The sequence below is a fragment of the Phycodurus eques genome, chromosome 5 (assembly GCF_024500275.1).
Source record: "Phycodurus eques isolate BA_2022a chromosome 5, UOR_Pequ_1.1, whole genome shotgun sequence".
Classification (NCBI taxonomy): domain Eukaryota; kingdom Metazoa; phylum Chordata; class Actinopteri; order Syngnathiformes; family Syngnathidae; genus Phycodurus; species Phycodurus eques.
In genome coordinates this window covers 19,162,611-19,306,789 of record NC_084529.1, presented here as the reverse complement: position 1 = coordinate 19,306,789, position 144,179 = coordinate 19,162,611, and the positions used below count along the sequence as shown (strand labels likewise).

The 144,179-nt window shown below is 41.3% G+C and overlaps 5 protein-coding genes across 13 annotated transcripts; 3 read left to right on the top strand and 2 right to left on the bottom strand.

Moving 5' to 3' along the window:
* The first annotated feature begins 11,484 nt into the window (after nt 1-11,484).
* On the top strand, nt 11,485-14,898 carry LOC133402628 (aldo-keto reductase family 1 member D1-like). 2 transcript variants are annotated; one of them, XM_061676584.1, is made up of 9 exons: nt 11,485-11,682; nt 11,765-11,932; nt 12,028-12,057; nt 12,371-12,448; nt 12,611-12,733; nt 12,874-12,983; nt 14,313-14,478; nt 14,616-14,698; nt 14,831-14,898. In XM_061676584.1, exons 1-9 carry the CDS (start codon nt 11,590-11,592, stop codon nt 14,871-14,873), a joined length of 894 nt encoding a protein of 297 aa, XP_061532568.1. In that variant the 5' UTR covers nt 11,485-11,589; the 3' UTR covers nt 14,874-14,898. The 2 variants fall into 2 exon arrangements, with proteins under 2 accessions (XP_061532568.1, XP_061532567.1); XM_061676583.1 differs by having other exon boundaries at nt 12,028-12,144.
* A 3,078-nt stretch (nt 14,899-17,976) lies between these two features.
* Nucleotides 17,977-31,745, top strand: slc6a13 (solute carrier family 6 member 13). Of its 2 annotated transcripts, XM_061677959.1 has the most exons (15): nt 17,977-18,116; nt 19,565-19,765; nt 20,371-20,505; nt 20,908-21,048; nt 21,121-21,202; nt 21,619-21,751; nt 26,974-27,108; nt 27,601-27,704; nt 27,966-28,090; nt 28,902-29,014; nt 29,342-29,479; nt 29,641-29,743; nt 29,854-29,954; nt 30,087-30,257; nt 31,291-31,745. In XM_061677959.1, the coding sequence occupies exons 1-15, from the start codon at nt 18,110-18,112 to the stop codon at nt 31,435-31,437; spliced, it is 1,836 nt and encodes a 611-aa protein (XP_061533943.1). In that variant the 5' UTR covers nt 17,977-18,109; the 3' UTR covers nt 31,438-31,745. The 2 variants fall into 2 exon arrangements, with proteins under 2 accessions (XP_061533943.1, XP_061533942.1); XM_061677958.1 differs by having other exon boundaries at nt 20,908-21,202.
* Nucleotides 31,746-34,027: 2,282 nt separating this feature from the next.
* mon2 (MON2 homolog, regulator of endosome-to-Golgi trafficking) lies at nt 34,028-79,387 on the top strand. Of its 7 annotated transcripts, XR_009768630.1 has the most exons (36): nt 34,028-34,636; nt 41,004-41,067; nt 43,720-43,847; nt 45,044-45,175; nt 46,396-46,525; nt 46,670-46,767; nt 48,702-48,827; nt 49,558-49,752; nt 49,946-50,070; nt 50,491-50,630; nt 50,903-51,056; nt 51,139-51,329; nt 52,585-52,666; nt 55,187-55,368; nt 56,271-56,383; nt 57,340-57,444; nt 58,310-58,390; nt 58,469-58,542; nt 58,723-58,813; nt 59,531-59,632; nt 60,838-60,948; nt 61,940-62,115; nt 62,205-62,367; nt 63,051-63,344; nt 63,486-63,684; nt 65,903-66,546; nt 67,317-67,460; nt 68,580-68,597; nt 71,338-71,466; nt 72,764-72,954; nt 77,606-77,666; nt 77,763-77,886; nt 77,990-78,197; nt 78,372-78,454; nt 78,796-79,179; nt 79,275-79,387. XR_009768630.1 is itself a non-coding variant. In XM_061677952.1 (35 exons), the coding sequence occupies exons 1-35, from the start codon at nt 34,529-34,531 to the stop codon at nt 78,957-78,959; spliced, it is 5,130 nt and encodes a 1,709-aa protein (XP_061533936.1). In that variant the 5' UTR covers nt 34,028-34,528; the 3' UTR covers nt 78,960-79,387. The 7 variants fall into 7 exon arrangements, 6 of the variants coding, with proteins under 6 accessions (XP_061533936.1, XP_061533938.1, XP_061533935.1 ...); XM_061677952.1 differs by having other exon boundaries at nt 78,796-79,387; XM_061677954.1 differs by lacking the exon at nt 68,580-68,597 and having other exon boundaries at nt 78,796-79,387.
* A 6,534-nt stretch (nt 79,388-85,921) lies between these two features.
* Nucleotides 85,922-106,447, bottom strand: ppm1h (protein phosphatase, Mg2+/Mn2+ dependent, 1H). Its single transcript, XM_061677950.1, has 10 exons — nt 106,086-106,447; nt 98,152-98,320; nt 96,039-96,401; nt 93,101-93,213; nt 92,117-92,201; nt 91,834-91,952; nt 90,398-90,461; nt 88,018-88,125; nt 87,663-87,814; nt 85,922-86,894 (listed from the first exon to the last, which is right to left on the bottom strand). The coding sequence occupies exons 1-10, from the start codon at nt 106,310-106,312 to the stop codon at nt 86,747-86,749; spliced, it is 1,548 nt and encodes a 515-aa protein (XP_061533934.1). The 5' UTR covers nt 106,313-106,447; the 3' UTR covers nt 85,922-86,746.
* An 18,262-nt stretch (nt 106,448-124,709) lies between these two features.
* On the bottom strand, nt 124,710-128,878 carry avpr1aa (arginine vasopressin receptor 1Aa). The gene is made up of 2 exons (XM_061677949.1): nt 127,836-128,878; nt 124,710-126,975 (listed from the first exon to the last, which is right to left on the bottom strand). The coding sequence occupies exons 1-2, from the start codon at nt 128,698-128,700 to the stop codon at nt 126,692-126,694; spliced, it is 1,149 nt and encodes a 382-aa protein (XP_061533933.1). The 5' UTR covers nt 128,701-128,878; the 3' UTR covers nt 124,710-126,691.
* Nucleotides 128,879-144,179: the final 15,301 nt, after the last annotated feature.

Genomic DNA, 144,179 nt, shown 5'->3' with positions numbered 1-144,179 from the left:
ATTAGTTACCTTCTTTTATTAACTTGCATAGCGCTCATATTGAGATGGGGAAGAAAACCACTGGGCACAGCTTTGCTGCAAGCTAAATATATATATATATATGTCTATATATATTCAAGTAAAGCACAGGTATCTGAATATCTATTTAAGTACCGTACTTCCTTCCACTGTTGGGCTTTAAAGTTACAGTAAGAAACAAATGATGGGCTCTTTTGTTCAGGGGCTCCCCCTGTTGTTCTCAGACACTCCTTTCAAGATAGTGAGACGTTGGCTAAGGAACACCACATTAGTAACTAAAAAGCTTGTATGTATTTACAAACAATAATAATGATGCAAATAATACATCCATCCATTTTCTGAGCGGCTTATCCTCACAAGGGTCACGGGAGTGCTGGAGCCTATCCCAGCTATCATAGGGCAGGAGGCGGGGTAATCCCTGAACTGGTTGCCAGCCAATCGCAGGGTACATACAAACAAACAACCATTCGCACTCACATTCACACCTACAGGCAATTTAGAGTTGTCTATTAACCTACCACGCATGTTTTTGGGATGTGGGAGGAAACCGGCGTGCCCAGAGAAAACCCACGCAGGCGGGGCCGGGGGTTGAACCCTGGTCCTCAGAACTGTGAGGCAGACGCTCAAACCAGTCGGCCCCACCACGCCGCCGCAAATAATACATATGTATTCATATAATGTAGTAGTTTCATGACAGATTTTTAATTTGTAATTTTTCTATTTGCATTACACACATGGCCTATTAGTATATTTAGCTTTCATTAATCATTTATCTATTTGACTAGTAGCAAAGTCTATTGTATAAACATTATGAATATAATGGGACACTGGTGCCCGAGGGCACCAGGTAACCCCCAGGGACCACATGAGGAGCCTGCAGGCCTGTTCTAAAGTAACTGACCAGTGATGGGATGGTATTTCCTAGGACTGTTGTAGAGGTGATCATTTGAAAATGTAAACATGTGCGGAGAGTTATAGAAATAGTGTTGCATATTGATATTTATCTGTTTTCCTATCTTGTGAAATTATTCTTGATTATTGTTGTCAGAAATCATTAACATAAGTCTCTTGGATGAATATCTTTAATTATTACTAACGCTCGCCGAACAAGTCAACAAAATTGAAAAAAAACACCCTGACTCACCCCTCATTATTCTCGGGGACTTTAACGAAGCTAAACTCAACCACGAACTCCCTAAATACAAGCAGCACATCGACTGTCCAACCAGGGAAAATCATACTTTCGACCACTGCTACACTACGGTAAGAAACGCATACCGTGCTGTACCTCGTGCAGCCCTGGGCTCGTCTGATCACTGCTTAATTCACTTAATACCGACGTACAGGCAAGAACTTAAATGTGCGAAGCCTACAGTGAAAACAGTCAAAAAGTGGACCAATGACGCCAAGATGGAACTTCAAAGCTGTTTAGACTGCACAGACTGGAGTGTCTTTGAAAATTCAGCTGGCAGCCTGGATGAATATACGGACACTGTCACATTCTATATCAGTTTCTGTGAAGAGGTTTGTGTACCAACAAAATCATTTTGCACATTCAACAACAACAAGCCGTGGTTCACTGCTAAACTTAAGCAGCTTCGCCAAGCTAAGGAGGACGCATATCAGAGCGGGGACAGGGCCCTGTATAATCGAGCTAGAAACCAGCTGACTAAAGAAATTAACATTAAAAAAGAGGAACCATGCAGCAAAGTTGGAAAAACAGTTTAGCGCAAACGACTCTAAATCAGTCTGGCATACATTCCAATCGCTGACTAATTACAAGCGACGATCCCCCCAAGCTGAGAACAATAGCACACTAGCCAACGACTTGAATACCTTCTACTGCAGATTTGAAAAGGACAGTCTCACACCACACACACACCCGGCCGCACCCGCGACCACAATCACACCTCTGACTTCTGCGTTAACCATCCATGAACAGGATGTGAGACGCATCTTCAAACAACAGAAGATTAACAAAGCCGCAAGCCCGGACCATGTGTCCCCATCCTGCCTCAAAGTCTGCGCGGACCAGCTCGCTCCAGTCTTCACTCAGATCTTCAATAGATCTCTGGAAATGTGTTCCATCCTGTTTCAAACGCTCCACCATCATTCCAGTCCCCAAGAAACCTGCAATCTCAGGTCTGAATGACTACAGGCCTGTCGCTTTGACATCTGTGGTCATGAAGTCCTTTGAACGTCTCGTGCTGGACCACCTCAAAAGTGTCACAGGTCCCCTGCTGGACCCCCTGCAGTTTGCCTACCAAGCGAACAGGTCTGCGGATGATGCAGTCAACATGGGACTGCACTTCATCCTAGAACACCTCGACAGTGCAGGAACCTACGCGAGGATCCTGTTCGTGGACTTCAGCTCAGCGTTCAACACCATCGTCCCTGAACTCCTTTCATCCAAGCTTCTCCAGCTCAGCGTCTCACCTCCCATCTGCCAGTGGATTTACAGCTTTCTGACGGGCAGGACACAGCAGGTCAGGCTGGGCGAGGCCACCTCATCCACACGCAGCATCAGCACTGGGGTGCCCCAAGGTTGTGTCCTCTCTCCGCTGCTCTTCTCTCTCTACGCGAACAACTGCACCTCAGCGAACCCGACTGTCAAACTCCTGAAGTTTGCAGATGACACCACTGTCATCGGCCTCATCAAGGACGGTGACGAGTCTGCATATCGACAGGAAGCGGAGCGGCTGGAGCTTTGGTGCGGCCGACACAACCTGGAGCTGAACACGCTCAAGACTGTAGAGATGATCGTGGACTTCAGGAGGCATCCTTCGCCACAGCTGCCCCTCACGTTGTCCAGCTGCCTTGTGTCAACCGTCGAGACCTTCAAGTTCCTGGGAATTACAATCTCTCAGGACCTGAAGTGGGCGACCAACATCAACTCCGTCCTCAAAAAGGCCCAGCAGAGGATGTACTTCCTGCGGCTTCTGAGAAAGCACGGCCTGCCACCGGAGCTGCTGAGACAGTTCTACACAGCGGTCATCGAATCAGTCCTGTGTTCTTCCATCACAGTCTGGTTTGTTGCTGCTACAAAAAAGGACAAACTCCGACTGCAACGGACAATCAAAACTGCTGAAAGGATTGTCGGTACCCCCCTACCCACCATTGAGGACTTGCACGCTGCCAGAACTAAGACAAGGGCATGCAAAACCCTCTCGGACCCTCCGCACCCCGGTCACCAGCTCTTCCAGCTCCTTCCCTCAGGTAGGCGCTACCGATCAATGCAAACTAGAACTAGTAGACATTCCAACAGCTTCTTCCCTCTTCTTAAACACCTGACCTACAATTCCATTACAACATGCTGGCAATTTTTTGACTTGAGTTCGTTGTCACATTTCTGTGGGGCCAATTATGTATTACTCGTGCCACTCACTGTAGTTGTCTCGCCATGCTGCACTATTTGTATATACTGGCTACTCATGCCAGAGTAGCATCTGCTCCATTTGGATACTGATTGAGGAGTATCTGTAACATTTGCACAACCAACATTGTCCCAGATTATCGCACTACTCGTCACTTTAAACCGCATACACTCGTTGAAGTCTCAGCGCCCTTTGCACATTGGTCATTGCACCGGACTATTGCAATATTAGTCATTCGAACTGCTCTAAGTGCTAGAGGACTCTGCATCTTTTTGCACAATTGTTTTTTGTCAATGTCTTTATGTCTCCAAAGTGTTCTGTAAATTGACTGTCTGTTGTACTAGAGCGGCTCCAACTACCGGAGACAAATTCCTTGTGTGTTTTGGACATACTTGGCAAATAAAGATGATTCTGATTCTGATATAATTAAAGGTAATTGGAGTAAATCTCTCCTTGCAATTAAAGGCCGAAATGACAAAAATAAACACACGCGCTAATGTTAGCTTACAATGTTGCTGAACCTTAGCGTTGGACACTAAATACTCCACAGTCTCCTCTTAGTCGGAGTGGCCTGTTTTCTTCTTGCCCTCAATCCCTTCTCGAAAAAAATAATAGTGGCACAACGGTAGTTGTAGTTAGCAGTAGCCTGAGCTTGTGGATCTTCAGCTGTGCTCACTTTTCCTCCTTATTTACTTTAAACTTGAAATCTGCAGCTCTACCAAAGTAAATGTGGCACAGATGAAGCACGCTGTCAGGCCCAGTGATGGTAAGTTGACGTGCACATGCGCTCGCACATGCAACCAAGGATTTGGCAGCAGGGGGAGAAATAATTGCTAGGCCACATTTTAAACATTTTGTACCAACTACAGGCCTTCTGCAAATTCAATCATCCAGTTCTACTGGCTCTGGGAACTGTGACAGTGAGGTTGGGCGATCGTCTAATCAGAGCCACATGTCTCCGCCGCTGTTCTCGAAATTTCACTCAGGGTTTGATATCGGGACACCGCAAAGCACACAGGCGAGGCCGCAAGTATATGGCTATTATAAACAAGCACGTCCACTCTTTAAATCGCAATGTGCGACAAGTCACATCTCAATCTCAATCTCTCTTTTTTACTTCATGTTTAAACAAAAAAAGGAAAAGAAAAAACAGTCTCTGCTCCTGACAGGATGAGAAAGGTTTGATTGGTGTTGCTGTAAAAAATTAAACCCCTTGTAAGTAAATTGACGCCTTCACAAAGTGTTTATAAGTGCCTATATTAATAGTTTAAACTGTAAATATATCACAAACTATGATACCAAAACACATGAATATCATTTCAACCTGATATTATAACCAATATTACCTTTAAAAGTAATTGGCTTAAAAAATATATGTGTCAAACCCGGGCCTCGTGTTTGGCAATATGCCATAATGAATAAGTCATGTTAGCAATATAGCAACCTTGGTGTGTCGTGCCCGGTAATGTAGTGGGATGGGGGCTTTTCTTTGGGGAGAGAGTGCGGGGGTGGGGAGTGAAGTGAGGCTACATTCAAATTTTGCGAGCAGTTTGAAAACTGCAAACTCCACCTTAAACAACCCGTGCTAAATTTATCTCCTCTCTGACTTACCGATCTTAGATGAGGCAAGATCTGTCACTTTAACTGGCTTCCTTGACACCAATTACTACTTTCCTATTAGCCAGGGGTATGGTGCCATTTTAGGGCATTACACAAAGAGCAAAAAATAAATTGGTGAGTTTTTAGCAAAAGGTTTAGGGGAAATGGGTAAATTCGTGAATAGTGAATACGCGGGGACAACTAATCGGAATTAGGCTCAGTGTAAATCATTTTTTGGTCATTAGAGTATGTGACTTTTTGGAGTACTTGGAATGCATCATCAAGCCTTTGCTAATTAAATGGAGTTAAAAAAAATATCTAGCAGAACAATCCCAAGGATGTGATGCACCCTGTGGAATCTCAACAACAAAGACGATCCCAGTGCCTAATCTTATCTGTTCGTCAACAGGCTTCTGACAGTCATTCAAGTGCAGCATCAGTAGTGCAAATCAGATATCGACCAGTCCCAGGCTCCCCTCGTCTGGGGCAGCTTCTCGTGCTTGTAAGCTTGCAATCTAGCCAGAAATCAGCAGGGTGAGCTGACCTCTGAGCCCCTGGCTGGAGGAAATTGGAGTGGCCGAGGTTGCATTCGAACAGCATCAATCTTGCCAGTGGGGGTGCGCCACCGTTCCTTTGAAGCTCAGCGTAGCTTGTCTTGCCACGTCTGTGTCAGTCGGCCGAAACCGACCCTAGGGAGCCCGGAGACCCCCGGTCACATTGCGCAAACACTTTTAGGAAGTCGTTAGAAAGGGAACAAGGCTTTAAGTTTTTGTTTACAAAGCAGACTTTGACATAAAATAAACTTTTGCCAGATTTGGGATGTTTGGATAGCTGGTGTTATTGTTTTGAAAGCTCTGAAGAGAAACTACAGTATGTGGTAATATTATTAAAATACTGTTGATGGTAATGGCTTATAACTAGTGCAATAGCGTGTATAGTTACAATAGACTTTAGTCAACTGTAACCGCTTTCATACAGAGAAGCTGCAACATCGGAGCCGACATTTGCCTGGCTTTGCATTTTAGACAAAACCCTGCAAGCAAATGATTGGCCTCGTATAAAGTTTTTCTTTAGTGAGTGACAATTGCAGAACAGGGCGGGAGAAGTGAGTTGCAGGTGTGAAACTTCACATCCCTGTCCTGGCATTGGAACAATAAACTTACAGATGGGCTGCAGCACTCCTGTTGCAGCTCTCTGATAATACCTCAGAGTCAGCTCGTTCCCTGCTGTTTATCCTTTTACAGGCAATGGGACAGGGGAACTAAAAAACAAATCTTATAATAGCCACTTACTGTATTTCTGCAAGGGACTAAAAGGTTACAATCAGATATGTCCAACCTGCCACCAAATATTAACATTCATTTCAAAAGTATTGCCCCTGTCTTTCAGCCACGGTAATTTGTCCGAGAAATTAATTTAGACAGTACAGTGGTGCCTTGAGATACGAGAGACCCGACAAGCGAGTTCTTCGCGATACGAGCCGTTGTTTGGCCAATTTTTTGCGTGGACTCGCAAGCAGCAAACTAGAGTTACGAGCGCTGAATGATGGCATTTAACTCAAGTCACTTCACAGTTCACAACAAGCAGCGGTTTGGCAGATAGAATTAGTGAGCAATTATTTTTAAAAAAGAGGCTTCCAGCTGTTTATTGCCTCTCCCAGTTGAAGTTTACTGTCAAACTAACTAAACTAAACTAAAGAAAGAGAATTGCATATATATATACACACACACAACCCCAATTCGAATGAAGTTAGGACGTTGTGTTAAAAAAAAAAACAGAATACAATAATTTGCAAATCATGTTCAACCTATGGCGGCATGGTGGCCGACTGGTTAGAGCGTCAGCCTCACAGTTCTGAGGACCTGGGTTCAATCCCCGGCCCCGTCTGTGTGGAGTTTGCATGTTCTCCCCGTGCCTGCGTGGGTTTTCTCCGGGCACTCCGGTTTCCTCCCACATCCCAAAAACATGCATTAATTGGAGACTCTAAATTGCCCGTAGGTGTGAATGTGAGTGCAAATGGTTGTTTGTTTCTGTGTGCCCTGCGATTGGCTGGCAACCAGTTCAGGGTGTACCCCGCCTCCTGCCCGATGACAGCTGGGATTGGCTCCAGCACGCCCGCGACCCTAGTGAGGAGAAGCGGCTCAGAAAATGGATGGATGGATGGATGGATGGATGTTCAACCTATATTTACTTGAATACACTACAAAGACAAGATATTTAATGTTCAAACTGATAAATAATTGGGAACAGGTGGGTGCCATAATTGGGTATAAAAGGAGCTTCCCTGAATTGCTCAGTCATTCACAAGCAAAGATGGGGCGAGGTTCACCTCTTTGTGAACAAGTGTGTGAGAAAATAGTCAAACAGTTTCAGGACAATGTTACTCAATGTACAATTGCAAGGAATTTCGGGATTTCATAATCTACGGTCCATAATATCATCAAAAGGTTCAGAGAATCTGGAGAAATCACTGCATGTAAGCGGCAAGCCCGAAAACCAACATTGAATGCCCGTGACCTTCGATCCCTCAGGTGGCACTGCATCAAAAACCAACATCAATGTGTAAAGGATATCACCACATGGGCTCAGGAACACTTCAGAAAACCAATGTCAATAAATACAGTTTGGGACTACATTCGTAAGTGCAACTTGAAACTCTACTATGCAAAGCAAAAGCCATTTATCAACAACACCCAGAAACGGCGCCAGCTTCTCTGGGCCCGAGCTCATATAAGATGGACTGATTCAAAGTGGAAAAGTGTTCTGTGGTCCGACGAGTCCACATTTCATATTATTTTGGGAAATTGTGGATGTCGTGTCCTCCAGGCCAAAGAGGAAAAGAACCATCCGGACTGTTAGTTCAAAAGCCAGCATCTGTGATGGTATGGGGCTGTGTTAGTGGCAATGGCATGGGTAACTTACACATCTGTGAAGGTACCATTAATTCTGCAAGGTACATACAGGTTTTGCAGAAACATATGCTACCATCCAAGCAACGTATTTTTCATGGACGCCCCTTCTTATTTCAGCAAGACAATGCCAAGCCACATTCTGCACGTGTTACAACAGTGTACCACAAGAGTGCGGGTACTAGACTGGCTTGCCTGCAGTCCAGACCTGTCTCCCATTGAAAATGTGTGGCGCATTGTGAAGCGTAAAATACGACAACGGAGACCCCGGACTGTTGAACAGCTGAAGCTGTACATCAAGCAAGAATGGGAAAGAATTCCATCTATAAAGCTTCACCAATTAGTGTCCTCGGTTCCCAAACGTTTATTGAATGTTGTTAAAAGAAAAGGTGATGTAACAGTGGTAAACATGACCCTCTCCCAGCTGTTTTGGAACGTGTTGCAGCCATAAAATTACAAGTTAATGATTATTTGCTCAAAACAATCAAGTTTATCAATTTGAACATTAAATATCTGGGCTTTGTGGTGTATTCAATTAAATATAGGTTGAACATGATTTGCAAATCATTGTATTGTTTTTATTTATGTTTAACACAACATCCCAAATTCATTGGAATTGGGGTTGTAAAAAAAGCCACAACAGTGCCTTTGGGATGCCCCCACTAGCTTAATGCTAACACATAATAGGAAACTATTGACAGGCTAATGGATAGCCTTTATGTTGTGGCGTTATAACCCTTTCAGCAAGAGATATTTGAACACACAGCAACACATGTAGACAGACAATGTAACAATACTCAACAGTCATATATTCTTTATCCTCTGCGAATAATTAATAATATTAGCGCCATAGTTAGCAGCTGAGAAAGGAACTGAGATTGTCTCCATGTATAGTATCGCCATCTGTTGCTGCTCCCAGGTGCTATGGTGGGCACACCAGAAAGAGCAGCGCAACGGCTGTGCAAGATGCACGATGAGTTGACCTCCCAAGACACCTGTCCTGTTGTCGGTACATGTTTACCACTGTAATAACTATAGACCCCTTGAGCTCTGGGGGTGATAGTAGTAGTAGTATTTCCATATCGCTAAAGACCAATCCCTGAAGGGTAAGTACAGTGGAACTCGTGGAAAGTTGGAAGGTTTGCCGTTCAAACAATTCTGGTCAAAAATCTAGAACACAAAAAAATCTTCTCAATCTGAAAAACAAAGAGCAGATTTTGTATTAAATTTTTGAGGTTTTACTGTGTGTGGTCCCTGCTCAGACAATGGTATTATATTTGCAGTTAGATATATGCCTCTGATTATGAGGACAACAAAATTAGCTGACTACTATGCTTTGTTGGTGTCGCTCATAATGATTGGTAGTTTCTTGGTATTTACCATGTTTGGGAAAACAACTATAAATCCTTGTATTCCAACTGAGACGTAGTTATTAGGCTTGAACCATTGCTACACAAGTAATTAAAAGTAGCACGTCATCCTACTGCACTCATGCCAAATATGACCCTAATGTCTAACTCTGCAGTGCTGTGGCAGCAAGGGTCTAGAAAATTTTCTGTGCCAAAAGATGATTAGTTGTCTTTATAGAAACCAGCCCCTTATTGTCACTTAGCTCCAGTATTTAGAAAGGGGGAAGTAATACAAGAATGAAACTTCACAGGCAGATGGTAACACTTTGATTTTTCCCTCATAGAACTGTAAATTGTGGCAGACAACAGTGAGGCAAACTGGGTTGGAAAGTTTCCGCTGGTAAAACACTACACAAATGAGATCCAATGCAAGATCTGTTTCAGAAATTTCAAATATAATACTACTCTTTTATTTACGCTCTCTGAGTGGTAATAATTTAGCAACAACTTTGATTCCACTCAGGATAATCCTATTTTTTTAAAGGGATAGTTTTTCATTCAGTTTTGGATTTCATTAGATTGTACCTAATGTTTTGTCAGGTGGGCATACTGTGTAATGCATATCCCACTGAATCTCTCATATATGAATATCTCCCGAGTTTAAAAGCGCTTAAAAGCGGACTCATTGTTGCGACAGTGATGTCAGTGAGTTGCTTCATACAATTGTAACAGCTTGGTTCCATCTTGATTGACAGTGTTAAACAATGTTTTGGATCCATGTCATGTTATCGTTTGAGTCGGAACAAACGCACTCTCTGAACTAGACTAAACAACCTGAAAGAAGAGACATGCTCAAATGGTTCTTATCGTACGTTAACAACGTACGATAAGAACAATGTTGGCTGCATCTACGCTGCTTTTACTTTGAGGTCTCAACTAGCACAAAGATCTGATGGATCTTGAAAGGCATAAATTGCACAGAGACACTGCAATATTGGTGCATCAGAGCATTAACAGTGGATAACGCACTTATTCAGTGAATAGCTGTGGATATGTACTGCAGAAAAACGCAAATAGGGGTGAATTTGTGAATAGCTAAAGGTGACTGGCAGGAGTTTACTGTATTGTTCTTTCTTTTTCTTCTACTGTGGTGTTTATTGGCGGTTGGCAAACCACCTTAATGGTACACCAACTGGACTGGGGTGTGGATTGACAGAAAAGAAAGAACAACTGATGCCAAAAGAAAAAAATGACTAAATAATAGAAAACTATACCACATTGTAAACACAGTATTCTATTGAACAAACTGATGTTCTCATTCAGAGATCTGACTATGAGAAGTCTTGAAGCTTGTACTTTTTTTAGTACTTGCTAAAAAACCTGTTCTATTGTTTCTTGTTGAGAACAGTGATTCTAATTCCATGTAGTGTGTTTGCCTTTTGTTATCAAATTGACAGCAGTGGAATAGCACGTTCGATTGTTTGTTTGTTTGTTTCTTTCTTTCTTTCTCTCTTTCTTTCTTTCTCTTTCTTTCTTTCTTTCTTTCTTTCTTTCTTTCTTTCTTTCAGAAAAACGTTTGGAACTCAGGAATGCGTGGACGATTTTAATTCATATTACACGGAGGCACCATAGAGCCAATATTACATCCCAAATACTGTACTAGAAAATGTTGGTGTGGTAAAATAGGGCACCTGCGTTTGGATATTGTTTTACAAATACCTGTCCTATGGTATTTGTGTTTTTGCTTCTGGTTTACTTAATGGCAATTTTAAGTCAATATCTTTTACACAATCGAGATGAGATGATATCAGGCTATCGTCTGGTGTGACGTATAAAATAATTGAAGCACAACGACAGTTGCTTTCAACTGAATAGGCCTCTGTAGAGTTTGCACGTTCTTCCCTGTGCTTGCATGGGTTTTTTTCCAGGTCCTCCGTCTTCCTCCCACATTCCAATTTCCAAAAACATGCATGTTAGATTGACCGAAGACTAAATTGTCTATAGGTGTGAATTGGAGTGTGATGTTGTTTGTCTATATGTGGTCTGTCAGAAAACACCGATACCTTTCCAATGCAATGATAAGACATCCAATCGGATTGCTCTGATGTAATTCCGACACTCCTCACAGTCACTAGGTAGCATATTTTCACAATCTTTTTGCTATGCTATGCTACCAGCATTTTTACATCGTAAGCACCATTAAAGTTCAACCTTATCGGGTGTGCAAATAAACACATGGGAGTTCAAGGGAAGGTTCAAAGTTCGTCCGCCTGCACTCAATCAACTATTAGGGTCTAAGACAGTTCACATGTTAATGGTTCCACACAAGCAAGCAAGAGAATGAACTTGACTGCAGAAAACCACAGGATTCCTCTCAGAGATGGGAGCCAAATCCCGCTTCTGGGCTTGGGCACGTACGGAGACCCTCGGACGGTGAGAAGGAGAAAGGCGGAATGTTTGGATATTGGATAACAAGCCAGAGGGACTGATGTGTCCCCCCCACCCCCTCTCATAGACACCAAAGGGCACAGCTTTGGAATGTGTCAAGCAGGCCATCGATGTGGGCTACAGGCACTTTGATGGAGCTTTGGTGTATTTCAATGAACACGAGGTCGGTCAAGCCATCAGGGAAAAGATTGCAGATGGAACTGTGAGAAGAGAGGACATCTTTTATTGTGGGAAGGTAACTTTTTTGCAAGTTTTGTTTTATCTATTCATTATTGAAACTCTGTTTTATGTCCTGTGCAACACTTACTTTTTTTTTTTTTAAATCTCCAGCTCTGGAATACCTTCCATCCAACAGAATTGGTGAGACCAACATTGGAGAGAACCTTGAAGGCACTAAAACTGGACTATGTGGATCTCTATATAATTGAACTTCCAATGGCCTTTAAGGTTGCTCAGTACATTTATTATACCCTTTAAACACATGCATAAACTCACTACATTATGTACACTTGCACAATCTAATGAGATACAAGACGCGATAAAATGCCTTTACAAATTTTCTGTTCTGACTGATTTGATTGTCTGTTTGTGTGTTTATTATTATGGTTGTAGTTTGCAGTGGTATGCAACTCTTCAATGTAAATGACTGAATTGAATTGTGCTTGCTTTTAAGCCTGGAAACGAGTTATATCCTAAAGACCTGAATGGGAAGTACATCTACCACCACACAGACCTTTGTGCAACATGGGAGGTACTGAATCTTTTTCAATGGGCTCACACTCACAGTGTACAGACCGCTTTTGATTTGATTGTTACCTTTATGTGTGTAATAATTTATGTTTAAAGAATGTGTACTTTCCTCTTTTTCTTCTTCAGAATTAGTGTTAGTTGCTAATTTTTTGTTTTTGTTTAGGCTTTAGAGGCGTGTGTAGATGCAGGCCTTGTCAAGTCTCTCGGAGTGTCCAACTTTAACCGCAGACAACTTCAACAGCTTCTCAACAAACCAGGCCTCAAACACAAGCCTGTATCCAACCAGGTGCCACATAAATAAGTATTTTTTTCTGTTTTGTATTAGTAACGCTGGATTTTTGTGCTCATTCATGGAAAAAAATAATAATAATACAAAATAAATGAAGAAAACTATTGATCAGTAATACCATGTGTCTTGTTGGCTAGGTGGAATGCCATCCTTACTTCACACAGCCTAAACTTCTGGACTATTGCCGTCATCATGACATTGTTATTGTTGGCTACTGCCCGCTAGGCTCCTCCAGAGATGCATCTTGGTATGTGCGGAGAAATTGTATTGCCACCTTTTATACCGTTGCAAGAAAAATTATGTAAACCCTATGGATTTGATAACTGGTGGAGCCTTCTTTGGCAGCAATAACTTCAACCAAAAGTTTGGTGTAGTTGGAGATCAGACCTGCACAACAGGAGGAGGTTGGACCATTCATCTTTACAAAACCATTTCAGTTCAGCAATATTATTTGGATCTATGGTGTGGCTCAAAGTTGTGTTTCGTTCTGTTGAAGTCATTCTGTTGTTGAGTTACATTCTCCTTTCTTTTGTGTTGTTGTCTTGTTGCATCATCTGTTGGGCGAGACAGATGATCTCAAGTGCTCCTGCAAATTTTCTTGAACTTGGAAATTCATTTTTCCCGTCGATGATTGTAATCTTTACAGGCCATGAGATACCCCAAACCATGATGCCACCCGCAAGCAATACTTTACAGTTAGAGTGATGTTTTTACTGGTGGTGTACTATGCCTTTGTTACTTCCGAACAACTCAATTTTGATTTCATATGTCCACACAATAGTTTGCTATTAACGCTGTGGAACAAAATTCAAACCTGTAGCAAAGTTTTTTTTTTAACAGCAGTGGCTTCCTCTGGTGGCCTCCAGTGACATCCATTCTTGTTTAATATATTACTTATTGTAGATTTGTCAACAGAGATGGTAGCTTGTGTCAGAGATTTCATTATGCGCTGTGCCATTGCAAACATCTTTACCGGATGGCCATTCCTAGGTAGAAGAGTAAAACAGCTTAACTTTCTCCATATATAGACATTCTATCTTACCTGTAGACTGATCAACTTTTAAAGAGATATTTTTGTTTAACATATCCACTGTCATGCAAGTAAACAATTCTTAATTGTATGTATTCTGATTGATATCTTGTTTGAGGAATGGACCACTTATAATGCTTTGAGAATAACAAAGTGAAACCTGGTGTGGTTGGTGAAAGCTACCCAGGGCAGGGTAGCTTTCACCAACACCTGAAATCCCTTCAGATTGATTGGACTCTACTTTGGCTGACTCCTGACTCGATTTAGTTCTTGGAGAAGTCATTACAAATTCAAGGTTGTTGCAATTTTCGTCATTGTGGAGATAATAAAGGTTATCTCATTAGCCTTGGGGTGCACATGCAGTATATTTCCATGTTTTTTCTTGCAACTGTAAGTCAGTTTGTATCCTATCAAGCTGACAGGTGATGCTTCTCAGTGCTTTGTTTGACCTGGAATTATAACCAAGCACAAACCAGTAAATTTCTTATTTGAATCACAGCTCTGAATTAAATATAAAACACATATTAGCTCTGTTCTTGTAAACAGGGTTAATGTCAAATGTCCTCCCATGTTGGAGGACGAGCTACTCATGTCTATCGGGAAGAAGTACAACAAGAGCAGCGCTCAGGTGGCTCTGCGCTTCAACGTGCAAAGAGGAGTGGTGGTCATTCCCAAGAGCTTCAATCCACAGCGGATCAAACACAACTTCCAGGTCTGTGCACATGTCACAACAATAATTCAGACCTAAACATACAGTGTTACTATGTATACACACTGTATCATAAACAATGTAAAGGTGGGATACATTGCGGTCGTCTATGACCGTTCATTTCAACCTTTTCCTTCCAGATATTTGATTTTTCACTAACCAAGGAAGAAATGAAAGCCATTGAAGGGCTGAACAAGAACATTCGCTTTGTGGAGCTGCTCATGTAAGAAACTTTGTAGCATACTATTTCATTCTGTGGAGTTACCGGTACATGCTTTGTGTGTGTGTGTGTGTGTGTGTGTATGTGTGTGTGTGTGTATGTGTGTGTGTGTGTGTGTGTAATGTCATGAGACAGGTGGAGCGACCATCCAGAGTACCCGTTTCATGATGAATATTAATACTACTAATACTAAATGATGTGACTGGATTGGAATAAAACAATGGATTCCATGTGACGACTTGTTGGCATTGTGATGTGTGATGGCGTACTGTAACTTTACAGCCACAACATTAGGTACACCTCCACCATCTCTTATGAGACTGAATACAAGAGGGGCTCTTTTAGAGCTAAATAGGGCGGGCAAATTATTACAGAAATGAATACCTCTGATAGTGTCAATCAAAAGTAAGCATTGCTGAGATTTTGAGATACAGCTCTCGAATTGGAGCTCGTTACAGGTGTACTTAATGAAGTGGCCGTCAAGTACATGTTATTGGTAAGCACTAGAGGTCTCTAGTTGGCCGTAAATGCAGTCAAATGTAGATTTAAAAAAACAAAAACAAAATTTTTGGGGGGGGGCACATGCAACCAGAATTATACATGTTCAAATGAATGTAATATTTTTTATGATATTAATGACCTCAAGTTTACAGTTCTGTGGTCCTTCAGGGCAGATTTTACCAACCTTTATTGAATTATCAGAAAAATCACACAGCACAACTGCTAAATAAACATTTCACAATTTGCACAGAAAAAATTATGATCTCATCTCACCTTAAATTTTTCTTACTCAGTGTGCATGCTATGAGTAATGCTGTTGGATGAATAACAGCAGGCAGATACATACAGTAGGTTAAATATGTACCTTCTGCCATTTTGTGAAAGAGCATTTCATTGTTGTGCCGATCACTAGACGTCGCTGGCATAGATAGATGAACGAAGACATTATTTTGTAGTATATAAATAATTATTAAGCCAAAATGGATAATTTCACGCCGCACACCAACTACTTATATGCTGCGGAACTGTGGTTGAGAATCATTGTCTTCCTCACTTTTTCAGAAAAAAAAGGACCTCTTAACCAGTAAATATAAATTGGCAGATTGCTTGATCTCCACAAAACAATTTTCAAATTGACCTAAACTTAGAAGAAAAATATTCTCCAAAGTCGCAGAACAGTCCTAAATGGAATCTAAACTGGTTTATCAGCGATCGTACAACAATTAAGTAAATATAATCAGTCAATCAAATTTTATTTATAAAGTGCTTTTATACATAAAATGCAATTCATAATGAATTAAAATTAATTAAATGAATTAAAATGAACCCCTCCCGCCATTTGTCCACAAGAACGTAGACACACACACACACACACACACACACACTCAAACAGAAGTTAAAAATAATGTAGTAATGACCTAAGGACCTGTGGGTGGGTACAGAGCATCCAGTTGAGAAAACACTTAACTCACAGAGCCGGCAGCAGCAGGACCAAATCGCAGGCTGTGGCCACAGGCCAAGTCCTTTGGGCCCGAGTCCAGCAGGGAGCCCTGCAGCGTCGTAGCGGGAGGCTGCACGCACAGCGACCAGGGACCCCATGAGGCAGGACCACGACTCACCACAACTCCCAATGTAGGGGGCTCCCTCGGAGTAAACATCCGTCCATGTAAACTTGTTAACATAACAGACTTACAACTCTATAGACATATTGGGAAAACTTTATTTACTGTAGAAAACTTTAGGGCGCTATTTATTTATTTATTTAAGTTTTCATTTAACTTTATAAGATCTGCTGCTGAGCCTGAAGCACAGTGCAAATTTTCTTAGAATTTTACAACAAAGATGTCTATTATCTAAGATTTAAAAAAAAGAAAAACATTTGAAAAACCTTTGTTGCTAATATGAAAAGTTGTTTAATAAACATGCTTAAAATCATTGAAACGAATTAAAGAGTTGGATTTTGTATTATTACAAATTTTGTTGCCAATATTTTCCCTTTCTTTGCAAATAAATATCAGTTCTAAATATTGATTATCAGCCTCCTTGACCATTAATAATCAGTATTGGTATTGGCCCTTAAGAAAAACATCAGTCTGTCGCTAATTTAGAGTCCAAATAAACCTCCCCTTAAAAACCTTTCTCATACTCTTTAACACAACATTTTGCATGCGTGGTCATTGTGATGAAAATGTATGACCACCCCCCTCCCAAAAAAATTGGCACAGTAGGGCCATCTGGATTTCTTTTTTTTGGAGGGGGGGAAATTCAGCCCCAGCGGCCAGTTTCACTTACCAACATGAAATTTGGGAGACATGTCATTCATGGGTAGACCTACAAAAAAGTCCCAAAAACCCATGCCTGAAAACACACAGGAAGTCAGCCATTTTAGTTTGCAGCACTGCATTGTACTAGAGTTCTTTCTAACACATTTTTATAGGGGCTTAAGGATTTAGGATGATTGTAAAATAATTCAACAGGTTTTCAGTGAAGTCAGACCCATTGCAGCTGAAAGCAAACATGATTGTGTCTGGAATTGTAATTAGAGTTTAGGTGGGGGTTGCGCGCTACCTCCATACAGACCTTTGGGTTGGTGACAAATGCCATAAAGCCAACCATTCTGGACCCCTGTGGTGTGAAAAAAAGATTGTGAATGGTCTGTGAGGAAGGAATTTGGTTGAGGGAAAAGAAAACCTCTTTTTCTGTTCCCATTAGAAGCTCCATCATGTGTTGTTTCACTATGGTGAATATGTGACTTAAATTCAATGGGGAGGGACTGTTAAACCCATAGATACATTTCTTTTTTTTTATGCATATGTAGTGTATTCTCGGTCATTATTGACCAAGGCCATGAATAACCTTATAATAGTCTATTATATAAAATTTTGATCTGTTTCGGAGAGAGAGAAAAAATGCACCACTCATTTGTGATCTTAAATATGTTTTAATTTTTATGTGTTTATTAAGGGCATTTTTATTGCTATCAAAATGGATAAAATTTGAATTATATGTAGCGGTTAAATATTGGAAACATGATTGTGCAGGCTTTCAAATGACCAAGTGTAGCCATGACACAATGTATACATCACGGACCTGCAGCCGAACGTGAGCAACCTTTGCTCCATCCTTTCAAGATCACAAAAGTCCGAAGAGAATGTGTGTGTGTGCGTGTGTGTGTGTGTGTGTGCGCGTCTCAAAAGGTTACGCAATCAGCACAGCACACTGGGACAACACAGACCTCCAGTGTGCTGCCGAATTGGATAAACTTGGAAAGTGAGGGGCTGTACTGGGGGGGGTTTGGGTTTGGTGTCGATAGTGGTGCCGTTGGGAAAAACTCATTTCAGGCAGCCTGCCCCTCGATGCATGTTGCATAGTGAAACCTGAATCCTTGGAATTGGCTTCCTTTCGTGCAACGTCATGAAAGGTAAGTGCCCAAGATGTCAGAAAACCTGATCAAAAATGTGTTTTTTGATTTGTTTTAAAATATGTAATAATCCATTTTAGATTTAATATAGACATTGCTGGAGGGTAATGCTTAATATTAAATAATATTTTACAATGATATAATATGTTTTTATTGTACAGCTAGTATGGTTTTACAGTGGTAAACTCAGTTTCATTTAGGGCGATATGTAACTCAAGTTAATATCAGTAGTATAATCTACTTCTGTGTTAAATGCATTTTTATCAGGTATGTTGCTTTATTTTATACATACTGATCTAACTCCTGCACTAACCTCAGTTTATATAATATTTATTGATATCACTTGATTGGAATTATTAGAAATGTTTTGTAGCAATAAAATTGCCTTTTTGATTGTAGTGAAATGAATGTGTTAGTCACCAATGAACCTGACATACAGTATAAGTAACATCAAATATTAACTGTATTTTCTAATGACATACAGATGACAAAATTTTCAGAAAGTCAGCCAATCATTAATGCAGTTAGTTAATCATTAAACAAACAAACTTATTAGTCAGCTCATATGTCCTCAGTCACTTCTCTTTTTTTTAAATAAATGTATGGATATGTTTCTCAACAAGGAGAGGGTTGAGAATCCATAAAGTTGAAATCCTAGATTCACTTCCGGTCAGGCCCTTCAGTCTTAATTACTATTGCATTTAATATAACAAGAGGGGAAGAGACAAATTTCCTTGACCAAAAAGCAGTCTGCAAGAGAGGCTCCTTCAATACCACAAAGCACCTCCTGAAAACAACAAGGCCTATTTTTTCCATCTGTTTCGACCAAAACGTTTTTTTGTTGTTTTTTAGCTACTTGACAAATTTGAGATTTTATGACAGCCTTTCGAATTAGACGAAAATCAAACTTGTCTCAAAAATGCTGTTTTTTGCTGTTTGGGTTGGGCCAGGGCTCATCTCTACGTTTCACGGCAGTCGCACAGCTACCAGTTTGATCCCTTGAAAAAGTGTGATTCTATGCATTTTTAGCAATTTCTTCTTTTTTATTTTTTTAAGCATCTTCAAAAAATTTGGTTTTGGAGACAAATGCATACCTGACAAAACGGATGAAAATGGACAGGAACATATTGTTGCATAGGAAAACGCTGCTCAGTACAGTATGAGCGATACAATAAATTGAATATCACAATGAGTATTCATTGCAACAATAGCTATAAAACGAGCCACTGGATCTCTGCAAACCTGTTTACTCTCCATTACGTGTCTATTGGGCATCTTCAAAAGTATTTTGTCGCCGTCGTTCACCTCTTTATCCATGTATGAAAGAAGAATGTGTGTATTTGTGTGGTTCTTTGATTATTTGCGGCATGGCGCCACAAATATGTTGATAGATCATGTGTTTTGTCCATCTGTGTAGTGATATATTGTCCCTCTGTTTCCTCCTCAAGGTGACACGGCACAGCAGATGAAGGTGGAGGCCTCCAATGGACACGGCACACCTCTGGACGTTGTGCTCAGTCCAGAGGAGGAGATGACAGAAAGAGGTCAATGGGGCAACAAGTTGGAGTTTATCCTATCTGTGGCCGGAGAAATTATCGGCCTGGGGAATGTGTGGCGTTTTCCCTATCTCTGTTACAAGAACGGAGGAGGTCAGAAGTCTTTGTTTGAAGTCTCTACATGCTAATTTAACCCCCCGCCCACACACACACTAAAAGCGAGTGCACATTGAGATTCCATTAAATGATCACATGTAGCATTTCATCACCGAACTGCCAAAATACACTTAATTAATGTAGCAGTGTGGCGTGTGACATCACCAAATCCGATTTCTCCTCATTTCCACATCAACAACTTAGCTGAACATTTTTAGAACACTGGTAACACCATTAGCTCATGCTAATATGTGCAAAAACTGCAGCTCGGCTTACTTTTTGGCTTTGAGTTGGACACTTAAAAGTTGTTCTGTCGCTCTGGAACCTTTTCTAGCCTAAGTGCCGAGTCATTGGTGGAGAAGCTAGATGTGGTTTTGGTTATTATTTTAATTAAAGAAGAAGTGCAAAATGGCTCGCTCAGAGACCCATTTCCAGAAATGGGCAGATTTATTTGGTTGGTTAATTTCACACTTCATTGCATAAAAGACGTTAAAAAGTCAGATTTCCATAGGCTGCAGCAGCCCGCGACGCTAGTGAGGATAAGCAGTAAAGAAAATGGATGGATGGATGTCCTCTTTAAATATTTGTATGCCCGACACCAGGTGCTTTCTTCATCCCGTATCTCATCTTCCTGTTTACTTGTGGCATTCCCGTCTTCTTCCTGGAGACGGCGCTGGGGCAATACACCAGTGAAGGCGGCATCACCTCCTGGCGGAAGATCTGCCCTTTGTTTGAAGGTAACTGCTCGTTTTCCACGGAAAAGGTTTTGTAATATTCACATGAGAAATCGTAGTCCCTAATGATGTTGTGGTACATTCGCATGACTTTGGTGCATGCAGCATGGGTTCAGTTCCGACTCAGTGACGGTGTGAATGTGAGAGTGAATGGTCGTCTTTGTCTCTATGTGCCCTGCGACTGACTGCCGACCAGTCCAGGGTGTAGTCCGCCTTCCACCCAAAGTCAACGGGGAAAGGCTCCAGCTCCCCACGACCCTGATCAGCATAGGCAGTATAGAAAATAGATGTGGCGTGAAGCCGGGCTCTCTCTGGACAACCACAATAGAACATAAATGGATGAATAAATGATTTCACTTGAAACAAGTCAGAGCACTTATGGTTAGCATTGTGTGCTTTCTGCAGGAGTTGGTTATGCCACTCAGGTGATCGTAGCCCTGCTGAACATCTACTACGTCATCGTGCTAGCTTGGGCCATCTTTTACCTGTCCAACTCTTTCACCTGGGACCTGCCGTGGGCCTCGTGCAACAACACCTGGAACACGGGTACGCGTCAGACAATGCAACTTCCGATTGTGCTGTCAGAAGTAATGCATTTGAAACTTTCTGCAATTCTAGGTTCCTGTGTAACATTTCAGAAGAAGAACAGCTCCATCGTCCCCCACGAGAACGCTACCTCTTCGGTCATTGAATTCTGGGAGTAAGTTCATTTAAGTATTATTTCTGCATATTTTAGAACCAGTGGTTCTCAGACCTTTTACACCAAGAACCAAGTAAAAAGATACGTAGCTCAAGTGCCACCATCATGACCTACGTTAAAATGCAGGAGCATAGTAGTTATTATTAATCTAAAACGAGACTGAGGATTTAGTTGTACAAAGTCAATTTAATATTATTGTACGGCACTGTAACATTAAGCACAATTTGAACATTAACACTGTGCTTTAAAAAAGGGGGCGGGGGGAAGACACTTGAAATAATGATGTTACAATTCTTTTGTGCACCACTAGAGGGAGCGCCCTTGAGAATCACAACTTAGACTTTTGGTTACCATTTTCAATGGACCTGACATAGTAAAGAATGTAGTAAACGGACCTTCTGGTGTATGTGCTTCAGACGCAGGGTGCTGAGAATTTCCTCGGGGATCGATAACCTTGGATCTTTAAACTGGGACTTGGTGATCTGTCTGGCCGTTGCCTGGGTCATTTGCTACTTCTGCATCTGGAAGGGAGTCAAGTCCACCGGCAAGGTGAGCACGGACACCCAGGATGTCCCATCCTTAAAAAATAATCATCTAAAGCAGAGTATAATTCTGCGTTCACTATTCACAAATACACTTATATGTGTTGTTTTCTGTGGAACCTATCCCCAGCTGTTCCCTGAAAAACTTATCTATTTTGGGTTTTCGTATTCTTTCTGATGCCCTGTGACTGACTGGCGACCAGTTCAGGGTGTAGTCCGCCTTTCGCCTGAAGTCAGCTGGGATAGGCTCCAGTGCCCCGCGACCCTAACCAGGATAAGCGATGTTAAAAATGCAATGGAATGTATTCTTTCTGAAACATCTTAGGATGCCACAAAAACCAGACAGGGAGACAACTTTTATGTCAGGGAGGAACTAAGTTTAGTGTTGCTGGACAGTTAGGAAGCGACATGAAGCTCACTCTGTTGAAAGAGAAGGAACTGGTTGAAGTGTTGTATAATTTGTCTCACAAGTCATTCATCACAATAAAAATGACAAAAAGAAGACTTTGCAACCTCCATGTACAGTATTTGCTGGATAAGCTAACAGTTAGCATAACTTCTTTTATTTTTTCTATTACATAATTTTACCAGAAAACAGGTGCCATCAAAAAATTTGTAATATGTTGAGAGTTAAGAATTATTTTTCTATTCCACTTATCTTTATTAGGGTCACGGGTAAATTGGAATATTCCCAAAATTAAGTTCTAACAACAAAAGCTGGAACTACAAGAACTACTGTAACTATTGTGAGACAACAGTCATATTTTAAGGAGAAAAACAGCAATTATAAATTATTATTATTTCATGGTTTGTAATCACAGTGAATACTCACTCTCTGTGAGTAATTGACGATCACACAAAAAGGTTTGTATGTCATGAGCCAACCTGCAGTCCTACTGTTGGAGCGTGGGTGGCGCTTTGCGCCCTCTCGCTCTCCCCTTCCCCTCTCTCTTTCCAGCACCTTCCTCGGCCGCACATCTGTCATCAGCCCTCATTACCACCTCCATTGAAATCTGCCTGATCCCGGAAAACCTTGCCAGAGTATTACAGCTTCTCCAGCGGTACAAGGGCTCCCCAGTCTCCACATAAACTACACAATTCCTCGTCTCCAATACTCTGGCCAGCCATGGACCCAGCAGCCCCGGAGGCGCTAAAACATGCACTCACCCTCCAAGGCTCCCGCACAGGACGACACAACAAAGCACTTCAAGAAATTACGGAATCCATACACTCCCTCCTGTCTTCGAAAATACAATCCAACGTTCTTCCCGTAAGTACGCCTTCCGAGCCCGCAGCCTCCGAGCCACCCGTACAAAGAACCTCATGTCCCTCAGCCCGAACCCTACTCGGGGACCTAGGTGCATGTAGCACCTAGGTCCCCCCTTATTAATTCCTCACTAGTTTTCGACCTTCAACCGTACATTTATCCCACTGATTTGTCACTATCCCACTGTTTTGTCACTAACCTCCTCCTCCGCGGCCAAGCAGGCAAATAGTCCACCGCGTTATGGCACAACTCCTCCCCAGTACTCCAGTCATTCGATTCGTTTTCCGCTGAACTTAAAAAGTATTCGATCACCCCGTTCACGGCAGAGAAGCCACCCATCGCATCCATACGCTCACTCAGGGCGCTAGTTCCGTAGCTGAATACTCCATCGAATTCAGGATACTTGCGGATGACGCTGCGCTGAGGGGAATTTTTCTTAACGGTTTTTCGGGGCAACTCAAAGATGAGCTCGCTGTCTGGGACAAGCCCTCCTCTCTCGAGGATCTCATCACACTCACCATCTGCCTTGATAACAGACTGCGAGAGAGAGGAGGAGAGAGCGGGGTCCGAGCGTGTAAGATCACTCCCACCGTGAGCACCGCGCCGTCAGCATCTCATCTGCCTTCTGCACCTCCTAAAAAGGGTCAAGTTCATATGGAAGGACGTCAGGGCGGCCTGAGTCTGATCGGCGGAGAGGAATAAACAGCTCTGCAGACCTTCGTCGTTCCCCTGCACTTGAGTACAAGGTGGGAAAGTCCGTTTGGCTTTCCTCCTGTGACCTCCCACTCCAAACAGAATCCCGCAAACTCACTCCACTCTTTATCGGTCTGTTTCCCATCACTAAAATAACCAATCCCACATCCGTTCAACTCCAACGCCCGCAGTCTCTTTAAATTCATCCGACCTTCCACGTATCATTGCTTAAGCCTGTCTCCCCCTGCGCCCTGAGCCCTCTGGCCGTATCCCCTCCGCCCCTCCGTATTATCGACAACCATCCGGCCTTCACGGTGTTGCGCATCCTCAACGTGAGGCCCAGGGGGAGGGGGTAACTAGTACCTGGTGGACTGGGAAGGATATGGTCCAAAGGAGCTTTCCTGGATTTCCCGGAAGCTTATCCTCGATGACTCCCAGCTATCGGAATTTTATGAGGCTCACCCGGGGAAGCCTGACAAGACCCTGGGAGGCGTTCATTGAGAGGGGGTTACTGTCATGAGCCATCCTGCAGTTCTTCTGTTGGAGCCTGGGTGGCGCTTTGGGCCCTCTCTCTCGCTCTCTCTCCCCTCTCTCTTTCCCGCACCTTCCTCGGCCGCGCACCTGTCACGAATCAGTCCTCGTTACCACCTGCATTTAAACCTGCCTGATCCCGGAAAACCTTGCCAGAGTATTACAGCTTCTCCAGCGGGATAATGGCTCCCCAGTCTCCACGTAAGCTACACAATTCCTCGTCTCCTTTCTGACCTCAGTGTTCCCTCCGTGTTCGTCGCCAAGTGAATTCCTGCCGCTAAGCCAGCCGCCTGCCCTCGTCACCGCCAGCCATGCATTCCCTTCCTCTTCAAGGACCATCTACGTTTCCCTTTTTCAATAAACTGTTCATCACAACCTCTCAGCCTCCGCCTGCTCTTTGGTCCAGTCTCCATCCGTTCATGACATTGTAATTGCCTAAAAATGTGATTAGACAAGAATATGATCGGACTCAATGAAGCTCTTCCCCTCATTTCACTAGTTTTCTTAGCCGCCAGATGGTGCCAAATCAATATTTTTTTACTAGACATGGCTTTGGCCTCAGCACGAAAACAGCAAAGAGAAAAAAATTCAACAAATAACGGAGGAGAGGTTCTCAAAATAATTGGCAAATGTTGAACTGAATGCGAATATGTGGGGATTCACTGTTTGTACATTAAAAGTAGTACAACCCCAATTCCAATGAAGTTGGGACGTTGTGTTAAACATAATTAAAAACAGAATACAATGATTTGCAAATCATGTTCAACCTATATTTAATTGAATACACTACAAAGACTAAATATTTAATATTCAAACTGATAAACCTTATTGTTTTTAGCAAATAATCATGAACTTAGAATTTTATTGCTGTAACACGTTCCAAAAAGCTGGAACATGTGGCAAAAAAGACTGAGAAAGTTGAGGAATGCTCATCAAACACCTGTTTGAAACATCCCACAGGTGAACAGGCTAATTGAGAACAGGTGGGTGACATGATTGGGTATAAAAGGAGCTTCCCTGAATTGCTCAGTCATTCACAAGCAAAGATGGGGCGAGGTTCACCTCTTTGTGAACAAGTGCGTGAGAAAATAGTCAAACAGATTCAGGACAACGTTCCTCAATGTACAATTGCAAGGAATTTAGGGATTTCATCATCTACGGTCCATAATATCATCAAAAGGTTCAGAGAATCTGGAGAAATCACTGCATGTAAGCGGCAAGGCCGAAAACCAACATTGAATGCCCGTGATCTTCGATCCCTCAAGCGGCACTGCATCAAAAACCGACATCAATGTGCAAAGGATATCACCACATGGGCTCAGGAACACTTCAGAAAACCAATGTCAGTAAATACAGTTCGGCGCTACATCCGTAAGTGCAACTTGAAACTCTACTATGCAAAGCAAAAGCCATTTATCAACAGCACCCAGAAACGCCGCCGGCTTCTCTGAGCCCGAGCTCATCGAAGATGGACCGATGCAGAGTGGAAAAGTGTTCTGTGGTTAGACGAGTCCACATTTCAAATTGTTTTTGGAAATTGTGGACGTCGTGTCCTCCGAGCCAGAGGAAAAGAACCATCCGGACTGTTATGGACGCAAAGTTCAAAAGCCAGCATCTGTGATGGTATGGGGCTGTGTTAGTGCCAATGGCATGGGTAACTTACACATCTGTGAAGGCACCATTAATGCTGAAAGGTACATACAGGTTTTGGAGAAACATGCTGCCATCCAAGCAACGTCTTTTTCATGGACGCCCCTGCTTATTTCAGCAAGACAATGCCAAACCACATTCTGCACGTGTTACAACAGCGTGGCTTCGTAGTAAAAGAGTACTAGACTGGCCTGCCTGCAGTCCAGAACTGTCTCCCATTGAAAATGTGTGGCGCATTATGAAGCGCGGCACGGTGGACGACTGGTTAGAGCGTTTGCCTCACAGTTCTGTGGGCCCAGGTTCAAACCCCGGCCCCGCCTGTGTGGAGTTTGCATGTTCTCCCCGTGCCTGTGTGGGTTTTCTCACTCCGGTTTCCTCCCACATCCCAAAAACATGCATTAATTGGTGACTCTAAATTGCCCGTAGGTGTGACTGTGAGTGCGAATGGTTGTTTGTTTCTATGTGCCCTGCGATTGGCTGGCAACCAGTTCAGGGTGTACCACGGCTCCAGCACGCCCGCGACCCTAGTGAGGAGAAGCGGCTCAGAAAATGGATGTATGGATTATGAAGCGTAAAATACGACAACGGAGACCCCGGACTGTTGAACAGCTGAAGCTGTACATCAAGCAAGAATGGGAAAGAATTCTACCTACAAAGCTTCACCAATTAGTGTCCTCAGTTTCCAAACGTTTATTGAATGTTGTTAAAAGAAAAGGTGATGTAACAGTGGTAAACATGACCCTGTCCCAGCTTTCTTGGACCGTGTTGCAGCCATAAACTTCTATGTTAATGATTATTTGCTAAAAACAGTTAGTGTATCAGTTAGAATATTAAATACCTTGTCTTTGTAGTGTATTCAATTAAATATAGGTTGAACATGATTTTCAAATCATTGTATTCTGTTTTTATTTATGTTTAACACAACGTCCCAACTTCATTGGAATTGGGGTTGTATTATTGTGTGAATCATTTCTTGATTTTACCGTGTAAAAGGCAAAAGCAGATAAATACTGGATGGTCTTCTGGCTCTGCTGCATAACTTCTGCAGGCTCTCTCTTCCGCCATTACTGATTATCGTTCCTACACAGGTGGTTTACTTCACGGCCACATTCCCCTATGTGATGTTAGTGATCCTGTTGATCCGAGGGGTCACCCTGCCAGGAGCGTCCCGGGGGATCCACTTCTACCTCTACCCTGATGTGGGGCGACTTTCCGACCCACAGGTGGAATTTTATTTTCCATATCAAATACAGTAATTCTCTGTTTCTTACAGATACTCAGGCACCTGAAAAACATTAATTTCCAAAATATAGTTAAATAAATCCTTTACAATTAAACACAGAAAGTTACATTTTATTTGAATACTCATTTAATTCAAGTCTTACTGTAATTACAGTAAAAGGGTTGCATAGCAATGCAAATGTTAAAGGGCTGCTCAAGTGTTATTTGGTATTTTAAATAATATTTAGGAATAACTTACTACAGCTCCAGTTACGTTTCATTAAGGACAATTATAACTCACACGACAAGCGCATATTTCTTTATTTTGTGCATGCATTATTTGAAATTTCTTGGGGGGGATCAGAAAATGTCTTCCAATTTTGGGATGACCCTCACACAACCTTACTATCTGCTTCTCACACAAGCAATTTCACGTCCTGTATTAAACGGTTTCTTTTTCCCCTATGCTGTTTGTTTCTTTGGTATTCTAAAAGGTGTGGATGGACGCCGGCACTCAGATCTTTTTCTCCTATGCCATCTGCCTGGGCTGCCTCACTGCACTGGGAAGTTATAACAAGTATAACAACAACTGCTACAAGTGAGCATGGCAGTTACTTAAAGTTTTGTTTGACTTTTGAGTGGGTTTTGGGTTTAAGTTAGGGTTTGTAGCCTATGTTAGGGTTTTAAATAAGTTTCAAGTTTGAGTTTGAAACCATGGTTAGGGTTTTACATTAAGGTTTCAAATCAGGGTTTCCAAGTTCAAACCAAGGATGACAGTTTGAAAAAATGAAGCGACTTTCCTCTACTTTCATGAGACTTTTTAAAGTATTTTTCATGCATTCCTTTGTTTTATTTGCAGGGATTGTTTGTCTCTGTGCTTCCTGAACAGCGGCACCAGTTTTGTCGCAGGCTTCGCCATTTTCTCGATTTTGGGATTCATGTCGTACGAACAGAACATTCCCATCTCCGAGGTGGCCGAATCTGGTCAGTGTTTCTCTTCCTGCAGAGAGGAACTCCTCATCTACCAAATGATCCACACGTGGAATTTCAAACAAAGGTTACAGTTCGAAATTAGGGTTTTAAGACAAGGTTAGGGTTTCAAATTAAGGTGTCAAACTAGGCTTTGTAACCTAGGTCAAGGTTTCAAGCAAGGATTTAGATTTCCAATTAGGGTTTGAAGCCAAGGATAGGGTTTTGAGTCAAAGTTAGGGTTTTTAAATTAGATTTTCAAGCCTGGCTTAGGGTTTTGAACCATGGTCAGGGTTTCAAATTATGGTTTCAAGACAAGGTTAGTGTTTCAAACAAAGGTTTAAAGCAAGGTTTTAAAACCTTTGTAAGGGTTTTAAACAAGCAGAAGGGCTTCAAACGTGTTTATGATACAGGTTTAATTCTTCACCATGGTTTCAAACAATAATTAAAATTTAAAATTAGGGTTTGAAGCCAAGGTTAAGATTTAAAAGTAAGAATTCAAATGTGGGGTTCTAGTCTAGTATAGGGTTTCAAGCCAAGATAAAGGTTCCAAGTTAAAATTTAAAATAAAACTTAGTGTTTAAAATCAGGGTTTGAAGCCCATGTAAGGGTTTCAAATTAGGGTTACAAATTTGTGTTTCAAACAAGGATCAAGGTTTCAAATTAGGGTTTGGATCCAAAATGTGGGCTTTATGTCTTATAGGACGTTCCCATCTCAATGTGGTCATTGGTTTTCTCCTTACCTATAAACCTCTGAAGACGACTTTGCATGAGTTCTCTCAGCTTGTTGTGATGAATGTGTTCAATTGAACTGTGTGAACTGCAGGTCCAGGGTTGGCCTTCATCGCCTATCCACGCGCTGTGTCCATGATGCCTTTCTCTCCTCTGTGGGCCTGCTGCTTCTTCATCATGATTGTCTTTTTGGGACTGGACAGTCAAGTAAGACCAGCACACTTATACTTGCACTTCAGTTTACGACAGTGGAACCTGGGGGTGCAATGAAATTAAACCAACATAATCTCCCAAAAGATATGCTTCAAAAGGTTAATTCATTTGATCATTAATCTGACATGCATTTAAAAGTTTAAGAGAAGGTCAACTGAAGTTCACCTGTAAAGGTAATAGTGCATTTCAGGATCCTCCTGAAATTTCACCGGAAACTATTTGTGAGCAGTGTACGTGACTTGGAGTACAACCACCTCTGGTATTTCCTTTGAAAAGACTATTTTGACCCTTGATAGTTCATTTCCATCATGTCCGCTGCAGTTCGTGTGTGTGGAAAGCCTGGTGACGGCCACGGTGGACATGTATCCGTCCACCTTCCGACGCAAACACCGCAGGGAGCTCTTCATCCTCGCCGTGGCTGTGTTCTCTTTCCTTATGGGCCTGATCATGCTCACTGAGGTCAGTCCTACGCCAGTGTTAGTCTTGCTGCAGCATTTTCTGCTAACTGCGGGTGAGTTACTTGGAAATTCCTGGAAATTGATCAAAAATGTGCAGCTTTGCAAAACCATTTCTATTTATTTATATTTTGAGTACTAAGAAATAATATATGTCCCCCACAGGGAGGAATGTACATCTTCCAGCTTTTTGACTATTACGCAGCCAGCGGGATGTGTCTACTTTTTGTGGCCATTTTTGAGACGGTTTGCATTGCGTGGGTTTACGGTGAGTGTGTTTAGGGAGGCTGCAGTGGTAATTAGAATGCATTCCATGATAGTTTTCTATCTTCTTGTAACTTATGTGATATTTTCCAAACTTTGTACATTTTGTTACAGGTGCAGACAATTTCTATGACAACATAGAGGACATGATTGGCTATCGTCCAGGCCCTGTCATTAAATACTGCTGGCTATTTTTCACTCCTGCAACCTGCTTTGTGGGTTCCACTACTTGATGCTTAGTTCTGCATGATTCTGTTGAGAGAAGAACACCATCTGGTGGATGATTTCTTTTTTTTTTTTAATGAGTGGGTCACGTGGGTCTTTATTTTCTTGGTTTTCTATTTCAGGGAACCTTTGCCTTTGCCTTGATCAAATACTCGCCTTTAAAATACAACAATGATTACGTGTACCCTTGGTGGGGCTACGGGATTGGCTGGATCTTCGCCCTGTCCTCCATGCTGTGTATTCCTCTTTGGGTGGCAATTAAACTATATTACACCCCTGGGACACTACGACAGGTATGATACACAAGAAAAATATTTACATATGCAAAAACCAGTTTCCAGTTGTCTCAAGACATGGAAAATACCAAAAACACTCATGGATTTCATTTTCATTTACTTTGTGGGTCTCAGGGCAACTGCATAATTTTTGGGAGTGAAAGTAAAATATTGTCAGAAAATTAAGCACTCAAGTAAAGTACAGATACTCTATCTGAAAAAAATCTACTTAAGTACAGTGGTGACTTGAGATACAAATTGTATTCATTCTGACCACGATCGTAACTCATAATATTCCTACAGTATTTCAAATCATCTTGAAATGAATGGAAATGCCATTAATCCGTTTCGGCCTCCCCCTTCAAAAACAACAAAGATTTGTGTTAATAGTTTTTTAATCAGTAAAGTAACATTCTATAACTCAGTGACTCAATAAACTGCAATAATTTTAGTCTATTTTGGCAGAGGATAAGGAACATATGCCTGTTAGTATTCTGATAATTTCCTTCTGCATGTGTTTCTCCACCATTTCTGTTTGAATATCCATTGCCTAAAGGGTGATAACACCGTCACTATCGATGCTAATCGTTAGCAAGTCTATGGCGTTTTCCATTATGTGTTAGCATTGAGCTAGCAGGCTACTTCTAAGGGAAAGTTGATTGAGATGTACAACACTTAATTCTCTTATTTTAATGTTTACTTTGACACTAAACTTCAACTGGGAGTGGCATTAAACAACTTAAAACTACTTTTTTGAAGAATTGTTCACTATCTGCCAAACTGCTGCTTATTGTGGCGTGAGTGGAGAGTCCTGCCACCATAAAGCGTATCTGAAGTTTGCGCTTTAAAGTCAAAGCAAAAAATCGTCCAAATCACGGCTTGTATCTCGAAAAACATTTAAGTCGGGTCACTGGTATCTTAAAGCACTGTTGTACAATAACGACATATTTGTACTTCCTTATTTCCAACCTTTTTTTTATATAGCTCTTGTATTGGATCTCATTATTATTGGATCTTAAATGCTGATGTTCCACATTGTATTTTCACCCAGCGCCTCACTCTCCTGACTGCCCCTTCTGACGATCTCCCCAAGCGCAAACGCGAGCGGGAGAACTTGTCATCCGATGGACTCCATCAGAAGGCGCCTCCGAGCAAGGACGGCTACTCTCTCATCCACCAACAGGAGTCCCACTGCTAGAGACTACAGGGTCGAAGTTCAGTCTGTGACCCACCCAAACACTTAATGTCATACCTCATCAGGGTTACAGACTCTTGGGAGTCACCTGACTAGTTACTGCTGATCTGGTGTGCATGCATACTTTGATATTTAAGCATCTCATTGCCAGTGGCAGAGTCACATTTGGCCGTAATTATGACACAATGTTACAAAAATGACTGTCTTTGCCCACATGTAGTCTTCAGATTCATATTTTTACATAATAAATGTTTACACTTGCATATGTATGTTTTATTGATGATTAATGATTTTTATCACTCATTAAAAGGCTGTTGATGAAGAAATACATTTTTGACACAGGCCATTTCTATGTGCATGTCATCACATTCATTGTGTGCATGATCATTTCAGTGACACATGGGCCATGTTACAGTATAACAATCTTTTAAAAAAAACATACAATATCTTAATTATTGTAATATGTGCAGAATTGTTTTGATGTAAAAAAAAACATGCAACCTCTGATTAAACTTCATTGGAATTCAAATTAATTGTAGTTTATTTACAATATAGTTATAATGCAAATTTAAAAAATTCAATACAAATATACAAAAAAATGCATTTTATATTTCCTTTCGGTAGCTACAACAAAATAATTTTTAAAAATCTGAGCCTCTATTAAATGGTTAAGCTGTCACTTGATGGTTTTAAAAAAAGAAGCACAATCATGAAAAAAAAGAAAGAAAAGTTACTTTTTGGGGACATTCGTTGGAGTTGAAACAACAGATATTTGAACACAAATGGTGCAGCGACAAATGTTGACAGACACTATAACGTATAAACAGAGGTGGGTAGTAACGTGCTACATTTAATCCGTTACATTTACTCAAGTAACATTTTCCAACTGTTCTTGTCAGAGTACTTTAAATGCACTGTACTTTTTACTTTTACTTGAGTATTTATGTGAAGAGGTATCAATACTTTTACTCCGTTACAATGATCAACATGCCGTTTGCTACTTTTATTTATCCATACATCCGCGTGACCGTCTATTTTTAGACTCCATCTTTGACTTCCGCATAGGGCGCTCGTTGCAGCAATCAAACGGGATCACTAATGTCATTTGACTCCAATTTACCAATCAGACAACACAAGGCAGTCACGTGACTGCGCACATAGCCTTCACGAGCCAATGAATATGACTAATTTTGGGGAACTAAAACAGCCGCGGAGTGTGTTTACAGACCAAAAAACAACAGCTTTGTCATGCAGTTCTTAAATTGTTAAACTTGGAAATTTCAGCCCACTTCTAACGTGAGAAAACACCTTGCGGTAAATTGCAGATGTTTCTATTGTTGTTTTGGCAGTGGATGTGGCAAAATTAACACGATCCCTATGGTGTCGCACACGCACGCACAATCAGTAAGTCTGGTCAGCAAACTTCTTCATGAAGTCATTGAAGAGAATAAAGCAAATAATGTTTCTGTAGGGCCCAATGTATGTGTTGTTGGTTTTTGGGCAGTTAAAAATTGAAATCCTGGCAGGTGTGTGTTGACTCCCCCCAATTTTTTTTTTTAATTTGATGTTCATGCTTTGATTTAAAAAAAAAAATCAGAAGTCACTCACAAATTACTCTTTACTTGAGTAGTTTTTTTCATTGAGTACTTTTTTAATCTTACTCAAGTAAACTACTTTTTACTTTTACTTGAGTCATATTATTCGAAAGTAACAGTACTCTTACTTGAGTACAATATTTGGCTACTCTACCCACCTCTGCCTTTAGGTTTACCGAGTCTCTTAGTTGTCAAATTACTTTAGGTGTATTACTGTATGAGCGGCACGGTGGGTGACTGGTTAGAGTGTCCGCCTTTGTGGAGTTTGCATGTTCTCCCCGTGCCTGTGTGGGATTTTCTCCGGGTACTTCAGTTTCCTCCCACATCCTAAAAACATGCATGGTAGGTTAATTGAAGACTAAATTGCCTGTAGGTGTGAATGTGAGTGCGAATGGTTGTTTGTTTATGTGTGCCCTGCGATTGGCTGGCGACCAGTGCAGGGTGTACCCCGCCTCCTGCCCGATGATAGCTGGGATAGGCTCCAGCACGCCCGCGACCCTTGTGACGATGAGCGACTCAGAAAATGGATGGATGGATATTACTGTAGGTATTATACTGCCCCTACGTGGCCAACACACAAACGCACACACATTAGATGAAGTACAACGTCAGTGAGCACTCAAACATGAAATCATAATGCAGTTTAATTTTTGCATTTAATTTGTGCAGCAAACATGTTATCACTTTATGTTGTATAAGGCACAATACTGTAGAATACTATTTTTCTTATTTAAAAAAAACGTTACAAAACTTTTCTTGGTTTTTTTTCAGGGGGACGGGAACGAAGTATTATTTTCATACCTTTCCAAAGAACAGAGTATTTTGAGTTACGAGCGTGGTCACGGAACGAACTAAATTCTTAAATCAAGGAAACTAAAATGGAAACAATGACAGGTCTATGCAAGCTATGTTCGGGAGGGATCGCTGTGGTCACGGTGATGAATGGCTCAGTGTTTACGGAAGTCGGAGTGACGTGTCGCACACAGAGCACTAAGGCATTGTGGGTAGTGAAAGCCAAGCTAACGGCGGCCGATGCCAGTTACGTAGCGCTGTCACACTATTTGACAAGTACAGTCGATGAATGAGCACACATTTTCAAGAGTATCATTTTAGCACGTTTAATGTCCGTGGCGTTTGAGGAAAGCGGACCTATGTCGGCGTCGTCGCTGCTCTCCTGCGCACCGGCGCTCCAAGCGAACGAGACGGGGGCTCCCGTGTGGATGGACCGCGGCGTTTCCGTGCTCTTCTCCAGGGGAGGCAAATAAAAAAAAAATTTTTTTTTTAAAGTTGCGGCGGATTATCAACCAGCCAGCCAGGGAGGGAGTGGATGGGTGGCGGCGGTGACGACGACGACGTCCGCGCTGCCGTGCTCCCCGTCGCCTGACTCTTATTATTATTATTATTATTATTATTATATATATATATATTTTTTTTTTTATTTTATTTATTTTTTTTTTAACCCCCCTCTTCCGTCCGTCGAACACTCCTTGGGCTCAAAGATGTCGACCAGCAGTCCCGAGGCGGTGAAGAAACTGCTGGAGAACATGCAAACCGACCTGCGCTCACTCTCCATGGAGTGCAAGAAGAAATTTCCCCCAGTCAAAGAGGTCAGTCTGCGAGCTAGTTTAGCATAGCATAAGCCACTATTACCCACCACCCCACATCGTAACCACCACCACCATCACCTGCAGGACGGGTTCGTGAAAAAGTTCCTTACCGGTCCTTAACGAATAAGCTGCTTGTTGACACAAGTGGGCCCCCATGCCACGTCACTCGGCGGACATAACATTAGGTCAGGGCTTCTCAAACTTTTGGGCTTATATACATACTGTTCATTTTCCATGCAGGTCAAGTTGGAGCTGAGCCAAGAATATCCTCATGATAATTGTCCATGTCACATTATAAACGAGAGCTCGTTTCAGTTTGTAATAATAGCTTGTCTGACATTAATAATTGGATGATTAATTCATTCACTGCCAGTCGTTTTCAAAGAAATTACCCATGTTGCCAGCCGTTAAGACCCACAGAATATTGTTTTCTGACAATATAAGCACCAAACCTAGAGTAGTTTCTTTCACCAGAAAAAAAAAGTATGTTTCTAGCTTTTTCCATTCTTTAGTAATCAGCAATAGAGCACCGGTTTCAGATGAAAAAGCGGAGAAAACAAGCTTTTTATAAAAAGAAACGTCAAGCAGAACAGGGATTTTGACTATAATACATTTTTGCTTTTGTGACACAAAAATAAGATGGAGAAAGGGCTTTTGACGGCATCATAATTTACAGATATACAACTAAGAAATTTTCCGTGAGTGACGCTGACTCACTGCACGGGTCGATTTGAGCGTCAGTGACCTTTTTATACGCCGTTCCTAATTCACTCCATGAGCTGCATACTCTTGTTCCTACCATACAAATACTCCGTTCGAGTGTGGGTCTCAATATCATCCGCATGGCGTGCCCCATCTCAAATTGTAAAATATTTTCATAATCCTCACGCTTAAAATGTTAACTACACACACGGGCTTGCTTGTACTTGCCAGGAGCTTGACAACACTTGGCAAGCCATTTCCTGCGTAAGAAGTACCCTTCTCGTGGAATAATATGCCAGTGTGCTCCCGTGGGTTGTTTCTGGTTGAAACCTTGCTTTTGCTACGCAGTATGGCATTATTTGTATCCTCTTCATTATCGAACGGTTGTCGAATGAACGCCTGTTGTCCACCACTTTCCAAAACCTGATGGAGAACGCCCACGCGTCGTCATTTCCGACTGGGCGGTCCAGCATTGATGTGCACAATTGGTCGAAAATGTTGCCATACCAGTGAAATAAATCAATATAGAGGTGTTTTCCTTAGCTTAAGCGTTTATCTCATCTAAACTAATTAAATACTACCAATCAAGCCATACTTGTAAATTGTGCCAGTATTCCTTTAAAGAGCAACAGGTAAATATTTGTGCTGGAACCCTGGCCAATTGTGGTGTGAAAACACACAGTTCTTGGGACTGTTTTAAGCTCCTTCTTGAAGACTGCTACCACTGTTCCATAAAAAAAAATACACATTTATGGTATGTGTAGTTTAAGATTCCTTGATTTAACGTGGTCAATTTTGACCCAGCACAGCCTTAGTATACCACACAGACCTTTTAACACCTGGGTAAATGAATAACATTTTAAAATATTTGAACATTACTGTCTTTTTTGTTACTTTAGAAAAAGTCATCAAATTTTACCGTTATATATCAAAGACTTTTTGTTTTTTGTTTACTACCTTTGTGTACATCGCTGGTTTGGAGTGTACCTTAAAGTGGTGTTGTCTAGTGGTGGTTGAATTGATACAAATATCGATATTAAAACATGGTACTGATATTGAAGGTGATACTGAGTCACTGATGGTACAGTTGTTCACTTGCCTGACCATCTTACAGGGTATTTGGATATTTTCTTCAGTTCCCATTTAGTGATGGAATCAAAATGAGTTTGAATGGTTGTCTGTTTCTACAAGCTCTGTGATTGACTGGCAACCAGTCCAGAGGCCATGGTGTACCCCGCCTCTCTCCCAGAGTCAGCTGTGGATAGGCTCTGGCTCACCTGCGACCATTATGAGGACAAGGTCTATAGAAAATGGATGAATGAATAATTTTATGAAAACTATACCTGAAGCAGGAATTAGTTTTAACTTTTTTTCAGGTGATAATATTGTGCAAAACAAAACAAAAACCAGGCATTACGATGTCCTGGTTCTACCAATGTCCGTCCGTCCATCCATGCACCGATCCCATTTTCTACACCGCTTCTCCTCGTTATGGTAATGAGGCATATGACAAATCATGGATAAAAACAGTGTTTTTAACTTGTTACTCCTCTATTGTTTCAGTTAAAAAAAATTACGACAATCACATCTGTTTAGCTGTAAAATTTGTTGAAATGCTTTTCCTTCTGTTCTGTTCTTGTGTGCGTGGTGTTGTTGCTATTGTTGTGTGAGTCACACTGCAGACAAACAAGCCTGTGTCTCCACAATGTCCCTCAACGAACAAACCCCCCCTTTTTTATCATTAGATTGCTGTCTGCTTGCTTGTATCACTCCACAAGGTTGCCTGGAAATTCATTTATAGTTACAGGGTCTCTGACCATCCTTAGTCAAGTCTGTTTCATACCTAATATATGTAATTTATGAAAAGTATTCGAAAATATATCTTCTCATATCTTAGCTTAAAAGTAAAAGATTGAAGCGGTCAAATTCAGGTGTTAAATTGGATCAAAGTGGCTGTAAAAAAGGTCTCAAATTTGGCTTACTGAGTTCCATAAGTAAAGTAGACAAAAGTAAGTAAAGTATGTCTAAATTAGAGCATATTAATTGATGAACTCATCGTTGAGCATTCCGTCGATTGTGCGGTATTGAGCAGTAAGAAATTAAGGCAAAATCGAGTGCACGACTTAGCTGCAACCAGCAGAGGTACTGTTAATTCTGGCTCAGCTAGTTTGCTCTCTAAAGTAGTACAACACAATGTTGAGATTCATCCATGGCAGCATTTGTATTGTCTTAACGCTGACTTTGAAACAGGGCTTCAGAAAAATCTGAATAAAATTATTGATTATGTTCCAGGATGATCATCCCAGGTATAAATCTAACTTGACAAGCTCAGTGCTAACACTTTCTAGAAAAGATTTCTGCTTTCATCCGTGGAACCATTCATACAGGTTCAGTGGGTGAGGGACTGGTCATTTCAGGACGTAGCTTATCATCAGACTGTGACCAAAATGGGATCTCCAGCATTGTGTTCAGGCCTGTATTCTTATTATCAAATTCAGTTTATTACGCGTACTGGTTCATAAGCTTCACCTATTACACATACTGTTAGTCGTATATCACATGCGCTTAAATTATTACAATTTAATGGTCAACAACCACGATAACCCACCTGCAACATTTGATGCAAATGCACTCTTAAGCTATTTAACATCATCCATATTAAGGGAAAGTATGTCTGTACTCGTATTCTGACTCGAAAAAATGCACCGATACTACACACTTATACCACTTTACCAGCCAGGCAGGTGGATTAGGCGCTATGTTAAGATGCGTAGATAAACTCTAAACATGGATGAGAACACTTTGCAAATTTTGTTTTGTGAAATAGATGATGAACTCTGCTGTGGCGGCGGTAATCTGGCACCCCATGTGTATATCTGCCACACTCTACGGTATTCTTTGACTCTTATTTCTGCTTTGTTTCTTACTTCTGCATCATCTCTTCTTATTTCTTTTTCGTCTCTAATATATTGTATTTGCTCCTTTTCCATAGTGCCCCCTAGTGTTCAGACTAAGATGCTACATAATTGAAATGCCTTGTGTTACAGGCTATGTTCAAGTGAAATGTGTGGCAAGTCTGTTAGGAAAAACTACCATTTGCATGTTAAGAAGTCACTCACAAAATTTAGGAATCATAAGTGTTATATTTGAGTGAAATTTAGATTCAAGAAAAGTTAGCGTTTTTAAACAATCCATCCATTTTCTGAACCGCTTCTCCTCACTAGGGTCGCGGGCGTGCTGGAGCCTATCCCAGCTGTCATCGGGCAGGAGGCGGGGTACACCCTGAACTGGTTGCCAGCCAATCGCAGGGCACATACAAACAAACAACCAGTCGCACTCACAGTCACACCTACGGGCAATTTAGAGTCTCCAATTAATGCATGGTTTTGGGATGTGGGAGGAAACCGGAGTGCCCGGAGAAAACCCACGCAGGCACGGGCAGAACATGCAAACTCCACACAGGCGGGACCAGGGATTGAACCCGGGTCATCAGAACTGTGAGGCTGACGCTCTAACCAATCGTCCACTGTGCTGCCTTTTTAAACAATATCTGATAAAAAATTAAAGACATTTAAAACAAATTATAAGATGAAATTTTAAGTATTGGTACTCAGTATCGGCGAGTACTTATTTGCGAGCGCAATGAAGTCCATTTCAGTTAGTGAAACTGTGCCTCTTGTCATTTTTTTGCCACGTCTTACATTTGACTTGTAAGTTACTTTTTAGTGTTATGTTCTACATGGCAGAGGATAGGCACGGCGATCACGTTCATGCATATGCAAACAATTTCAATGTTGTTAGCAGTGTCCCATGAAGTTACACTTGCATTGCATCATGCTGACATTGTGTCGATTATTTTGCCCCGTTCATAGCTAAACAGAAATATTAGAAATGTCCTTTAATATCATCCACTGGTCCAATGGGTAAAAATAAATAAGGCTTGTCGTAGTTCCAGGAATTTGCTGAATTTAGAGACCTGCATCAGTGTCTGCGTGGAGCTTCCCCGGTGTTGCTTGTCAAATAAATGAGCAGATTGGAATTACTTCTGCTTTTTTATTATTCCCCCAAAGCACTCTTGTTGTTATAAATAACCAGATGACACTTTCAACAGCTTTGTAGCTATTTTAACCTTACATGGAAACTCTTCTATGACATTCGCAGCAAGGCAAAAAGCGGTTAAAAGGCGACTGCCAAGGTTGTCAACATGGTTACTTTGTGAAACTGCAAGGAAAGCTTAAAGCAGCACTTTCTGAGGAAGTAGTGACCATTAGGATCCAGAAGTTTTCCACCAGCCTAATGTGAAATGGAAAAAGCACTTCTCCTTTTGAGAGATATTCATTGAAAGGAGACATGCCATTTCTTTCTCTTTTTTTTTCTTTTTTTTAAAAAAAAAACAGTTGTCAGGTTTCTTAACAAAAAGTCTGTCAACATTCTTCCATCAAAATATGCAAAGAATAATTACCTTTAAGATTTACTTCAATTCATACCATAGTTCAAATCACTCAGTTTTGGGGCAGCAATTCTGTCTCATGCAAATAAATGCCAAGCACAACTTTGGTTACCATGACGACACGAGGAAAAAAAAAAATGCAATGAGCAGCAAGGTTTGCAACTTTTTGTGGTTTTATCTGAGACTTTTGGAGACTCCCCCCAGAGCGGGAGGTGTTCACCTCTCCCCATTCAGACTGTAAATGAATGGTGCTTGCGCAAAGGGCTTGCTCACTGACACATTTTCAGAAAAAGCCAGCTAACAAAATATTTACTGTGTTGTTTAATTTCACACTTGTTGGGTGGGCAGGCGCTTCAGAGACCCAACCCCGTTTCTGTACTGTACACAATTAAACCATACATTTTCCATTATATGTCCCCGTTAACATTATCTGTCCTCTTATTAGACTGACCCAAATCGTATTTCCTCGAACAGTGGCCTCGGCTCTAATAGATGCCACACCGCACATATAATTGCTTGGTGCTTTGTCGCCTTTGCAGTATCATATCAGAAAGGAAAGCGGTGGTATCGATTAGGAGACGCACAGAAGGAGCACATAACGGCACAATCTCAGCCAAAATCTATTAGTGCCGGCTCAAATTTATTTGCTGCAGCCCGCCACAGATAAATGTATATTGTATGTGGGAAACACTGTGCCTGGTACTCTCTGCGGAGGAGTAAACTGTCTGAGGAAATAACTCACCAAGGTACCCGTTGCCTCATGAAATAAGTGGTTTGTGGTCATTGCACAAAGAGAAGTGACTGTTTTGACTGCAAAATAATCTGTTTCTGTCACACAGAGATTTTCTGACTCTTACTTGTCTGTGACTGTGTGTCCTGTATAAGATAGTGAGACAGTTTCCTTTGTCACAATTTCATTCATGGCTCTAGTATTGTGATTACACCCACTTTATATACAGTGCACACACTGCTCCATCACACAATTAATTTGTTACTGAAGTCTCATGAGGTTTGCGAACATCACACATGTTTGTTTGAACTACCAGGTTTGTTGTTTGTTGTGTTTGTAGAGGCACGTCTGTCCCCTGACATTTGGGTTGAACTTCAAATTTTACCACAAAGAAAGTTTCACTCTAGCAGCCTCTGTTTCTCTCTGTAAGACATGTATTTTTATTGCACTTTAACTGAATTGCTTTCTTTCTCCTTTCTCCTTAGGCTGCCGAGTCTGGCATTGTGAAGATTAAGACAATTGCAGCCAGGAATACCGACATACTGCCTGGTGAGTGCGAAAAAGTGGCCAAGTGGATCTGCTTACTCTTGCTTGCAGGGCCTCTTATCTTTTGTAACCTCAAGTGGTGCACACACACCAATTTTTGACTTCTTAGCCGATTTCTAACTCGGTCATTGCCAGCTGTTTTCAAAGTTCCCCTTATTGCCAGCCGGTCTAGAGCATTTTGACTCATCTTTCTAGACCCACAGAATATTATAAGAACCGGACCTACCAGAAGAAGAAGTAGACTCTATTTTTTTTCACAAGGAAAGCTTTTTCCATTCTTTAGTACTCTACAGTAGAACATGGGTTGGTTTCACCAAAAAAACCACTTTCTGACCAAATAGTGGAGAAAATTAGTTTTTTTGTGAAAAGAAACATATTAAGCAGAACAGTGACTTTGATGTTAGGCTATGTTGCTTTTATGACAGCTCAAACTATAAAAGAACAAAAAGAATGCTGAGAAAGGGCTTTTGGTGGCAACATAAGAATTAATTTACAGATTCACAACTACGAAACGCGCCGAGAGTGACGCTGACTCACCGCATGGCTCGAGTTGAATCTCAATTTTTTACATTCATCATTCACTTCACGAACTGCGTCATCTTTTCCTCACGATTGCAACACAGACTTTTTGTTACCTACCACAACACATACTCTGTATATTGGGGTGCAACAGGTCACAAAATTCACAGTTCTGTTCGTATCTCAGTTTTGTGGTCACGGTTTTCACTTCAGTTCGGTACACGTTGACTCTTAGGAAAATCAATTTTGTGTTGTATATCCATCCATCCGTAGTTCGGTTACAATTGAAAGTATGTTCACTGCATTATTATTATTCATTGTTATTTTTGTTAGGGTATTATAATTGTATGTATCACGGTTGACTCATAAACGTCTTTGGCAGTGAATGACTTAAAATGTGAGAGACCCTACACTTGATGAGGAAAGAAATTATTATTAACATGCACCACACACACACCACAGTCAGGTTAATCTTTCAGACATATTGTGCGATCAAGCCTTTGCTGACTTTGATCACCAGGGAAAGAAAATGCTCAGATTTGACCCGATTGTCAGTATGCGTGTACCCTGCTTAAGCAGTGACGAAGACAACACAAGGCCCCGCTAGCTGGCAGCTTAGGTGGATACAAACGGGTCAAAGCCGATCTTGCACAGTGGAAGCAAATAGAGCAGAACACGTAAAGAGATTTTCTTTGTTGTGACATTTCAAGCACAAGGCTGTCCCGCTGACTGAAGATGCGAGGCGCTTTCAAAGTCGCAGCTACTTCTGGTGTCCCCCAAAAGCATGTTTAATCTAACAACAACTTGTAGTCCCTTGTGTGTCATAATGCAGTGAACACCTGCCTATGAGAGGTTCACCATTTGCAAATTCGCATGTTTTCTTTTTTTCTGTGGAACCTTCTCCTAGCTATTTGCTCAAAAACTCAACAATTTGTGTTTTTGTGCTTTTTATGAGATGCACCAAAACCCTGGCTAATAGGAAACTAGTACATTGGTGATAAGGATCTTCTGTAGTGCATTGACTTAGAGTTTAATTATTTCTGTGATCATGCTCGTAACTAAAAAGTCTTGTATCGCAAATAATTTTTCCCCATTAAATTTAATGGCAATGCCATTAATCCATTCCAGACCCCCCAAAAAATACTAACAAATATTTTTGCAATGTGTTTTTTAATAAGTAAATAGCACTCTACAGTATTGTACTTTTTAAAAACAGACAGTAACAAACATTTTAAATAGAATGTAAAAAAACTGTTTGTGGCGATTTCATGCTTTTGAAAATTGCGGCACATTGAAAATTGTGCCGCTCCTGCACGCCTAAGGCCACCAAAGGGAAGTATAATACAGATGTATATAATACAAGAAAAGTTCGAAACAGAATCAGTAAGCTGCAGTCATATTGTTTTATATTTTTTGCAGAGGATAAAGAACATATGGTTGATGTACTATATCGTCTGTTCATATGTGTTGCTGCACCATTTTTGATCAAATATCTCTTGAAGGGTTATAACTACCACAACATCGATGCCACTTTTATTAGCCCGTCTGTGGCATTTTCCCTTGTTTGTTAGGATTGAGCTAGTGAACTTTCGTGATTTGGGAATGGCAATAAACATCTTGAAGGAAGCATTTGGCCTCTTTTCGAAGAAATTTTTCACGGTCTCCTGTTCGTTGTGAAGTTTGCTGCCACCAATTAAGCGATTGTAGCTCAAATTTCTGCTCGCAACTCGAGACAAAAAAATCAGCCGAGCAATGGCTCATATCTCGAAAAACCCATAAATTGGGTCACTCGAAAGTTGAGGTAACACTGTATTTTGAAATGACATGTATTGAGAGATAAGTCTTGTATGTCTGGGAGGAGCTAAATTTAGTCTACACTGTTAGTGGAAGAAGTGTTCGCTGCATGTGCATGTACATGCGCACTCTGGGTGCCTTTTTTTTTTCTTAAAATCAAATAATCTGTAAGCCATTTATTTTCAAGGGTGATGTTTGTAAGATGAATTTGAAATGATATTGTAATGTTTAAAGATCATAGTTTGTGATGTATATATTGTTTAAACTAACAATATAGATATTAATCATCATCATTAATGCTCCCAAAATATGACTTTAATGTCATGTTTCCGTCTTCTGCAGCACTCAAGGAGAATAGCTCCGAAGTCGTGCAGCCTTTCCTGATGGGCTGCGGCACCAAAGAGCCCAAAATCACCCAACTGTGTCTGGCTGCCATCCAGAGGCTCATGTCCCACGAGGTGGTCTCTGAGGTGAGGACGCGGGGGGTGGGGAGGCCACCGTGTTAATGCAAATACATACAGCACACCGAGGCTAATGCCCAGGGTCATAAGGCTGGCCGAAGGACATTCTGTCTTGACTTATTCGTGTCATTCTGAGTCGCTGCAGGAAGCACAGAGACAAATAGGTAACCAAAGTGCGTATAAAATCCAGTTTCTAAATTATGATTTTATTTATTAAGGGATAAACAAATCCAAATCTATCTGGGCCTCTGTGAAAAAGTAATTAACGACCTAATGAAAAAAAATCAAAGCATGTGTGATGAGTATCATATCGCTGTGGAGGAATTCTGGCCCTCTCTTCTTCGAATAATTGTTTTAACGTAATTATATTTTGAGGGATTGAGGAGCATAAACTGCTCGTTTAAGATAATTTTTGGGGTGGAGCCGTCCAGAGGTGGATTTAGTGGTATGTTTCGGGTCGTCGAGCTTGAGCTTAGGGGCACGAATTGCTGGCTGAATGTTGGCCTGCAGAATTTTCTGTTAGACAGCAGAATTCATTATTCCGTTAATCACAGCAATTCATCCAGGTCCTGAAGCAGGAAAGCAGCACCAGACCATTACAATGCCACCATCATGTTTGACTGCTGGCATGATGTACTTTTTATCAAATGCTGTCATTTTTTTCCGCCAGAAATAAAAGTTAAACTTTTCAACTGTTGATTAGCAAATGTGAGTCGAAACTGGCAATTATTTTTTCATACAGGGCCAGATAGCTTTGGATAAAGTCATCATTGAGAAACTGCATTTTGTATTTACTTGGGTTGTCTTTGTGAGATATTCAAATTGGCGTGATGATCTCCAACATTTAAGTGTGATAAATGTGCAAAAAAATCAGAACTCAAGAAGGGGCCAAATACTTTGTGAACAGCGCCACTTGGCATTGTAGATCACACACAGACCACTTTGTCATCAACTGAACTACAAGGTTAAAAAGCACGCTGACGGCCTTCAAAAGGCAACAGCTGGCGACTCTTGAGGGAATGCATAAACAGCCTTGACAACCAGGAAAGCACAAAGTGTCAACATCACTTAAATTGGTATTGAAATGTCCTATTACTGATGTTTTTTTTTTACCCTGAAGCAAACAGCATCATCTGGTATATTTGTACGCATTATGAGCCATAAAGAAACACAAGCAAAACATTTGGCGGCGTTTGTTGTGGCAGGCGGCGGCGGGCAACATCATCAACATGCTGTGGCAGCTGATGGAAAACGGTTTGGAGGAGCTGAAGCTTCTACAGACAGTGCTGGTGCTGCTCACTACGAACACAGTGGTCCACGACGAAGCACTTTCCAAGGTAGAAACGTACTCCAGTCCAGTCACGCACAAAATGTTCATATATAGAGGAACCTCAAAGGTCGAACACAATGGTGTTTTTGTTCATATTTTCAAACGATGTCCCATAGGAAATAGAGAATATAAGAATATAAATATTAGGGCTGCAATGATTAATCAATATCTTGAATAATTCTGTTCCAAAAAAAAGGTAGAAGCAAAATCTCTGCCTCTAAGACCAGTTTTTCCCACAGACTAATGTTACTGCAAGCGCACACACCACTCTGTAGAAATAAGTTGGCACAATAGAAAACAATCAGCACATTCATACCCGAGCTGCCGATGGTGGCAACACACATTGTCACTCGAGCCAGTTCACAGCCGTCAGCTCTACACTCTCAATCCATAACGCCCACGTCACTCACCACGCCACATCTTTTAAAGCCATACACACTCAAAGTCAAAGATACTATAGTGAAATGTGAGGCTGCACGTTATTGTGTTTAATATTGCAAAATCTATTATTATACAATTACTTAATTATTAGCATATTCTGTACAATACTCGATTCTAAAAATATTCAGTAGCAGCAGCCCTAGTAAATAGAAATAATCTCTTTTTGAGTCAAACTGTCGCCATCATAAAACCATTACTTACTGTACAGTGTAGGAGAGGGCAAATAATTTCAAATTTGCTATTCGTATTATATCACTTTTATTGTTATTTACAATAAAAAAAATTGAATTTTAATTTTTTTTAATTTTATGATTTACAGTAAATACATTCCCCATTTATTAAATTCAATAAATAATTGAAAAATAGTATATACATTTTAATTCTTATTTACGATAAACCAATTACCAATTTTTAAAAATGAGATTAATGAATAAATGCATTTGAATTAACAATTTTACGGAAAGAAACTTCTGAATGAAGGTATTACAAGACTCTTGTTAATGTCAATGCTTTATTGGCTGTATTAAGAAAAGCAGCAGCGCTGCATGTAGCTGGCTGGTTTAGTATTACTTGGCTGAAGTATTGCATTATTTGCTGAAGTCTCGCACAATACAACAATTTAAAGCACAATGGACTTCTGAGGTCACACTGATCAAAGTCTGAGCTCTATTCAGTGTGCTGTGGAAGCACTTGAGAGGACCAAATGCAGTTCCTCTTCACACGAGCGTCACATTAAATCAATATTTGCATACTGCTTTTTCCATTATTGTGTGTGTGCTCGTCCAGGCCATTGTGCTGTGTTTCCGTCTCCACTTCACCAAGGACAACATCACCAACAACACGGCGGCTGCCACCGTCCGGCAGGTAGTCACCGTGGTCTTCGAGCGGATGGTGTCTGAGGATGAGCGTTTCAAAGGTCACCACTCGAGGGCCGGGGAATTGTAATGGGGTTGTTTCTTATGATGCTGGTGGAATGCTTAATGCAAGATTCGTTTAACCTACAACAAATTTAAGCAAGATATTTATGACTCATTTGCTGAGTTTGCTATTTATGTCCCAGGTATTGTGGAGCAGCCTCCTCCTGTCCAGGGCAATACCAACAGGCGGTCTGTCACCACTTTGAGGCCCAGTGCAAAAGATGCATATATGCTCTTCCAGGTACGTCCACATGGGGGCGGTAGCCTCCTTCACAGCTGATACACTCTTGTCATCCCTCTTGATTGGTCTTTATCTCATATTTTGTGTACATTTTATGTTTTTATGTATTTGTACAGTGAAACAGCAAGTTCCCACAGTGAATGCTTTAATTGATACAAAGAAGAGAAAAAAAAGTACAGTGGTACCTTAACTTGCAAGTTTAACCTGTTCTGTGGCCATGCTCGTAACTCAAATCACTCATACATATCTCAAATGAAGTTTCCTCATTGAAATGAATTAAAATGCCATTAACCCATTCTAGCCCCCCAAAAAGCAACACATTTTATTTTATTTTATATATGTTATGATATATGGCGGCACAGTGGACTAGGGTAGATCGTCTGCCTCACGGTTCTGAGGACCGGGGTTCAGTCCCCGGCAACGCCTGTGTGGAGTTTGCCTGTTCTCCCCGTGCGTGCGTAGGTTTTCTCCGGGCACTCCGGTTTCCTCCTACTTCCCAAAAACATGCATGGTAGGTTAATTGAAGACTCTAAAATTGCTCGTAGGTGTGAATGTGAGTGCGAATGGTTGTTCGTTTATATGTGCCCTGCGATTGGCTGGCAACCAGTTCAGGATGTACCCCGCCTCCTGCCCGATGATAGCGCAGTTAAGCTCCAGTGCTCCCGCGACCCTTGTGAGGATAAGCGGCTCAGATGATGGATGTTATGATATTTTTTTTTTTAAATAGGAAAAATAGCACTACAATATTATACTGTATAAAAACATAAATCAATAATGGCTATAAAACTCAAATATCCATTTTAACTGGGAGGGCTGACATTGAATGACTAATAGAACGTGTACAATTAAACAGCAAGATTTTATGCTTTAATTGAGTGATTCTCAACCAGTGTGTCGGGGCACATCAGTGTGCCGTGGGAAATTATAACATTTTACATAATAGCTCTAAAAATTATTTATTTACAAGAAATAATGTATCTTTGCTCATCTATACATACAAATACATGCAGAATAATCAACATATAGTGCTGTGAAAAGTATTGACCTTCTCAAATTCTCATTATTTCGCATAGTTTTCCCACTTTAATGTTTAGGATCATCAAACAAATGGAAGTACTGTATCAGACAAAGGGCTTTTATGTTTTGCTGTACCCCGTTTGTGTTAAAAAATTCAGTTGTTTAAGGGTTTATAACTACCTTGATATTGATGCTTGTTTTGTTAGCTTGTCATTGTTGTTTTGCATTATGTGTTAGCATTAAGCTACCGGGGATTTGTAAGACAACGTTGTGTGGTTTGGTTCAATACATATTAGTAATCCTTGTTTTAGATATAGTTTGACAATAGACTTCAACTGCCAGTGGCAATAAACAGGTCAAAGCCTCTTTTTTTTTTTTTTTTTTTTTTTTTTAAATTTTTTTTTATCTGCTTCTTCTCAGCACTTTTGTTTCTTAGGATCCATCGTTATTTTAAAAAAAAATATATATATATATATATTTATATCACTCTTGAGTCAATTTTCTTTCATGCATGCATGCACACGAAATTTGTTCTCTGGATTTAACCCATCACAGTGAACATATAGACATGTTAGTGGAACACACTAGAGCAGGGGGCAGCTGAAGCGCTTGGGGAGCATTTCGGGGTATCAGTGTCTTGCTCAAGGACACCACAGCCGTGAGCCCGGGGGATGTTGGCGGATGGTCCAGTCGGGGTCTTGAACCTAGGTCCCCCACGGTGGCAGGCGATGACAAAAAAAAAAAAAAAACGGCCAAGCGACAGCTTGTAACTCAAAACACTGACTTGTAAGTCTGGGTACCACTGAATCTGGTTTGTTCCTCATACAGGGTGCTCTCTCCCACTGACAAAGCATATTGTCCCCACAGAGCTCGCTGATGGCACCCTCATTGTTTGCTTGTCATTGCTCATTCTGTAGGACCTGTGCCAGCTGGTGAATGCCGACGCCCCCTACTGGCTGGTGGGGATGACGGAGATGACACGGACGTTTGGCCTGGAGCTGTTGGAGTCTGTCCTCAATGATTTCCCCGGCGTATTCCTACAGGTGATAAATAAAGAGAATGCGCTTGTGTTTACTTTATTTTGTTGCCGTTTGTTCAATAAAGCGATTGAAAGTGCGCCTGCGGGTGTGTCTATCCTAACCACCCAGGGGACCTGTGGAGTGATTACAATTCATTCCAACCAGCAGTGGTAGGCTGTATTAAATTAGCTAACAATGTTTACTTTATGGAAGACGTGTAGTTGTGTAACTTAAGCCAGCATTACTTTGCAATCATCACATTGCACTTTAGCTACTTTTATCGAGTGTGAAATGATCCCAAACTTGGGATAGTCTGCCTTTTACTCAGTCTTTCCTCCTGGCTCGCACATATTACTACGTGACTCTGCAGTTACAGTCCGTGTGGGGAAAAAATATTCACCGCAAAATCCTGTGATATAGCAAATAATCCATGCTATAATTACAATTAAAAAATGTGGGATGCAGTAAAGAGAAAGGTAAAGTGAATCGTGATATATCGAGGGACGTGAAACCCGTTTTGTTTTGATCTACATTTGGGCCTACTACACTACTGTATTTTAATGTCACTCATGATGGTGGTACTTGGAGACCTAAGAATTTCTTTAGGTGGTAATTGGTGGAAAACGTTTGAAAAACCCTGGTATACACTACTCTATGTGCCTTACTTACCTTTTTGATTTTGTAATATCAATTCTATCAATTCAATTCTTTCATATCAATCTATTATCTATTCCCTGTTTTTCTTGCCACACAGCACCAGGAGTTCAGTTTCTTGTTGAAGGAGCGTGTGTGTCCGCTCGTCATTAAGCTCTTCTCCCCTAATATCAAGTTCCGCCAGGGGAGCAGTAGCGCCGCCTCACCGGCCCCCGTGGAGAAGCCCTACTTCCCCATCTGTATGCGACTGCTGCGCGTGGTCTCGGTGCTCATCAAGCACTTCTACAGCCTGCTGGTACGTGCGTGCCAGACCTGCTCTCTAAGGATGCGGTTCTGTATCAGACGTTTTCTTAAGTGTGAAGCAGATGCACATGAAATAATTAGATTGGATTAGTTCTTATCAGGGTTTTTCAACAAGATAATCTAATATTGCTAATCTAGGTTTATTTTTCTTTACTTCTGTCTTGAATTGATTTGTTTTTCTCCAGGTAACAGAGTGTGAGATATTCTTGTCTCTGCTTGTGAAGTTTTTGGATGGAGAAAAGCCTCAGTGGCTAAGAGCCGTGGCCGTAGAGTCGGTACACAGGCTGTGTGTACACCCACATTTATTACGGTAAGCAGCGGGTTTTGCTTTCACTTTCCAGTCATTGCTCATTGTGAATGATTTTTGACTTAACAAATGTTGATCTTTAAAAATGCTGAAGTTGTATATGACTCTACAGCTCAACTTTGAGTTAGTAGGTTTATGGTAATCAGATTTTGTACTGACGAGTCGTCCTTCAGTTATGATATACATTGACGTTTAGAGCTTGACGTTGAGGAGTCGCAAACAGTTTTATAATGTAATGGAGCAAATGCTTCATTATTACAACTCGACTTTCATCACATTCGACTTAAAACAGTCTATAAAGTCATGCAACCCCTAATGACAATACAGTGTATCAGAAAGGATGAGTCATTTAGCGTTAGTTCTTTAAACTCCTTTTCAGATTTTTTTTTATTCTTGCTTTTTTTTTCTTTTTTCTTGTTCCAGTTCATTCTGCCAATCGTATGACATGAAGCAGCACTCCACCAAGGTGTTCAGAGACATCGTCAATGCCCTGGGCTCCTTTATCCAGTCCCTCTTCATCGTTCCTAATGTGGGCAATGCTTCAGCTGTCAACGCACCAGCTGGTACATTTTTTTATTCTTTTGAGAACTTTACAAATGACTGATACTGTACCCTCATGGATATCAGGTTGCATAAAAAATATCATTACTCTTCATTAAGTTAGGGCTGAGCAATATGGCCTCAAAATAAAATCTCTTTTTTTTTTCCCCCCACAAAACTACAATTTCCCATTTTCATAAATTTTTTCCCACAGAAAAGGTTAATGACAATAAAATCGAGTAGCTTAACATTAAGTCTGCAAACCTTCCCCCCCGTTAACTAAACTTCTGCTCAGGTGGCTCGGCTTCAGGGCCCCAGGGCACGGCTCAGAGCGGTGCAGGCCCAGGAGGCATCAGTGGAACCCTGATTACCCAGGCTGCTTTTGAATACAGAGGCATCTGGATCCCCCTGATGACGGTCAGCGCCCAGGGCAGTGCCAAGGCCACCTAGTAAGGCCCGAATGCCACTGTGTTTTTTATGAACACATATAACATGGGCTATACAAATATTTCATTTTCACCTATGTGCTAGCCTGGAAATGCTGGACAAAGTGGAGCCGCCATCCATCCCTGAGGGTTATGCCATGTCAGTGGCCTTCAGCGCCCTGCTGGACCTGGTCCGAGGCATCACCACCATGATTGAAAAGGAGCTGGCCGCGGAGGAGGAGGCGGCCGCTGAGTCCAGAGAGGCTCAGCCTGACCTCAAGTGGGAGCCGCCACCTGGTGAGATGATATTTGGCTCTTGTTTAAATTCTGTTGTAGTGTTTTCAAGCTTGGTGTCCGTTGTTTGTAATATTTTGATGTCAAGTTGGATTTTGGTGTAAAGGGTAGCCAGGATCAGTGATGCGGGTAAGGCGTTACTGTATAACTAAAAAAATCCACCATTTTGAGTAACGAGCAAAGTAACACGTTACTTTTCCCGGGAAAGTAATTAGACAACAGTTACCTCTTCAATCCAACAATAGTTACTTTTGCATCATCAATGTCTCTCACCAAACAGTAATTTGTAGCTGGTGATTCAAACAAATTGACAGAGACCACCATTTTTTTCCAACAAATAGAAGAAAGCGATTGGGAGGTGATTGTTGATTCTACAATGCACAGTGATGGTGCAGTACCATAAAAGTGCAAAGAAATGCATGATTTCACTGTCGCCACACTATTTTTTTTTATTTTCCTTAGTAAAAAGTGTATTTGATTGTTACTTCTTATTTACACATTAAGAATACAGTTTTACTGGCGTGTTAAACGCGCAATGGATTATGGTTTAATTATTCATACTGAGTGCGCAATCATCAATTGGTCACGGAGGGTAAGGACCGACTCACTGAAGGACTTAAAATACTTATCTTAAATAATATGTACAATGAAAAGTGAGAACTCTCAAAATCCTCTGTGACTTGGTTGAACGCGCTGCACGGCTGACATCATGAAGTAAGAAACAAAGTTGTCTCGCTCTTCGCATCAAAATTACTGTGGTGGGAGCAATGGTATGTGTGTTTGTGTGTGTGTCACTCACTTTCACGTTGACGTACACGGATGCACAAAGGCATGCACACGCACTCAGTTGCTTTCATGGACCACAATCGGCAGTGTACTGAGAATGGTGTGCTAGTTTACGTTTAGGAACCTATTGTATTGTGCTGGCATGTCAAGTTTGCACTAAGTTGCTGATTTAATGTGACTTCAACTACACTAATATTTAAGTTGTTGCTTCATGTTGATAACATCATTCTGTAACTTGTGGGGCGTACATTACCAAGTAATGGGTATGGTTAAGCTAATTTCTTTTTTTTTGTACTGTGGATAAGTGATATTCTTGCCCCTTGGCAGCTGCTGAAAGTAACGAAAAAGTTACTTTTTTCTTAGTTAGTTTTGAAGTCAAGTAATCATTAAAGTAACTAAGTAACATTCTTGAGGTAACTGGCAGCACTGGTCATGATGGTATTCTGCCAAACGAAAACCTTGTGTGTCTCAGGAACTCATTTGGTGTGGGAGGAGATGGTCAGTGCCTGCTGGTGTGGTCTGCTCGCCGCCTTGTCACTGTTGCTTGACGCCAGGTAAGGAAACTATAGTGGTATCTCAAAGTTCAATCACAGTCAATGCAACAAGGGAACAATGAAATCGTAATCTGTCTACTAAGCATTGTGGTAAATGGCAAGGAAAATTGTATAGGGGTGTCCCGGTCCGATCCTAGATTTGGATAATGGTCTGATATCAGCACAAAAACTAGTTTCGGGTTATATCGGAATGGACCTATAATGTCCGATATAAGCAGTCCAATACAACCATTCCTTTCCAGAATTTGCTCCAGCAAAGATCACAACAGTAGCATGTGTGGCTGGATTAGCCCGTGACAGTTACAGATATTTTGACCAAAATTCTTCGCCGACGACGCCAAAAATAGTCAATGTCCACAGCAAAATAACATATGATTGCCAGCACTTCCTAGAGCAGGGGTGTCAAACTCATTTTTATCCCGGGCCACATCGTAGTTATGATTTCCCTCAGAGGGCCATTATGACTATGAAGCCATATAAATGAATTATCACCTCATATAATTGCATACGCACAACAAATTGATGGAAAACTAGTTTTTTAATCATAAGCCTTTAAAAACATGTTTTTCCAACTTGTATTAAAAACATGTTAAAAGGGGGATTGGCAAGAAAATATGCTTGCGATTTCTAAATATTATTACAAGTGAAGATTATTTGCAATTTTTATATTTTCGCAAGAAACAATAAGTCGACGGACATGATTTGCTTTCGAGGGTCACATAGAATGATGTGGCGGGCCGGATCTGGCCCCCAGGCCACCAGTGCGACACCTGTGCACTAGAGTCACGATCATCCAGTGACTATCTTAGCGTACCCCAGCGTTTACAAGCCTCGGAGACCTTAAACTGGAAAGAGCCAGCGGCCTATGGATCCGCAAATGCGCTTAGCAACGTAAGATGACAGAGGAGCAAGCGGAGGTGAAGCTAAATAGCAAAGCCCCAACAGAACGCCACTCCCTTCAATTTTTGCAGATTATGCTGTACAAGACTGCATTTCTCAAACAACAATCAAAACAACCAGTTCCTCCTCTATTTGTGTCCGACAACAGCATGGGTTTGTCACTTCCTCATTGACTATCGTTCCGTTTCAGCTTTTAATGCACTCAGACCTCTTACTCCAGACAAACTGTGCTCCCAAACCTCATCGAGACACCTTTATAAAACAGGCCCATGAGACACTTTACTGGAATCTGCAGTGAATATGCTTCTGCAGGCAGAGCAGGGGAGCTTCTATGCCAGGATTTTTTTTTTTCCTCTCATAGACAATGTTCTTTGCACTTGAATAACATCCAAATACCTCAACTCCGTTGAACTCTCTTAATGCGGGTGTAGCAAATGCAAGCCAGAGGGAACTGATAGCATCGTATTCTCATTCAAATCAAATCTGATTTCCAACATTTGTAATGCAAAGGTTCATGCCCATTTCAAGACTCACATGAACTTGATACAATAACTCCACGTTACCAATAATTGCCTTTGTGTCCAGACTTTAAGAAATATAATAATATATAATATAATATAATATAATATAATATAATATAATATAGGCGGCACGGTGGACGACTGGTTAGAGCGTCAGCCTCACAGTTCTGAGGACCCGGGTTCAATCCCTGGCCCCGCCTGTGTGGAGTTTGCATGTTCTCCCCTTGCCTGTGTGGGTTTTCTCCGGGCACTCCGGTTTCCTCCCACATTCCAAAAACATGCATTAATTGGAGAATCTAAATTGCCCGTAGGTGTGAATGTGAGTGCGGATGGTTGTTTGTTTGTATGTGCCCTGCGATTGGCTGGCAACCAGTTCAGGGTGTACCCAGCCTCCTGCCCGATGACAGCTGGGATAGGCTCCAGCACGCCCGCGACCCTAGTGAGGAGAAGCGGCTCAGAAAATGGATGGATGGATATATTTAAAAAGTTGGTGGGACAGTGTGAAAAGTGTGAGTGTCTTCCACAGGTGCAATTCCCTTGGAACCCACTACTACTACAAATGATAAAAATTATTTGGCTTTATATAGAGCTCTTCTTGATTTAAAAAAATATATATATATATAACTAAAATTATAACAACATTTATATTACTAAAGCCTCGATGAAAAAGATCATTTATTTTCAGAAGAGTGTGAATCGTCTTTGTCAGCTTACTACGTATTGTTCCTGCTTTGGTTTTGAACCTGAAGATGTGATTTTCCTGCTGCTCTAAAAAAACTCCTGAAGAACCATAAACTATTTGCATTATATACAAAATAAATCTAATGTATATCTGAAAACAATATATAATTGATTAGCATTTCCTAATCTACACTGCTGGATTGGATTTGTGTTTCTTAAAGTAATTGTGAAGAATCTCAAAGTGGCCCTTGCAGTCTTTGTTTTTTCCTGTACGCGGCCCATGGAGAAAAGTTTGGAGACCCATGTCAGACAAACATATTGACACACACCATTCAATAAATGATGAATCGATCAGAGGTTCTATTTGACCCCTAAAGCCACATTGACCAGCATACTTGGCATGTCCGTGTGTTTGCAGCACTGACGAGACAGCCACGGAGAACATCCTGAAGGCCGAACTGACCATGGCCTCTCTATGCGGCCGCCTAGGCCTAGTGACTCCACGCGACGCCTTCATTACGGCCATCTGCAAGGCTTCGCTACCGCCGCACTACGCCCTGACCGTTCTCAGCAGCAACGCTGCCAACCTGTCCAGCAAAGGTAGCGCCCCAGTAGTAAAAGCCTAAAATGCCGTAATTGTGCTGTTTCGTCATGCGAACAAGGACTTTTCTTGAAATGCTATTGTGGCTTGTCAACATTTTGTACATGTGAACGTAGCTCATGTTTGTTTAGGGTTACATAATTCTGGAAATGTTTTAAATTGGAAATGTTCCATTGGAATTAACGGGAATTTATGGTAATGAATGGGAATAAAACAGGAATTTACAAAACTGATGGTTGGATCTGGAAAGTGTACTCAAATATATTTTTGATAAATATCATAAAATGAAAAAAAAAAGAGTAATTAAGGTACTATAATGCCCTTGCATGTGGGAAAGGATAACTATAAATTTTGCATGGATTTCTGCTTATGACTAAACAAAATGTTTATTTTGCTCAATTTGTAGTTAATTCCTATAGATCTGTTTTAGATTTCCAATTTGGAATGTTTTCAAAATTCCCCATCTTCCCATGGAAATTTACTGGACATCTTCCACCCCTTTGCAGCTCCGTTTGATCTATTATGTGCTTCATTCTTGTGCCTGCAGTCATGTGTATTGATGTTAAATATATGGATTTTATTTATCCTCGTGGTTTGATGTGCATGGTGTTCAACTGAGCTTATCCTGTTAACTCTTGGCATTTTGCCTCTCCCAAGTGTCCGCCTCTTATTACAGTAATCCATAATGTTTTGCCGTGATTTATAATTAAGAACGTGCCTGAGGAGTGTTAAAACTTGCGCACGCAGCGTCTCTCAAAGAGGCCCCTTTAAACATTCACCATTTGCATATTAGCCTGTATATATAAAGACGGCTAATTGGTCTGTGCATGTTGAGTTGATAAAAAAAAGTGTTTGTTGCAAATCCTGGATATTTATTTATTTATTTACTCCCCCCCAATAGCCTACTCAATCCAGGGCCAGAGTGTGCAGATCATCAGCCCCTCCAGCGAGTCTCATCAGCAGGTGGTGGCTGTTGGGCAGCCACTCAGCGCCCAGCCCCAAGGAACTGTTGTGGTAGGAAGCTACAGTATCATGATTGTTGGTGGGAAACCAAGGATTTCAAAATCATTGCTATTAGGGATGCACCGTTACCGGTGCCGATTCTGTTCATCTGTACTTATTCTCAGACTTGGAAAAAAAAAACGCTCTGGTACTATGGCATCCATACTACTTTACCATCTTGACATATAGCTTCCGATCTGGTGGAGTAGGAGCCATGTCAGCTGTGTGGACTTGGTGTAAGGTAAACACAGCTGACAGCACTTTGTTAATCGACAAATTATGCTCTGCAAACCGTATTATGAACTCTGCTCAAGTGGCGACGGAGGCAGCCACCCCTCTGCTTCCGCACTGCTCGGCTCCAGCCCAGCCAGTCGTTCTCCTGTCACAAATTTGTGGCAGACGACACGTGACACGTCAAGTAACGAGGTATCACGTCAGTTATTCTGTCACACTTTTATTTTATAACTTGGGGTATTCTTAGGAAGCAGTATAATTTTTTTTAAAAATGTTTACTCGCTTTTTGTAGTTAACACATAGAGGTAACATGGTATCCGTATTCCTACTTGTATAGCCACTAAACTCAACATTCTTCTTTGGCTCTTATCTACTCTATGCACTTATACATGGTGCCTCCTAGTGTTCAGACTGAGATACCACATAACAGAAATGCCTTGTGTTAAAGGCTACCTTTAAGTGAAATGTGTGGCAAGATTGTAAAAAAAAAAAAAAACACGGTTTGGTAAAGTTTCAGTAACAACAAGTTGTTACTCAAAAAGTATTATTTGAGTGAAACTTATGCCATGTTCAAGGAAAGTTTTTTTTTTTTAACATTAATTGTGTGAATTCTGAAGGTATCGGTGCATCCATAATTGAAATCTGCATTCCCCTCACTTGATTGTGCCTCTGTTTCTACGTGATGGTCTATGTGAACTACGTGCTCTCAAATCTTACTGTGTGTCTCTGTCAAGCTAACGGCCAAGAACATTCAGTGCATGCGGACCCTCTTGAACCTGGCCCACTGCCATGGCGCCGTGCTGGGCTCCTCCTGGCAGCTGGTCCTGGCCACACTGCAGGTACAATCACCCACAGATTACGCATCCATGCTCAAAACAATGGGCACTCCTATTTTGATGACAATTTTAGGGTGTTTTCACACACAGTCCTTTTGTAAAAACAATCTTAAATCAAGTGAACAAAAATGTGAACAGGTGGACTCGGTCCTTTTTGCTTTCATGTTCCCAGTTCATTTTAAAATGGACCCAGATCTTTTCTGGTTCACTTCATGCCTGCTTGGACCTGAGTCAATACAATGTCAGCACCAATGCAAAGAGACTCTGGAGCGCATTGTGTTCACATTGCACTGGTTAAATAAATCTGTCCACACACAACTTTGCTTGAAAGGGGAATTAGTTTGTTTTGAGTGTTCACATGCAGTATACAGCACAAACGTTTTATTTATTTTATTATTTGTTTTATTTTTATACTTGTGAGCAGAATTTATAGTTACGAGCGCTAGATGGCGGCAGCAAACTCAACTCTCTTCACAACAAGCAGATGTATGGAAGATAGTGAACATTTCTTGAAAAAAGAGGCTTCATGCTGTGTTCATTGTTACTCTCAATTGGAGTTTACTGCCAAACTAAAAACATAAAGAGAATTACACTTTGTGTATTTAAAATAACCACATAACTTTGCCTTCGGAAAGTCCACTTGCTGAATGCTCACGCACAATGCAAAGTGCCATAGATGGGATAATGAGTAGTATCAATATTGCGTTGTTATAGCCCTTTAAGCAACAGATATTTGAACAGAAACTCTGCAGCAACACGTCAGCATATATTTTGGATCCTCTGAGAACAACAACTAATAGTACTACAGTTAAAGCTGTTCGTTAGTTTACTAATAAAGCAATGTACCTTATTGTCGTTTTAATCCCAGCACTTAGTGTGGATCCTGGGACTGAAGCCAAGTGTGGGGGGCGCCCTCAAACCTGGCAGAGCCGTGGAGGGACCAAGTACGGTACGTTTGCCTGCATTGTGCTGTATACGACCGCGATGGTGCACTTACTGACCTTAGATTTGTCTCCATCCCGAACAGGTGTTGACCACGGCTGTGATGACCGACTTGCCCGTCATATCGAACATTCTGTCCAGGCTTTTTGAGAGTTCCCAGTGAGGACTTGTTTTTCCCCCACCTATAACTTTATTTGTACCATTGCGCTATCACAATTAATGGGTCAAAGACCTGTCCTGATTTGGATGACATTTTTTTTTGTGTGCATCAAACTGTTTATGCTACACTGTATATAAGTACACATAGTAACTCCCCATTGTATGTGTTGTGTGGTTTAGGTACCTGGATGATGTTTCCCTTCATCACTTGATCAACGCTCTGTGTTCTCTCTCGCTGGAAGCCATGGAAATGGCCTACGGGACCAACAAAGTAAGCACTGTCTTTGTTTCTTCACCAGAGTGAAACTCGATTCATGTTTGACATACTTCTTTTTTGTGTGCAGTGGTACCTTGACATGCGAGTTTAATTTGTTCAATCACGTAGCTTGTAACTCAATTTACTGGTATATCAAATACAATTTCCCCATTGAAATGAATTGGAATGCCATTAATCTGCTCCGGCCCACAAAAAACACAACATTTTGTTAGTTTAATAAATAAAAATAGCACTGTATTGTTTCAAAATATATTAAAAGAGAATATAAAGAAATAAAATGGTTTTAGGAATTACTGTGATCTGTGCCTAGTAAGTGACTTAAGGAGTTGGAGTCCACATTTACATTTTCATCAGTGTTGTTTTATTTTCTGATTCAATCCAACAGCTATGTCAAAAATTCTGCCGTTAGGAAGATAGAATAGAGCAGAGTTTGGTTGTTGTGGTTGTAGTTGTGGTACAATGATGTAGAACTGCACTGCCTGAGTCTTGAGAGGTGTTCTTAACATTGTGGTTACCTTATTCAGCTACATGAGAGGAACGAAATATTTAAAACAGCTCTGTGCAGTTCTAGCGCCGTCTGTCTTTGTGACGTTATCTACAGAGCCAAGATAATGGACGTTCTCCGGCATCGTTTGATTTGTGCTCAACTGTCTCGTAGTGGTTCCATAGTGTCGGAAATTTCAAGAGTTCAAGATATTGTGTCACACACAGGAGCCCTCCCTGTTCGCTATTGCCAAGCTGCTGGAGACTGGTCTGGTGAACATGGATCGTATAGAGATTCTGTGGAGGCCTCTTACTGGACACTTACTGGAGGTAAAATCCAACACACTTGCCTACAAGCGCTAAAATTAATTGAGAATCTGATGTTTTGAACATTCACATCAAGGAGAGGAGTCTCCCCTAGTGATAAAGTCTTTGAAGGTTTTTATTCACATTTTCTTTCTTATCTCCCCCTCTCTTTTACATTTCCTGTCTGTTTTGCAGAAGGTAAGTGACGATACCCTCCTCTAATCATCTTTGGGCTTTTCATTCTTTGTCTTTTTTGTTGCTCTCCCCACCAGTTCTTATCTCTTCCCCCTCAACATGTTGGGGGTTAAGATGCTGCTGTGTTATAATGTGTCCACTGTGCTTACAGTCTTCATTTTGTAATTTGATTTGCCACCAAATTGGGATACGGCACTGTTTATTTTTTGTGTGTCTGCTTTACTTTCACACACTATTTCTTTTAAATGGCAAACCAGAAAACAATTTTTGAGAAAGAAAAATCCAAATGATCAATTTGGCAGTATTGAAGAAGAAAGCGTGGCCGAAGTCATTTTTGAACGTTTTTGGAAAACAAGAAAAAACACAACAAATTCAACAACCAAGAAGAGAAGAAGAGTCCAGTTGCCTCGATTCAACCATGGCTGATTACAATGACCTAAATGACTTACCACGACTGTGAAGCTACACACATTTTAGCAAGCACGTTTGTGTTTTTTAAGTCGCTTTTTTAAGTCTTTTTTAAGTTTTTAAGTCGCTTAAAAAATAAAAATAAAAAAATAGTGACTAGAAAAAGGGGATTCATATGTAAAACATTCTATTGGATCACCTGAGGGAGACAAGCCCTACAAAATATAGCTTTTGCCTTCTACAGTGTTGTTTGTGGCCCAAAATGTTTTGAAAAGGCCCCCCTTTTCTTTTTTTTTTTTTTAATGCCTTTGTCTGTGAGTACATGGAACCATTCTCATGAGCCTGGAATCTTCCACGTGTGTCTATACAAACATGTGATTACACTTGTATGTCGCAAACTTCTCTTATCATCTGTTTGCTTCACACACATCGCACACGCCAACGCTGAAATCTGCTGGGAAACAATCTGCTGTTTTGAACCTCCCCTGCAATTGGAGCCGATGCAGTGGAGAAGAAAAATGCGCACAAATCCACCCACACATCCACAAACACACAAGCAATTTCTACTTTGGTACTGTCTGTGCATCCGTGTTTGCATTTGTGCGTATGTGTTGTGTGTCTGGCAGGTCTGTCAGCACCCGAACTCCAGGATGAGGGAGTGGGGGGCTGAGGCGTTGACGGCTCTCATCAAAGCTGGCCTGGACTACAAGCACGAGCCGCCGCTAAGCCAGAACCAGGTAGCAAAACCCATGCGTCACTCAAAAGAAAAGTTGATTATGATGTCCCCCCCCCCACACACACACACACACACATACACCAATTAATGGCACCCTATGACTGGACCCAGCCCCACCATCCCAAAGTCCATAAAGCTTTCCTTCAATCCTCATCAAAGTGAGAACCCAATTCAATTTGGCTTGAAAACAAATTTATGAACTGCTACATTCTACGCAAGGATTGGCAGTTTCTCAGAGATCAATCATTTTGACACCAGTTGCAGTGCTTTACCAGTCAGCCCAATTTCTTTAAATGTATTGTAGGTATCTTCTAGCTTTATTGTTTTAGTGACCTTTTTCACAGCTGTGTACAGGCCATAGCAATTGTACTGTTAAGTTGCGTTCGGTTGCGTCACTTGGTGTGCGGCGGCGGTTAGACACATTCTTTACTTTGTTGTACAATTAGTTTTGTACCCTCAATTTTGTGTAATTTAGAGCTACATTTGTATTACAAATATGTAAATTGTATGTGACTAACGTGTGGTGCCATTGGAGGTCACACAAAAAACATCACTTTAGTCTTTTGTATTTTTTGTAAATAGCTTTCATGCTATTTAATTATCCACATTTTTTGTTAATACAACGGTTTTTAAGATTTATCAAGTTTTCTTTTGCACCGTAGTGAGGTTTTGTAGATCCTCTTTCAATGAATATTTCTTTCTCAAAGCTTGAGAGAAATCAGAAATCAGCTTTCAAAATATTTTCAATTCAGTGAAACAAGGATCACAATGCAGGGAATGCTCAACTGTCTGCCATAATTTTCTTTTATAGGGCCACTTATCTCTTATTTGTCTGTATAGAATACAGCAGCCCCTGTATAAATATTTAGAACATGACAGAAATAAGTTTTGAAAAGGAAAAAGACCCACAAAGATCTCAAAAAGAAAAACTGAAATAAATAAAGTGAAACTACATATTGCTAAAGTTCTGTGCTGGCTCTTTTTTCTTTAAGCGACTGCAGCTTCTGCTGCTAAACCCCCTGAAGGAGTTGTCCAACGTTCTGCACGCAGACATCCGACAGAAGCAGCTGGAGAGTGTCTTGCAAATCCTCCAGAGCCAGGGGGACAGTCTGGGCCCCGGCTGGCCCCTCGTCTTGGGGGTCATAGGAGCTATCCGCAATGATCAAGGGTAAGAGCATATAGGAGGAGGATATGGTGTTATTTACTTGACAAAATTTTTCATATTCATCTTCACCAATGTATCCGATGTTTCCTCAGCGAGACGTTGATCCGAACAGCCTTCCAGTGCCTGCAGTTGGTGGTGACAGATTTCCTACCAACCATGCCTTGCATGTGCCTCCAGATTGTAGTGGATGTCGCCGGAAGTTTTGGCCTGCAGAACCAGGAGCTCAACATTAGCCTCACCTCTATCGGTCTACTGGTGAGGCTTCACTCCACTTGTCTTTTTGCAGTGCTAGTACCTTACAGTCATTATTGTGTGCAAATATTGAAAAGTGACTTTAAAGACGTATACCGTTTGTGTAAAGTACTAGTGTGTATATTTGTTTGTGTGATGGGTAGCTTACACTACTGGAAGAGCTTAATGTGAACGTGGTTTATTTGTGTTGTATAATTTAGCTACTGAATAAAGTTAGGTGACATGGATTCATTATTGCTTACATGCAAGGTGCATGGTGCCTGGTGCTCTTAAATGGAATCAGTGACCTGATAAATGGTCTTCTGGATTAATGGACACAAATTCCCATGGACAATTCTTATGGAGTGGAAGATGTTCTGGATCCATCCATCCATCCATTTTCTGAGCCGCTTCTCCTCACTAGGGTCGCGGGCGTGCTGGAGCCTATCCCAGCTATCATCGGGCAGGAGGCGGGGTACACCCTGAACTGGTTGCCAGCCAATCGCAGGGCACATACAAACAACCATTCGCACCCACATACACACCTACGGGCAATTTAGAGTCTCCAATTAATGTTCTGGATCCAAACTCTTTATTTTAATATATTTTGTGTAATGGCTGGATGTTCCCAAACTTTTGCTCATATGTGTGTGTGAGACACACTGCTCCCAATCTCTCATCTGCTGCTTCCTCTTTTCCCTCATCAGTGGAATATTTCAGACTACTTCTTCCAAAGGGGTGAAGCCATCACAAAGGAGTTGGAGAGGGAGGAGGAAGTCCAGCAAAAGCAGGCCAGGGAGAAAGGAGAGACCCTGAACAGGCCCTTCCACCCAGCCCCTCCCTTTGACTGCCTGTGGCTGTGCTTGTATGCCAAGTTAGGCGAGCTGTGTGTGGATCCAAGGCCCGCTGTGCGTAAAAGCGCCGGGCAGACGTTGTTTTCCACTATCGCTGCGCATGGGACCTTGCTGCATCAGCCAACGTGGCATATTGTGGTCTGGAAGGTAGCGTCCAACAGTTATGTCATTTTAATCACACAGAGGAAACACATTTTTCTTCTTCATGTTTCTTATTTGACCAGATTGTTGTTCCAGTGTCCCAAAAGAGCTTCAATATTCAGTTTTCGCTTTATGTTGTTCCACCAGGTGTTGTTCCACTTGCTGGACTGCGTCCGGACGTCGTCCACCACAGCAGACAAGGAGAAGATAGAGTCCGGCGGCGGGAACATCCTTATTCACCACTCACGTGACACAGCAGAGAAACAGTGGGCCGAGACCTGGGTGCTGACCTTGGCTGGGGTTGCCCGCATTTTCAATACCAGGCGCTACCTCCTCCAAAAGTTAGGTGAGTGAAGCGCTCTAGAGTGCCGTGAAAAAGTATTGGCCCCGTTATCAAATTCTTAGATTTTTACATAGTTTCCACACTTTAATGTTTAAGCTCATCAAACAAATGTAAAAAATCTGACAAATATAACCCAAATTTCTAAATGGTAATTTCATTTAGTAAAAAAAAAAATAATAATAATAATTCAAAGTTACCTGGCCCTGTGTGGAAAAAGTAATTACCCCCTTTTGTTAAATCATGAATTAATTGTGGCTAATCACAATTTTGGGTTAATTTTCACTGATCACACCCAAGCCTGATTACCTCCGGACCTGTTCAATCAAGTAATCACTTAAGCAGAATCTGTCCCGACAAAATCAAGTCGGACAAAGATCTAATAAAAGCTGCAATGAAATGAGACAATCGAAAGAGATTACGGAACAGTTGAGAAATAAAGTAATTGACATCTATCTGTCTGGAAAGGGTTAAAAAAAAGCAATTTCTAAAGCTTTAGGATTCCAGCGAACCATAGGGAGAGCCATTATCCTCACATGTAAAAAAACATGGAACAGTGGTGAACATTCCCAGGAGTGGCCGGCCTACAAAGATTACCACAAGAGAACAGCAATGACTCATCCAGGAGGCCACAAAGGAACTCAGGACAACTTCTAAAGAACTGCAGGCCTCCCTTGCCTCAGTTAAAGTCAGTGTTCATGACACAACAATAAGGAAGAGACCGGGCAAAAATGGCATCCTTGGCAGAGTTCCAAGACGAAAACCACTGGTGACCAAAAAGAACATAAAGGCTTGTCTTATTTTTGCAAAAAAAAAAAAAAAAAAAAAAAACATCTTTATGATTCCCAAGACTTTTGGGAGAATATTATATGGACTGAGGAGGTGAAAGTTGAGCTTTTTGGAAGGTGTGCATGTCATGGTATCTGTGGTAAATGTAGCACAGCATTTCAGAAAAAGACCAACAGTCAAACCTGGTGGTGGTATTGCGATTGCCTTAGTCTCCTTGGTTCCTCCAGGACCCGGACAACTTTCTGTGATTGATGGAATCATGAATTCTACTCTTCAACAAAAAATCCTGAAGGAGAATGTTCAGTTATCAGTTTGTGACCTCAAGCTGAAGCGTGCTTAGGTTCTGCAGCAGGATAACGATCCAAAACACACCAGCAAGCACACTTCTGAATGGCTTAAAAAAACCAAATGAAGGTTTTGGAGTGGCCTAGTCAAAGTCCAGACTTGAATCCAATTGAAATGCATTGGCATGGCCTTAAAAAGGCCGTTCATGCTCGAAAGCCCTCCATTTTTGCTGAATTAAAACAATACTGCAAGGAAGAGTGCACCCAATTATCTCCACAGTGATGTGAAAGACTCATTGCCAGTTATAGAAAATGCCTGATTTCATTTGTTGCTGCTGAGGATGGCCCAACCAGTTATTAGGTTTAGTGGCTATTACTTTTTCACAGAGGGCCAGGTAACATTGAAAAAACAAATTCTTAATAAATGAAATCACCATTTAAAAACAGCATTTTAATTTCACTTGGGTTATATTTGTCTGATATTTACTTTTTTTTTTTTTCCAACATTATAAAGTGGGGAAACTATGCAAAAATATAAGAATTTGAGAAGGGGGCCATTACTTTTTCATGACACTGTATGTTCACACACAAAAATATGAACCGAGGCTGTCCTTACTTGCAACCTGATTATCGCTGTATAAAAACCTGGGCAAGTACCATTTAGTCACTGCATTTATTCTAATGGTCATAGGAGGCAACAAGGGTTTAGTTAGTAACTGGTTATCCATATCCCCCTTTGAGCTTTGATAACATCCTCTTATCCAAATAAATATGGTATAACATTCACTAATTAAAGTTGGAAGACTTAAAATATGACCACAAAACCAATTGTTTTATATATGTATTGTACCTCATGTTAAGTAGTCTGATTCTCAATTACCGTAATAAGCCTTAAATGGTGATTATTTGTCATTTTAAATAGCGTCTAAGTTACACAGCATTTACAAAATATGATGCTTTAGTGTTGGGATATACAACCAATGTATTTTGCGAATTTTTATTATTATTATTAATTCCCCTCGGACGAATTTGTTTTTGCAATAAATGTGCTGCACATGAGCTGACTTTATATTTGTGTTCAAAATAAAGCATAAAAACAAACTACACAACAGTAATCAATAAGCTGCTTTCATGTTTCCTTATTACTGCAGGCGACTTCTTCAAGGCCTGGGAGGTTCTCCTGACCCACATCCAGTCGGCCTCACTCAGCAAGAACAATGAAGTGTCCCTAGCTGCCCTCAAGAGCTTTCAAGAGATCCTGCAAATCGTTACACCTGTGAGAGACTCTGACAAAGCAGGCGACGCATTCGCCGCTATGGGGGTCCCACCAGTCCTCATCGATCCCCTCTCGGCCTCTGGTCCCGGCAGACCGCTGGTGCGTTCCGATTCACTCGTGGAGCGGCTGACGTGCTACAACGGCGCCGAGCTGCAGGCTCCTCCTCCGGGGGAGGAGTCGGCCTTGGTGGACTTAGCGTTGTGGTGGTCCGCGTGGAACACGTGGTACCGGACGGGAACGGACAGCACCAGGCCACCTAATGGCCAGACGGAGAAGCTCTCCTTTATCCCCAGCCAGCCCTTCCTCACAGCGCTCATCCAGATTTTCCCTGCGCTGTACCAGCACATCAAGGCCAACTTCAGCATGGAGGACCTGAAGAAACTGGGGGTCATTCTCCACGGAGCTGTGTCGGTGCCCATCAGCAGCGACGCCTCCCCCTTCATCCTGCCCTCCTACACCGAGGCCGTGCTCACCAGCCTGCAGGAAGCTGTGCTCACTGCTCTGGATGTTTTGCAGAAGGTAAAATGAAAAACACCAGCATTAATTGTATTGACTATATGCCACGCACCTCAAATGTATGGAGTCAGCCAGCTCGATTATTTCCGCTATGTCTATTTCCAAGCAAAATGACTGTATTATTCACAAGAATGTGCTAAAAGCTTGGCAGTAGTTCCTCTTGTTCGCTAAAACTCAAAACTTTTTCATTTTGCTTTATGAGCGTAGCGTTGACTAACATAGCATTTTGAAAAATTTTAACTAAAACTAGTGGGCTGGCTGAGATTTTATTTGGAAGTTCTGCCTTCGAGTATTGGCATCTAGTCTATTGCCAAAGTTCCAACGTTTGTCTTTGAGAAAATAACCAAGGTCTACACCTCCTTCTCAGTGCAGTTTAGTAAATAAACTCTCCTGCCGAGAAGAATAAAAGATAAGAGGAAGTACGGTATCTTGAACACAAGATGGTTAGACTAGCCATTGAGTGACTCTCGCACTTATTTATGCTTTAAAAGTAATGTTTTGTTGATTATTTTCCAGTTACTACCTCCCGAGAGTAATAGGGGAGTTCTTCCAATTCCTAAAGAGGATCCTCTTGAAAGATTAATTCTAAAAAGTTTGAAAATGTAAGCACAACCAATTGTTCAGTTGTGACTTCAACAGTACACCAATGTCTTCCAATGATGTCACATTCCGTTCGGGAAACAGCATATGGGGCTTGCTAAACGATGTATGATGATGATGTCTCCTCGGTGGATGTCAGCAGTGTTTGTTCCTCCCTTCCTTCCCCGCTGCAGGCCATCTGTGTGGGCCCAGAGAACCTGCAGGTCATGTACCCGGCCATCTTTGAACAGCTGCTACTCTTCGTGGAGTTCTCCTGCAAGCCTCCGCAGTACGGCAGGATGGAAACCAAACACGTGGCCAATGCCAAATACAACCAGGTATCGTTTAATGAACAACTGTGCCTTATTTTTTTGTCTCATGCGCCCCTCATCATAACGTGTCATAAGCCTGACTGGTTATCCGGGACACCCATTTGTAATCTTGAACCATATTCCCTTTTTAATTGCTCTAAACCACCTTGAAAACATGAACAAAATGATCTTGAGTCAGCATCGTTTAGAATACGAGTCTTGGCTCACGCTTGTGTCTGAATGTATTGTATAGTGGAACCTCCTAAGTCGTCCAATAATAAATGTTTGGAAAAAATATGTCACAATGGTAGAAAATCTTCGTATACGTATGGACAGTATCTCACAAAAGTGAGTACACTCCTCACAACACTGAAGAAATTACACTTTGATACACTGTACCTTAGTCGGCATATAGCTTGTATAAGAGTGTAAATTTACTATCCCCTTAAAATAACACCCTTGATTGAAAATGTCCAAACTGGTCCCAATTAGCCATTTTCTCCCAGTCACAAGCAGTAATGTCGTGCATCACTGCATTTTAAGAGCTAATGACAAGTACACTCTTTGTTTCCAAGTTACAGCAGTCGTTTTACACTTTTACAACAGTTAGGAATGTTAAACTGTCACTTAAACCATTGCATATACAATTAACAAACATTTTATTGATGCCAACAGTTGCAGCCTGAAACAGATTAATTTGCATTTCATTCAACTTTCCCAAAAAATCTGCATTGTGTGTTTGATGTGGGAAGTTCCACTTAAGTTTTAAAATTCAGCATGTGCTTTCTCGTCGTCATCTTAACACTGGCAGCCTGAGACAATCATGCTAATAAACATTGCCAGTACCTAACCCCAATTCTGTCTGATTTCAGACACACTCAACCCCTACCCTAATCTTGATCTGCTTTTACATTAAGTAAGAGGGTCAAATTTAATGCCTGCCGGGCCAAACAAATGTTGCAGGTGGTCTTTATCACTCTCACCCAACATTGTCCGGTCGCCCGTCAGACTGAATGTTTCCTCATAAATATGTCTGGATGACTTGACCTCATTGAGACAACAAACAAATTTGAACTTGAAACTTTAATTGCGATCTCTTCTCATTTTGTTTCTTGGGACTACTCACTGATTGGATAACCGTTTTAGATCCAGCTCTTTGCGCCGGTGAGTTCCATCATCCATTCCCTGTATTTGTAATCTGTCATACTGTACTACTGCTCGTGTATTCCATCTTCTCCTGGGTGGGCGGGATGAGCGATCACACTGCATGAGAGCCTCTCGCTCACTCCACACTCTACCTGCCACTAACTTCCTATGCATTGTCATCTTTGCCCAATGTTTGTGTTTTTGTTGGTGTTTGTGTGGTTCTTAAAGGCACCCCTTGTTAGCCTCACGGTATCGCGACTCTGCTTGAGCTCATTTAAATCCATTTTAAGCTTTTATTCCCCCCCCCCCTTTATTTCACTAATAGGAAGAAACTCATTGAGATGTAAAATTGAAATTTGCAACAATGTCCGGGTTCTAAATGTTCCCTGTTACTCTTAACCTTTTGATTTAAATATTTATTTTCTATAAAAAGTTCAACATAACATGGAACATTATGGAACTTGTATAAGACAAATAAAATGTATAATCTGACCATGCAAAAGCTTTCAAGTTTTCCGATTCCAATTTTCGCCCAGGAAGATGTTAATGAGGGTCCATTAATTTCATCATGCTCTTGAATCCCTTATTTTCAACTGTGCTGACTTGTAGCATATCTTTTGCGATACAGTTTGTTTATTGTTTTTGAATAGGGGTGGGGGTGCATGGTGACATCGTTGACAAGAAAGGTCCGAAAAGTTCGACAGTGTGGAGTTATTTTGGTTTTGTAAAGTCTCGCAAGAAACAGTAGTTTCCCACGGCTGTAGTTGTAGGCTGCAAACATTAGCGCTTGTTGCGTCTTGCTGCTAATGTGCTGTGTGCCTCAACCTAACTTGGCATGGTTCTATTGATGCCGTATGTTTGGTTCAGGGTTATTTGCTATTCGTATTGTCTGTCCAAACATGGACAAATGCACTCTATCAAAGTCTATTGACCGGGTCTCCAAAGTTATCAAGGAAAAGTTATTTTTAGATATGCATCTTTGTTTTATCGCCGCACATCATTATTTAAGAGTATATTTTGACGGACTGTCGTGGCCGCTAAACAGCGAGACTGAGACACTCACGGAGCACACCATGTCGTCGTTGGTGGCCCCTCTGAGCTTTATCCAGAGAAGCGCGCGCTGGCTGCGGATTTAGCTTGCGCCATCACAACATCCTGTTTCGGCACCAAAAGTCTTTCAGCCAAAAACCGAAAGTGCACTTTTGGGCCGATTTCAGCCGAAAATTTTGGGTGGCCGAAAAGGTGGTGCGTCCCTAGAAAAAAAAAAAAAAACACCATTGAGTTATGTAGGCTACATACAAGAAACAAAAAAAAAAAAAAAAAAAAAAAAAAAAAAACAAATGTATGTACAATTATTTAGAATATTTTTCTGGGTCACGTTGCATGCGTAAAAACAAATGACAATTTTTGTTTTCGTCACGTAATTTCCGAATTGACTCACTGCTCACTGCTTCATTAATGATGAAATTTAGTGTGAATGTTTCCCCCCCCCCCCCCCAAAATAAATGGCACCATCTGCTGGCTATGGTAGGGCCATATGCAGCGTTGCTACTGAACGAGAACAAAGAGATGAAATGACCCCAAATATATATATACAGTATGTGATAATCAATAATATAATTTTATAGAATAATTATAAAATAATATATATATTTTATATAATTTCAAAACCAGCATCTTCAGTAAGATACTGCAAAATCATTTAGAAGTCCTTCAGGTCTTTTCATTTTTTAGTTTTCTTTATTTTTTTACTTTCAATCAAAATAGTACATTTTAAGATTGGAACACTTGTTTCGCCAAGATACCAGTTTATTGTATTTGTTTATTTTTGCCTTCTTCCTCTTCTTGATTTTTTTTTTTGTGGGAGCTGTAGCTGGTGATTATGGCCGCATGACTCAACCTACTCCACTACTCTATAAACTCACTCAGGGGTGTCAAACTCATTTTCATTGAGGGCCAAATCGCAGTTATGAACACTCTAACAAGGCTCTTATGACTGAAAATCCTAAGTATATAATCGCCCCATCATATTATTATGTGTACACAGTTGCCACTGCATTTAGTATAATATATTGATTTTGCTTTTTCACAACAAATTTAATTTGAAATCAGAAGTCACAGAAAATAGTGACAACCACCATATATTTAAGTATGCAACTATTGCTCAATTTGTGTTTATAATTTTTTTTTTTTTTTAAAACCTGTGCAATATCTGTAAAATCGAAGAAAATATGCAGGTTTTCTGCCAAAATGAAAATTGTTCCAATTAGCAAATAGTAGATTCATTTGATTTGCTCTAGTGGGCCGGATATGGGCCCTGGGCCTTGAGTTTGACACCTGTGCTGACTGGTCCACCTGCACAGCCTATATTATGGCTCCGTTTTGAGTGACAGTGTCAGAGAGGTATTAATTATATATGTACACAATGCTTATTGTGGTTGTGCGTTGCATCATACGACCACAGTCGGCAAAATCGTAAACTGTATTAAATTCATACCGCCACGACATTGTCAATCAAAGCTGAGCTTTATTATCTCTTGTCACATAAAATTGTACACGAGTACAGCGATAATTACTTTTTGCACACCAGCGTGTATGTGTGAAACTTCTGTGCTCATGCAAAATGTGTCTTAACTATTCCCATTGTTGTTATTCTTAATATGATGAAATGTGTTAAATATTAATTGTAGCACTCATTTTAAGATTGGTTGCTTATGTTGCTCTTGTTTTGTGTCTTAAATGTATCCCCCCGCTGCAGGCAGAGTGGGTTGCCTTAAACTACGTGCCCTTTGCTGAGCGCTCGCTGGAAGTGCTGGTGGAGCTGTACCATAAAACAGCATGCCACAAGGCAGTCATCAACGAGAAGGTCCTGCAGAGCATCATCAAGGTGGGCTATTAGAATTGACTGTTAAACACGGGTGCTAGAATCGGACAGATTGTTGTTTGTATCACCATTTGGATAGTCTATTTAAGTGGCCACCAGTCTTATCCTGTAATGTAACAGAGAGCCAGAAATGCCTGAATCACAGCGCAATTTACCTGTAGAGAGTACTGACAAGATGAAAACACCTACTACAGACTCTGCTGCTCACACAACATCTGTAGCAGCAGATGACCACTAAAATGTCTAACGTCTTTTGCATTGTTTGTTAGCATTAAGCTAGCAAAATATTTGTAAGGCAAAGTCGTGATTGTTTTAAACATATGACATAATTATCTTGTTTTATATTTAGCTTGACAGTAAACTTCAACTTGGAATGGCACTAAACAGCTTGGAGCCTATTTTAAAGTGAGTTGTGTTCACTGCTACCAAAGAGTGCTGTTATCTCAAATTTATGTCTGCAAGTCAAAGAAAGAAAAAAGCCTAACGGCAGCTTGTATCTTGTACAACTTGGTCAGTCGGGTCACTTGTATCTGAAGGCACTATTGTACTTTATACTGATGGCCTCCCATTGAAAGCTGGTTTTGTAAGTCAAACCAGAACATGGAATAATGCTGAGCTGGAAAACTGTTTGGCGAGCACGCTCACGTCGAGTTAAATGACGATGTTTTCCATTAGTCAAGTCAAAGCAGGTGTTTTCCATCTGCTGACATAAGCAAAAGGAAAACTTTGGCCATGCCGCATTGGGTTACTACTTAAGCTGTTATAAACAAATCATAATAATTTCATCCGCAGGTGTTTGACGCTTTCCACTCATTTAGTAGTAGTTCCTTTTTTTTCTTCCCCCCCTGTTTTTCAAGAAACTACCCTTAAGTGCTTTGTTTCTAGGAAACATCAAACCAAAGAGAGTTAATTTGCCAAGAAATTGTGAAAAAGGTTCCCCGCGGATGGACCTAACTGTCAAGCCCACCCCTATTTGTCTCCATAACAACATGACCAGCTGTTCTCTGATAAGAGGGCTGCCAAGGAATATACGTTTTGGTTTTAATGAATGAAATTTCAGCTACTTACCACATATGTTCCCTCGGAGTAGCTTTAAATTGGTTTATTTCCACATTTTATAACGGCAGAATCCCCTTAAAGACAAACACCTACAGTATGTTTGTGTGGACAAAACGCATGGAAAAATCGGGGTTTTATTTATTTAAAAAATATATATATATTTATTGTTTTAATATCTGCATTGTTGTCGACATGGCCCTAGTATCATAAGCTGTTTCTTTTTCATCCCATCCTCCACCAGACACTGAGAATGCCTCTGGGTTTGAAGTATGCTTGTCCGTCCGAGAGCACCTGGAAGCTGGCCGTCTCCTCCCTGCTCAAGGTTCTGTCCATCGGGCTGCCAGTGGCCCGCCAGCACTCCTCCTCTGGGAAGTTTGACACCATGTGGCCCGAGCTGGCCAACGCCTTCAAAGACTTTCTTTTTACTAAAAGGTATAATTATTTTGACATGCGATCGGGATGGTCATTTAAAAGCCATTTTGGTAATTTATCTATAGCAGTGATTCTCTAAAAGTGTAGTACCACAAGTAGTACGTTAAAGAAACACTGCCTAAATACAGTTTATATGGTTGAAGTAGTACATATCTCAAGTAGAATAACTTAACATGGCTTACCGCCTGCTCAGTTTGTAACACTGGCATCCCGAATTGGCACCCTTTCCCCAGTCTTGAACGTGACTGCTGCTTCCTCACGTAAAAGCCACGATAGCATAAGTGCTACATTTCGGCTCATCTTTGCCATGATCACAACCGGCGGTGAACGCACACCATTGACGCTATATTTGTTACAATACATTAATCATCCATCCATTTTACATATAGCAGTGTAAAAATAATTGTGTACAACAGGCATAAAAGAGGGAGAGAATCAACTCGGGCCCTGCTCCAGCAGCAAAGTGCCTCTCTATTCCAAGAGGTTTTATTCCAAGAATGCTCTCAGTGAAACATGACACGAGTCTCATAAAGTCAGCCCAGGCTCCAAAGTAAATAAAACGCATGAGCCAACTGTAACAAAGTAAAGTGGCTTAAGGCAGTGCGAGTCCAGCAGCGGAAGGCACCTCGAAAGCCACGTTTCCATCAACTGGTGCAGTACGATTCAGCAGTAATTTGTCGATTAACAAAACCAAGATGAAGAACACAACACGGTACACAGTGCAGCTGCGACCTGACATTAACAAGCACCACAAATGCCGGAAAGTATTTTCTTTCTGTCGTAAATCAGCAAATCTATAGGTTTTGATTTTGCGCTTTTGTTTTATTTCAACAATATTCTTACTATGCATTATGCTGTTCTGACCGAGCCCTGCCACAAATGACGAAAAGTAATTATGAGTAATTAATGCCTCCCCCAAAAAAGGTTAATAATCCGGTATAACCACTAAAGATTAAAGTGTTTGATGTATAGGCTTCGTTTGTGTTTACATATATTGTATCATATTTGTATAAATCAAAGAAATACATGTATTTAACTTTTGGTCCAAGACAACAGCCATAATTAAAACACAATTTTAGCAACTTCGGCTTCAAACAATCATGTAATCAAACCCTAATCATGCTCGTTAGCATAGTATACATAGGAAGTCAGCTATCCGGTTTTCCGGGTTTGGTCACATGACGTTCCGCATATAGCGTATTTCCTATAGATGCTACAAGATGATGGTAAAGCACTACTTTTGTCCAAATGAAACGCCTCAACTCACTTCAACATAGCTCTTTGGCACCACAATACCACATGATGCTGGCAAACAACTGCTTTTGTCTAATAAACCACCTCAAGTCACTTCAACATAGTTCCTTGGCATCAACCGATCAATAAATGCCACTAGTGTATTTAGCTCTACCCTTACTACATGAGCAAGCAAAAAGGTGCTCGTAAGCATGAAGGTATGGCTAGGATATTATTATTATGATTGTCATTTTATGTAGCCCTCATCTTAACATAAACTAATGGAATTTGGACTGGTTTTAAATTTTTGTCCATCAGATAGTGCTAATTTTCCCACCTTTGACTGTTTTTCAGCTAGGCTTTCTTGCTGCTGAAATGATGTGTCTCGCTATTGATGTTGGATAATGGTGTTTATGTCAAAACAAAGTGGGTTTGTAAAGGTCCACTATAGTGCTGAAAAGTATGATGGTATGGGTCCGATATTTCCAGACCATTTACAATGGAAAATGTACCCTCTCCTATACTTAAAGGAGTCTAAAACGGCAGAGCTTCCCAAATAGAAATGACACATTATTTCCTAGTGACAAAAAAATGTCCTGTTAAAAAGTTCAGTGCCTGTCCCTCAGCTGAATGAACAGGTGAGAGGTCGTCAGACGGGTGCTTCACTTTATTTGCAGAGTGGTATTCAGACACCTTGTGCAGTCATCAAGCTCAGTGAAAACTAAGTGCAAATTTAACACATTAGGAGTTTCAAGATAAAAAAAAAAAAAAATACAGTAAAGCATAATATTGTCTTTTCATAAGTACAAAGAAAAAGGACCTCATTCTGTATGCCAACGGAGCTAATCTGAGAGTAAAGACCTTTGCTCTGTTTCTTTCTGGAGCTTTGGTTTGGTTTGTCTTGAGAGTTGGCACATGTGCGTCTGTTGTGTCCTGACATTCTTCTTTCCAAAGTAGTGCTTGCCAAGGGAGCTTATGTAAGAGCCAAGACTTCAGCACTGTTTCTTCTTTTCTGGAGCTTTGGTTTGGTCTGTTGTCCGTGTGGTCTCATTTTCATTTGTATAAACATTAACTAATGCAATTGGAGTTTCTTTTCCCCATTCAAAGCATGCAGTAAAATGTCTATTTTTTATTTTACTGCTCCTGAAATGATAAGCATGTCGCTATTGATGCTTGATAATGGTCTGCATGTCCAAAGAAAGTGGGTTCATAAGGGTGCTTATAAGTGTGATGTTATATTTTGTAATGGAAAAGCTGAAAATGTGTACCAAACTCAAGGTCCCTGTAAGCTGAAAATAAATATCATGTAAATTAGACACACCACAGAGAAGGCTGTTGTTAACAGCCCTGCCAAATTTGAATGATTAAAAAAAATCACCAAGTATACAAAATGAGGTTCCAAAATCATGAAGTCAGGCTTTTTTTTCCGCTCTCGAACAATCTGAGCGTCTGCAACAATGAGGTTCTCTAAAGCGACCACACCACACTAGCCCAAAGCCCTGGTCCACATGCCGGCTGTCAAGTCTGCCTTTTATTTTTCTTCCCCCTCTCGCTTTTCCGCCTTTTTCTGTGACAATGAGGTGCGCTCAAGCGGCCTCGCCAGCGGGCTATCCGAAGGGAAGATGCATTTTCGGGGTGTAGGCAAAGTTAGCTAGCTAACTGCACGTCCCAGTTGCGCTAGATAACCGTTGATGTGAACGAAGGCGCTTAAGTTCTTATATAGTGGAGGAGGGGCGACTCATGATACACCGGCCCCGTTTTAGCCATGCCCAAAAATCAGGAAAACTGAAATGTTGAAAAAACGTTTAATGATATACAGTTGAATCCAGATGTTTACACACAATATATAAAAATACTTTTTTCTCACTGTCTGACATGTTATCAGACTAAACGTTTCCTGTTTTAGGTCAATTAGGATTACCAAAATTATTTTTGTTTGTGAAATGCCACCCTAATGAGAGAAGGATTTTTTGGGGGATAATGTTTCATTACTTACATCAAAGTCACACATGTACATACATGTCATTAGTATTTGGTACCATTGGCTTCAAACTGTATGACATTGGTCAAACTATTTTGGATATCCTTCCACAAGCTTCTCGCTATAGTTGGCCGGAATTTTGGCCCATTTCTCCAGACAGAACTGATATAACTGAGCTTGGGCTCTGCCCATAAATTTTCAATAGGATTGAGATCAGGGTTTTGCAATGGCCAATCCAAAACAGTGACTTTGTTATCCATAAACCGTTTTATAAACAGTTTGGCAGTATGTTTTGACTCTATCCATTTGGAAGACCCTTTTGTGCCCAAGCTTTAACTTCTGGCTGATGTCTAAAGATTTGGTTTGAGTATTTCCATATAGTGTTCTTTCCTCATGATGCCAACTATTTTGTAAAGTGCACCAGTCCCTTCTAAAGGAAAACAATGCCACAGCATAATGCTGCCACCCCTGTATTTCAAAGTTGTGATAGTGTTCTCAGGTTTACAAGCGTCCATTTTTTTTTCTCCAAACGTAATGATGCTCATTATAGTCAAACAGTTCAATTTTAGTTTTGTCAGACCACATCTCCAAAAATTAAGGTTTTTGTCCCTGTGTGCATTTGCAAATTGCAATCTGTCTTTTTGATGGTTTTTTGGAGTAATGGCTTCTTCCTGGCTGAGTGGCCTTTCAGCCCATGTCGTTACAGTACTCGTTTCACTGTGGATAATGACGCACTCTTACCAGCTTCAGCCAGCATTTTCACAAGGTCTTTTGCTTTTGTTGTTGGGTTGCAAAATCAGCACATTTCCCACCAAAGCACGTTCATCTCTGGGACACAGAACCCGTCTCCTTCCGAATCGGTATAATGGCTGGACATTCCTATGGTGTTTATACTTGTGTATAATTGTTTGAACAGATGAACGTGGCACCTTCACATACCTGGAAATTTCACCCAAGGATGAACCACACTTGTGCAAATCCACAATTCTCTTCCTGACATTGCATCTCTGCAATTAACTACATAGTTCTCGGTCTTTGCATGTTTGCAGCAATTACCTTCCAACATGTGTTACTTATTTAGAAACAAATCTCAAAATTCACTTAACAGAGTCATTCACTGCCAGCCCACCGAGTTAAAATGTATATTTAACATACAGGTATATAGCTGTGCAGTGAATGAGTTTTATAATTTCTGTGACACCCCGTTTAAAGCAGCAAACTAGGTCTACTAATCAGGTCTACTAATCAGGTCTACTAATCACATCTCTCGCTGGTTTTGATTACTGTATATAGATTCAAGATAGTCTCTGACACAATATTGATCTTCATTAATTAATTTTTCCAAGTCCGACCCGTCCTTTTTTTGTGTACCAGACCAGTTTCTATGAATGTTTTCACAGCTGCCCTAATCACACTCACTGTTGGTGTGCTTTACAGCTCGTCTCCAGATAACTTGTCCATTCAGGAATTTCAGAAGAATGAAGCCATTGACGTGGAGGTAGATCAATAAATATAAATAGGAATACACAGTTTATGATGATTTGTGAAGACCAGTCAGTTTGTGACTTCATAAGTTGTTTTCTTCTTCTATTAGGTGGTCCAGCTGATCAGCACGGAAATTTTACCTTTTGCCAATTTCATCCCCAAAGATTTTGTGGGTCAGATCATGGCTATGCTCAACAAAGGCTCCATCCACTCACAGTCGCCTTCATTCACAGGTGAGATATGACTTGTAGGGCTGACCTTGAAATAAAATATTTTCCTCTCAGTGTATCCTTCACACAAGTTGTTGTGTCTCTCTCTCTCTCTCTCTCTCGACAGAGGCCGAGATCGACGTGCGCATGCGGGAGGAGTTTTCCAAGGTGTGCTTTGAGACACTGCTGCAGTTCTCCTTCAGCAACAAGGCATCCACGCCGCAGGAGGGCTTCATCTCGCGCATGGCGCTCTCTGTGCTCCTCAAAAGGTCCCAGGATGTCCTGCAGCGCTACGTCGAGGATGAGCGCCTGAGCGGACGTTGCCCCCTGCCCAGGTTCACACTCAACTCCTCATACAACCTCTTGTGATTGTACGAAATATTTTGGACTCATCCCTGCTATCGGTTAAAATTCTTGCTATAGAGAGGCCATTTACCATTAGAAATTCCACTGCAGGATTAATAGACAAGCTAGACAATTATTTTATTTATTTATTTTTCTCTTTTCAGGCAACAGGTGACAGAGATTATTTTTGTCCTGAAGGCCATCAGTACTTTGATGGACTCACTGAAGAAGACTCAGCCTGAAAACGGTCTGTGTCACACTTTGAATATGAAAAGTCCCACAATGCCAGCATCTTTTATTCCTTTACATGTGCCAAGAGTACAGTTGGGACCAATCTGTCAAATGACTTTCAAGTTTCAACTCCAATCTGGTTTGTTCCCAACAAGGTCAATGACTGAATTTTTTTCTTTGTTTTAACGCCTCAGCAGATGAATTTGAGACACGTTTCAAAATTGTGATCTGGAGGTGCCTTTCAAGATATTTGTCGGCCTTCATTTTGAGCTAAACTCATTTCCATGTGCCTGTGGGGATGATTTTTTAGATTGCTTTCCCTCGCTATTAATTTGTTTTTCTTTCCTCCCTCCACAGTGGACGACAACACGTGGGCTCAGGTGATCGCCTTGTACCCCACTCTGGTGGAGTGCATCACATGCTCCTCCTCTGAAGTGAGCTCGGCCCTGAAGGAGGCCCTGGGGCCATTTAAGGACTTCATGCAGCCCCCCATCTCCAGATTCCACAATGGAGATTCCTGACTTCTTTTTTGCCTTCTTTTTAAACAATGAAGGAATCTTGAATGTGTCTTCTTGATCCAGGTGCTTTATAAGTGCACACACACACTCAAAAGAACTCCACTCGAGCCACATCCACAATGACCTGAGGCGACGACCTGAAGGCCAAAAGCAGATGATTGGTCATTGGGTGTCCAGCTGTTCTCCTCCCTCCATTCTCATAATTAGACTGACCAGACTCAATGTATGTACAGCATGAGGTTGGTGAGGAAACGAGGAGAGAAAATTGGGCCTGGTTGGTCTGAAAGTGAACTTTTTTTTGTTTTTGTTTTCCAACAGTGACGATTTTATGCAAGGAAATAAATCTAAGCTGCAACATTCCATGTCATCTTTAGCCAACCATCTGTGAAGGGACGTACTCACTGAAAATAAATGGGACAATTCTACAATCAGTGTGCCTCGCACTCTCTTTGTATACGCATGACAATGTAATAATCACAATAGAGTCAAGTGCTTTTATGAGGTGAAAATGAAACATTGTCTTTTAAGCGTTTAATTTTTAGGTAAAGACCTTTAAGAGTAGAAAATAAAATAAAATACTGAACAATACTCCTGTGTATGTAATACTAAAGTTAATGAATACCAACCCAAATAAAGCGCCATAGCCAAAAATGTGCAAACATGAACAAGGAATTTGACTTGTGCGCAATCATAAAATTTGAGAAAAATAACATTTGTAATGTGAAAATTAGCAAAATCAATACAGTAACCCTACAGTGATAAACATTCTATCAAATGAAACAAATGTAATTTTGCTTTAGTTTAAATTTCCATAAAATCTTAGTAATTTCTGTAATTTGTCTTTTTAAATTCTCGTTGCCAGTTACACCTGAGCCAGATGAATTCTGCCTGGCAACAAGTGGCCAAGAGACCAGAGAACAAGAGAGCAATTTATCTCCATTCATCTTTCTATCTATCCATCCATCTATCTGCTGTATCCGTATGTGTATTTATTAATCTACGTATCCCTCTATCATCCATCTATCCCATCACTCAGTACATCCGTGCATTTCCATTTATTCACAATCGATTTCCTATCAATCAGCCATCTGTCAGTCAATTTATCCATCAATATATCTTAATCATCTATCCATCCATCCTTTGGTCCATATTTAACCATCTATTCTTCCATCTGTGTACCTGTCTAATCAATCGTCCACCCAGCCATCGGTCCATCTATCCATCTATCTTTCCAGCTAGCTAGCTACAGTATCTAACCAATCATATGTTTTAACTTCCTTCTACTCCTTTTTGGACCAGCAGTACATGGGTTTTCAGGATGAGATATTTATCATGTAATGTATTTATTTATTTATTTTTGCGTGTAATGCATGTTGTAATGCATCAATGTATCTACCTATCAACCACTCATCTATCAGCCATCTGTCATCTATCTATCTATCTATCTATCTAATCTAATCTATCATCCACACATCCATACAGTCAGTGCACCAACGTCATTCCAAGGCCCGTGAGTGCGCAACTCCGGGTTGCGCTTCGTCTGAATGTGGGTCATACGAGGTGGGGCGGGGCGGGGCGGGATGAGCAGCTCTGCGTGGGCGGGCGGGGCTTCGCTCTTTTATTTCAAGTCCACGCACGAGCGCGAAAGCCCCGCAGGCAAGCAAGGCAAGGCACACATCACACAGTGAGTCCAGCACACAACCACGAAGGAAGGAAGGACGAGTCGACACGCTTTCACAAAATGGAGCCCACTTCGCTCCTTTTGTCTTTTTTGACGACATTTTTACGCCCCCATACGCCACGTCTACTCTTCGTTTTTTTCTTTTTCTTTCGTTTTTTTTTTTTTGGGGGGGGGGGGGTCGCCTGTTGTGGGCCGCGTACTGGCTGAGGTAGTAGTTTGTGCTGTTGTTTGGGTTGTGACTGTGCCCGCTATGGAGAGATGACTGCGCAAGCTACTGCCTTGCTAGTGCTAGCCTCGCTCTCGTCGCCGGTCGGCCGGGAAAGAAGCCCCCCCCCCCCCCCCCCTCTTCCCTGGTTTCCTTCACGCCTTTTGACACCATTTCCAGGTAATTATACATTCAAAATGTACATTATGTTGTATAAGATAGTTCTGTACCATGTTAGTATTTCAGTTGAATAACAAATAACTCATTTTGCCCTTTTTCTTTAAAAAAATTAGATGATAATAACTGTACCACATTTGATGAAATAAAGTAGTTCATGGCCGTGGGACAAATTACAACTTCCGTGTTTGCTTTTTTTTTTTTTTTTTTTTTTTAATAAATAAATATTAGACCAAAAATGGTGGCTCGTGTTCTAAAAATGTGCCTTAACGCTGGGAGGAGATGGGGGGTCGAGTGGAGTGTGTGTAATTTATGCACCACCCCACAATGTGTCTGGCGTGGCAGAAGGAAGGCATCTAGGTCAACGGCGCTGTTGCTATGTGGAGACGAGTGACGTGGGTCGCGTCGCCCACGATACATCTGCTGCCTTCACAGACCTGCTTCGTGTCCTTGTGTTTGGAGTCCCTCTCTATCACTATTGCGACTATGCAATTTTGGAGAGTTTCAAATGTACATGATATATACCCAATATCAGTGCTTCTAAAAGCTTTTACGCCACCTCAGAACATACTTTGCCCTCCAAGAACCACCAAAATGACCAACACTAAAATACAGCAGCATAGTAGGCCCGAGTGTTCGTCAAAAACATACCAGAGCTTTTATTCCTAGACATAGTGGTGCATTGAGATGGGAGTGATCCTAACTTAAATGTTTTAACATGAGTCGCCGTTTGGATGATTATTTATTTTTTTGCTTTTTGCTTTGACCTGCGAGTAAAAATTTGAGATATGAGCATTGTGTGGTGGCAGTGAACACAACACAGTTTACTAGACAACAAGCAGCAGGTTGGCAAAGGGAATAAAGCTTTGAACAAGAGGCTTCAAACTGTTTAATGCTACTCCCTATTCAAGTTTAATATCAAACTGAAAATTAAAACATAATTAATTAAAAACGACCACTTAATGTTGCTATGAACGGATTGATGGCACTCCCAATGCCATTAAATACAAATTGTACCAAAATGTTTAAAAACCAAACGGCTCTAAAAGAGTAAATGCAACTGTATGGTTCTAAATAGTTAAATACAACTGAACTACTATATACTGAATAAAAAAAACTGCACGGTATAAATATTTTAATTCAGTGATTCTTTCGCAAACTTTCAGAATCACCCACAATGCATCTGGAAAAGTAGCAAACAACTGGTGGTCACAAGAAAAGCAAGCTATCCAGCTGACATTCGTCAGGTACATTGTAATTTTACAATGGCAACGACGCATTTAGTACTTAGTAGTGTTTGAAAACTGTTTGGTCTGATGATAGAACTATAAAGTCCACCATAATATTAAAAATCCCTCTATAGCAAGTAGGGAATGAGTTACTGATACTGAGCGCAACCTCCCTCAAGTCAAGCAAGGGCAGACTCCGAGATGGAGCATGCGTGCAGCTGTTGGCGTAATAATCAGATTATTATGCTAAATCTGGACAGCCTCCGCGTTAGCGCTTGGGAGGGCGAGCCACATGATGCCCCCCACCCCAGGGGGCCGTCGTGTCGTCACTCGAGGTCAGCCGCCGGACTGCCGACGGAGGTCGTGTGTTGGAATACACGCTTCTGCCGCCCAGGAGCATCTGGCTACCCCGTTGCGCGTTAGTGAGGGCGCTCGGGTGGTCTCGTGAATGGATGATGAGATTTTACCGCCCCCTCGGATGAGAGCGCGCCGCTCACTTGCGACTGGATGGCGCGTTTGACCTTCCGAGAGGATTTGCATGGAGTATTTCACAGTCGCGAGAGTGCCGTGGTGGTTCCGCGCCACTCTCGGGGCCACTAGCATCTGTACTGATACTGCAAAATGTGGCCGGATAAGAACGAGTTCTCGCACTTGTCAGTGTGAATGCTTGACTCACAGTAACAACTAGTACAGTGAACCCATGCATAGTCATGGTTCGGCATTTGCAAATACCATTTAGGTTTCTTTGTATATGACAGAATATATATAATATACGAAGAATGTTTTAATTTTCCTTTTTGGAGATGTTCAATATAACGGTATATATCCGAGATATGATATTTATCTCTTCTTGGGTTTTGTTTTTTAGTGTATGAACAAAGAGTACTTACATTTATCAAAATCAAAAGACATGAAGTGATATTTGCACCAGATTTAGCAGAAAGCTAATTTACATCTGTAGTCCATTGGGAGGCATGCTTTTGCTGCATTTATTTAAAACAAAAACAAAAAAATGTTATACTACCACCAGATATTTTCAATTGGTAGGCGACCAGTACAGGGTGTACCCCGCATCTCGCCCAAGAATACTATATTGAGATATACATCGTTATCGGGATATAAAATTACCTCTAACGGGAGGGTTCGAGTTGTTTGACACTCCCATTTGAAGGTTACGTTAACACAAAAAATGAAACAGGGGGAATTGCACGTGTATTTCACCGACCCCCATTAACTTGCCTTACAAACGTCTGCTAGCTTAATGCTAACATAAAATGCAAAATGCCATAGTTGGGCTAACAAAACTAACATCAATGTTGCAAACAACCGATAGTGGTCCCTCGCAATAACGCAGTTGACTGATTCAGTGCATTGCAGAATTTTTTTCACATTGCAAACCTTTTTTGTGTGTGCGTCGGTTACTGGTTGATTTTCGCAAGGGGTTTTTACTGTACACACACGTCTAGTTGGAAACTCTGAATGTCAACGTCCAATATGGTAAGAATCAGTTGCAGGGTCAAACTGTTGCCAATAGAAAAGCTTGGTCATGAAAATAAACAGAAATAATAAACTAATCAAAACCAACAATGCCAATATTAAGTTTTAATTAGTCTTTAACGGCATCATGCAACATTAACAAGCGTAGAAAGACGTTCACATGTTAAAATTGAAAGAATGAAGCAGCTTCTGCATTTGGATTAAGTGTTGCCAAAAAAGCAAAAAAAAACATTCCTTCGATGCTGGCATAAACTCCGGTCTTAAATGACCAAAGCTCGATATCAACGTAAATGTACCTCCTTTTTTTTTGAAGGTACATTCTTCCAGCGAATGTCTTGACTTGAAACTGTCGTTAACTTCAAACGGAAGAAGTCTTCAAAGATGAAAATTACAGACAGTACTCATTGCCTCAAAGCGTTTAACCGTGTCCAATTGGATCGCTTGCTTACTGGCGGCCCCGAGAGGCCACATTTGCTTGCTGTCCGGGGGAAATGCAACGTAAAAATAATGGGAACGCATGGAAAGCATTTATCTAATTTACACCCCCCTAAATGTTTTACAAGTGCCTATATTAATAGTGTAAACTTTAAACTTACCACAACCTATGATCTTAAAAAGGCTTCTCATTTAAAACTCATTTTATGACACTACCCTAAATTTTATTTTTTTTTAATGGCTAATACATGATTTAATTTCCCAAAAATGAACCAGTAGTGTGTGCGTGCGTGTGTGTGTGTGTGTGTGTGTGTGTGTGTGAAGACTTGCCATAAATTCCACTAACAACCCAGGCTAAACGTGGCTCCTCTCACACATACAAAAGATCTTGGAACAGTTGAGATGTATCACTCTGACATACATGTGCTGAACACGAATGGCTACTGTCCTCTTAGCCAAGACTTTGGTGCCATTTTTTTTTTACTAATTATATATGGAGGGGATAGGATAGATAAAACAGAAATGAATTAGTGACTAGTGAAATGGGTCTTGTGACTATTTTAGGCTTTTTCTACAAGATCACCAAAGCAAATGTCTGGAAACGACCAATCAGATTGTAGCAATTTTGTCACTGTGCTGCAGACAGCCATTAGGGGGTGCATTTTTACCATAAACTCTATAGGGATTGGGATGTACAGAGATGGAATTAACCAATGTTAGCCAGTTCATCCGTGCACACCTTGGAAGCAAAGAGCCCCCCATGGGGGATGACTCTGCCAACATAGCAATTTTCCAATCTGGACCGACCACACACACACACACGAGAGGAGACGTGTTGTGCCCGATCAGCGCTGACGTGACCGGAGGTGGACGCAGTGGCGGCGTTCGGGGACCAGATGGCCCTCCAAATCCTGCAGAGGAACTCGTCGTCCTCCTCTTGAAGTGGGTGCATGGCCACTCGATTAGGAACACCTACATTTTACACTCACTTGAAATTAACCCCGTCTTAAAGCTATTCATGCAGCAACATATTCATTGCGATCGTACAGCTGTGGAACTGTAGCGTACTGGGAAGTGTTCCCAATATTTTGACCCCAAAACTAAATAGTAGTAGTCTACTGCAAACCACAAAAACTAACACTGTGAAAAGCAGAAGTGCACAGTAGTGCAAGACCTGACCACCAGTGGTGGAAAGTAACAAATTAGAAGTACTTAAAATTAGATTTTTGAGTTTTAATTTTTCTGAGGACTTTTACTCCATTTACTACATTTGAAAACCAATAAATGTTCATACTTTGTCAAAATAGGCTCATGAAATTTTTTCAACTTCCGCCAATGACGACTCAATGTAAAAAAAAAAAAAAAAAAAAAAAGAGAAACTCAACTGTGGTTGAGCTCTCGATTGATGTTGGGGACGTAAAGCAGAAAGAACAGGGACAGCAGCCACATGGTAAAGCGGAGAACACGAAAGACGGTGACACAACTGATTAGAAGCAAGCTATAAGAGAATTGTTCGTGACTGCCATCTTAACCTGACAAAAAACATACAGGTAAGTTTCCCAGTTCCCCCCCCCCCCCCCCATGTATCATTAGCTAAATTATTTTTTAAATCCGGTACCAATGTTAGAAAATGGGAAAATCATGGGCTAAGTGCCTAAACTACGTTTGCCTTATCTAACGTTCATATTTGCAGCCAATAAAACATCAGTTGTAAAGGACAATACTTTTAATTCTGGGGTTCCAAAAAAAAAGCTACCACTTGAAATATAACATTTTAAGATGTACAAAATTCAGTTACAGAAAGACATGGTCAACTATTATTTACATGACATAAAAAATTATAACTAGAAAATGAAAGTGATGGAAAACTATCAAAAGTTATTCCTAGTCCCTTCTAAAAACAATTCAAAAATACATTTTACCTTTGAAAAGGGAATGTGTGCTTGAAATTAGTAATAACTTTGACTCTTGCCATGGCCCCTCCCCCATTACACATATACTTCAAACATATTACAATTACAGATGGCAAGCATTTCACTTGCATTTGGCAAATCCAAAATGGATGTTTGCAAAGCAAGATAGGACTGGCGTAAACCATAAATTATGGCATCAACGTGGTCTGACTTTACTACCTAGGAAAAAAATTATATATATTGCCTGTACAGTCAAAAGCATTTCACCGGTGACAGGTTTACACCGGAAACAATTATTTCTATGTGTAAATTTGTTCTAAAATACGAATAAATCAATTTGAGCATCAACGTTCCACTGTGGGGTTCCCCCCCCCTCCCTGCCCCCAAATAAGACCCAAAAAAAAAAAACTGTAGGCTAGCTTCCACTGTACAAGTATTTTCTATCAAACAAGCAGATAATAACTTATCTATATGAGAGTCCATGTAGGTTTTCACCAATAAAGTTCAGAATGGCTTCCAAGAATTATTAAAACACCTGGCAAAAAGTGTGATGCAAATCCTCTAATGATGAAGTAGATCACTCCTGAAGATGGTTCCACAAAAGACGTAAAACAAGTCAGGGTCACGTCATAGTGGTGTGATGCGGTTTATGTTCAATAGAGTGCGTCGGAGTGCGTGAGGGGGATGACATAGACGGAAATGTCATCTCCGGAGCCCAGCCTGTCCCCGGAGATCCTCCAGCCTCCGTCCTTCAGCACGCCGCGAGCCTTCATGACCAGGTCCTGAGCAGCCATGGTGTACCTGGCGTGATCCAAACACAAATACAGTGAACACACAGCCACACTTGCTGCCCTTTAAAATAAATCGTAATGGGCAGCATGCTTCCATTTACTTAAGCAACTTTTTGGATGAAGTGATATTGGATGGTTGTTTGTTTATATGTGCCCTGCGATTGGCTGGCGACCAGTTCAGAGTGTACCCCGCGTCCCGCCCGAAGATAGCTGGGATGGGCTCCAGCACGCCCGCGGCCCACGTGAGGAGAAGCGGTAAAGAAAATGGATGGATGGATGGATATTATTCTAAAGTAACAGCACAATTTTGGGCTACTGTAACCCACCTTGCCCCAGGGATACCAGAGGTATACTGTTGTTGGAACGTGGTAAATAAATAATTTGATTGTGTTCATGGAAATGCTAATATGTTAACATGTGCCCCATTTCAGTTGTGCTTAGCAATTAGCTTAAAATGCTAATGGTAACCTGCTAATTCTAACCTATCAAACTAAAGAGTGGTTGAACTAGGTTTAGAAAATTAGCAATTATCTTAACATGCTAATGCTAGCCTAAGAGGGGTGGAACTTAAATTTCGAAGATTAGCAATTAGTTTGACATGCAGATGCTAACTGGCTAATGCTAGCCTGTCAAGCGAAAGTCTGGTGGAACTTGAGGTTTAGAAAAATAGCAATGAGCTAAACATGATATGCTAATGCTAACCTGTCAAACTAAAGAGTCGGGGGGAACTTAAGGTCTCGAAAAGGCAGGCTTAATTATGATGGAAGGTTCCACTGGCCTGTGCTGGTCGTCGGGGTTGCAGTTGGCCAGGAAGCAGGTGACTGCCTCCGCCACTTCCTGGTTGGAGAGCACATCCCACAGGCCGTCAGTTCCCAGGACAAGAACATCGTCGGTGTCGTGTTCGAATTGCGCCAACGGGTAAACCTTGACCTGTTGACCAAGGGGGGAGGGAGGAAATACAGATCATTAGGTATTACAACTTTCCCCTAAATTTAGTGCGGGGGTTTTCAAACTTTTTGGCTCCAATTTATGTGATTATATCAGGCATTTTAAACCACAACATTTCACACAACAAGGCCTGTGAAATCCTAGATGGACCAGTGTAAATCCAGCCATGTTGATATTTGGCTTACTTCTGGGCAACAGGAGAGGAAAGGCTTGATGTAGATGTTGGAGTCGTGTACTTTGAGATTGTGGTCGCCAAGACCTCTGGTGACGCCGATGGTCGCTAGCACCCGAGCCTACAAGCAGATAGCAGATTTGGCAGATAGACAATTCTTGAAAAAAGACACTTCAAGCTATTAAACAGCTAGAAGCCTCCCCCAGTTTGAGTTTACTGTCAAACTAAATATAAAAAGAAGATAATTACACTTCTTGTATTTAAAAGAACCACACAGCTTTGGCTTTAAGTCCGTTTAGCTCACTGTTAACAAACAATGCAAAACAAACAACAAATATCATCATGTTATGACCCTTAAGTAACGGATATTTGGAATACAATTGGAGGCGCAACACATCGACAGACAATATAATGATAGTCACAAGCATATGTACTTTATACTCTGCAAAAAATTACTTATATTACTGAGTCACTTGTGACTCTTTGTTCGTGTGCGTTTCTATCTGTATTTTACTGCTCCCAGGTGGCCAAGGCGCGCACACCTGAAGGAACAGCACGTCTGCTGAAGTGAAGCAAAAATTGTGGCAAAAACTCTATTTTTAAAAATGTAATTAATTAAATATATTAAATTATTAATTATTATAAAATGCCAGTACAGTATACTTCTATAAAGTAAAATTTAGAGTGGAATTTTTCTTAATGGAAATAATTTTTTGGGGGGGGGCTAGAACCGATTAATGGCATTTCGATTAATTTCAATGGGGAAAGATTATTTGAGATAAGAGTGTGTTTTCAGTTTCCGAGCATTGTCACGGAACGAATTAAACTTGTACCTCAAGGCACACAAGCTCACCGTCAGCACCTTCTGCTTTTTTTGGGGGGGGGGGGGGGGGGGGGGCTTAGCGACCATTTCCCTGGCTACACGTGCTCACCGACTAATTTGTAAAGTGATGAATCTGTTTAGCTCAAGGCCCATTAAAAAATGCCTGCTGGAACGAGAGCGGGGAGGCAGGTTAATTGAATCTACTGATGTGTAACATTAGGAAGGGCAACACGTACTGTAGGTACAGTAGTACTAATCCTGGATCAGTACTTGGCGTGCGTCATGTGACCGTGATTGGCCGGCATTTTAAGCACTAGTCCTACAATCATCATACAGGCCCATATGTAAATCATTTTAGCAGCACCACTGACCTCTAAAGCTGCATTCTACATTTACAATGCGGTAAATTTGCGGGGAGAGAGCAAGCCCCTGCTGCAAATAATGAAAAAAAAGAGTCATTGACACCCCTTCTAAAAATGTTGAAAAATGTCTTAAAGTGAGCTCCGATTGAAATGACAAATACATTTAATTTGACAACTACTGACCTCTACTACTGAAATACAATTGCATGCATTTAAAATTTACTCCTATAAGTTAAATATTTTTTCAGTCCATAATTTGATACACTATCGCCGCCATGTTTCAGCATGTGCAAAGCATTCCGGGAATGACGACGTAGAATGGCTGTTGTAAAATTGTTATGTTTGCTGCTCTCTGCGGAACTAAGATAGCCATTTGCGAACAACTTATCGTCAGCGAAAAGAGTTAAAAATGCCATACTACGCCGCTTTTGGATGCAATTTCCAATCAGGACGGAATGCAAAAAGGGAGGTAAGCATTCATAGCTTTCCCAAAGAGAGAAAGTTGAGGAAACATTGAGAGGATGCGGTCGGAAGAGTTGAGCTGCCGAAAAATCCGCGGCTGTGTTCTCGTCACTTCAGCCCAGATTCTTTCTTTTTATTCTTTCCTCACAAGGAGCCTAAATGGCCGCGTGACAAGCGAAAGCAGAGTAAAAAGACACGAAAGACAGGTGGCGCTGGCCATATTCCTTGATCATCCCACTTTAGCTGTAGCTACAAATACACCACTGAATATGACCAACTCGAGTTTCTTCACACCGTCATCTTTATCCTCATTTCTTGTGTCTTCCACACTCCGGCTCAAACTGAAATGGCTGAACAGCGTTCATCGCTGCTACTGTGGCTACTGCTAAAAACTCCGGGCGTCTGGCACATCCCCATTTGGCGTCACTACCCAGAATGCACTGCGACGAAAAAACCAATGGCGGCCTATGTTGAAATTACGATTTGTAAAATTATATAAATCTGGAAATGATTATCGAAAGTTATATCTTATTGTTATGTTACTCGAGTTGAAAGCGATCATATATACCAAACATGTCATTCCAATCGGAGTTCACTTTAATAGTTTGATCCCAAAAGACGTTAATGCCATTTCAAACTCATCATCATTGGCTTTTGATTTCCAAAAATGCACCGGAAGTGCATGTGTACATGCACATGCGGCGGCCCATTGGTGGGTATGTGTACATGGCCTAAGTCCCTCTTACCTTCTTCCCTTCGCCATAAATGAGAGGAAACTTCAGGTCGTTGTCCTCGATAGTTTTATAAGCCCTGTAAAAAGCAGACAGGACACTTGAACGGGTGTTCAGTTCAGTGGTCATTTACAAATTGTGATAAATTTCAGCCCATTTCTGTCAGAAAAAAACCCATTGGTATACACCGACAACTGCATTCCTACTTTTTCATCCCCCTACATATACTTGTTAAAACAGCTTCCACTCTTCTGGGAAGACTTTCTACAAGATTTTGGAGTCGGGGGCAATTTAGGCACGTAGCCCAACGTTTAATTGACGAAGAGGCGTACAGTCTGAATGATATGATGCAAAACTGTTCCACAGTGCGCCCAACTGATGAATAATTGAGCATCTTCAGAGCTGCTGCAGCACGAGGAAAGCACTGCAGGGATACACTTCAGAATGTATGTAACACGTGCCTAATCACACAACCCGCCACCTTTTCTGCCTAGTGTCACACTATTTTGTTCCTTTTCATTGAGAGCAGTAGCAGGTTTACTACATTGGAGAAAGGCGAAGGAGTAGATAAACAGGTTTTCTGAAGTAATCAGCGATTATTCTTTATTTTAGCCTTAAAGTATCTCGGCGACACGGCACATTGAGTATTTCAGCTGCTGATTATTAGAGGGGACGAGGATGGTTTTAACCTTAGCGCTCATTCCATCCGGAGAGACCATAATGTTTCCTCCACCTGAGGAGAGCGCAATACCACTGCACTCAGCACTTTATTACATTCCCAGCAATGCGGAACAAAGACCACCAATGCGATCAGCGCAGAAATCAAGAGGTTAAAGAAAGTTTGCAGTGTACACGGTTTGGAAAAAGACCTCTGATGGCGTTGTTTGAGGTGCTAATTAAATCCTATCTGTTCAAAGAAAGCAAATTCAAGACATTTGACTCCACGACTATAAAAGTTTATAGCATGAAGGTTCTCAGTCATTAATTCTGAGAAATCCCCAGAGTTAGCTGTCGCAGACACTCTAATTCCAAAGACTGGGAGTTTCACGCGCCTGTCAGACCAGTGAGAACAGCAGAATGAGTTGCATCCACTCTAATACGTTGTTTTTCACTTTAAGAAAACGGCAACGGTACAGTGTAAGACACTACAAACACACTAGTCAAGGTGACATTGAGGTAGTTTTGTGTACTCACTGGATTAACTGACGGTTTGATTTGATATATTTGGACGACCTTTAGAGACTTACATTAACTGAAAAAGGTGGTTTTGATGTGAAATGTGTTATATTAGTAATGGAACTAAGGCATTGGTGGGGGAGAGACCAGTAAAAAGACAACCCTGTGGTCAAAGGTGTTCAAGGTAAAAAGGCCAACGGGATATTTGTGTTAAAGACAGACACCCTCCTTGGTTGAGAGAAAACACACAGTAAAGTCAAAAGTATAAAACCAACCATCCTGACATCGTGAAGTCGCGGAACAGCATTCTCTTCCCAACCTCCTTCCTCTGCACTCTCCTCGGGAACTCCAGATGTGTAAAGTCATTTCCTAATAAGTGAGGCTGCATGTAGGCCTTTGGTGAGAAAAGCAAAAAATAAATAAATAAACAATGTCATAGTCTAATAATAACATGGTGAGGAGAGACGAAGCGGCGCGTCAACAGAAGAGACGGAGAAGAGGTCAGTGGTGCTAATATGTGACAGCCGTGCTACATGGGAGATGAGGTGTGCTTCCTACCAGGAACTGCAGTCGCTGCCTCTCCGACTCCGGCGTGAACTCTCTTGACATTGGGATGACCTCGCCTCCCCGGACGATGACGGCTCTAAGGGGAAGAGCAGACGTGACAGCCTGTGCTCATTCTAGCCGGAACAGGGAGGCCGATTCTAGTCTGTTATCAAAATGATAACGTGCAAGTCATAAGTCTCAAATTACCTTGAAGTTTTAAACAAAACAAAACCAAAAAAAAATAAAAAACATCAAATAACTCTCATAAGTCGACTTCGACGCATAATTTCTGCCTTGAAGCTCCGCTGGGACCAAAAAATTTATTTAAAAAATTCCAGAAGCACGTTTGCACCGCCGGAACCAATGTTTCACACGGACATTTATTGCAAACGGACGCAGTGTTGGGCCACCGATAAACTGCCAAAAACGACAGAGGAGCATCTGTAAGTGATTTTTAAGACAAGGTTAGATGTGTAATGTCCATATAACATGATTTATGAGTGCATAAATAAATTAAAATAAAAAAAGTTGGGTTGGCAATTATTCGACCAATAATCGGTTCGATAGTGACAGCCCCTAGTCCCAAGTTACTGTGGCAAAAATCAAGCAAGTCAAGTCGAGTCCTCACTAAATGTCAAATCTTGGATTAAGCAAGTCTTAAATCAAGTCATACAATCTTGCTCCTAGAGATTTGATTAATTTGATTTCGAGGAAACCTTTGTTTGCTTGCCTGACGATTCCGCTTATCAATTTCTCTTACGTCGCAAATGACTGATGACGTGACACGCAAGAAGTGTATTTTGGTTCAGAATATTTCCAACACGGCATCAAGGTAGAAGCACTCTTAAGTTTGGCTATTTTTCACACAAAAGAGATGAGGCTACTTGCAACACTTGCAATGCTTTAAAAAAACAAACAAAAAAACATCAGTGTTAGAATCTAAACTGTATTGCATATATTTATGTCTCACTATGTTGGGAGTGCATCTCGTCTCACCTGCTGTCGCCGGCGTTCCCCACGTAGAGCTTCCCGAGCATGTAGAGCACCACCAGAGCTGTGCAGCCTCCAGACGTGTTGTAGACGGCCCGCTCCTTTTCTATTTGGACATCCTTATAAAAAACAAAGATAATATTGCAAAATAGTCAAATTTAGGTCAGTGCTTTTGATAGTATTTAGGCATTACTGTGTTTCGTGTTCCCGCCCTTAGCCAACTGTCCTATTTCTAGGCGGTTACATGTTAGCATTACTAACAAAACGGCAAACATTGTCAAACAACGTTGCAGTTAAGATACTCAACTGAGTAGAGACGATACTCGCCGCTTGCTGTCGAAATACAGACAGTCGCTCTCCATCCATCTTGCCAGCTGGCGCTCAAGCTACATGCAGTACCTAGCACCCTATATACTGTAGCTATCAATCCTGCTATCAAAAGAGTAAAATAGCAGACAGGCAAATAAACACTATGATACAGTTATTAATTATAATAGCACCATAATGAATCCATTCATCTCGGAGCAATAAAATAGAATCAAACCACCAGGACGGCATTGTTGTAAGTGGATGTAGCGCTGGCTATTATGGCCAGTTAATTAGCCTAGATTCATTTGGTGCTAATTAAACCCCCCAAAAAATACTCTGGCTACGTGTTCATTAATTAGAAAAATAATTAAGATGCCAAGGAATTAATCAAAAATAGCAGGAACATGCGGTTTAACACACTGGGGCTGTGAGTACATATATTTCAGAGTAAATTGAGACGAGGTCATCCTTATTTCAGTATTCATACTTTTTGTGACATTTTTGTTCGGTATTGTGCTGTAAGGTTTTTCCAATGTAAAATATCTGTCTTAAAGATTGGAAAATGCTGATCTAAAGACATCCAATGTATCAAGATCCTCCCTGTACAAGGATAATAATGTGTTCTTTTCTGTTTCGGAGGAGTCAAGATGATGGATGCTGGTCTGCCTTGTGCTCTTTATGCCGGGGGATGATGTGTAAATGTGTCCTTCGCCCTGGATCAATTATGAATCCCATTGCCCGCCATACATATTTATCCTGGCTGCATAAGCCACATCCCGCAGGCAAAGTCTTTAATAATGGAAACATCTGCATAAACATCCACACCTTTCTTCCTCTCCATCTCTACCAGGAAAACTCTCGCCTTGGAAAATCATACACGCACACACAAAGTAAATCTCACAATCTCACATAATGTAAATGTATCACGTGTCTGGTGAGTGGGACAATGTTGAGGAATGAGCCAATACCACCTAATCAATGTTTTTTTATGGTTTACATGCTGCTCCGAAGTCACTTAAATTGGAAAGAAGCTTCTTTGGCTGTAGAAGAATTAAAGGTACCGCCCAATTGGAAAAAAAAAAATGGGTGGTGTTACAACATGGACAACAAAAGCCACAAATTATTACACTCTCACATGCACGCCCCATTTTGTAATGAAAGAAAAATAAAAAATTCAGCCTTTAACACCTGTAGCTGTCAGACCATTATTAAAGGGGGGAGGTAATGATACATAAACTTTGGTGAATAGCTAATTACATGCTGCCACCTCGTGATCAAGAAGAGAACGTACAAGATGCTCACGTCTTGACTTGTTCACCACAGTAGCTACGTTTACTCCTACAGTATCGTATTTATTGCTGAATTGTCATGCCGTGCCAAAAAACTAATTATGACATTTTAAAAATTATCAAAATGCGTGACCAAAGCATCCAACATAATGATACAGTACATATTTGTTTTATTGATCAATTTATTGACACTGTATAAAAAAATATTGAATTGTACCATCTTAAATATTTAAATATTTCTGCACCATTAGCTAATCATGAATCGTTTTAGTTCATTATGCTAACATTTGTTCACATTTATTATAATGTACAGTATTCATTCTAGTCTTTTTTTTAACCAGGATTTTGCTCTTTTCATAGAAGCATGAACATATTAAATTAATGATCCTCACAAAACACCACTTTAAAGATCGTCAGTCAACTATATATTGCTATAGATATAGATTTTTGTTTTTGTTCTGAATGTATAGGAGTGGTTTAATTCTTTTGGGAAACAGGGGAGCGGGCCACCCCAAAATCCAGAAGCATCTAAAACTAGTTGCCTTACCCCCTTCAACAGAAAGATGTGATGAAGCAGGTTTTCAAAAATAACAATTCAGTGATATATATAAAAACTAAATATAATTGCTTGAGGCATGGGCTTTGGCGTGATTAATAAGAGTTGAACGGCAAAGCCTTAAGATTGCAATGCATCCTTCGATTTTTTTTCTGTAAGCGGCCCTCAGAGGAAAATGTTTGGACACTCCTGGTTTAATCTATGAATATAGGCAATTCTAAACATTGTTTTTTTCCCCCCAACATTTCAAATACTCACGTTTTTCGCTATTCACGATAGGGCTCGGGCCTATTGTCGATCACAGGAACAGTGATTCTCAAAGTGTAGTAGCTACTGGTGATACGTGGCCTCCCTCTAGTGGTACCTGAGAGAATCACTGTACAACTTTTAACTTAGTTCAATACATTTGCATTTAATGTTTAAGAAGTGTTTTTAAAGTTATATTTAGGTAACCTTTTTATGTTTCATGTGCAATAAATGTCATTTCAATCATTATTTGAGTAGAGTTTTTTGCTTCTATATTTAAGCACGTTTATGTTTAAAGTGTGCATAAAGTTACAGTAATTTACAGTACCACTCAATATAACTTTTGAAATAAAACCTTTTATAAATTAACACCTAGGCCTCCTACACTACTGTATTTTAATGTTGTTCATGATGACGGTACTTTGAGAGCAAGGTTTTTTTTTTTAAGGTGGTACTTGGTGTAAACAGTTTTTAGAAGCACTACTGTACAGTATAACTGGGACTAGCTTGAAGGAACAAACCAGACAATACGCAATAGAATTACCATGTCTTTGAATGCGTTCTCGATGGCGCCGACCACCAGGCTCTCGTGCGACACTTTCTTCTCAGCGAAGAAGCGCGTAGGAGGGGCGCTCGGCGATCCAGGGGCGCCGGCTGCCCCCCTCAGCGACACGGCCCTGGTGAGGCCGCGAGAGTTCGGTGTGAGGTGCTGGTGATTCAAGCGGAGGGGCTCCTCGCCCAGGCAGGTGGGGGGCTGGAGGTCGGGTGTGCACAGGATGTCCATCACTTCCTGAAGGTGCAGCGCGATGTGGTGATGGAGGAGACGCGACGCCACTACGGCCGCCCCGCAGCCGGCGTGACCGTCGAACAGCCCCCAGTATTGGAAGGTCAGGTCATCGGAGTTGGCCTAGTACACAAACAACACACGGCATGGAAATTTTTGGGCCATGGGAGGAAGTCCAAGTAGAACCTTGGAACTGTGAAGCAGATGTGCTAACCACTTGTGCAACGTACTGCCCTACACAGTACATTAGCCTGCAGAAAGTCATTCATTGGTGAAGTTACTTATGAAAAAATATAAGTGGAGTGTAGACCTGTGTCCTGTAGGTGGCATCAACGTACTCTTCGCACTGCAACAAATTATCTAAATAATCGGTTATCCTGGGGTATGCTGTCAAATAAAAAATAAACACAAACACACGGAGAGTACTGTCCAAAATTCTTCAGCCATCCCGGGATTTATTTCAAAATCTCTATCCTGAACATATATAGTGTAACTACAAGCAGAAGGGAGCAAACACCCTACAAAGGCCAAACTCAACTGTGTTCTATTTCTTTCTTTATCAGACTACGTCCGCGTTCATGGATCTTAACAAACAGATGGCTAGTTCCATTTTCAATCTGGGGGGTGGGGGGGGGACTTCTCAATTGAGGCCAATAAACAGTGGAAATAAATTCCTATATAATCACATATATACAGATCCTCACAAAAATTCCGTAATAAAGGTTTCTCCCTTGGACCATGAACTGCCCCCACTACAAAATTGTGTGGAAAATTATTATATGTTAGTGACAAACTTTTTTTTTTTTTTTTTTTTTTATAATTATATTTTTTTTTTATAAATGCGACACAAATGGCAAACTGCCTTTGCTCCCAAGCTGATTTGTGGCAACTTCATAGCAACAATTTCAAGACATGTTGCTGAGAGCTATTTCTAATGTTTTGAGTCTTTCGTGTATAAGGAGATAAGCACACAGGCTCAAGGTATGACACAGTTTTTCACCATCAAATAGGTTGATTAAAAATCAACAGTGTCATGTCTATTTCATCTCTTGTACTAATTGGTAATCAGTTACCTGTTCATACTTTGCTCTTGTCTGCTGTCAAAGTGTATTCCCTGATAATCTAATCTTTAACCGGTTGATAATGTTCAGGTCATTTCGACATTTGGTAACCCTTACTCTGAAATTTTATGACTATTCCTAAAGAAACCCCGAATAAATACATTCAAAATGTGTCACTTTAGTACAGGTTTTACAAAGTTTGCGTATACTGAGGCTGTTCCGAGTCAAATTTGACCCGTGTCTACTAAAATGTATTTTAGATTTACCAGCATGTGTTAATTCAAGGAAAATGGTAATGTCTTGAAACTGAATGCATCTAATCTAATCTACCATAAGTATGTAGATTTTTTTTCATGGGAGAAAAGTAATAGTGTTCAAGATGGAGCTTAAAACATTCTTGAACACTATCTTGGTTTTGTTCCCAGTGCATTTGCATAAGTTCCCACAGAACATGCACCTTTTGGTCTTGGAAGGGTCATGGAGGAATCATGAAACGGTGAAAGAGTACAACTGCATAATGATGTTCATACATACTAAACATAAGGAGTAGATGTCATACAGATGCCAGAGGGTGGTCATTTTCCTTCACCAAAAACGAGTGGTTTAACATGAAAAATACACTTTCCCTTTTCTCTGAAACATTAAAGATGAATCATTTAATGTCAGACAGGCTATTAATACATGTTGAAAAGCTCCCTAGTGCATAATTAGACAATTATTATATTCTTGGCCAGGGTCAAACATACTACGTCTCCATGGATGGAAAATAAAGAGTATGTAAGGATTAAAGAAACGTGATGGTTGACTCATACCAGGCTCTCCCCGAGACCCAGACCCTCTCCGTTGGGCAGGGAGGACCTCCTCCGGGCCATGGGCCCCCAGGTGGATGCGGCAGCACTTCCTGGCAGTTTTCTCTTGACCACCAGCACCTCACAGCAGGCCTGATCTTCATTTAAAGTGCTCTTTCCAGCATTGATCACCCTGTAAAGACAAAAGGCACATACATAAGAAGGCAGATGACACTTGAAAACATGTTGATTAAAAAAAAAAAAAGCCTCAGGAAAGAACTAGTTCAAGCATATCAAATGACCACATGTAGTGATCACATGTATTCCTCTACAGAGGCCATTGATACCAACTGACATCATTCAGACACACACATCTTATCACCATGTGACATCCGTATGACTGTTAAAAGAACCACAAAGTCACTTGTGTTCAGGAGTGTGACGACAAGTTCAGCCTCATACACACAGAAACACAATGAGCGAGTATAATGCAAACAATATACAAGCCACCCGCTCCCAATACCTCAATCTGGTATTTGTTAGGCAGTTATGTTATTACTAGAGTTTATGCTCTCCCGCTTCCCTTGGGACCTGGGCGAAGTTCTGCCGGAAGCGGGAGGTGAAGCACGTGTTGGAACTTCTCAAACTCGCACACCAGTTTCTCTAGAACATTATCAAGTCTGAAAAATTTTATTTAAGACTCAATTATTTCATTGAAGAACAAAAACATGGATGTTGAGTTTAATATTAGTCATTCTCCCAACCTATCCCAACTCATTAAAAAAATAAATAACATTACACAACCCTTCCAAAAAATACCAACAAAGTCCCATTCAAATTGTTAAATGAAAAGAGTCCATCTCAGTCTAGATTCTAGAAATCATCTCCAGTCGCAATATCACTGCAGTAAGTAGTGTACTACGCAGTGTAGATTCAGCAATACCATACATACATATACAACTGTACTTGCATAAAATGTGGTAGTTTTAGTCGGGTTTATGCACAAACGATATATATACAAGTTTCGTATTAAAAGCCACCCATCAGTTTAGTAAATTCCTGGTTTGTTCCCCTTAATTCTCTAGGAATGTTTCAAACTTCAAAAACTCAGGGAATTTTGCAACAGCAATTCCGCATGATGATGGCAGTCCAAAAATGGAACGTTGGGGCAATATTTTTCACCCAAACTTTGGTCAAACTCCAAATTCTAAACACTTTTGGCGTGTATCACGGGACGTAAAGCTCAGTTTGGCAAAACAAATTTCATTGCCATTTAGTCAAGGATGCTGAACTAAAAGATACATTTGTTAATGTCATTGTATAACAAATTGCTACCAGCGGCGTGCACGCATGTGTGACGCCGCAGTCATTTGAGCGTGCAAATTCACTAGATCAACGACACTTGAACTTTCCAGCCCTTTCCAAAGTAATGGGGGGGGGGGGGGGGTATGGAAATAGTCCTTGCCCTAAAGCTACAACGGCGTCTGAGACCCGGGCTGTCGTATTCACTTACCTCTTCAACAGTGACATGAGATACTCCAAAAACGTCACTTTCCCTTCACCACCGTGGTGCCTTTCAATGATTTTTTAATCATTTTCTGTGTGACACCGAAGTTCATGCTTTTTATTTGTTGCACACTGCATATTTCACACACAAAAGTATCCTCCTACAGGAAGAGGAAAAAAATACTCCTCCATTTCATTTGTTGTGGTTGACAGAATTGTAAAAGAAAACTGACGTCAAATGAGCATCTGCAACCGATTTCATGACACCCTACTCACTCATCAAGTGTTTTATTGTTTGAACACATTAATATTACAGTGCTTCAGCGCAGTACTAGCATTTAAAAAAGGTTTACTGCTTGTCCTGTTTTGTTGGCAGTCCTTGAATGCACCTCTGGCCCAGTAAAAATTCAAACTCAAATTATGTTTCTGCTTCTTGTCCAATGCAGCTACTAATAGCCCGTGTTGTCCACTTGCTGTGATGATTTGTATTTGCTAACATTTTTGTGTCTGTAAATGCAAAAATGTGTGATGTCACGTCAGTTTGTGCTTGCCTGTTATTTAGGTTAGTATGTTAGCCAATACTATTGATGAGCCTCATGGGAAGGTGGTTTGTTTGTGTTTATTTACCTACTGAATACAGTTATTTATGTAACATGGGTTCATGATTGTGTACATGCTAGATGTATGGAGTTGATTCTTTATGAACCGCTCAGTTTTCTCGTGAGGGATCGATACACAATTACAAACCACTTTGGGGGCAGGGGAGCATCAATTATTAATGGATTTTCTCCAATACATTTAAATGTACAAATGTTAACTTCTTTTGACAATTCTGCAAGTTAAATGTTTTGAAAAATGTGTTAAGGGGTATCTACAACACGGCTTTTATTACTCCCTCCCAATTAAAGTGTTTTGTTTTTTACATTTCTCTGTTAAAAACAAAAGTTTATTTTTGAAATTATTAGTATTTGGATTATTTCCATTTCATAGCGAAAAAACATTAAAATTATTGAAATCCAAACCAATCGGAGGTCAACCAGCATTTCTAAACGGACGGTGTTCAACCTTAGAGGTTTCACGTTGTTTTGCTGCTCATTCATTGTTTTTTTTTTTTTTTTTTTAATAGAGTATACACATTTAGTTATTGTGCAACGAATGCTCTTGCTGCAATATCGAATTTCTCACGGCCCAATCGAGACTTTCCAGACGCTCCGGTGATGTGCTAGCAGCAGTGTGTGCCAGCCATTGTTCCTGCAAGCACCTCTTATATGCTGTCTGACAAATGCTGGACGGACAGCATGACGTCCTTTCCTGCATCACAGCGAGCGTACACACGCACAAATACACACACACACTTCACCATGTGACTGCGGTCGTATGTTTGCATTAAAGTGCTTCTTTCTCAGATCGAGTGCATCACTGACAGATGTAATTAAATTAGTTTGCAAAAATGGTAATTCTATAATGATTCTATGATGTGTTGGAAGGTGTATCATACGCCAGAAGACTCCCATTTAAGAGTTGAGTAAGGCCAACTGAAGCCCTCATAGCAGAATGCTGACATGCCCTTTACACATGATCATTGACCACCTGCATACCAAACAGTGTCCATGCTTATGTGTGGATTGTCAATAAGTGTATGGATTATAATATTGATCGGACAGGAACTGAGTGAAGTCAAAGTGTGGAGCTCTTTCTCAAAATCTGTACTCACCTCAAAAAAATAAAGTGGAGCAACATAATTATTATGATCACTAAACTGGATATTACCAATCCATTAGATGGCTTGTAAAATTCAAATGGGCGATTTTGTCACAAATGTTATAGCGGTTAGCACGTCTGTCCCACAATACTGAGGTTCCGGTTTTGAATCTCAGCTTTGGCCTTTCAGTGTGGAGTTTGAATACTCTCTAGTACTCCGAAAACATGCACGTTAGGTTCATTGAAGACTAAATTGCCCTTGGCTGTGAATGGTTGCTTGTCTTAATGCAATTGGCTGACAACCAGTCCAGGGTGTTCCCTGCCTCTCGCCAAAATACAGCTGGGATACGCACCAGCTCACCAGCGACCCTAATGAGGCCAGAAAATGGATGGATGAATACTATGCTCATCCCTACATGGAAATAAAAACTGTGTGGTAAATTTTCAAAAGTGAAGCATTAGGGTTGTCAGTTTCAATCGAAGATGTCGAGCAATAGTCACTGATCCTGTCAGAGTGATCGGAGTTAAGTGGACCAGAGAGTGCACCCCTCACTCTAACCGTGTGTCTAACTCCTCCTCGTGAAGCGGAACCGCTCGTCCCGTCTCCGCTGGGGCCAGCCCGGGATGAACGCGGCTAACTTGCTTGCTTGTTTAAGCGGACAGGCAAAAAGCTTACTGCAGAGTGCAGCTGCAAGATGAATCCTGTGTGATCTTTCAGGGTGAATCTGCCGCCACCTTAAAACCTTTATTAAAGAAGTGTTAAATTCACAAGTAGGTCTACAGCTGGTGAATCTTTTTATAATCAATTATTCTACCAATTATGTCATCAATTAATCGGATAAAATTGGGTTTGTATTATTAAACAATAAAATATGTATGTGAGGTGCAGCTATTGCTGTGGTTCACTTGGGGTCACCATCCTCCTGTTCCACACTAATAATATCGGTGTCTTTGAGCGTGTGTGGTTTTAAAAGGTCGAGATCGGGTACAAATTTGTTTATTGCATGTTTATTTTCTTACGGTTTGTTCAATAATGTTTTGAAAGAACACTGGCGGCTGTATCTATACATGACCATGCTCATAACTAGCAGTGGTAGGATATAGTAAGTTAGCTATAGCTAACATCAATATCTTGTGTTGGCGATCGTAGCCATGCTGTTTTGGTGCGTTAGTACTACTTTGCTGTAGACGCATGATTGCACTGTTATCCTTTTCAAGTGTAGAATGATCCCGAACTTCTGACATTGCTTTTTACGCACACTTTCCACCCTGGCTCACAGCCTTCGCATCAACTCATTTCGACACGGATTGGTTTGTGCGTCTGCAGTAATATTAGTCTGTGTGGAAAAATTATCACTGCGAAGTGTCAAGGCAGAGATTTTGTTTTGCTTTTTTTGTAACTGAATTAACTAGTAACTAGTCGAGTTACTCTGTAAATCGTTTCAGTCCTAAAAATAATATTAAAACATTACAACATCTTAACTTTAACAACAAAGGCCTCCTGCAAAGGTGATTGGAGTCACAGATCTTGCGTTTTAACATTCTTAGTTGCCACACAGGTGTCAAATTACCAAAACAAAACAAAAGCAATCCACATTACATTTGCTAACAAATTACACATCTGCTTACTTTAGTAATGGTGTATGTTCTTTTCTTCCCCCGCAACTTCATTCCTTGTTGACGCTGCGTCAACAAGTATCACAAAAACGCCCCAAAAAGCCAAAACGTGCAGAATTCATTCTTTGAAGTACGTTGACCTCTGGAGTGACGCCAAGCATGATGGATTTTAGAGGTGCACAATATTTTTCCCTAAAATTTGGATGGGACTAAAAATTTAATTCATAAATATTTTAACAAATCTAAATCAATTGATGAATCAATCCTTAATTGTAGGGGTTCAGTGCAAAACAGTTAACACTCTGGACTGCATGAAGCAATGAGAGTTCATCTGCCTATCTGCTGTAATTCTTCCAATAGTCACTCAGTTTCAGCTGCAAGTGATGTTACAGTATTTGAGCCTCTTTAATGGACTCAATGGTTCAGGTCACATGAAAATCCCTCAGGTTTTCTGGCTGCCAATGAGCTTTCACAAGCGCAAAGCATGTTGGTCTGCCATCTGTTGACAAATCCCCAACATGGCTGATTTTTCACATCCCATGATCCTAAACTAAATATGATGTTGAAACCTCACAAGGAGTTTTGGAGTCTGCGTGGGTCTAAGATGCCAAGCACTCAAAAAAGAGGTTGGTAGTGGGCTAAAATGATGCTAACAGCAAACAGCACACAAGTGGGTGAAGGAAATTAATGTTCGCTTTGTTGTGGGATGAAAAATTATTCACAGAAGATTAGCCCAGAGGAAGCGCCACATCCGAACCGCAGTTACGTGAGAAGCCAAGAAGCTCCTTCAGAATTATTTTGTTAGCTCGTCATAGCGAGAACCTATTCAAGAGAACAAGTGATCGCAACAGGCAAGCACTTGCTATCTCACTCCAAACCACTATTGCCAGAAGCATCATCCGTATATTTTAAAGTCCACATGTAAATAGAGAATTGTTAGTTTGTCTTCACACTTAACGTCATTAAAAATAATTACAATGGAGTTTTAAGGAAACCGAAAACAAAAAGTATCTTACAATTGGGCACAGAATTATAAAACAGCCTTGAAAAGATACAAAGAATGAAGTTGAAATGTGAGAAAAAGATTATAAATTCAAGAAACAATGATATACTTTGAGGAGAAAAACATGTAATGCAGTGAGAATAAAGTCCAAGTTTCTTAAAATCACAATTTTCCCTTTAAGAATTATAACTGCGAAAAAATGAAGATAAGACTTGGTGTCAAGCAGAATTACACAAAGACGAGCTTCTCTTTGTGAATTGATAATCTGCTGCATCGTAGAGTGTGGAAGAATTGCCTCAAGGATTCATTGACCTCAGTCACTCCCTCATACCAGAACCAGACCCAACCATGCTTTGGGTAATTGTGCGACAAGATAAGTGCAGTATATGTGACACACTTTTTTTAAGCCCGAGGCAGATAGTGCACACTGTTCTTACTTATCTGCACGAGCGATGGTATGCGCAACACTGGCCACAACCTTTGAGCAGTACGAAATGACATGAAGAGTGGAGAAGATTTATTTATTTTTTTAATTTTTTTTTAAGAGAGCGAATCAACACGAGGAGAGCGTGTGACCAAGTAAACATTCAATGAGCAAACATTCCAAACCCGCTCCTCTGGATTTGAAGGCTGGCCTCATGGACTGAATGAGGATTACATAACTTTTGAGGTCACATTCACTGTTGGCCATATGACACAATATGGGACTAGTCCCCAGCCACAATATTAGGGACATCTACACACTGTAATGAGAGACAAAAGATGTATTAAAAAAGAAAGAAAGAGAAAGAGAATGCTCAGTTTTAATTAACACCGTATTTGCACTTTATCATTGTTGATACAACTCTTGTAATGGACCTCAGTTGTACCTACTTGAAGGATTATCTTATTTTAAGGTTGTGGAGTTTACATGAAATGAGCCGCTTTCTTTATTTGGCCCACATAAATTGCTGCAGATACCATAAAAACTGATAAATAAAAAGAATATAATAACTATAGAATGCGGCGGAATGGTGGACGACTGCTTAGAGAGTCTGCCTCACAGTTCTGAGGACCGGGGTTCAATCCCCTGGCCCGCCTGTGTGGCGTTTGCATGTTCTCCCCGTGTCTGTGTGGGTTGTCTCCGGGCACTCCGGTTTCCTCCCACATTCCAAAAACATGCATGGCAGGTTAATTGACAACTCTGAATTGCCCGTAGGTGTGAATTTGAGTGCGTATGGTTGTTTGTTTGTATGTGCCCTGTGATTGGCTGGCAACCAGTTCAGGGTGTACCCCGCCTCCTGCCTGATGATAGCTGGGATAGGCTCCAGCACGCCCGCGACCCTAGTGAGGAGAAGCGGCTCAGAAAATGGATGGATGGAACTATAGAATGCAATTTCTATCGCAATTGTGTGTGAATGCTTAAAAGCTGAAACTGAATGGTGTGAATTGGTCAAGAATTGTGGAAGGAGGAGGTAAATATTTAATCTTTTAAATTGAGAATTGCATTTTGAAAATATGGGAATGCCATCGATCAATATATGTGCAAAAAGAGCTGTTTATAGTTGGGATGGTTTAAATCGGTCAAGAAATGCGGAAGAATTCGGTGAATAGGTAAAATGTCAGCATTAATTTGAGAATGTCATGCAAAAATGGGAGAATCTGGGGTCGGGGATGAAAAATAGCAGCCAAGATGTTCTGAATGAGCTGAAAGGTTTGATGTTGGGGTGGTTTGAATCAGTCAAGAAATTGAGAACTGTAAATGAGTAAAAGTTTATTTTGTTAATATGGGAATGTTGTCATGAGAAATGTATAATAATGAATATTGAATAATATGGGGATTGGAGAAATGTGGGGAAATAAATATTTCCCAAGATGTCCTGAATGTGAGCTCAACAGTTTGAAGTTGGAATGTGAAAGATGAGAAACTTTTTGTTGAACGTTTTCTTTTCGTGTGGAAAACGTGGAACTGTTGAGAAAACTGGAAATTTGGGAAAACAGTTACCCTGAATGTCCTGATTTTTTTAAATATATATTTGGACGTTTGAGTCAGATAACTAAGAAATGTGGAAGAATAAGTACAACGCTCTTCAGCTTTCACCCGATAAAGGATGGAGGGGAAGGAGCTCGATGGAGCAAACAGGTTACTCACTCCGCATAGCCGGTGGACCAGGGCAGCCGCTTGCTCTCCTTCAGGATAACGATGGGCCTCGCCGAGTGGTCCGCCGAGCACTCCACCTCGTCCGGCGACAGTCCCAGGAACTCCGGTCTGCCGTACGGGAATTTGGGAGTCACCTCCGAAGCGCCCGAGTGGTCGCCGCCGCCGGTTATCACGCCTCCCATGAAGGTGGCCACGGCCGACTTCACCCGAGTGAGCATGGCGGCTCTCGGCAGCGTGGGTCCGCCGCGGCGAGGGTCGTGTCTTATGTCGCGTGTGTGTCCGTAGGCGTTGCGGGGGGAGAGATGTCGCCACAGACACACACACTCGCCGTGGAAGCGCCTCGACGTACCCGGAAATACATCATACAGCTACGCGCGCGCACCCACACAAGCACGCGCACAGAGCCGGGTCACGTGACCAACAAAAGCTGGGATGGAGGGGGGTCACAGGTTAGGCGAAAAAAAACAAAACACATATGGCAAACATTTGAGTGCTCATATTATACAGTATTATAATAAATAACGATGGGCGAGAATCAACAGCAGGCTGATACGGGCCTTATTTTAAGATATCAGGTACTCTAAGGTCTGCCGATATCAGCCACCGATACTTAAGGAAAAAAATCTGACATCGACTTAATTAAGTCCTCCTTACAGTATACACTGAGACGGTATAGAGGAAATATTGTCGACCGCTGGCGTCGTCGAGGGCCAACTAGCTCTCCAGGGCCAAAAAGGCCTTGGATGACTGGAATGGATGACTGCAGTGGTACTAGTACCATTAGTTGTATGCGAAATAATCACTGCCCAAGTACAGTTCAGTTGTATTTCACTTTTTAGTACATTACATGATGCTCTTAATCATAAAAAATACTTCATTTTTAATACTTTTATTTAGACATTTTTAACTTCTATGTCGGCACACTGGGCGGCCCCGCCTGCGTGGAGTTTGCATGTTCTCCCCGTGCCTGCGTGGGTTTTCTCCGGGCACGCCGGTTTCCTCCCACATCCCAAAAACATGCATGGTAGGCTAATTGAAGACTCTAAATTGCCCGTAGGTGTGAATGTGAGTGTGAATGGTTGTTTGTTTGTATGTGCCCTGCGATTGGCTGGCAACCAGTTCAGGGTGTACCCCACCGACTACCCGATGACAGCTGGGATAGGCTCCAGCACGCCCGCGACCCTAGTGAGGAGAATCGGCTCAGAAAATGGATGGATGGATGGATGGATAACTTCTATGTGCAATACATTTGAATTGAATCATTAAGTACAATTTTTTTTTCTTCGTATAGTTAAGTTCATATTAAAACTGCACAGTGTTACACTGGTGTACCTTACAAAGATATGAAATATGCATTTTAGGAATAAAACCTTTGTCTTGACTTGATTTTGCTGAACACTTGGGCTTACTACACTATTACTGTATTTTTTTTAGGTGGTACTTGCTGGAAAGAGTGAGAACCACTGGATTAGCGGGTAGGGCCAGGGTGTTGAACATGTCTGTGGGTGGGACTGGTTACACCACTAGGTTGGTTAGTTAGTTAATTAGTTTGGTTGGTTGATTGGTTTTGGAGGCATCTCTTGTTTTGAATGTCATCATACGCGTGTCCCTGCTCTCGTTTTGCCTTCAGGTGCTTCGGAAAATAACAACAAACTATGAAAAACGCTGGATGTATAAAATAGTTGTAATTTTTACATTTCCTCACCGCAAAATGTACATATTGTAACGGAAACGATCATAGTAAGCAGTATAACATAACAAAATTAAAATAACTTTATATAATAAATTTATTATTTTCTTTTTATTGATAAGATATTAAAACACGGAATAGTCATTGCTACATGCACTAGTGTGTCTGGTAGAAATGTATGAATGAGGAAAATCCAAACTGGCAGACAACAGTGTGTCTCATCAATAATTCATGGCTTTGCCAGCAAAGAGCTCTACTGACCTAATTATGTGCATGAAAAACACTTTGAAGCCAAAAATATAAAACAAACCGGAAAAAAAAAAGAGTATACACGGCGGTGACTGAGCGTGCCGCCGAGTGCCATGCGACGGCATACAGTATATTCTTCTTCATCACGTGTAGTTCGTAACCTCGTACACCGAGGAACGTCTGTAGGGGTGTCCATACTATGACCCGGGGGCCATTTGTGGCCCTCTGTCTGTTTTTTTATTTTGAAAAAAAAGAACATTTGACACGCCCGCAACGTTATAATAATAAAGTGGTTTTATATAGGTGGTACGGTGGATACTGGTTACACACCCGCCTCATAGTTCTCAAGTTGTGGGTTCAAATCTGTGCTCCGGCCTTCCTGTGTGAAGTTTACATGTTCTCTCTGTGCCCGCGTGGGGTTTCTCCTGGTACTCTGGTTTCCTCATATTCCAAATACCTGCATGGTAGGTTAACTGAAAACTGTAAATTGCCTGTAGGTCAGAATGAGTGTGCAAGGTTGTTTATCTACAAACGCATAAGTTCTCTCCAGTTGGCCCTCTTGCCCAAAGTCAGCTGTGATAGGCTCCAGCACACCTGCAACCCTAGTGAGCGTAAGCAATACAGAGAACGGATGGTTGTTATGTATATATATATATATATATATATATATATATATATATCCACCCATCCATCCATTTTCTGAGCTGCTTCTCCTCACTAGGGTCGCGGGCGTGCTAGAGCCTATCCCAGCTGTCATCGGCCAGGAGGCGGGGTACACCCTGAACTGGTTGCCACTCAATCGCAGGGCACATACAAACAATCAACCATTCACACTCACATGCACACTATATAGCTTTTCCAGATACTCCAAAAAGAAACTAAATTTACAACTAAAATAGTAGCAAAAATAGTCTTTATAATGCCTTGTTATTAATTCAGATAGATAGATAATTCAGTTCCAGAAGCAAAAATGGTTTCCTCCTCTTTCTGCTCTTTGTTAAGGTCTGATTTGTGAACATATCACATTAATGAGTAATTATGATCATCAAGTACACACTGCTTTAAAATATTGTCATTTTACTACAGATTGCACTTGTTTCGCTTCTGAATATTGATATCTGCTTATTCTAATGGGACAGGGCTGCAGGCCAGCCCAAATAATCATGAAAAGTCCAAAACCTTTATCACCTTATCACCTTTAAGTGACAGATGTGACGTAGCAGTGTCTCAAAATAATCATAATTGCTTGATGGTTTTAGCATGTTCACAAAAAGCCGATGAATGTCAAAGTGGCCTAGCCATCCTTAATTTTTTTTTTCTGTATGTGGCCCTCAGAGAAAAAAAGTTTGGACAACCCTGACCTACTTGATTGTGCTCTGTGAGTTGTCATTTGTATTTTGACCAGCATGTGTCATCCGTGTACACAGAATGCACCGTGACGTGCATGCATAAGGATCGCACACAAACACACGCACAGTGCCTATAAACAGCATTTTAACTGACACTTCGTACACATTTTGATACAGTATGTCACAACTGTATGTCAAAATGGAATCAATCCAAAATAGAAGGATTTTTTTAAAAAAAATAAAATTGCAACAACAACAACCAAAAAAAATGTGAAAGAAATTGTCATGGCATGTTCTCCCCGTGCCTGCGTGGGTTTTCTCCGGGCACTCCGGTTTCCTCCCACATCCCAAAAACATGCATGGTAGGTTAAGTGACACCTCTAAATTGGCCGTAGGTGTGAATGTGAGTGCAAATGGTTGTTTGTTTGTATGTGCCCTGCGATTGGCTGGCAACCAGTTCAGGGTGTACCCCACCTCTCGCCCGAAGATAGCTGGGATAGGCTCCAGCACGCCCGCGACCCGAGTGAGCGTAAGCGATACAGAGAACGGATGGATGGATGGGTAAAAGTATAACTTAAGATGCTTTACATTGCTTATCCTTACACAGGCAACAATCTGCTCCTCCAAAATCACTCCTTAATTTTCCCTCATAAAAATGACTTTATTCTCATATTACAAATTGAATCACAAAAAGGTACAGCCTTTCTACTTTTTTCTTGAAAATATACAACTTTTTCTCGTAAAATTTGCTAGTGTAATAATAATAATAACAAAATCTTGGCAGTGTTGTTTCCTTCATACTATTTCTATTATTTCCTATGAAAGAAATTACATGTTGAAAACAAAATTAATAAATCAAAGGTGGACCGCATTCTTGGAAAATGTTGACAAATGTATCTTATAAGGGCAACAGAAGTGGGCAATGGGTGGCAAAGTTTGTATTCCTGTCAACAAACAAACAAACTTTTGCGAAGGAAAAAAATTAGCCACCCATCGATATTTTTAAGCGCTTCTCCTCATTAGGGTCACGAGTAAGCTTGAGTTGATCCAGGCTGACTGAAATTTCAGTATGCATATTATTAGATATAGAGCTGGAAAAAAGACAGAAATGTACATTTATTTTGAGGGAGTTACTGTATAACACGCAAATAGCAAAGATTTGGTGAATTGGCCCATATGAATTGGCCCAGTCATAGAATAAGTATTTATTTGTATTTTGATAAAAATGTAACGCTGAGGAGGACACTGTGAATTGTGAAGCAACATGCTTCAACAAACACTCAAGACATTTACCAGATGAGCGCAAAGACTGATGATTATTAATATCTGTTACATCACATACTGTATATTGGCAGAGTTTGTAAATCAGTAGAAAATATGTTATTTTAAAACAGGTTGTATGGTTTCCCTCACTTGTAGACATAATCTAAACATGTACATAATGGCTAAAGATAATGCTCCAAAAATAGAGCCCCGGTGGACTCCTAATTGCTTATGTTTCACTCTCCCATGGAATGTCTTGTTGAATTACAAGCAAAATACAGTACAGAGCTACCTTTTCGACACGCTTTTCATGCAAGGAATAAACAGACTCCCATGCTTGCCTCTTCCTCTGTGAGGTCCCACCTGGTTAGTAGGCTACACTCGCAGAGAATCTATCATCTGTCAACAGCATGACATCAAACAAATGTTTGATTTATTATATTTTGTTGTGACTTTTAATCTTTCATAAAGCGTGGCGAAAGCCTGTAAATCAAGCATCACCGAGGGCAAACCTGTGAAGAAATTAGCTTCCCCAGACAGGGGATGCTATTCCAGCATTTTAATATGCTCTTTTCATTTTCTTAGAGTGGTGGTAAATATTACATCATTACCAAGAGAGTTGATTGAAACCCTTTAATGTTATGCTCACAGCACCAATTCGCTAATGTGAGCTTTCCACAACATAGTTGGATACAAACATTATTACAGTTGAAGTATGTCTTATTGCCCCTCCTTGAGCCGTCACCTTATCGTGGTGGAGGGGTTTGTGTGTCCCAATGATCCTACGAACTAAGTTGTCTGTGGCTTCACGCCCCTGGTAGGGTCACCCATGGCAAACAGGTCCAAGGTGAGGGACCAGACAAAGCATGGCTCAAAGACCCCTTCTGACGAAGACAAAAAATTGACTCAGGTTACCCTTGCCCGGACGCGGGTCACCGGGGCCCCCCTCTGGAGCTAGGCCCCGAGGTGGGGGTCGAGAAGTTCCGACTAGATATAATCGGACTCGCCTCCACGCACAGCTTGGGCTCTGGTACCAGTCCTCTCGAGAGGGGGTTGGACTCTCTTCCACTTGCCACGGTTGCCCACGGTGAGAGGCGCCGAGCAGGTGTGGGTATAATTATTGCTCCCCGGCTCGGCGCCTGTACGTTGGGGTTCACCCCGGTAGACGAGAGGGTAGCCTCCGTCCGCCTTCGGGTGGGGGGACAGAACACCCGAGCGTGTTCTGTTATTGGACTTCTGTGCTCATCACGGCATGTCCATAACGAACACCATGTTCAAGCATAAGGGTGTCCAAACGTGCAGTTGGCACCAGGACACCCTAGGTTGCAGTTCGATGATCGACTTTGTGGTCGTGTCATCGGACTTGCGGCCGCATGTCTTGGACACTAGGGTGAAGAGAGGGGCGGAGGTGTCAACTGATCACCACCTGGTGGTGAGTTGGCTCCGATGGTGGGGGAAGATGCCGGTCCGACGTGGCAGGCCCAAACGTATTGTGAGGGTTTACTGGGAACGTCTGGCGGAATCCCATGTCAGAAGGAGTTTCAACTCCCACCTCCGACAGAACTTTGCTCATGTTCCGGGGGAGGCGGGGGACATCGAGTCCGAGTGGAGTATGCTCCGCGCCTCCATTGCTGAGGTGGCTGACCGGAGCTGTGGCCGTAAGGTGGTTGGTGCCTGTCGTGGCGGCAATCCCCGAATCCGTTGGTGGACACCAACAGTGAGGGATGCCGTCAAGCTGAAGAAGGAGTCCTATCGGGCCTTTTTGCCCTGTAGGACTCCTGAGGTAGCTGATGGGTACCGGCTGGCCAAGCAGAATGCAGCTTTGGTGGTCGCTGAAGCAAAAACATGGGCATGGGAGGAGTTCGGTGAGGCCATGGAGAAAGACTTCCGGATGGCTTCGAGGAAATTCTGGTCCGCCATCCAACGTCTCAAGAGGGGGAAGCAGTGCACCATCAACACTGTGTATACTGGGGATGGGGCGCTGCTGACCTCGACTCAGGACGTTGTGAGCCGGTGGGGAGAATACTTCCTCAATTCCACCGACACGGCTTCCCATGAGGGAGCAGAGTCTGGGTTCTCTGAGGCGGGCTCGCCTATCTCTGGGGTTGAGGTCACCGAGGTGGTTAAAAAGCTTCTTGGTAGCAGGGTCCCGGGGGTGGATGAGATTCGCCCAGAGTTCCTCAAGGCTCTGGATGTTCTAGGGCTGTCCTGGTTAACACGCCTCTGCAACATCGCGTGGACATCGGGGACAGTGCCTCTGGATTGGCTGACTGGGGTGGTGGTCCCCCTTTTTCAGAAGGGGGACCGGAGGGTGTGTTCCAACTACAGGGGGATCACACTCCTCAGCCTCCCTGGTAAGGTCTATTCAGGGGTGCTGGAGAGGAGGGTCCGTTGGGAAGTTGAATCTCAGATTCAGGAGGAGCAGTGTGGTTTTCGTCCTGGCCGTGGAACAGTGGACCAGCTCTACACTCTTGACAGGGTCCTCAAGGGTGCATGGGAGTTCGCCCAACCAGTCTACATGTGTTTTGTGGACTTGGAGAAGGCGTTTGACCATGTGCCTCGGGTGTCCTGTGGGGGGTGCTTCGGCAGTATGGGGTACCGAACCCCCTGATACGGGCTGTTCGGTCCCCGTACGACCGGAGTCAGAGTTTGGTCCGTATATCCGGCAGTAAGTCGGACTCGTTTCCGCTGAGGGTTGGACTCCACCAAGGCTGCCCTTTGTCACCGATTCTGTTCATAACTTTTATGGACAGAATTGCTAGGCGCAGCCGAGGCGTAGAGGGGGTCCGGTTTGGTGGCCTCAGAATTGCATCTCTGCTTTTTGCAGATGATGTGGTTCTGTTGGCTTCATCAAGCCGTGACCGCCAACTCTCACTGGAGCAGTTCGCAACTGAGTGTGAAGCGGCTGGCATGAGAATCAGCACCTCCAAATCTGAGACCATGGTCCTCAGTCGGAAAAGGGTGGCGTGCCCTCTCCCGGTCAGGGATGAGATCCTGCCCCAAGTGGAGGAGTTCAAGTATCTTGGGGTAAAGCTACTGCCCCCGTGACCCGACCTCGGATAAGCGGTAGAAAATGGATGGATATGTCTTATTGACTATGCTAGATGTCTGTACACTACTCACTGTGACTGAAATGTGCACAAATGTGCATGCAAATAGTTCCCAAATGGCATCATGTAAACTATGTGATTTATTTGCTTTTGTCCTTACTACAACAGTGAACCCCTGCCTATTCATGGTTCACTATTCACAAATTCATCTATTCACCGTACTGTGTTAACTTCTTCCTAATCATTTTCAGATTGACAGTACATGGTGTTTTAGTATGGAATATTTATATTGTGATTATTATTTTGTTTTTTAATTTGAGGATAAGCCGTAAAGAAAATGGATGGATTGATATTTTTACTGGATGTTCGAAATGAAAATTTCATACAATCAATAAAACCTGTTATTTGTTGAAAAACTCAGATTTTTTGATTTTTTGTGCTCTTACTGGTATGTTCTAAGGTGCAACAAGATGGCACCAAAGCCCAGACTAATAGGAAAGTAGTAATTGGTGTCAAGGAAGTTTAGTGGAACCTTGATTTAACAGACTAATAGGGGAGGGGTCATACATTAAAACAGTTTGTCCGTTCATTTGAAGCACTTTTTCGTGGCCTAATAACACTCAGTACTGTACAAAATTATTGTAAAGAAATGTAAAAAAGCTTGAGAATGTTTGAAAAGTGTGTGTTAATGTTGACCTAAACGTACCTTTAAACATGTTTTAAAAACGTTTTAAATTCCAACTATTTTCTCTCCATTAAATCCGAAGTCATGTTGTCCCCGTGCCTGTGTGGGTTTTCTCCGGGCACTCCGGTTTCCTCCCACATCCCAAAAACATGCATGGTAGGTTAATTGAGGTTAATTGTACCCCGCCTCCTGCCCGATGACAGCTGGGATAGGCTCCAGCACGCCCACGACCCTAGTGAGGAGAAGCGGCTCAGAAAATGGATGGAAATACTCAATTGGACAACAATTAGTGTTATGATGGAATATCGATGGTAATATGTTGGCGAAATGTTTTATTTTGATTTATTTTTATGCTTTAATTACATATGCTTAATGTACAAATGTTCCCTTTTTTAGTTACATCGAGTGCTCAGAGACCATCGAGCATCATGATGTGCTTTATTGCAGATGTTGTCAATATCAAAATTTCCCTGATGTTTTACCATTTTGAACCGGAATGAAAAATTTCAAACTGAATTTACTTTTGAAAATACGGATCATATCAAGGGTTACTGTGCAATTCCCACCCCTATTGTCTGCACAATTATCTTGATTCTCACCCAAATTTAATAGGCTGCCTCTGGCCAAAGTTTTACGAAAATAACTTCTGTATTCAGCAATTATTTATTTTATGTTGTGTATGTGTATGTGTGCCGGAGGTGTACACACACAAAAAATACTTGTGGAAATGAGATCAATACTAAAGGAAGAAATGTCTGTTATTTGGAATATGGGAAGAGAACAATGGTGGGGAAGGAAGGGGAGGAGAGTTGCATGTCATTCAATCCTCATCTGCTAAAAAATGACTTCCACATGTATTGACTGCACAGAAGCCATTATTCTTATTTAACTGAATAAAAACAACACATGGCTTAGCGAAAGAACAGAATGTATGACGACCACGCGGCCAACGAGTGCCAGCTACAAATACAATTGTCTTAACGTCCCTTGAGGAAAAACAGGGGAGTTCTTTGAATGCTCTTGTTGTCGTTATTGTTGTTGCCATGCCTGGCTCAGCAGTCTTTCATCCGCTTGGAGAGGATGATTATTTGAAACTGACATACTATAATATACTACAACTACTACCATTACTATTAATAACTAGTTTGAGGTTTTTCTTTTTGCTTTTTTACAATTTAAAAAAATATGACTTTAAGGGGTGGCACAGTGGCCTACTGGTTAGCACATCCACCTCACAGTTCTGAGGACCGGGGTTCAAATCCGGCCTCGTCTTTGTGGAGTATGCATGTTCTCCCTGGGCCTGCTTGGGTTTTCTCCAGGTACTCCGGTTTCCTCCCACATCCCAAAAACATGCACGGTAGGTTAATTGAAGACACTAAATTGTCCGTAGGTATGAATGTGAGTGCGAATGGTTGTTTGTTTAAATGTGCCCTGCGATTGGCTGGCAACCAGTTCAGGGTGTACCCTGGCTCCTGCCTGCAGTTAGCTGGGATAGGCTCTAGCATACCCGCGACCCGAGTGAGGATAAGCGGTACGGAAAATGGATCGATGGATGACGTTAAGGTAGTTTTGTGGTATAATGTTAATAAATAACAAACTAACAAACACATGGTGATGATAACATAGCATCCTTGGCGGAGGTAAAAATAAAGATTTAATTCGGGGGGTGGAGTTTTCTTTACTCTTCATTCTTACCACCAATTGTTTGTGACCTAGTTAGCACAATGACACCAGAACCGTGTAACATTTGAATCCAGCATATTTAATCTTGCTGCTCCTACTGCTACTGCTAAAAATAAGAGTAATTCAAATGATACATAAATGAGGGCAGGCCTAGGCTTGATCGCCTTCAAATGTAATTTTGCGTTTGTTAGCAAATTATTATGATTGGGTTGTAACAGTTTTTATTTTGGAGTGGTGGGGAAACATTTCCATTATAAATCACAAGATTAATAAAAATTCCTTAAAATAAAAATAAAGATTTAGACCACCAGCCCACTTAATGTCCGTATGTTACCATATGTCAGACATAAGACAATGGGACCGTACCATTTTGCTTCTGGGGTCAGGAGAATCGCTTCTATCATAAACAAAATTGACAAAAACTAAAATAAAATCCTCAAACTAATTTGAGAAAAATGGTGGTGCACATTGTTTGGCTGTCTATGTGTTGCTACCTAATGCCTGAATCAGACTACAAGACAAATTTGGCATTTCACTATGTCAGATTACGGCGATAAAATCTTGCCGCATCTCGGTCAGACAGTGGCAACACTACATGACACATTCCGATACCACCCGTCTTTTACGATCACTGGGCTTTATCTTGTCAAATCAAACTCTGTCAGGGAGGCGTGACCAGAAAACATGACACCTTTCACTGCAACCGGATACAACCATTACCATGGCGACAACAAGTTGTTGTCAAACAATGGAACGCTGTGGCAAAGTTGGGGGGAAAAAAAGAAAAAGAGGACAAAAACGTGTGGTGTCACCAGGTGCTTGTGACATGATGTTATGGGCTATCCATTCAAGGATTGCTGGATGTACAGTATGTTCACAAACCTTTCATACACTACGGCTCACAAGCAGGCAACAAAACGTTATGTAGCTTAGCAAGCTAGTGCTAGCGCTAAGATTTGTATGTAAACATGCCGGCGTCCTATCCAATCATCCTAAAGTGTCGGTAAATATTGGTTTGTGCGCGTGAATACATTATTGACAACGGCGACCAAGTATGTTGACAACGGCAAGGACGGGAGGCGCTGCGCCGATCACAATACGCAATCCTATTGGTCGATGTCAAGGTTCGCTGTTGGAGAGTTGTCGTTGATATGTCACACTACACAAAAGATATCCCCAAAAAAATCAGACATGCTAGACTTCATTTTGGCATCGTAGGGCCAAATCGTTGGTCGTGGATTATGTCACACTACAAGGAGTTTTGTCATTCCCGACAAAATATGTCAGGCCTAATCTGGGAATTCGCCTGCGATAGCTAATCGGGCCAATAACAGGGCTAGAATCCTGTAGTCTGATGTAGGCATTAGAGAGACAAGGCACTCCTGAATAGCTGATTGACTGGCATAGGTGTTTGTAGTCCATTTTTACATTTTTCTGTGCCTTGCTTTAGGGTTTTTGGCATGCTAGCTGGCATCCATCCTGGCAGGTACCCACCTCACATTCGATTTTGTCTGTAGCATTTGATGTAAAACTTGGCTGTTCCTGACAGCCAAATTCTTATTGCATGAGAGAGTGGGGGTTGTGAAGAGCTAATGCTACTATAGAAGACGTGTTTATTGGCTGAGACACGCCATGTCCTTGTTCACATGCCGTTCGCTGACTTCGGATCAATTGTACTTCTTTGTTCGAGCCCTCCATCTCCTCCTCAGTCTCCCTCAGTACGGAGAGAAAAACACTCATGGAAATCAAGTATGGAGTTCTCCGCAGACGAGGAATGTGACACGTTTCCTCATCTTGGCTGCATCTAGCCTGTGCGGGTCAGAACAAAGTCAGATGGATTTTGAGATTGACTGCGCTTCCTGTGCAGGAGTGCAAAACAAAAATACAATGAGGAAAACATTGTATTTTTTTTAAGGATTAAAAAAAAAAATGGTATAGACACCAACAACAAACCCCCAAGAAATGTTTGAATTGTGACCACAATATAGTTACAGTGGTACCTTGACTCACAACCCCAATTCCAATGAAGTTGGGACGTTGTGTTAAACACAAATAAAAACAGAATACAAAGATTTGCAAATCATGTTCAACCTATATTTAATTGAATACACTATAAAGACAAGATATTTAATGTTCTAACTGATAAACTTGATTGTTTTTAGCAAATAATCATTAACTTAGAATTTTATGGCTGGAACACGTTCCAAAAAAGCTGGGACAGGTGGCAAAAAAGACTGAGAAAGTTGAGGAATGCTCATCAAACACCTGTTTGGAACATCCCACAGGTGAACAGGCTAATTGGGAACAGGTGGGTGCCATGATTGGTTATAAAAGGAGCTTCCCTGAATTGCTCAGTCATTCACAAACAAAGATGGGGTGAGGTTCACCTCTTTGTGAACAAGTGCGTGAGAAAATAGTCAAACAGTTTAAGGACAATGTTCCTCAACGTACAATTGTAAGGAATTTAGGGATTTCATTATCTATGGTCAATAATATCATCAAAAGGTTCAGAGAATCTGGAGAAATCACTGCATGTAAGCGGCAAGGCCGAAAACCAACATTGAATGCCCGTGACCTTCGATCCCTCAGGCGGCACTGCAGCAAAAACCGACATCAATGTGTAAAGGATATCACCACATGGGCTCAGGAACACTTCAGAAAACCAATGTCCGTAAATACAGTTCGGCGCTACATCCGTAAATGCAACTTGAAACTCTACTATGCAAAGCTAAAGCCATTTCTCAACAACACCCAGAAGCCCCGCCAGCTTCTCTGGGCCCGAGCTGATCTAAGATGGACTGATGCAAAGTGGAAAAGTGTTCTGTGGTCCGACGAGTCCACATTTCAAATTGTTTTTGGAAATTGTGGACGTCGTGTTCTCTGGTCCAAAGAGGAAAAGAACCATCCGGAATGTTATGGACGCAAAGTTCAAAAGCCAGCAACTGTGATGGTATGGGGGCTGTGTTAGTGCCAATGTCATGGGTAACTTACACATCTGTGAAGGCACCATTAATGCTGAAAGGTACATACAGGTTTTGGAGAAACATATACTGCCATCCAAGCAACGTCTTTTTCATGGACGCCCCTGCTTATTTCATCAAGACAATGCCAAGCCACATTCTGCACGTGTTACAACAGTGTACCACAAGAGTACGGGTACTAGACTGCCCTGCCTGCAGTCCAGACCTGTCTCCCATTGAAAATGTGTGGCGCAATATGAAGCGTAAAATACGACAACGGAGACCCCGTACTGTTGAACAACTGAAGCTGTACATCAAGCAAGTATGGGAAAGAATTCCACCTACAAAGCTTCAACAATTAGTGTCCTCAGTTCCCAAACGTTTATTGAATGTTGTTAAAAGAAAAGGTGATGTAACACAGTGGTAAACATGACCCTGTTCCAGCTTTTTTGGAACGTGTTGCAGCCATAAAATTCTAAGTTAATGACCATTTGCTAAAAACAATAATGTTTATCAGTTTAAACATTAAATCTCGTGTCTTTGTAGTGTATTCAATTAAATATAGGTCGAACATGATTTGCAAATCATTGTATTCTGTTTTTATTTATGTTTAACACAACGTCCCAAATTTATTGGAATTGGGGTTGTACATGTGGGCAAGTGTAACCACAGTCACTGATGCATTTTCCAATGTTTTTCTAAGGGGACAAAGAGTCAAAGACACAAACGGAAAATTCGAACACTCGCAAAGAGCTGATGAGGCGCCAACCAGACTCAAGCTCCTGATGTCACTGACTAGGCCACGCCCCTTAAAGGCACAGATCTAACACACGAATACTACAGTACGTACAGTAATTACACTTTATATAACCAGATTATTGAATTACTCTTATGTTTTTATACAACACAGGGATATTTTTCCTTATTAAAGCACAACAAAAATAATGTTTTTTTTTTTTTTAAATAATAAATTAGTTACCGTATGTTCCATCTCCAGATCTACGCTCGCAACGTGCTGGTCTTTTGGTGACTCAGAGAGCTCAAAAGAAGTGAGAAGGTTCTAAAGCAGTCTCTATCCAATGCCCTACCTGCCGAAATTAGAGTGGCTACCTCTCTCTAAAATCTCAAATTCATACTTATTTTTACACTCATCCCATTTAGTTAAACAATACATGCATAGTCTGGATTTTGGCCTGTTTTACTGCCTCTTTTCCCCCCTCCTTCTGCTGTGGCTCCGTTCACCTCTTTCAATTTAGTTTTGTGTTGTTTGTATTAGTTGTTTATACACATCGATCTTTTTTTTTCATTTATTAAATTAGTTTTGTTTTACATATTTATTGTTCTCCTTTGTTTCAATAAATTCAGTTTGATTTCCCTCTTTTGTTGAGTTTGCTTGGGGGTCCAAAATTCATCCTTGACACCACTTGACACTCTTGTGAGTAAACTAAGATGAACGCATCATTATCAAGATTATCATCCATTTTCTTTCAAGTTCAGGTCGCAGGGGCAGCATCTTAAACCGGGAAGCCTAGATTTCCCTCTCCCCAGCCACTAGCTCTTCCGGGAGTGTCTCAAGGTGTTCCCAGGCAAGTTGGGACACCCAGTCTCTCCAGTGTTTCCTACTTCGTCCCCAGGGCCTCCTTCTGGTGGAATGTTCTCCGGACACCTCAAGAGGCATCTTAACCAGTTGACGAGCCACCTCCTCTGGCTCCTCTCGATCAACTCCGAGTCCCTCCCGGGTGACCGACCTTCTCACCCTTGCTCTGAGGGAAAGCCCGGACACCCTGCAGAGGAAGCTCATTTCGGCTGCTTGTATCCGGGATCTTGTTCTTTTGGTCATGACAAAAGTATATTTCTGTGTGTGTGTATATATATATATATATATATATATACCTTTTTTTTTTAGATTTTTGTTTGGCGAGTAGTCATGAGATTTTTTTAATGTAGAATATGTGCCTTGACTGAAGGTTGGGAAACACTGGTGTTAACGTAGCACGAGCCAGAGAGCTTGGTACTTAAACACCTTAAGTAACTGCATCACTATTATGGCTTCCTTGTATATTTTTCCAACCGCCTCCTCCGGGAGCCAATGTTATTTCCCTGCAGAGGAGCTCCATCGTCTACTTCTGAGGTATTTACTCAGTCTAGACGTTGACTGATGACCTGAGCCCTCATACATTAGCATGGCCGGCGTGCTCCTTCTTAATGACGGGCATGCCTAATGAGATGCAGAGTGGCTGCTAGGCTTGGAATTCCAGATATGTCCATAAAGCTTACAGACACCCCCTTCCATAATGCCTGAAGTAGCCACATGATCCCTGACAGCAGGCCTGGTGATTGTTTGACTTTTGCTTACCAGGAGGCTGGTAACGTTCCCCTTACTTATAAAGATTGAATCCCCATCGCCGATAGTGCTGCCCCCGCAGTGCTTGTGCAATGGGCTCGGCAGACTCTCGCTTTGTGTTGTGCAGCCAGACGACTAAAAATGAGGATCAGACGTGTTGAAAGTGCTGCAAGACCTGCCAGGAGCAAATTCGTGGCAGCAAACCGATGTGCCATGATGCTTTTGAGTAGAAATTAGATTTTTCCAATGAGGAACTGATGGGTTTCTTGCAGGTCTGTAGCAGAGCTCTACACCCGTGTTTTCCAACCTCTACTAAAGCCAAGCCATGGCTTGAGAAAAATCTCGCAAAGCGTACATATACAGAAATAATGATCTTCTCTCAATTTACGTAGTGTGAAATCTTGGCCTGTTTAGTTGAACACAAAGCTATTATTCTGTTGTATGAATGGCAATAGGTGGTTAAACAGGTTAATATAATAGTTGGTGAAATGTAAATTTTCAGAGTATTAAGTGAAATTGTATCATTTGTCACAGCATTAATGTGCTGATTCACAGTGGTTGGGTCGGGTTCTGTTCTGTAACAAAGAGCTGAATGAGAAACATTTAGAACTGGCGTTTAATCCATGAATCGACAAAAACATTTTCTGGTTCAATTAGGATTTCTATTTAAAACTGCCCTCTTCATCATGCTATTCGCTTTCACAGTTTGACACCTAATAACAACACATCGCCATTGCTAGGCTTCAAACAGGCCTCCTCGGAGCGAAGTGCCCACTGAGGTTAGACTTTAGAGTGTCATCAGCAGGTTCCAACAAAAAGACTGGAAGAGTTAAACGAAGGCATAAAAGTAGACGTTCTTCAAAATGCCTTGATCGATTCCTGGACCAAATACCTGTTATGGATTTTGCCATTCAGCTTCTTGTTTAGGAACCGCAAGTGCTGCAAAAAGTACTAAAAAGTGAACAGTTGAACATGTGCATTCAAAAGTTTAGTTTACCCCGAAAGGTTAAGGTTAGGTTAATCCTTAAATTTCCTCCTAACGCCAAATATCCCAGACGTTTTGTGAGTAGGCATACTGTAGATGCTCTAATTTCTAAAATACGGTACATACAGTATACGACTCTTTACCTTTAGTTGGGCATCTACTGTACTTTACATTGTGTAGCTAGCAATTACCAGCTGATCAGATGTTAAGTTCCTGTCATGATCCTGTGCTTCTGTATTGAACTGTTTCTGTTTTTTTCTCGTCCCCTCATCTGGTGGATGGGCGGAGCTTCCAGCACACACCTGCTCTGCATCTTCATTAGTTATGTCCGTAAGCATTGGATAGATGGGAGCTAGTTGCTGGAAGGTGGCACGGTGACCGACTGGTTAGAGGGTCAGCCTCACAGTTCTGAGGACCACGGTTCAATTCCCGGCCCCGCCTGTGTGGAGTTTGCATGTTCGCCCCGTGCCTGCGTGGGTTTTCTCCGGGTGCTCCGTTTTCCTCCCACATCCCAAAAACATGCATGAATTGGAGACACTAAATTGCCCGTAGTTGTTAATGTGAGTGCGAATGGTTGGTTGTTTGTTTGTATGTGCCCTGCGATTGGCTGGCAACCAGTTCAGGGTGTACCCCGCCTGCTGCCCGATGATAGCTGGGATAGGTTCCAGCACGCCCGCGACCCTAGTGAGGAGAAGCGGCTCAGAAAATGGATGGATGGATGGATATATATGTACATGAACAATCACAAGTCTGATTCCTTAAATCTAAATTTCTCGTGAATCGGCCCATTGATGACTTTGATTGAGGGAAAATGCTCCACTTTGGCCTGATTGTTGGTATGCATGTACCCCACTTTAACTTAGTATCAAGGCTGGAAATGAACACCAACGGCCAAGTCATCAAGACGTGCAAAGCTCCCCGATGAACGCTTTGATGAAAACTGTTGGGAGGGTGTTGCTTGGTAACAAGTGTATGTAAGCACAACGAACAAACCACCAAAAGTGTTAGAATATAGAAAGGCGATTGAGCGTCATCTATTGCAGTATTTCCCCACCTTCATTGAGCCATGGTACATAGCCTACTGTATATTACTTTAGAAAAATCTCAACAAACCACCAAACAAATGTCACAAAATGTATATAGTGTGTACATTTTTAGCTTTATGCTAACAAACGAAAAACACAAATGTCCTAACGAATAGCATCAGTGCTGCGGCATTGTAACCCTTTAATTAAAGGATATTTTAGCATAAACGATGGAGCAACATATGTAGACAGTGAAAACAACAATAATCATAGACATATATTCTTTATCCTTTGCGACGAACGACAAATATTACTGCAGCTTACTGAGGAGGTTTGACCGGCTCCATGTATATCCATATGTCTATTAAGGTGTGCACACGAGAAGGAGCAACGTACCATTGTATTTGAATTCCATACAGAAGACAGGCAGCAGTGACATTATGTGTTGCCGTAAGACTGACTGAGGTTGTCAGATGCAATGTGTGATTCTGTGTGAGCGTGTCCAGCCACTCAGTCTCCTCTGCGTTCCACAACAATGTGCGCTCAAAAGTCAAAGTGTGTCACAATAAGAGACCTAAGTTAATTTTGTGCTCACTGGCCGGCATTAACATTTGGGACTTGTCAGAGGCGGCGAGAAATTGCGCCATGATTGCAGTCTGCGTCCAGAATGTGAAAGCAAGAGGCCGGCATGTTTGAAACATATATTTGCAAGATATTCACATGTGCATTACAGAGGCATAGAATGACATATATTACCTGTATTTACAGTTTAAAAACAAGTGCTATTCATACACCAGGTGTGTACAGTACTGTGCATTAGTTTTATGTCAGCAACAACAGCCTTTTTGACAGACAGCAAATCACAGTTGTCACACAGTTGGAGGTTAGAATTGCTCAGGATCGGTGCAGATACAGTGTTTGCTTAACATATGAGTCACTATGGCAACAGTAATATCCCCCACATTTTAAAACCCCTGCCAGATTGCATAGTTTGAACTTGGCAATTACTGCCACTGTGCACAAGATCTTCATGGGAAATTTAGTTAGCAAAGTTATATCGTATAACTTTGATATCAAATTGATATATATCGGTGGAAGTCATGGTTAGTAACATTTGGTTATTATGCTCATTATAAAGTTACAAAAATAACAAATCTAATGGTGATCTTGAGACTTTTGCACAGTACTGTACACGTGTTGAAAAGTATCCCAACGCAAAGCACATTTACAGTACAGTGTTACAGGCCACATTATTGTGCAGGTAATTGTGTACAACTGAAGCCCAAACAAAGCCCCCCCCCCCCCACCCCCCTTTTCCACCACCCAGCCGGTCATCAGCGCAAGACGCCAGAAGAGAATAAAGCTGACGTGGTGTGTGAGGAATGTGTGAGCCTCTACCGAGGAGGCCACGAGAGGGATACGCAGAGGTCAGGAGGTGTGCCGGCTCCTCCGAACGGCGGCCTAGCTCAGCGCATCAAAGCATCTTGACGAACGTTTGGCATTTTCAAAGGGCTTCCGGACGCTTGAAGCCAGATGAGAACCGTCCTTGCGGGAGTCGTGCAAGCGAGCGCCCACCTGACACAACATGAAACAGGACTTTGAGCAAGCTCAAAAAATGGGGCCGAAGTGTAAATCAAAAGCGCAGAGCAGTCAAAGGCTTTCCTCATATGATCCACTTAAAAAGACATAAAAGTACATCTAAATAGAGGCTGGCTGATCAATAAGACGGATGATGTGGGTTCTTCGCTGTACAGTCCAAATTCCATTAGTTCTTTTCAACACCTCGGGGTCGCCGTGGAGGTTTTATCTTTGTAAAAACATGGACAGGAAAAAGGGGGTTGGGTTGCCCTGCGCTGCTATGGGATATAATTACCACTGATTCGAGAAATTCAGCTTTCTATAAGCAACCCGAACATGCAATTCCCTCAGCAGTCGCGTCTGAATGCTGAGGTGCTGTCGCTGAGTGAAATGGCCAAATAAAGCAATCTGTGAGTGCTTTAAGGCAATGCCATGACATCATTTCCACTGCCTTTACACAATCTCACCTTCTAATTCCCTTCAAGATAGTCCAATGTTAAAGAACCGATACAGATAAACTGCCAAACAAATCATGTGAGTGACTCACTGTGGCGATACTGAAAATTGCAACCACAGCAACGTGTTTGGGCCAAGTGAAGAAAAAGCTCACAGGGTCCAAACAAATCTGTGTATCATTCATTCTTCCATTTCAATTGGCATTTCAAATAATTGGTAACTTTTTCATGTTTTGATTTTCAATTGCCATTTGAAAATGTAAAGAAAGAATCACAAACAGATTTCTTTGGAACGTGTGAGCGACTAGTTTACTCGGCCCAACCACGTATCAGTTCTAAAACATAACTTTTTCTTAAAGGAATTTAAAAGATCACACCATGAACACAAAATACATATGATTCAAACAAACCACACATTATCTAGCCCATTGGTCCTAAAAAGCCACATATTTAGTTGTTTAGCTCCCTGGGAGTCCAAATGCGATTGAATGAAAGAAATGAAGGCCGCTGATAAACTATCTGCCACCATATATACCATCACATATCATAGCATGTGGATAACGTAGAGGATTTGCAAAAACAATTTGGGGTGGTCTTGTGGGGAAAAAGTACGATAATTCACAAGTCTTTGGGCTGAGAGAAAGAATGATCGTGCTTCCATCCCGAACAAATTGTTGTTTAAGGAAGGTAACAGGGGTCAGCATAGTGTACGAGTGGTTATGTACAGTCGTTTATGTAACATAGGTTCATGATTGTGTACATGCTACAAGCATGGTGTTGATGCCTTATGATATTCTCTCTCTTTAGTGTTTTGCTTGATCCGTGTCCCCCAAAGAGTGGGGGTTCACATCTCTCAGCATTCACACAATAATAAGAAAAACACTTGCTTCTTTTGATGCACAATAGCATTATTGGGAATGGTTGTATCTTGTAGCATTTACACAATGCAGATGGGATGCCATTGCTCTCTGACATGCACTCTTGAACTTTCATGTGAGACGGCTACATTCAACAGAACAACTTAAAAAGCCATGGCCCCGTGGAGATATGTCACCAATGGTACATTAATTATGTCTGCCTTTTGTGTTGTTTCCTCCCCGATTGTCTTCAAAATCCCTGTGAGCCTTTGGGACAAATGTAGGCACACACAATCCAGCTGGAACATCATTTTTAGAGTGTCCTTATTTCCACTCACGACGGTTGGATGTGCTTGCAATGTACTGTATGTGTACTTTCCATTTTCCATTCCACAGGCCAGTAAGCAGTTGCCAGGCTGCACATTTATTCGGCCTGAGCGGAGGATTTGGGGTAATTGTCCAGCTCCTTCCAGTTGCCGGAACTGCCAGTGGGGCTCCGATTGGTGGCCTTGGTGAGCAGCGTGGTCCTCCGCAGGCTGCTGTCTGAGTCCTCCTTGCGGAAGTCGGTGTTCATTCGCTGGCAGCAGGGCAGGCAGTGCACAAAGTCCTGCAGGAGGTGGCCGCTGAAGATCATGTAGATCCACGGGTTGCAGCAGCTGTTCAGGCTGGCCAGCAGCGCCGTCAGAGTAACCGCCGTATTCTCGGAATCTGAAAGAGAGAGAAAACACGTTTGGCTTGTGGGCTCGACTGAGTTTAATTCCTCTGGTGGTGAAATGTGAGAGCAATAACAGCCACACACATTTTGCTCATCTAAGCTATACACACAAGATGAGGCTGGCGTGCACACTCACTCACTCACACACTTTATGTAATGTGTAATATTTACACAAGTGTATTTTGCTGGTTTAACAACAATATTATGTTAATCCATCATTAGCTTAATTTGTTTATACAATTCTGTGAAACTGCTTTGTGTGACAATATTCAGTCATTTTTTTATTAGGCATTGCGTGTGTATTCTTTTAAAAAGGACATGACATTGATTATGTCATAAAAATGTAAAAAAATAAAAAAGAGAACTTGTAACATTGGTTAACATCATGAATCTATATGAAAACTAATATCTCCACCAAACCTTGTGTAATTTCAACCAATATTTGATTTGGGTGAAAAATCCACACTTTAAAAATAAGACTTCAATGTTAAATGACTGTGCTTTTAAATTTCATTTAACAGGAACAAATCTTTGTCTGTCCGGGGCAAGAAGCTTGATCCGGTTCTGACCCAGTTTTTCCATTTAGATCAAACTAAACTTGAACTTACTGAACATACAAATTATTTTGATCAGACAGCTTTATGACATCGTCAGATTCGATTGTATAGTTGTGATGTCACAATATATTTTCTTCCCTTTGCTCCAAACTAAAAATAATACGCATTTAAAATGATTGCGGTTTAACTCGTGTGACAAATGTTGACGCTTTTGCGGTGCTCTTGATAAAACGCAAAGGCGTGCGTTCCCAAAAGTGCGCACGCCGAAAAGTAAGTGTCAAAAGTGTGACGCTCACCGGTGAACCGGAGCTTGTCATCCCACACTGACCACATTTGCACGGTGAAGAAGGGCGCCCAGCACACGATGTAGGCGAGCACAATGACGAAGGTCATCTTGACGGTCCTCAGCTTGGCCCTGGAGATGGTGGTGATGCTGCTGACAGAGTTCTTGCCGATGAGCCCGTCCTTGTTGCCCGCGCGCTTCCTCTTCTTGTACTTGATGTTCCTCCAGATGCTGTGGCAGATGAAGCCGTAGCACACCACCAGGATGACCACGGGCACCAGGAAGATGCCCACGGTGATCCAGGTGATGTAGGCGCGCGCCCCCCACGGCTCGATGAAGTGCGCCCAGCAGTCCCGGACGCCGGTGCCGTTCTGGATCTCGCTCAGGGAGAAGATGAACACCTGCGGCGCGCTCAGCACTAGGCTGCACGTCCACGTCGACACGATCATGACGCACGAGCGCCGCGTGGGCTGCTGCAGCGTCTTGAGCGGGTGGCAGATGGCGATGTAGCGGTCCACGGTCATCATGACCATCATGTAGGTGGACGCGAACATGCCGGTCACCTGCAGGTGCTTGACGATCCGGCACAGGAAGTCCGGCCCGTAGAAGCGGAACGTGATGTCCCAGCACAGCTGAGGCAGAACCTGGAAGAAGGCCACCACCAGGTCGGCCAGGCTCAGGTGGCGGATGAAGAGGTGCACGCGCGACATCTTCCTCTTGGTGTTGTGCATGGCCAGCAGGACGCTCACGTTGCCCACGACGGCCACCACGAAGGTGACGCTCAGCACCAGGATCTCCATCTGCGCGACGTCCTCGTTGCGAGCAAACGGGTCCGAGCCGTTGCGGGGGACGCTGTCGTTGCCGCCGGGGCTGCCCATCGTCAAATGGGACTGAAGGAGATGGGTTTGGCGTCCGCTCAGGAGCAGGGCATACTTGGAGTGGAAGTGGGTGAGGGTCGTCCCCGAATGCGTTTCTGAGGACTGGGGGTGCCCCGGCGAGCCGTATAAGGTGCTGTGCAGCGCGGTGAGGAGAGAGAGAGATGAGCCCGCTGAGCTGTTGCCTTGAAACCCCAATCATATTTCACAGCGCGAGTGCGTAAAAGGTTGACACCGCTGTAAGAGATTCAAACGCACGCCCCCAAAACGTTCGTATTGTACGTACTGAGACGCAGGAGCTGTATCATAAACGATGAATACTCAGTTTCTGGGTCATTCCATAATTGGAGGACAGTTTTTTTTTGTTACGTTTTTAAGAAAAACAGGTCATAAACCAGCATAAATTTTGATCCGTCCAGCTCAACCATCAACAGTACAGATGGGCACCTGCAAAAAAATACTGGCATATTTCCAAAGTATTGCTGAAGAAATACTTTACAATTTTGAAAAAGTTAAAATGTATTTGAATACTAATTTGAGTGTTGCTTTAATTACAACAAGGTTGCAAATCAATGCTTATGCTGGGGTTTTTGCTCAAGACTACATGCTAGCTGTGTTAGCTGCTATGCTAACTGTTCAAGAACAATGCGATCCTCCAGCACGAAACCGATCAAAAGTCGAGGCGGAGATCACCGTGGCTGAGGAGACGGAAAAGATGGTTGAGGACGCAGCAGAGAAGATCGCCGGCGCGGCTGAGGAGGAGGCCGAGAAGAAGCCTGAGGAATCTGCCAGCTCGTAGGGGACAATATTTCCATCCATCCATCCATCCATCCATCCATCCATCATCACACTAATAATATTAATATGAATAATAATAATTACCCTACATCAACACTAAGAGCCACTACAATGGCTAAAGGCCTGAATTTGTGTGTGGGGGGGGGGGGAAATTACCACTAGCTAGTTTCCTATCTATAATCTCCACGTAGTTAGCTACCTAGCGAGCTGACTAGCTATCGTAATAGCTTTTTCTAGCTGTCTATTTAGCTATCTATCGTCTACAAGTAGCTACCTACAAAGCTACCAATTTTACTAGCTTTCTGTCTCTGTGAATTTCAAAATGCTAGCCGAGCTACAGATAGAAAGTTGGTAAGCTAGTTAGTTTACTTGCTAGTTAGCTAACTACAACTAAAACAGTGGATAGTCCTAAAGTTATGACATACATATCACCACTAGTGCTCTGTTAGCTTTATTTAGCTCTATCAAGTTATCATCCCTTGGTAGCTAACTACCTACCAGGCTAACTAGTTAGCAACTCTTTGTCAATGTTACGTTTCTAGCCTGAATATCATGCACATTTCTAGTATGAATCTAGTATTATGATATCCAACAAGTAGCTAGAAACTACCTACATGCATTGGCTATCCTACTGTCTCACTACCTTGCTCTAGATCATTCTATCTCGCGATCCATATATTTCTAGCGAGCTAGCTACCACTCAGACCAGTTAGCTAGAGATAGCTACAGTATGTACCTAGCTACCAAGCTAATTAGCTATCTAGCTAGTTAGCTCAACAGCATTCTATCGCTGTGAATTTCGATTCCAACTACTAGAATCTTGAAATTCACCATGGTAGAATGCCAGTGAGCTACCTATAGGCTCGCTAGTTGCCTACCTACCACTAAAACAGCGGCGACAGGGATAAAGTCCCATGTTTATGACAGAAATATGACCAGAATCAGATTTATGACTATGAATCCTGAGCCTTTGTGGTGTAAAATGCACTAAAATGACACCATCTTGTACAACCACTACACTAAAGCATCCTAGATAAACAACATACCACTGCTAGCATGTGCATACCACAAATAGAGCATATTTACCTCGTATCATGTGAAAATATGGCGCCGTTTACTCCCCCTCTGCTTTAAAGGGAATAGTTATCTTAGCATATACCCTGGCCTATACAATGCATCCACTTGTACTGTTTCTTGATGTTTTTAATTCCTTTAATGCAAATTAATTTTCCTACTTTTCCGTGACTCACAAATGCTTTTTGGTGCTGATTTTGGCCCGACAATAAACAAATTGTGTTGCTGCTAAAAAAAAAAAAAGAAAAGAAAAAAAAGAAATTAACGACACTTATCAGTTGCTCCAAATGTGCAAAACAAAGAAAACCACATCAACAGAAGGCTTGGGGTTCTCTGCAACCGCCGTTGCTAGGCTAACGCTGAAAGGCCGCTTCCGATCTTTAAACGGACGTAACTTCACCAAATGTTTACCACAATCTATACATCATTAGAAAACATTTTGAATGCCTTTTCAACAGCATCAGGGTTGCGTTGTTTAGAAGCACATGCCATAATGACTGAAAACATTGAAAAATGTATAACATAATAATGTCAGTGAAATTAGCTTGATGATGTCATTGCTGATGAGTCATATAGCTCACTTTTATTTTCTTCCACTAGATGGCTAAAAAGGTTTTTAGTAACAAGGTTGCATGTATGTTAAGAGACACAACCATAATTATTAGGCTACTATTTAAAATACAGTAGGTCTGTAATAAAATATAACATAACAAAATCTCCAAAACACAAGTGGGGAAGGTTGAAATTTTGAAATTGATTATTTTGTTCTCATGTTTTTTTTTTTTTTTTTTTAATACAACAAAATATTGGCATTTGAACAGGGGTGTGTAGACTTTTTATATCACCCTTTACTTTGACAAGAACCAAGAACAAGGACATTTATATAGTACAAATAAATTTTATTCTGGACTTGGATGTAAATTCAATGTCATATCTCGTTCTAACCTCATCAGAGTACGCCGTAATCTGCCGTCCATATGTAGGCTCACATTATTGCATGTTGGCAGAGTGCGCCTTTAAAAATGACTGCCACATAAACAAGCACAAACACTTTCTACAGTCTGCATACACTCATCCCATCCCGCTTGGCGAGCACACGCGTCCTGTCATCACTTTTTCCCCCCACTCTTGTGTCGAAAGGAGTTTTGAGCATTCAGCACATGTCGCAAGGGGAAAGTAAATAATCTCAACAAGCGAGTGCATGTTATTAAGAGCCACATGCTAAGTCGCGTGTCACGCGAGTCTTGTGGCAGACTGACAACATGGAATTTTGTTTGTGCAACAAGGGAAGATTTCCAAACTGCAACGGTTGGGCTTATCTCTCACAGAGGCACTATAGGATTGATTTATGTCACCTGCATGTTTCTTATTTAGAGTGGACGAAGGAACTAATTGTGTACAGTTGTCTTTGGAATGTGAATGGAAAAATCACGGTTGAGTTTCCCCTTTTGAACTTTTGGTCTTCTCGTGCGAAAACCTTGGCAAAACATGAAGGTTTATTTGAAATCTTTCATCCCTTTAAGCACTTCTAATGTCAACTTTCAAGATGGTGCAGTTAATGCTCGCCTATTCACGGTTGACTAAACACAAATTCACCTTTCTGCTAAATAAAAAAAAAAAAAAAAAAAAAAAAACTTAGGGCCTATATTGGTGCTTTTCTCTAATGCCCCAAGATGCAAAATATCCTATCCAATAGGGAAGTATTAATTGCTGTCAAGGAAGCATATTGGAGTGATACATCTCAACTGTTTAAGATCTTTGGATGTTGGGGAGGAGCTAAGTTTAGCCTGGGTTGTTAATGGTAGAAATTATGGAGAGTCTTCGCCTCGTGTATGTTTTTGCTCTGCTGAGTGGCTATTATAAAGTTCAAGCTGGAAAAAAAAAGGAAGATCTGGTTATTGCTAGAGAATTGTTATTTTTACAGGTTGTGAAGGCGACATAATACACACCAGTGTCTTCGCACTTACGGTGTATTTTTTTCTAAATCAAATCATCGGTAAATCATTTATTTTTAAGGACAATGTTGTAAGATCCATCCAGCCATCCATTTTCTGAGCTGCTTCTCCTCACTAGGGTCGCAGGCGTGCTGGAGCCTATCCCAGCTATCATCGGGTACGAGGCGGGGTACACCCTGAACTGGTTGCCAGCCAATCGCAGGGTACATACAAACAAACAACCATTCGCACTCACATTCAGACCTACGGGCAATTTAGAGTTGTCAATTAACCTACCATGCATGTTTTTGGGATGTGGGAGGAAACCGGAGTTCCCAAAGAAAACCCACGCAGGCACGCGGGAGAACATGCAAACTCCACACAGGCGGGGCCGGGGATGGAACCCGGGTCCTCAGAACTGTGAGGCAGACGCTCTAACCAGTCATACACCGTGGCGCGTGTTGTAAGATGTTGGAAATGATATTAAAGTGTTTGGGGAACATAACTTGTATATTTATGGCTTAAACTACAGTGGTGCCTTGAGATATGCGTTTAATTCATCTCGTGACTACACTTTTATCTCAAAACACTCTTATCTCAAATCATGGTTCCCCATTGAAATGAATGGCAATTCAATTGATCGTTCTTGTCCCCCCAAAACACCAATGTTTTTTTAACATGCAAAATCTACACACAAAAAAGTGAAATTTTGCAGTGGTGATGTGCTGTCTTGAAAATGAAAATGAAAACGATGCTTTTACTTGGTCTTACATTGGGGCTCGAGTGTCTCATCAGACTCTAAGCTGCTTGAAAACAAGTTTTTGCTAGCCTCGTTCCAATGCCGGCGGCGCGGTGGTCGACTGGTTAGAGTGTCTTTTTTCGCATATTTCTTTAAAAAAAAAAAAAAGAAATCATCTTAAGTATTCACAGCCTTTGCTCAATACTTTGTTGATACACGTTTGGCAGCAATTACAGCCTCAAGTTTTTTTGAATAGGATGCAACAAGCTTGGCACCCCTAGTTAGGTGACTTTTTTAATGTTGTAATTATGGGGTATTTTGTGATGAGATTTGAATGAAAAAAATAACATTCCATTTTGGAACAAATCTGTCAAAACAAAATGTGGAAGAAGCGAAGTGCAGTGAATACTTTCTGGATGCATGTCTACAGAAGAATGACCAGCACCTGTGACATGGCTGAATAAAAGGTTACATATGCCTGGGGTGCAGAAGTGGGCAAACCATTGTGGCGCCCCCTAAAAAAATTGTTTAAATGGGGTCCCAAAACATAAAAATAAATTTTAAGCTGCCAATAAAGCACCATATAGAATGCTCGAATGCAACCTCCCTATGAATAATAGCTCCACGACAGCGAGCAAGCAAACATGGCCATAAACACAAACGCATTTAATGGTCTGGTTGTTTTTTTAAATTATTGTTTTAATAAACACTTCACTCATCAAGTACAACAGGCTGAACATGGGTTGTTTGAGTGTGTTTGCAGTGTTTGATTGGGGCTTCTTTTCCCCCTCAGTCTGGGCCTATACACAATCAATCACTGGAACTCGTGAGGCCAAAATTACATCCATCCATCCATTTTCTGAGCCACTTATCCTCACAAGGGTCGCGGGCGGGCTGGAGCCTATCCCAGCTATCTTCGGGCAGGAGGCGGGGTACACCCTGAACTGGTCGCCAGCCAATCGCAGGGCACACATAAACAAACAACCATTTGCACTCACATTCACACCTACGGGCAACTTAGTCTCCAATTAACCTACCATGCATGTTTTTGGGATGTGGGAGGAAACCGGAGTGCCTGGAGAAAACCCACACAGGCACGGGGAGAACATGCAAACTCCACACAGGCGGGGCGGGGATTTGAACCCTGGTCCTCAGAACTGTGAGGCAGACGCTCTAACATGTCGTCAACTGTGCCGCCGCCGAAAATTACAAACAAAATTAAAAGTAACAATAACTAGAATAAAGTCAGAACTGAGAATAAAATAAGTGTCGCCTTGAGATACGAGTGACCAGAATCAGGAGTTTTTTATGATTATGTTATATATACCCCTCCAGAGTGGCAGAGTGCAAGAGTTTCAAGCCTCTGCTGTCTGTGTATTTGTCTGACTTGGACACCGACATGCTGGGCCCCGTTCCCTTAAGACACAGAGTTAGTTGGAGTGTTGTCGCTGCATTTATTGTTTCAAATACCAGTATGGTACGTACTTACAAATGATGGTAACAAATAATTTTTGCTGGCTAAAAAAAACAACAACAACTGTTCGGTTTTGGTACTGGTACTTAATGCAACACTAATACACAAGATAAAAACATTTGACCGACAGCCTTAAAACTTCAAATCTTTCCCCTACAAAACCACAAAATGGAGTAAGCCCGCAGTAGTTCTCAGTGGGTCAATTTATCTGATCCACATGTTGATAGTGGGTTTTATTGCGTTCACTGTGCAGATATGCTCCTTCATTTCCGGTTCCCAGTACAAAGCGGAGACCCTGGGCTGGCCCCTCCCCTGCCCTTCCTTTGGCCCGCACTTCCTAAAGACATCCTGTTGGAGAGTTGAAATGGCTCAGTGGCGTTTCCTTTATGATCTCTAGTGCCTGCTGCACACCAGGAGGACAGCAAGGGACTATTTTTCAAGCCTTTGGCAACTGTTGGCCCGCCGAGTCCTCTGGGAGCATGTTTCTGTGTCCCTCTGCCTTTCCTTGGGGGAATAAAAACTAGAGTGGGGAGGTCCCCCTCTTCATCATCTCCTGTTTGTGGATGCCCAGGAGATACTCGGACATCTAATTTAAGATGCGGGTTTGATTGCTCTTATTGGCCACACGACATGAAGACTTTGCGACATCCTCAACTTGGCCGGGAATCACGGGAAGAAGTTATATCTCCTGCGGAACGGAAGATGAAGCGGAACGGAAGATGAATGGATGAATAAATATGGTCATTGAGCATTTAGTTTCAGCAATGTAAGAATTGTCAAAATGCCAAAACAGGTCCAGTGTTTTTAAGCTCCCTAATATTTTCCGGTATTTACAGTACTACAGTACTACAGTTTTACTCCTAAATCATACATTTAATATTATTGTAAACCACTGTAACATTATGTACAGTTTGAACATTACCACTGTGCTTAAATATAGGAAAATAAAAAAAAGATACATAAATAATAATTCAAATAAATGTAACATTGTTTTTATAAAATACAAAATTTAAATAAACATTTGCAAACAAACAGTTGTACAAGATTAAATGCAAATGTATTGTACCTCAAAGTTATATACAACCGAACTGTATTTAAAAAAATGGATGGACTGTGCTGGATTAAAAAAAAAAGAAAGTTGATTCTTTCACATACCAAGAAAGGGAGAAGAACACTTGAAGAATCACTGGTATATATTAATAAATTACTCCTTATGTACTTCTGGTTAGATGCAGTTTTGTATTTGTTATGATGATTACGTTGAACGTAATCTAACCAAAAGCTATATGTGACTGAGTTACACAACTAAAACTTAACCATGAAAGTAAAAGTATGAAAAGTACTCATGCTTTCTATTCCACGTATGCTGAATATCACATGCGTATACTGTATAATGTAATGCATCAGAGGAATGTGGCCTTGTTTAATAAAACGCGTAAGATGTAGGTCACGTCTGACTTTCAACACCTTGTGCATTTCAATGACTGTCCAATGGCGTGCGTGCATTGTATATCTTATATTGTGTGCTTATTTAAAGAGCCTTGTATTTTTGCGGTCCTTTGAAAAACAATTTCAGGAGTAAGAAACATTTTGATGTTGTATATGCACTGTGCTTTATTTATTGGAATCCACACAGAAAGTGTACAAAGTGTCCTTTGTAATTTTATTGGCTCTTTGGCAATATACTGGTGGTACGTGCCTACTCACTTTTTACCCTATGTGCTGTAGTGTTTGTGATGTGTCCCTTTTCAGGAATGGAAAATTTTGATCAGGTTTTAATGCATCAAAATGTGGAAATAATAATCTACTCGATCCACCTTGGCGCTTTAGGGGTCTATATTATATAACACCAAAAAGGGAGAAAAAATGAAAACAATAGAGTCATTTACATGTACAATATACTGTACAGTGTTTCCTTGCGAGATCCCAGTTTACTTATTGCGGATTCAGTGCATTGCAGATTTCTTTTTATGTTTACATCGCACATAATTTGTCATATTGTGGGATCTTGAATGTATGCTGAATTATTTTTTCTTCCTAGCCTAAACCATTAAAACTATATACTGAACAAAAATGTAAAACACATAATACATGGAATAAAATGTAAATAGTGTACAGCACAACTGTGCATTACCCTATGTATAAGAGTTTAAGAGGTGTTTAAGAGCTGTTTAAGAGTATAGAAAGTGTTTATGAGTTATGGTAGAGGTTAAAATATGTATAAATATTCAAAAAAGTATGTGGTCGCTACTTTGCAGATTTCACCTATTGGGAGGGTGGTCTGGAACCTAATTCCCAAAAGGAAAGGAGGGATTACTGTATATGAATCAATCAATGCCAAATGGGCGACGAGGGAAAACATGGGCGCTATAATGAAACATTGAAATACTAAACAATGAGAGCGCACAACTTTTTCTTGTTAATTTTAGCTTCATATAATGTATTCGGTTTGATATTTTATTGAATCATTATCATCATTATTTTTCCTTCTCACTGTTTTACAGCCTCATCGTGAGGCATTCAGTGTCCAATTTCAACCAACCACTCAAATGACTAAATGTGGTTTCGAGCTGTAAACCGATAACGAGGACAAATATTTGTTTTGGTGCACAGTGTCCAGAAGCTCAGCTACAGTATAATCGAGTGTATTTTTGTTAGCGTGTTCATTTGACTGCAATTGGAGCAATATTTCGGCCAGTGCTGATCAGACATAAGAATGGCAAGTGGAGAAAATATGTGTATTTTGTTATCACCTGCAAAAATAACAATTGTTGAACAAATTGGATGCAATTCTAAACTATCAGTGGAAAACGTTTTGGTTGCTTTGCAATAATTTCACTCACATCACTCAGAGGGCAATTTTGCTCTGACAAAAACCTGATAACCTTTTTATTCTCAATGTATCCTGAGGTGTTCAAGTGTATCTGTACAGTTGTGCTCCAAGTTCAGTCTCACTGTGTCCGTTTAACAATGAGGTCTGATTGTCAGTGGGGTTATTAGTTTATCATAAATTGACTTTTTCTTTACAGTAGAGGTAACGCATAATATATATTATAACGCATAATATATCCATTCAATTTAATAAAAAGCAGAATACACTACTCGAAAAAGTTAGCAAAAAGAGTGGTACCATATCTTACGTGTATAATTTGTTCTGTTACTAAGCTTGTAACTCTTTAGTCGTATATCAAATCAATACTCTCCATTGAAATGAAATGAAATGCCATTATTCCATTCCACCACCTGAAAAAAAAACACACCACAATATTTTCTAATAAAGAAAAATTGCACCATAGTGTATACAACATGATGAAAAAAATAAAAGCAAATGTGAAGAAATAAACTGGTTTACAAAGTACTGTATGTTGGGACAACTAACACACAATAACGCAAAATATTTCGTGTTGAATTTTGCGCCATTAAAGAGCGTGGCCAAGTGAGCAGGGGTTGTACAGACGAGGCGACTCGTCAGCCACACCACAATAACGTTAAGAGGATCGACTAGTCGCAAGTCACGTTTTTGGCATGAGGAGAAGACAGAGCCGCTTGAAGCAAAAGAAGAGTGTGCTGAATAAAAATTGTCACCTTAATTAATTTATTTCTGAATGAGCATGTTTAGTAAGTGAGGGAGAACCAGTAAATTGTTAAAAGCCAAGCCCGAGCATGATTTTGAGCAGTTTTTCAACCTGCACTAAGTGGAAGGAGAGCAGTGAATTATACATCCATCCATCCATTTTCTGAGCCGCTTCTCCTCAATAGGGTCGCGGGGGTGAATTATACAAAAGCTCCAAATACATCGCAGTGTGTTATAGGCGTATCTTGCGTTTATTTTTGCTTTTTTTCGGGTCTTGATGTCCTGGTCTGATCCGCCATCTTTGCTGACTATGCTCCCGAGTTATGTAAAGCGGTCCATTTCTTTGATATTTTCTCCCTATAGGTTGATCAGAGTTTCCTGATTGTTGTTAATTGGCACGTTTTCCATCTTTGTCTTGTTTACTCTTCGCAGAGTTATGTTAGTTTACATTGTGTATATGTTGGTTTTGATGGGAAAGAGGCTGATGTCATACGCATGATCTACATCCTCCAGATGTTTTGTGAGGGTCCAATGAATGCCCATCTTGTTGGTCGTGGTTGTTTTTCTCCTAATCGAGTCAATGACCACTGAAAGGATTCTTACCTCAACTTCCCATTGTGGATGAATTGGTTGTGTAAAAAGTATTGAAACATTGAACATTTGGACAAGTACGTTCCAAAGTTTAGAGAAGCTCAAATTAAGTTAAACTGTAAAAGTTATAGTGCATTTTAGCTTCATCCTGAAATTTTACCCGAAAGCAAAACTTTTTGTTAGCAGTGTTTGAATATCTAACACAGCTGTTAAAGGACCCCATTAGTCTAAGTCGAACAAAGACCGATACACTTGTCGTCTGGAGATTTGAAACGTCTTTGCAATCACTGGAGCTTAATGCAAACACGACGAAAAAGTCAGACAGCAAATTAAAACAACTCATCACAGTCACAAGTGAATCAGTGAAAGGACACAGCTGGCGTCTCTTGGATTACATACGAGTCAAATGATCAAATGTATCAGAATCTGACTCACTTTTATTGAAGTGTAGGCTTATTTGAGGAAGTGATCCCACAGTCAATGTCGAGGGTGACTCACTGTGGACAAAAATATGGTGATAATGATTGCAGGGATGTCACACATTCTCATTTTTATCTTTTTTTTTTTAAATACTAAAAGACTGATGACATAAACATTGGTCCATTTTCTATGGTGGTTGTCCTCATTAGAGTTGTGGGTGAGTTGGAGTGGGCTACATTAGCCGACTTTGGCGAAAGGTGGGATACATTACATTCACACCTACTGTGTAGATCTTTTAGAGTCTTGAAAGAACCTGAAAGTGATTTGAGTGAATTTTTTCTAAATACGTTATACACGTTTGAAGATAACTGCTGAAACTATGCAAAGACTGAGAAGTTAAGAACTATGTAGTACTCAATTGTGGAGTGTTAAACTCATTTTCAGCATTTCAGTTTTCCTGATTTTTTTTGGGGGGGGGGCGAGGCTTAAATGAGGCCCTCTGACATACTTGGACCCTAGCAGGGGGCGCCCCTCCCCAACTATATAAGAACTGGAGCATCTTCATTCACATCAGCGGTTATATGGTGCAACTGCAACATGCGGTTAGCTAGCTAGCTACGCATACACCCCAAAAATACAATTTCCCTTTGGATAGTCCTGCTGGCGTGGCTGCATTAGAGCGCCACATTGCTGGCCGTGAGTGCACGCACATCATGCAGAGAACACAGGAAAGGCCAGGAAGGCTAGAGAAATATTTGAACTCTTGTTAGCTAGCATGTAGATTCCATCTGACGTGGCTGCTTTAGAGTGCCTTGTTGTTGGCCGTAAGTGCTGGCACATCACAAAGAGAAGGCAGCCAATTGCAGGGAAAATATAGACAACAATTTACACTCTCAATCAAAATTACAGTACGGAGAATTTAGTGTCAATTAACCTAGAATATGAGGACACTAGAATACGCACAGAAAACTCGCACAAGCACGGTGAGAACATGCAGGAGTCAAGATTCGAACCCTGAACTGCACAGCTACCGCGCTTCCCCAACCGTGGCATATTTTTCATAATATGCCCTATTTAATTCTTGATTTTATGGTGCCATTTTGTGGGAGCAGTGTGGGAAAGTTCCCTTTGCTGTTCCCAGTGCACAAAGCAAGGGCAAAGGAATCCTTGGGTGAGTTTGGTGTGGAAGAACTTGACCTCGTGGAACACCTTTGGGTTGAACTAGAGCAGAGTTGGCAAGCCCGCGGGCCCTCTCACATGAGCGTGCTCTAACCTCTGGATTAATGGGTAACATAATTCCCACAGACACACCAAAATCCTCCCAGAAGAAGGTCTTCCCAGAAGCCACATCATTCTCCCATTGTCACTTCCAAACTATACTCCCTGCAGCAGCTGAAGTGCATCAAAACCATCTCTGGTGGCTGCCCATGCAGGGAAACAGCTCTCATTGTGTGTGACTGATGGTGGCTGATGCTGAAGAAATCAAATTATGCACTTGTTGATACCGATCTATTTTGTCACCTAGCCAGATGAACATGTAAGATCAGAGCAATGGGGCTTGATTCTTCCCCCTCCCGGGTCAGAAGGATGTTATTGGCTCGCACTGTGAGGATGAGGATGAGGAAGAAAGAACACCCTGATGGATGAGTGATGTCACTTCCTGCTGTTTCCCATCACAGCGGGATTGCGAGACACTCTCATACAGTACATCATCACGATGGATTTCATCTAATGTATCTAATATAATAATCCAGGCTGCCGATGTTGCAGCGATCATGCACATGAAAGTAGAATTAAATGATGAAAACATGCTCTGATGTTACGGAAAACATTACTTTTAGAATAATTTACTTGTAGATGTTTTCTCCTCGGTTTGGTTTGGATCGCTTTCAAACAGCCACAGATTTTTGATTGATTCAGAATTTGGCTTCAGAGCTTCTTCTTTTTTCTTCCAAAGGGACAATGGGAATTTCTTTCCCACAGAGAACCAGCAGGATCATGAGCACAAACATATGTGACGCAAGGAAGAGAATGTGCGTTCCTCAAGAATAAAGAAATCTTGTAATTTGCACGTATTAGAAATATTTACCAACATTTTCAAAGGCACAATTTCAACTGTCATAAAATTAAGCCAATCAGTGTTTAGAAAAAATGTAAAGAAAAAAAAACAATGATCATATCTAATTTACTGTAACATTTTTATTGTTATAAATGTATAAAAAATAAAATAACTTTAACACTAACTGTTGTTGTGGTTGTTACGACTTTTGGCTTGTCCTATCAGGGGTCGCCACAGCGAATCACTTGCATTATTTGTTTTGCACAGTTTTGATGCCAGACACCCGGATGCAACCCACTCATTTTGTATCCGGCCTTGGGACAGGCAATGGCTGGGAATTGGGACACTGGACGTGGAATTTAGCCTGTGACGTCTGCACGAAAGACTGTAGCATGTACATCTTTACCAGTGCAAATGAACCACGAACAATAATTTTTAAAAAAATCAAAATTTTATATATATATATATAGATATATATTGATATATATATATATATAGATATATATATCTATATATATATATATAATTTATTTATTTATTTATTTATTTTCTCCGGGTATTTTCTCAATGGGGCTTGATTCTTCCCCCTCCTACGTCAGAAGGATGTTATTGGCTCGCACTGTGAGGATGAGGATGAGGAAGAAAGAACACCCTGATGGGTGAACACCCTGCACGGTTTCCTCCCACATGCCAAAAGACATGCACACTAGGTTAATTGAAGTCTCTAAATTGCCCGTAGGTCTGACTGTGAGTGCGAATGGTTGTTTGTTTATATGTGCCCTACGATTGGCTGGCGACCAGTTCAGGGTGTACCCCGTCTCCTGCCTGTTGTTAGCTGGGATAGGCTCCAGGACTCCCGCGACCCGCGTGAGCATAAGCGGCTCAGAAAATCGATGGATGGATATATATATATATTTGGATCCCAAATATGCAGATCCAGGGATTTGTAAAAGTTAGCTTCAGTGGATTTAAAAAAAAAAAATAATCTACACAAGGTGTTCAAAGCCAAATGTTCCTGCGATATCATTTTTATAATTCTGTGACACAGTGTTTTACATTGGGTTCAGGGTGTACCCCGCCTCCTACCCGATGATAGCTGGGATAGGCACGCCCGCGACCCTAGTGAGGAGAAGCGGCTCAGTAAATGGATGGATGGATAGATGAAGAATTGTCCATGATCTGTAAAATTGCTGCTTGTTGTGAAGTGAGTTGAGTTCACTGCCACCATACAGCACCAGTATCTCAAATTTTTGACAGCTCTCTTGAATGCACTGTTTCCAGTACACATATGAGGATGTATAGTCCAATCAAATTTCAGTCTCTACTGTATGTATTGCCATGTCCATCTAACCTGCCCAGGCCCTACCGAATCATGAGTACTGGCCGATGTAACTTAAACTATATTTACAACGAGACTGCTTCTTTAACCAATCTGATTTAAAATCCACCTCTGAGGTCTAGCTAATGTCAGCATTTTGCTGCCCTCTGATTGGTTGGTCAAAGCAAGCCAACTTCAACTAGCAAAAGCAATCCTGACAAATTAATACATTTCATAATCAGTATCTCTGGTGAATGTGATGTATTCATAGGAATGTTTGATACCACTTTCTTTTAGACTGATACCAGTACAAGTATTTACTCTTGAGTATTCACAATACAAAGTACAAATACTACTAGTACTTTTGATATATAAAATTTCAATTAACATAATGACAAGACAGATTGTGAACAAAGACACTTATTTCCAATGCACATGATGTGTCAAACTGCCGCAGTATTGCTACTAACTACTAGCAAAGTGGATTTACTGTAATTTTTTTATTTTTTTTTTGGCTTAAGTATCGGTGGCTGGTATCGGCAGCATTCACAAGTACCTAATACCTTGAAATAAGGAATTTATCGGCCCGATACCTGGTATCGGTACTTGCCCATCCCTAGTATTTTATAGACATTTTTTCATGATTTAGTTATTAGAGAGTTATTGATTCTAAACTACTCCTGAGGATGTACAGTTTGTGACTCAGTTGCGTACTGTTGTATTGCGTTTTCTATGGCATTGATTGGTTTCTGGCAATTCGATAGTGGGGGTATTAAGAGGTGGATTAAGTCGAGTAAATCCTCACTGAAGGCTCAGGTACCAAATGTACAGCCCGCCAATGATACACAGTACATAAAAGAGTCTTTTCATAACAATAGGGTGAGAAGACACCCCCGCTTACTTTTGCTGTCTTTATGTTTGAATCTGCAAAGCTTTGAGTGGGGAAAATAGCCCCAATGTGCATGCAACAAGAGACTCACGTTTTTTTGTTTTTTGTTTGTTTGTTTTTCCCATTTAGCTCTTTTTTACTCCAAAGTGCACAAAGGGGTCTGAGCAGAAAATCTTTAATTTGCACGTACAGTCTTTTGTAAATGGATTGTAAAGCTGATTTTAATGCACTTGAATTTGAGCAAAGATGACAGAAGAAAAAAAAAAAAACGCATCGTGTTCTGTTGAACCACTTCTCTTCGGTTAGTGCTCAAACACTCCAAATCTCTTTTGGTCATGTGCTGAATGCAGGCAAGAGAAATGTAATAACTGCTTTGGAGCACAGAAGCTCTTTTTCTGTTGACAGGAAAAGTGTTCAACTACATTATATTCTGTGTAACTTTGCTTTTTTAAAATCTGTCAATCCACCCATCTGTTCTCCATTCATCAATCCATTCATTCACAAATGTTCCATCTATTCATGCATCCGTCATCTACCAGTATTAATCTCCCATCCATCCATCATCCATTCATTCATCCAACACTCTGTGCACACATCCATCATACATCCATT

Excerpts from the sequence above, each read along its gene's own strand:
- ppm1h (XM_061677950.1), bottom strand. The coding sequence starts at position 106,312 with ATGCTCACTCGGGTGAAGTCGGCCGTGGCCACCTTCATGGGAGGCGTG. Across the intron at positions 98,321-106,085 it reads TGGTCCACCGGCTATGCGGA|GGTGATCAATGCTGGAAAGA; the intron begins GTGAGTAACCTG and ends TTGTCTTTACAG. Across the intron at positions 92,202-93,100 it reads GGGAACGCCGGCGACAGCAG|AGCCGTCATCGTCCGGGGAG; the intron begins GTGAGACGAGAT and ends TCTTCCCCTTAG.
- mon2 (XM_061677951.1), top strand. The coding sequence starts at position 34,529 with ATGTCGACCAGCAGTCCCGAGGCGGTGAAGAAACTGCTGGAGAACATG. Across the intron at positions 45,176-46,395 it reads ACGACGAAGCACTTTCCAAG|GCCATTGTGCTGTGTTTCCG; the intron begins GTAGAAACGTAC and ends GTGCTCGTCCAG. Across the intron at positions 77,887-77,989 it reads ACAGTCGCCTTCATTCACAG|AGGCCGAGATCGACGTGCGC; the intron begins GTGAGATATGAC and ends CTCTCTCGACAG.
- avpr1aa (XM_061677949.1), bottom strand. The coding sequence starts at position 128,700 with ATGGGCAGCCCCGGCGGCAACGACAGCGTCCCCCGCAACGGCTCGGAC. Across the intron at positions 126,976-127,835 it reads TGACAAGCTCCGGTTCACCG|ATTCCGAGAATACGGCGGTT; the intron begins GTGAGCGTCACA and ends TCTCTCTTTCAG.
- slc6a13 (XM_061677958.1), top strand. Across the intron at positions 21,203-21,618 it reads TCGGTCATTGAATTCTGGGA|ACGCAGGGTGCTGAGAATTT; the intron begins GTAAGTTCATTT and ends TATGTGCTTCAG. Across the intron at positions 27,109-27,600 it reads GGCGACTTTCCGACCCACAG|GTGTGGATGGACGCCGGCAC; the intron begins GTGGAATTTTAT and ends GTATTCTAAAAG.
- LOC133402628 (XM_061676583.1), top strand. The coding sequence starts at position 11,590 with ATGAACTTGACTGCAGAAAACCACAGGATTCCTCTCAGAGATGGGAGC. Across the intron at positions 11,683-11,764 it reads CGTACGGAGACCCTCGGACG|ACACCAAAGGGCACAGCTTT; the intron begins GTGAGAAGGAGA and ends CCCCTCTCATAG. Across the intron at positions 14,479-14,615 it reads GGATCAAACACAACTTCCAG|ATATTTGATTTTTCACTAAC; the intron begins GTCTGTGCACAT and ends TTTTCCTTCCAG.